At 40.4% G+C, this 144,179-nt stretch overlaps 1 protein-coding gene across 2 annotated transcripts; it reads right to left on the minus strand.

Annotated features, from left to right (window-relative positions):
• Positions 1-36,407: 36,407 nt before the first annotated feature.
• On the minus strand, positions 36,408-114,771 carry PMEPA1 (prostate transmembrane protein, androgen induced 1). 2 transcript variants are annotated; one of them, XM_088153469.1, is made up of 4 exons: positions 113,857-114,771; positions 53,028-53,182; positions 43,696-43,749; positions 36,408-43,606 (listed from the first exon to the last, which is right to left on the minus strand). In XM_088153469.1, the coding sequence occupies exons 1-4, from the start codon at positions 113,957-113,959 to the stop codon at positions 43,058-43,060; spliced, it is 861 nt and encodes a 286-aa protein (XP_088009595.1). In that variant the 5' UTR covers positions 113,960-114,771; the 3' UTR covers positions 36,408-43,057. The 2 variants fall into 2 exon arrangements, with proteins under 2 accessions (XP_088009595.1, XP_088009594.1); XM_088153468.1 differs by having other exon boundaries at positions 36,408-43,609; positions 113,857-114,769.
• Between the last annotated feature and the right edge of the window lie 29,408 nt (positions 114,772-144,179).

Raw genomic sequence — 144,179 nt, forward strand, 5'->3', positions numbered from 1 at the left:
AAAATCTATTTTTCCATAACAGGAATTCTGTAAAAAGTTCAATAATGCTACCAGAATGTGACCTGAATAGTCTTTCAGAACGTGATTTTTTTGCCTTTGACTGCAAGTTCCTGGTGATTTCACTTCCAGAAAATGTGTGAAATCCCTGGAGAGCTTTGGTTTTTTTTAACTTGCAAGGCAAGTTAAAAATGGGTTTAGTGAAAGCCAAGAGCTTTTGCTTCCTCCTCTCTGAAACTGTTAACAGGATTGTTGTATAGCTTTTGAGACCACGCCAACATTAATATCTCCATCTACTTTCATCTATTTTATCCGCTCTCTTTCTATATTGCCAGGAGCAGAAAGTATCCATCTAACAGAGTGATTCTGTTACACTGATTCACAGTGAGTTGTCAGGGCTTCCTTAAGATTTGCTGTAGAAATGAAGCAATTAGAGACAAGGATCACATTAAGCAACAAAACACCTGTGCTTTCTGTGCCACGGCTACACTGAGCAGGTGAAGAGGTCAAAAAACAACCCGGGGGAGATCATTCTTGGTAGCAAGTGGTGCTAAATTTCAAACAGCTTAGATTGTGCAAGAACTGTGTCAGATCTTAACTATTGTATGAAGTTTTAAGTTTAAATGTGAAAGTCTTTTAAGTAAGCTTTCCTATAAAGGCCAGAAAGCCCACCTCCTCTCAAGTTGCACATTCCCCCCAAGTTGACACTCATAGGTGAATTCAGTAGGTACAGATGGAAGCGCCAATGAGCTAATTTTTTTACACAGGCATGGCACACACAACGGATTTTTGCCCTACATTTTAAATTCCTATATGTGTAAGGGTGATAATTAGCTAAAACAATCTTCACGGCATTGGGATGGATTACTTGTGGGACCGTATCTCCCCAGTTGTATCTACCTGTCCTGTGAGATTCAGTGGGAAAGGTATGCTCTGGGTCCTGTCTGTTAAGGAGTGTCATCTGGTGGGTCCCAGGAACAGAGCCCTTTCTGTTGTGCTGCCCGCCCTCTGGAACATCATTCCCCTGAGATTAGACTTGATCTGACCCCCTTAAGGCCCTAAAAACCTGGTTATGTTGCTGAGCCTGGGCCCAGGGTATATGGTTGAGCCCATATCTTGGTTATGTTGACTGTGTTGTTGGATTTATCTTGGTCTTATATTTGTTTTTTTTTTCCTATGATATTTTTATCTTGATTTATTCTCAGCCCCCCAGAGTCACATGTTTGAGATTGGACAGCCATATAAATTGAATGAATGAATATATGAAAAATTAATGAAAGTGCAATGTTATTAAATAGATGCATACACGCACAACCAGTTAGTATACCTACATCCCAGCAAACAGACTAGGATATCCCACCTTCAGGATGGAAATAGATGAAAACTGGAGGTTTTGGTGCAAATGGCAAGATATGAGAAGTGTAGGTTACCAATAGGTTACCCATTGCATATGACTCCCCCAAGACTTTTGTGGAACCCAAGAGCCACCAAAACCCTCAGATTCCCCTTGTTCTCTCTCCATTTTCTGGAAAGCCTTTTGCAGTTTGCTGCCAAATTTTGATAGCAAATTTCAAATGGGATGGCTTGAGGCATACATTAAAAGTTTATATGAAGTCCATATAAAACAATTAAGCCCACAATTTAATGGAAGCCTTGAAACCTAAAAATTACCCAATCCAGAACAAAACCTTTCTGCTTTCTTTCAACAAAGCACATATGGCTATCGCTATTTATAGCCAGGGGCATTCATGGGCTGGGGGAGGGGAGAAGTTCAAAATAGTCAAGATGGAGGCATGACCATGCAGTTGAAGCCCTGCCTGTTTATAGCTATAGCTATTGGAGGCAAGGAGTTACAAAAGAGTATATTGCCAAGGATTATAAATGAGCATTAATAATGCTAGGATCCTCTCCACCTATTGCTTGATCCTTTTAAATGGAAATGCCAGATTTCTAATTCAGACCTTGCTAGATACGTGTGCCAGAATTGGAAATAAAATGTTGGAATCTTATTGTCTTTCCTAAGTTATATTTTATAATTTTTTTTCAAGTTGACTGAGAAAAGAGTTTTCCCTTCTTTTGTCTCTCTCTCACTCTCTCTTTTTCCTGAAAAACATTTCCAATTTCTTAAGGGGGAAACAGCTAAATTAAGGTGGAAGATTGATAGAAATGGTGTGGTAGAAAACAGACAGGAAGGTTTTATCAGCCTGTCTTGTGTCACTGGATTTCAAAATTGCTCAAAGAATTTGATTGGCAGGGTGTTCAGGACAAACAGAATGTAGTTCTTTTCACAAACACAATGAAGTTAACTACCACAAGGTGCAAAGGTGGAACTTGGCTTAAATGAGATTCAAGAGGATGGAGAAAAAGAGAGCATGAACCTGTTCATAGCCATTCACCAGATAAGCTACTATTCCAAGATCTTTTGCCTAAGTACCAAGGCAGATATTCCCCATCCTATATCTGCATATTTGATTTCTGTTTCCCAAGATAAGAAGTTTGCATTTCTCTCTCTTAAATATCATTCTCTTGTTTTCATCCCACTTCTCTGACCTATGAAGATTATGAAGGATCTTCCATGTATCTCTGACTATCCAGGCCAAGGGACAAAGAACACAAGAGGCCTTCGGCTTTATGCTCAGCTTGTGGGCTTCCCAGGGGTATATTATTTGGCTAATCAACTGGCTTGATCTAGCAGAATTTAAAACTTAAAACATAATTCTAAACTTTTGAGACAGAGTGAGTGAGAAACAAAAGCAAGACGTTTAACTGAAGCATCTTAAAAAAAGGTGTTCTAAAAAGAACCTATCACGGGATATTTGATTTGGCTCCCCGATTCTTTAGTTTTCTCCTTTTTTCCATGGTAGCAGAATAGATATTTAGATTCACCAGTTACTTAAGTTGAACCACAGGACTGACATCTGAGGCAACTTAGTTCTATTGATTTCAACGAGGCTAAACTTTTCATATGGTTTGTAAATGGCCTTGTGGGTCACCCTGAGCCTTTTGATATATACAAGTCTATTCCCAGCCAGATTAATACCACACTGTGAATGATCTCCAAGGTTAAATTGCTTTTAATTTTAGCTTAATTATGTGCAGAAGCACAAATAACTAACAGCATTGATCTGAACTTGGCACCAAAGACAGTTCCAAATGGCAAAGCATATTAAGAGATCGAACTATTAAATACGGATAATGAGCAAAATAATTATGTGTTTCCATGCCGTAAAAGGTTAGACTTTAAAGTTGTCACAGTTCATAAGCAAGGAAAGATTTAATCCCACTCTTAATAAAATATTTATAAGATAATGCACTTTAATCAAAACAGCCGCAATTAATTTGGGGGTAGGGAATATATTGTTCTGGATTGCTGTCCAAGATTTTCAGAGACAATTGGTGGAGACTTTAGCAGGGCATTTGTTTTCTTACTGAATAATGGATGACTCGCAGTCAGAAGCTTTTAAAATGCAGCTTAGCTTAGGATAAATAAGCATAATTGTAAGCAGCTATGCTGGATAAATATTCTAGGTCTGGTGATGTTTCAGATTCAATTCCAGAAAGGAATTTTAAAGCATTTGGGTATGTTTATATATAGGTTGAATGTAGCCTCAGTCTGCAACTCTTTAAGCCCACCATGCCTTTCCCCAGGTTTATATGGCAGCAACTGCAGAGAATATCTGTATGGTCTTCGGAAAAATGTGGTTGCTTTGAAGAGTTGCAAACAGGGGCATTGCTTGGACTTTTGTAATGTGGTTTTCAAATTATTTCTGAAATGCTTCACAGCCTTAATATGTTCTTTTAACCCAATAATATCTCATATTTAAGTTCCCAAAAATGCTCTGTGAAAAATAAGTAACACAGTTGTTACTGATGAAGGCTTAAAGGACATTTTCTTATTCAATGGGCTCCATTTTGAAAGGTGCATCATAATGCTGGACTGACCTCACTCCCTCAAGTAGTAAAGTTCCAAGGGTATCAGGCTTGCCTGAAAGTGGTTATGCATTAGAAGCTTCAAGGTTATGCATTTTGTAGTACTGGAATGTATTTACAAATCTACAGGCTGAGCCATTCCAATATGACAGTCAATTCACTGCCACACATCACATCTTTTGATATATACAACCCCAAATCTGTTTGTTGTTGTTCAGTCGTTAAGTCATGTCCGACTCTTCGTGACCACATGAACCATATCACACCAGGGCTTCTTGTCCTTCACTGCCTCCCGGAGTTTGCTCAATTTCATGTTTATTGCTTCAGTGATGCTATCTAACCATCTCATCCTCTGCCGTCCCCTTCTTCTTTTGCCTTCCATCTTTCCCAGGATCAGGGTCTTTTCCAAAGAGCCCTCTCTTCGCATTAGATGGCCAAAGTATCTGAGCTTGAGCTTCAGTATCAATCCTTCCAATGAGCAGTCAGGGTTGATTTCCTTTAGGATTGACTGGTTTGACCTTCTAGCAGTCCAAGGGACTTCTAAGAGTCTTCTCCAGCACCACAATTCAAAGGCATCAATTCTTTGGCACTCAGCCTTCCTTATGGTCCAGCTGTCACAGCCATACATTGCTACTGGAAAAACCATAGCTTTGATTATGTGGATCTTTGTCAGCAAGGTGATGTCTCTGCTTTTTAATATGCTATCTAGGTCTGCCATAGCTTTCCTCCCAAGGAGCAAACGTCTTTTAATTTCATGGCTGCATTCGCCGTCTGCGGTGATCTTGGAGCCCAAATGAATAAAGTCTGTTGCTGCTTCCATTTCTACTCCTTCTATTTGCCAGGAATTGATGGGTCCAGATGCCATGAACTTAGTTTTTTTAATGTTGAGTTTCAAGCCAGCTTTTGCACTCTCCTCTTTCACCCTCATCAAGAGGCTCTTTAGTTCTTCTTTACTTTCTGCCATTATAGTGGTAACGTCTGCATATCTGAGGTTGTTGATATTTCTCCCTGCAGTCTTAATTCCAGTTTGTGATTCTTCCAGCCTAGCATTTCTCATGATGTACTCTGCATATAAGTTAAATAAGAAGGGTGACAGTATACACTCCTTTCCCTATTTTGAACCAATCGGTTGTTCCATGACCAGTTCTAACTGTTGCTTCTTGGCCCACATACAGATTTCTCAGGAGACAGATAAGGTGGTCTGGTACCCCCATCTCTAAGAATTTGCCACAGTTTGTTGTGATCCACAGAATCGAAGGCTTTTGCATAGTCAATGAAGCAGAAGTAGATGTTTTTCTGTAACTCTCGTGCTTTCTCCATGATCCAGCAAATGTTGGCAATTTGATCTCTAGTTCCTCTGCCTCTTCGAAACCCAGCTTGTACATCTGGTAGTTCTCGGTTCACATACTGCTGAAACCTAGCTTGTAGGATTTTGAGCATAACCTTGCTAGCATGCGGTAGTTTGAGCATTCTTTGGCATTGCCCTTCTTTGGAACTGGAACGTAAACTGACCTTTTCCAATCTCGTGCCACTGTTGAGTTTTCCAAATTTGTTGACGTATTGAGTGCAGTACTTTAACAGCATCATCTTTTAGTATTTTAAATAGCTCAGCTGGAATACTGTCATCTCTGCTAGCTTTGTTGTTAGTAATGCTTCCTAAGGCCCACTTGACTTCACTCTCTAGGATGTCTGGATCAAGGTCAGTGACCACACCAGTGTGGACATCGGGGACATTAACATCTTTCTTGTATAGTTCTGTGTATTGCCACCGCTTTTTAATCTCTTCTGCTTCTGTTAGGTCCCTGCCTTTTTTGTTCTTTATCATGCCCATCTTTGCACAAAACGTTCCCTTGAAATCTCCAATTTTCTTGAAGAGATCTGTAGTCTTCCCCATTCTATTGTTTTCCTCGATTTCTTTGCACTGTTCATTTAAGAAGGCCTTCTTATCTCTCCTTGCTATTCTCTGAAAATCTGCATTCAGTTGTTTATATCTTTCCCTTTCACCCTTGCTTTTCTCATTCCTTCTTTCCACAGCTATTTGTAAGTTTGCTGGAGCATAAAATTTGTTTTTTCTCTGATCATCCTTTGAAAATGTCCCCATTTTCTGAAAACCAAAAGACTTGTTTAAAGCATCCTTTGCTGTGTGTGTGAGAGAGAGACAAACAGAATCAGAAAGCATGAGAGTTATCCCTTCCATCTCAGCATTCAAACCCTTCCATTCTATATTGCTAGTTCTCTTCTCGAAAAGAGACAGGTTTTATAGCCAGGTTGGGAAGGTCATTTTTCATTCACTATCTAAATTCCTCCTTCCTTCCTTCCCACCCCCCATCCCCCCTTCCTCCTCCTCTTCCTCTTCCTCCTCCCCTTCCTCTTCCCCTTCCCCTTCTCCCTCTCTCTTATTGCCTGCCCAACTCCAGCGGACTCTGTGGATTCATAGTAGTAAATTCACACATTCGTTACAATATGTTCATGATTGTGTTTGTTAAGAAAACATAACATCTCTTGAAACCATTGGGAAAACTGTTACCTATGCAACTCCCCAAAAGTCAGACATTGTTAATCTATCTTCCTACAGGGAAGGCTGAAAAGGACCACTGAGTTAAATGCATTTGAGGGACTAAGAGGACACTTAGTCAAGTTTGTCACCATTTGCCAGTGTTTCCCAACTTCAGGAACTTTAAGATGTGTGGACTTCAAGTCCCAGAATTCCCCAGTTGTAGGTTGAGCTGGTACCCATTTCCAGGGAGGAGCCTTTGCCCATTCATGGCCCATACAGCATAGTCTCATAACTTGAGGTCCTAGAGCAATATATAGCCCTCCAAAGTTTAGGTGTGAGCCCCATAGCCCATCTAAAAGTTGCCACCAAGCTCATTCTTATCACAATAGTAAATTAAGGAATAGACGTGGAATAATCATGTTAGATGTGTTTAATCTTAGTTTAAATGATATTAAGTCAACATTTTATTTTTCCTGTCTGGTTTATCCACCTTATTGTTTTGGATCCACATCTTTTTGGGAGTGTGGCCTTTGATATGCCTCTCGAATGCCAAGGGTGCCCTTCAACTAAGAAAAATGCACCCATGATGTACAGCTGCATCAAGGTTTTCCCAGAATTTCTCATCATGTCGGTGCATGCATAGGAGGTATTCCATACTTATTGAACAGATGGCTGGTGTCAATATGTGTTTAGTACATGCTACTATACTCTCAGTGCATGGCAGTGTTTTTCATCCAAAGAGCCTTTTAGGTGTACATACTCAATTTTAAGTGAGGACACTTAAACATCTGAAGTGTACCTGTGAGGTACAGATGCTTGTACACCAAGTGGGGAGCCAGTAAAGTGATCTCAGGGATGCAGTCAAGAGAGTCCCATCTAGAAGAAGCCCAGAAGTTCTGCAAGCCGTCTGACCAAAAGGGATCAGTCACCTCTAATCCTCTTTTACTTTATAAAGCTTAGGACAGAACTGGCCAGCAGATGGAGACAGAGGCTAATTCCCCAAAAAAGTCATGAAGTCAACAAACTAGCAGCAGTAAAAATTAATAGGTACTGCAGTCATTTCAAATTTCTGGCAATGAGGTTTGGTCATGAATTCCTACATGATGTAGCCTGCTACATACTATTTTTGCATGTTCCTTTCACTTTTTTCCATGGAGAAAGAAAGTTCCTTCTGTTGGTTTGACATCAGCATCTCTTCCAGGTGACTTGGAAATACCTCATTTTTGCTCTTGCTCCCCCTAACCCTATCCCCAGGAGACACTGTCCATGGAGATGGCACTTCCAGGTCAGGTACTACAGCATGGTGTCCCAACCATGTCATTCTTGAAAACATAGCTCTTCTGGGAAGCCTTTCAAAGTCATAAACCTATATTGGCAATCCAGAACCACAGCCAAGCCTATGACAGCATCTCAACTCTAATATTTTATTTGATTATTTGATGTTTTCTATTAAATATGTGCTCTATAGAACTGTGTCTCTGAGTGTATGCAGATACACAAGTTCATACTTCAATTTCTGTATTTCATTTGCAAGCGAAGCGCTGAGTTAACAGGTTCTCCTGGAGTTCAGATGAAAAGCTTTTCTCTGAGCCATTATTGATTCATGTAATTTCTGTTGCTTTCGATTTGGCCAGATGTTTCATAATTAACTATCTGTCATGTTTTCTAAGAACAGTATTTCCTCTAAATGAAGAGTAGCTGCTACTTCCTCCTCCTCCTCCTCCTCCGCTGAAATTGGCCAAGTAGCTTAACTCTAGCACTGAGGCTATCTTTTTTTCCTCTTGAAGATGGAACTCAAAATCAAAAGCAGAGACTTTTTTTTTTCTTTATCCAGTACAATAGTTTAAGGGTAATTATGATAAATTCTAATAAATGTGGTGTTTAAAATTTCAGTAATGGATAAGAATACACACACACACACACACACACACGGTCCTCGTTTAGCAACTGCCTCGTTTAGGACTGTTTACAATTATGACAATGATGAAAAGTAACTGCGACCAATTCTCGCATTTATGACCTCTGCAGTTCTGTAAAGCAAAGGAAAGCTGAAGGAAGATCATAAACACAGTTGCGGTTTCACTTAGTGACCATTTCACTTAACAACCAAGTTGCCGGTCCCAATTGTGGTTGCTAAACAAGGACTACCTGTATATGTTATCACAGAGAAGCATTTTCCATAGTAACTCTGAATAAAACTCATTATTAGTATTTATTTCAATATAAGTAGTTTCTAACTCTTGATCTTCAGCTGAAAAACAACTTCTAGAACAGTTTACAAACTCTTTTAAAAGAAGGCAATTCCTAGCCTCTGGCTGATAACCTAAAAGACAAAATGCAAAAGAAAGAGTGCAAAGTGAGTGGATGCACTAACCAGCACATCCTGCAAATTAATTCCTAGAATTCTGCAGGAAGCTTGGCTATTCCTAAGAAATCTGAGAACTGTAGTGCTCACATTTGGAGAGTGTCAAGGCAGAGGACAGCTATGAGAGTTTAAATACAGGAAGAAAGGTGGTTGTTTTTTTTTTTAATGCTACTGTCCAGATTATCTTTTTTGTAGCCTTTCATAATTGATGTTTATATTTTTTAAAGATAATTTTTATTGAATAGATGTTTACAAGGTAAAAGCAATATAAATATTAGAAAAGAAACACAGAAAATAAGGGAGAATAGTGAATTAGTAAGAAAGAAAATAACAAAAGAAATAGAAAAGAAAAAGAAAGAAAGAAAGAAAAAGAAAAAAAAGAAAAGATTATAAAGAAGCGGCTTTCGATCTTTTTGACAGCAGTTATAAGTGCATTTATATTTTACCCCTCCCTCTCTAGGGTTACATCATAATTTTTTTCTTCCATAAGCTACCCTTTCTAATTGTCAAACCCATAAATCACAAGTTCATTTTTTTTTCTTTTTTCAGCAAAAAGTCCATAAGGGGTTTCCAGTTACTAATAAATGTAATAGTTGATCTTTCTCTAAGCAAACAAGTTAATCTTGCCGCCTTGCTAGTTCCATCATCTTCACCAACCATTCCTCCTTTGTGGGTATATAAGAGTCTTTCCATTTTTGTGCATATACTAGTCTTGCAGCAGTAATCATATCTAAAAATAGTCTTCCGTGGCTCTTTTCTAGTTGCCTGTCCATTAATCCCAACAAGAAAAGTTCTGGTTTCAGTTGAATCTTAGTCTTTAAAATTCTTTGTATTGGTATATGTATGTGAACCCAAATTTTTCTGCCTTTTTTACAAGTCCACCAGGCATAATAAAATGACCCTTCGTGTTGCCCACATTTCCAACATAAATTTGAAGTACCCTTATACATTCTGGCTAATTTTTCTGGAATCATATACCAACAATAATACATCATTTTATAAAAATTCTCTTTTAAGTTATAACATCATGTAAATTTCAGTCCTTTCAATCACCATCTTCAGTCTGGTACTAAAATGCTGCTGCAAAATTTGGTCTGTAGTCATCTTCCTGACAAAGTGCACAAGAATTTACCTTGGTACATTTCTTAATTTTGGAAATTGCATGTTAGTTCTATGCATTTTGTCACCTTCTGCCTCCATATCATCTTCATCCCATTCCAAAAAATTTGTTAAAGATTGGACAATCTTTTCTCTGATGTCTTCTCCAGGTTCCTCTGGAACTACTCTAAGTCTCAAACAAAATTTGTTTTTCTCTCAATTCCACTAATGCCAGATTGTCTAAGTCCTTTTCCATCTATTTATTATTTCTGTTTTACTTTTTAAAATTTCCACTTTGCCATTAATTTGTTTAACTTCTCCTGTAAGTTGTCCTATAGATTCTTCAGTTTTTTTGTAACTTCTTCTTTCATCTCCTTTCATCTTTATAACATTTTCTTCCATTCTCACTTCAAAAGCAACCAACTCACTTTTAACAGAGTTGACAGATTTAGATACCTGCTTCCCCATCTCTCCAAACATTTTTGTAATATTTCTGGAATAACCCCCTTTCCTGTCAGCTGCTCCAATGAACCTCTCCTTTCCTCACCAAGCCTTGCAGCCTTTCTGGTGGCCGCCATTCTTTTATTTATAATCCAAAAATAAAAGTAAATCAATTATGAAGATGAAAGTAAAGGGCAGGCTTCTCCGTTTTTTTCCTCTTTCACCTTTTCTATCCCTTAAGGCTTTAGTCCAATCTGTCTTTCCGTAGTTTTAATGACACTGTCGATCTCAGGTTACACTTATCTCCTTGTTTTGTAAATTCCACCAATTACCTTTTCCCTTTGATGTCAGAGTCAACATTCCCATAAAGTTCTAGTCAATTTATTTAATTAATTCCAAATAGCACCAAAAGCACTTTCACCAAAATATTAATCTTTCGAATTTATACAGTCACCTTTATCTGTTTGTAACTTTCTTAGTCAAAATCTTGTTAAGCATTTGTCTTTTAAAAATGTTCCATGTGAGGTTCTATGGTAGACTAGATGTCTCTGAAACAGCAGAGATGGTGCTGCAGCAGGGAACAGCAGCCAGTGGAGATTTCTGGCCAGCAAAGTCTTTCCGGATAAAGGAGAGACTGAGAGATCACCCACCTACACCCCGGACTGCTACTCCTCATGAGGAGACTGCAGGATAGAAGTCTTATGGTTTTCTCATGAGTAGAGCAGCAGGGACTCAACAGAGAACCAGCTTGCTCACACACACAAGTGCAGCCTTTTAAACGACACTAGGTTTGACCAAACCTTCAGTTTCTTAATCACTTTTGGATACAATCACATTTTTAATTCCAATTGAAAAGAGGTCTTTGAAAACAGCGGGACAAAGAAAACAACTTTTGGTGAGTCAGCCTTCCTTCTGGATTACAGAAACTAAAACAAAAAGTGTGTTTAGATTTTTTTAAAAAATGATAATATAATAATGAAATGCATTGCATACTGTAATGTGCAGCTTTGCCCTAAAATGAATTCATCTGTGGCTGAAACAATCAGGAATCGCTAGGTCTCTTGTTGGTTCCTTATTCCAAAAGAAAAAAGAAAAGAAAAAGAGAACAAGAATGCTTTCATTTGTTGAAAACTCTCCTCCCAGCGAAAACTATTTTGTCAGTGGTTTGGTGACACATTACTTATGAAGTAATATCTCTCTCAAGGTAATGAATATTCAGATTAGTTCCCTCTCTTTTAATATATACTGTATACTTCAAGGAGTACACTTCAGTTTTGGAAGCTGCTTTTTGTAAGCTCTTCCAGCTGATACACATATTTTCAGCATATAATTTTCTAGATTGTAGTAGGGCAAAGATAGAAGGGATGTTCCAAACCCTTTGTTTGTGACTGAAGAGCAAAGTGGATCAAACTTGCCAGGCCAGATGCCTGTACAGGTAATAGTTGCTTAGCGACTGCATCATTTAGTGACCATTCAACTGTTACGACAGTGCTAAAAAACATCTTAGCAACCAGTCCTCGCATTATAACCTTTGCACCGTCTCTCTGCTCTTATTTTCACTTGCTTAATTACCCCATACCAAGATGTCCTCAAGGAGAAAGAGAAAGAACCTCAGTTCAGCTGAAGGAAGTAGCAAGAAGCAAAGGAAAACTGAAGTACAATTGTAAGCATAGTCATGGTCATGTGATTTTCATTTAGTGACCACTTCGCTTAATGACTGAGTTGCTGGTCCCAATTGTGGTAGCTAAATGACTACCTGTAATGCATAGATGTATCCTAGTTCCATTAACTGATGTCCACATTCTTGGTCAATATCTAAAAGTGGTTCCCAATTGAGGAGAAAGTCTCTACATTTGCAGCTATGAGCCATTCAGTCCCATCCCAGATGTTACACTATAGTTATAGTTGTGCAGGGGCATCCAGGGGGGATGGACAGTCGAAAAGTGAAGATGGTAGCCATGTATGTGCAATTGAAGCCCTCTCCTTAAAAGAGGAAGAGGCTTCAATCACATGGTCACAGCTGCCATCTTTATTTTTGACACACACGCCCCGCAAATGCCCCTAGTTGGGAGGGGATAAAGTCAGCAGTCCCAGCTCCAGTGATTCTGCCATGCATTTGTTATTCATTTGCTGGAGATACACCTAATATTCCTGGATAGGTACTGTAGCTAATTATGGAAAGAATTTTAAAACAATACAATTACATATCCTTATTTAATTTACTAGATGTATATCCTGCATTTATTCCAGATGCTCAGGATATTATATATAACACATAACAACAACCCATAACCCATAACAACAACCCTGTGAGGTAGATTGAGCTAAGAGAGAATGACTAGTCCAAAGTTACCCAGGAAGATTTTGTAGCTGAGGGTGAACTTGAACCTGGGTCTCCCCACTTCCAGTCCTATACCTGGACCACGACACTATGCTATCTTTTCTTCCTGCTGTAGTTGGATGGCTCTTAATTTCAAACCTGATTTCTGGCTTAGTTTTTAATTCTGCTAGGAATGGTGTCAGCCTGGAGAAGAAAACAGAAATAAATCTAACTAATGCAGCAATCAAGACTCATGGGGAAAATGTGTTCACAATGTTCACACCTCTTCCATGCATATTTTTTAAACAATAATCACATTGCTAACAAACCATAATGAAGCAGCATGACATTAATATATGAAAAAAAAATCTATAACAATTAAGGGAAAGAAAGAAAATAACAAATACAGGGATAGTCCCTTCCACTGAGTTGACACTTCCACACCAATCCTTCAAAACACTTTAAACCCAACCAACGTTTGTCTGCACAGCAGCTGACCTTGAAATGCTGTGAACATCACATGAATCAGTCCCAAAGGATCAGGAGATAGTGCAAAATATGGCATCTATCAGCGCCCTGCCATCTCATCCATATCCAAGTAATAAGGAGTCACATATGGCAGTTGGTACATTTTAATAGGAGACAAAGATGCTAAGGTGCTCTCTCAGTGTTCAATCTGGGGACATCTTCAGCAATGTTAATGTCATCATAAAGCTATTTCTATGGGGAGGGAGAAGAGCCCTTGACCTGGAAAACTCTCACGAACACAAAAATGCTTAACCCCACATCTTCCAAATCACTAACATTCCTAGTTTAAAACTAATTTCAGATCAATTTCCCTTGCATTGCACATAAGTGGGAAGTAAACAGGTTCACCTGCTTGCTGGAGATATCCTGGGGCATGGAAATGGTCTGAAAGCCATGCAGATCCTGCATGAAAAGGTGCCTTTAAGATGATGATGATGATAATCATGACGATGATGACAATGATGGTGATGGTAGTGGTGGTGATATACATTTGGAGTGAGGATTCAAGTCTTCCAAACTCTTCAAGTGCCTTATCTAGTTATTATCTTCACAAGAACTTTGTGCGGAAAGTCCCTAGGGTGATTTGCTTATACCACTTAGAGAGTTGGTGCTAAAAGCTACAACTAACTTCCTGGTTGGTCTCTTTTTTAGCATGACACAAAAAGGTGAGTTAGGAATTGTTGCCCTTTTTACAGGGGTGTTCACAGGGTATGGTGAAAAAGGTCAAGATGGTGACCACAAAGGTGTGATTGAAGCTCTGCCTGAATTCTAAAAACAGGCAGAGCTTCGATTGAACTGTCATGAATTTTTTGGTATTTGGAGGAATCAGCTTTTCCATTATTTGATCCTCCCTTATCTTCTTCAGTCACATTGCAGTTCCAGAGAGTGTCAGCTCTTTTCAGGACATTAGATCTGTTCTTCCCTGGCATTAAAGAGCAAATCAGGTCCGGATCTGTTTCATCGAAATGTTTTGCTCATGTATCAGAGGGTTTACTGCTGATGTTGAAGGAGCTGGGATTCCTGGGCAACATCATTTTCAGGTAATTTGCATGATGACAGAGGCCAGCTTTTCCCAATCTAGTGGCCTGTAAATGTGTTGGATTAGAACTCCCATCATTCCCACCCAGCTGCAGAGCTGTTTTCATTTCTCATATTTACATAAGTTATGTCATTCACTTCCCTTACGGATTCAAGCAATTAACTGAAAAATAAAACATCAACAACAATTACCTTACTAAGCATAACAGCAGAGAGAAAGAAATATAACATAGAACAAATCAGCATGGACTGCACCCCATTCCAAACCCATGTTCAGTATCTAGTAGATGCATAATATATTCCCTGCACAAAAGCGCACACATCTTCCTTCCACACTTTTTGGAAAATCCACTAGATCTTTTCTCATTTCTTGGAACTGGATATGTGAAATTTTGAATAAAGGTAGAATTTCTAGGTCCTTTCTTCATTGGCCATTAAAAAACTCAACATTCAAGCACTTGGAAATGAAATTAACCTATAACCTCCCTCACTTCATGAGGAGGACAACGGTAATACAGGTAGTCTTGACTTAACGACCACAATTGGGACCAGGACTTCCATTGCTAAGTGATGCGGTCATTAAGTGAGCTGCACCCGATTCTACTACCTTTTTTGCCACAGTTGTTAAGCAAATCTGGCTTCTCCCATTGACTTTGCTTATCAGAAGTCCCCTGGGAAGGTCACAAATGGTGATCATGTGACCCTGGGAAGCTGCAACCGTCCTAAATACATGCTGGTTGCCAACTGCCCGAATTTTGTTCATGTGACCACGGGGACACTGCAACAATTGTAAGTGTGAGGACCAGTTGTAAGTCCTTTTTTTTAGCGCTATCATAACTTTGAACAGTCGTTAAACTAATGATCATAAATCGAGGACTGCATGTACTATTATAATTATAGTTACTTCTACATAAGAACCATTTAATATTCTTGAGGCGTTGCTTTTCTGCAATTAGCTGGAAATTAAGTTAAAAGAGCGACTATAATACGAACAACAGCAGGCGGCAGGTGATGGGAAATACCTCAGAGAGCTTGGGTGGCTATTGCCAATCAGAGTCAATCTTTATTAGTTATTTACAGCATCACTGGAACAACCCAGCAATCTCAGTTTATCTTCTTAGCCCCATGATGCTGACTTTGTCTCATCTCAAGGGCATGATCCGTATAGTGTTATTCTTCTGGTTTCTTTACTTTGGAAACCCAAAGCTGTCACTGTTCAAACAGAGCAGCATGGAAGGTAGGGGAAGTAATAGTGCTGCTTAATTCTACATTGATCATATTCCAGCTGAGCCTTGTGCTTGGTTCTGTGTACTACAGCTTACGAATGGTTCAGGTAAACTGGGACAGATGCAGAGAAAACCAGCATAGTTGATGAGGGGGCTAGAAGCTATGTCTTGTGAACAGAGATGAGAGGAACTGGCAATGTTTAGCCTTGGGAGAGAAGACAGAGGAGACATGACAGCACTTTTCAAATATGTGAAGGATATCACACAGAAGAAAGTCAGTACCTCTTTATTTTCCTAAAGAGTAGGATAAATGATAGTGGTCTTAAGAGATTCCAGTTTAATGTTAGGAAGAACCTCCTAACAGAACAGTAAGAGCAGTTTGACCACAGAAACAATTATCCAGGGAGGTCATGATTCCTCTGTCCCAGATGTGTTCAAGCAGAGGCTGGACTGACAGTGGAATCCTGCACTGAGCAGACAGTTATATTTCATGACCTACATGGTTCTTTCTATGATTCCATGTGAACTTGATTGACCTTGGTAATTCATACACTGAAGTAACATTACATGAAAGAGGTACCTGCATTTTAGGAAGGAGAATGTGATACATATGCTACTGGCTATCATCAACCATCAAAACATTCTACCTATCTATGTAGGCAATGTATGTTGGTAGCCAGCCACAAAATACATATGGTAACGAGTCAGGACTACCATCAAGTTATGCCAGAAAGATATTATATTGCTACTGTCCCCACTGCTAAGTTGAACTGCTATTAAGGCATCCTTGGTTTGACAAAAAACTATTCTGGGATGAAATTTGCTGTCCCCGCTGACAATCCTGATCACACCTCTATTGCCTCTGTTTCAAAGTCACTGAAGTCACCTCACTTCTCTTCAGCCTAACAGATTGTATGCACTATGTGGCTATACTATTTTCACATCAGGAAAGCTACGGACAATTGAAGCTTGTCTCAGTCATGAGCTGGGGGTGGAATGAATGCAACATCATGGAGACACAACAGAAAAAGGTGTTGCTAGGTCTTGTCTATGACCTGGTTAGGTTCAAGTGGGGAAAAGTTTTGCGACTGTGGAACAATGTTGATTAGAAAGCAACACTGATCTACAGATGTAGATGTAGATATGGTGTATATATTTATATACTTAGCTCTCTAAGTTTGACTCTTAGTTATCTTATTTGTCACACAACTTTCAGAAAACCATAGCTAATTGCAACACCAAAATAGGTACCCCTTCTAATTCAAGCACTAGGATGGAAAATATTCCAGTTAGCTGGTGCAAAATGCTTGAGGTGGCATTCTTTTTAATGTTTTTTGTTTTGTTTTGTTTTGTTTTTGCTGAAGTCAACCTTTAGTTATCTCCTTCACTAGTCACCAAATATTAAAACAGACATGCACACAAACATACTCCTGCAGCCATTTCTGATTGCTTTTCTCTCTCTATTGGACTAAACAGTGACGTTCTCAAAATAATTGAGGTCAAAAAGGTAGCAGTCTCTGAAGCCATTAGAGTAGAGTGCCTCTATGACCTGGAAAACGAATCCATTTCCAAATGCTCCCAGTATCAAAGGTTATAGCAGAATTTATACTTCTGTGTAAACATTTATCCATTCCTGACTCAGGTGGTTTGCACAAATATTATATCTTTCCATGTTAACTGTTCAAACAGGCCATACTAATGTTTTCTTCCTTTCCTTTCCTTTCCCTTCCCATTCCCTTTCCTATCCCAATCCTCCTGTGACTATCTTGATATGAACCCATAAGTTCTAAAAGATGGATTAATATACGGTACAGTATCTGCATTTCCATACTGGCTTTCAGGATGGTAGGGTTTTTTAAAAGATTTTTTATCCAGCCTTCATTATTTTTATAAATAACTCAAGGCAGTGAATATACCTAGTACTCCTTCCTCCTCCTATTTTCCTCCCAACAACAGCCCTGTGAGGTGGGCTGGGCTGAAAGAGAGTGACTGGCCCAAAGTCACCCAGCCGGCTTTCATGCCTAAGGCAGGACTAGAACTCATCCCCTCCTGCTTTCTAACCTGGTGCCTTCACCACAAGACCAAACTGGCTCTAACTGGCAGTTTAATACCATAAGCTTTTAGGATGGCAGGCAGGAACATAACAACTGCAGTTAAGACTGTTGTTAAGCCCAGTAATTATGTAAAAGATGAAGGGTTATGAATGAGCTAAATTGTATGTTTGTTGTTTTTGTTTCAGGGAAGTTTGTACCCTAAACCTTACCCTTACCCTTACACACACACACACACACACACACACACACAAGAATAAAAATTAGAATGCAGAAAGAATATAATGCAATACTATGTAGTGGATCTAAAGAACTGCCTCCTTTTCTTCTCTTCACATGGAATTCCAAGTTAGCTTATTTTGCCCAGCCTGGTCCACTTTCACTGATAGGTCTTAGGCAAACATCTGGAGATCTTCTTTAAGTGGAGATGCTGGAGGTTGAATAGGAAATCCGAGTTACACATATTCAGTGGAGTAGCTCATACTTTGCTGCAGAAAATTCCAAATTCAGTCTTAATCATTTCCCATAGGAGAGTCAGAGACTAGATACAAAGACTTAAATTCAGAATCGTGTATTTTTCCCCATTAGGGAGAGGGAAATAGCTAAAGATTTTGAGTAGAAAAAAGAAGAGAGAGAGAGAAATAAATGAAACCAATTACTTCCCCCCACACATCCACCTTCCTAAATTAATAATAGCAAGTTCTAGAAGCTGGATTTGAATTGCTTTCCCCATAAAAGGGATGACTTATAAAGAATTACATGCAAGGTGGAGATTGGTCTTTAGCCTTTATGCCCAATATTGCATAAACCTTGGGTTCAGTTGGGATAAACATGCAAATAATGGATAAGAAAACCTAAAGGTTGATTATTTGAACAGAAACTTTTTGGCTTCCTTCAAAACACCGCTGCGGCTATGAAACCCTATTAGGAATGGAAAATCCCTTAAGTGAGGACTAATGTAATCAAGGCATTGAAACATCTCAGATAGAATAATTTTGCTGTCATTTAGCCCTACGAGCAGGATATGCAGCCCAATGTTATTATCCAAGAAGAATCATCTCTTTAGCAATAGCATTAATTACTGCAAGCGCTTGACAGCCAATATCAGTGACACAGAGGAGGAGGAGGAGGAGGAGGAGGAGGAGGAGGAGGAGGAAGAAAAGGAGGAGGGAAAGAAACCAGTTTTTGTACAGACATTTTGAAAAGTCATCCCAGAAGTTTCTTAGGAATGTCAAATATTATACTTTCCCAGAAGGAAAAAAAAAATCAGGCAACCTTGGAGGCTTTGGTTGTCTTTGAAATGATTGAAAAAACAAACAAACAAACAACACTTAACTATTGACAAATATACAGGTCAAGACAGCATGACAAATTCCAAGAATTTAGCAGCCTGCAGATTACATTACCTTCAAAGCAAAGTCAATCTGCCCCACACCTATTCCTTTGGCTACAAACCAAATCAGAGTCAGGGCAACAACAATGTGCAGAGTGTTATTTGTCATTCAAAAGGGGCCAAAAGCCTCTCCTGCCCTCATGGGTTTTCCCAGGGCACCTGATCCTTGCCTGTTCTTGGACTGTGTTCACGCAATGTACCAAGAGGTATCGATGGTTCATTGTCTTGGGAAAGACAGAAAATTGGGCTCAAAGAGTAAACAATGGTTCAGTTAAACATGGAGAAGCACATTTGCCTCAAAGTCAAGATAAAATCTGTTCTGGAAGGGAGAATTTCCTGCTAAGGGATGTGAATCTGGCCAAAGTGTTGAAGATCTGAAATAGGAAGTTTATTCATTATGAGCCATTCACTAAAGAGGTGTTCATTCACTGAACCTGAGCAGATTTGGATCTGACTCACAATACAGTTCAGCTTTGCAGGCTAGGAGAACTCTGTTTCCATTCTTACATGAGAGAATTAACTCCTTTTCCAGTGAAAAATCAAGATTAAGACCCATTTTCCAGTGAAAAATCAAGATTAAGACATAAGGGGATTGTTCTCTCATTCATCCAATGTTTGCCTTGACCTTCTATCTTGGATTACTAGAGGCTTATCAGAAACTGCTTGACCAGCACATCCAATGTAAGCAAAGTAGCAAGGTAAGGATCACAATTTTTATAGTATTCTTGCCTGTAAGAAACTTCAGGCAGTTCTGGAAAAAATCGCTAGAGCTCCTTATCACAAATCAGGCATCTAGACTTAAAACCCATGATCACCCTGAATAGATGAACCACCATATCCCCATATTACTTATTCTGTGATATAAACTACCTGCTACAAACAGGAGAACTGGCAATTATCCATGGGTGATTTTTGAACATGTACAGTACATCTCATGTTATTGTAAAATCTAGGAAAGAAAGCCATTAGTTTCTGAACACATCAGTTGGGAAGAGAAACATTAGTTCAGAAACATTAATTTTGGACAAATGTTTACAATTAACACATAATTTCATTTCTAATTGAATCAGATATGAGTGCACCATATCTAATCTTATCCAGAAAATAATAGAAAATTATGTTGAAAGGGCAAATTAGGCTACAGAAGAATAGAATAAGATTAAATCACATTTTTGGCACAGTGCATATATATTTTTGGGTGTGATGGAATGGAATTATGAAGGCCAGGCTCAGGGAGATAAACATTTTCTTAGCTCGCCAGAGGAGCGTGGGATCTACAAGAAGATTAGACTGGCACCTCCCTGAGGAATTCACAATGTTGTGGCTGGCTGGCTTGGGAGCTGGGGTTTCAGTCTGGGAAGATTGATGTCAGGCCTAGCCCAAGGAACTCCAAGAGACAATGCTAATTCAGTTCAGCTATGTTTATTAGCTACAACCTCTAGCAAGAATCTTCCCAGACTGAAACCCCAGCTCCCAAGCCAGCCAGCCACAACATTGTGAATTCCTCAGGGAGGTGCCAGTTTCATCCTCTTGTAGATCCCATGCTCCTCTGACGAGCTAAGAAAATGTTTATCTCCCTGAGCTTGGCCTTCATAATTCCATTCCATCACATTGGGTGTCCAAAATGGTTGTAATCTATGGAAGGTGTCCAGAACAACTGTAGCTCACATTGGCAAGAAGCTTAGGATAAACTTATAGGAGTTACTGCTTATATACGTGCACAGGAGCACAACCTTGGTATGCTGTTTTCATTGTTGTTGTTGCTGTTAGAATCATCATGTGCACAGCTTTTTACAGAGTACAAAATGACCCCAATAATCTAAAACTGAAAACAGTAGAAACAATAGAGAAAGGGAAAGGACAAGTTTCAAATGCATGTCCTTAGAGCTCAGTTACAGGCTGTGCTAGCTTCAGGCATGAAAACTAGGCAGTTGTGTAATAGGTGGGGTTTAATGTGGGATTCAAAGGAAAAGAGAGAGTTGGAGCAGTAACTGAGAAATACTACAACCCTTGGAAAGTTCAAGAGATCTTTGGCCAACTGAAGACAACGGAGCTGGAAGAGCAGAAATCATAGGCAACGAAGGACAGAGGAACACAACCATGAAGGGCTTTGAAGGGAAAGCCATAAAGTGTCTCTTGAATCCAAGTAACAATAGAGCAGCCCAAACAGCCAACAACATTATTTAAAGAAAGCCATACCATCATCAAAGTGGAAAGGCTAGTGAATGGGTGAGAGAGAAGCTGAGAACCAATCATTCTCAGGGCAGAGATGTCAGTTATGTCAACAATCAACAACCACTCAGCTTCAAAGCCACACAATGCAGGGCAAGATGTCTTTTGAAATATGGAAAAGGCAGAAAGAAGAACCACCATAGATATAAGAGGGAATTGTACCCTCTTGCTAACAGAAGGCAATCAAGGATCTAATATGATTTCAATCTGGTTGCAGTAAAGATTGTCACTGTGCTGTGCCATTTTGAATGTCTGAGAGACTTCTGTTGAGTTTGAGCCTGGGAATGTAGTTAAGACTTGCAAAGTTAGGGATCGGAGATTTACAGCTGAGTCTTGGTCCAGAGATCCTGACGGCAGGATGGAAGTGAAGACGCCAAGAAAACCAGAAAAGATTGCAGTAGTCTAGTGAGAGATGATCACCTAGACATCCCCCATGGAGGGATCAAAAAAAGTCAAGATTGGTGGCTATGACTGTGCAATTGAAGCCACCAGTTTGACTTTTTTGACCCCTCTGCAGATGTCCCTGGGTATTTAAGTCCATTTATCATTCATCAAACCTACATCTCAGTATTAGGTGATGGGAAGCACAAGTAAATGGGAATCATTGCCCCATGTATATTTCCTTTTATTGTTCCAGCATGACACATGGGAAGCTTGCTGCCCATTTCCAACAACAGGTGTGAGAAGTCTCCAAACGTCAAATGACTTCCATTTGTTTTGTTCACCAAAGCTCCAGGAATCTGATCAGTTATTCTTTTCCTCTTTAGCCAGCACTTCTCAAGTCTGATCTTGATTAATGAGAGTTTCTCCTGAAGTCCAAGTATTTTCCTTCGATGGCTGCAGTTGTGCTGAGGCGAGCACAAATCCGTGAATAAAATAGACCCTCTGACTTAAGGCTTCTCACACTGCGTCTCTGTGGATTTTCCTCAAAAGAAAATCCTTCAGAGCCAAGTCACGTTGCTAGTCAAGTCAGACTGTAGAAGAATTTTGGTCCCTGCAGGGGACAAAACATACTCACACTGGCAGGAAAAGGATGATGCTCCTTGTACCAAGTGACACAATCGATGTGTTTCTGCCAACTGAGAGTGTAAGTTCTCTGTTAGCCACAGAAGGAGAACAAAATTGCAGTGACATTCAATGGAATGTGAGAAAAGCTATCTTCTCTAGTGTGGTGTAGACCCATTGTATAATCAGGGCAGGCCAACCAGGGGTTCAAATAATACTCGACAGATGTTCTGCCAAAGGCAGAATGCAAGTTCATGGCATTCAGACTGGACAATTAATTCACCAACATTTTATGAGTTGCAATTTTAATGAAAGTAAAGGAAAGAATGGTTATGCCCTCCCTTCAGTTATTGGAGACTCCGTACAGCAGTGGACAAATTCCTGAAGGTGTGGTCAAATCCATGGCATGTATGGCTGCTCTTACCCACAGAGAAGGAGAGGTGGGGAGCCAGATAGAAGAACAAAGGTCAGGTAGGACACTGCCTCCATTAATCTCTTTAATCCATTCTTCAGTCCTTCTAAAGGAACATTAAAAATGCCTTGGAAAATTTATTTTGTTTCTTCTTCTGTTAGCCAAAGAAGATAGCTGATCTGTCCTCTTTAAAGTGAGCCTATATCCCCTCATCTCTCCTGAGTGAAAAAAACAACAGGGATAGCCTGTAATTATTCGGCTCAAGAAACACAACTTTCTTCTTCTATTGTATCTGACTGACATTGGCTTCATCACAGTCCATTTAAAATAGTGGTGTGCTCACTTAACTAGCTCTTAAATGGGTTTTCTCATGCTCTGTGAAAGTGTTTGGAATATCTGGCATTCTAAGGCATGGGAATTCAGTTTTTAAAACACAAGCAAGCAATTTTAGGTAATGAACCTGCCCAACTGCAATCAGCAAACAGGGCCCCTTTGAAGATGCTCCTCCTGCCAGAAGCTTGACTGTTCAGTATGCAGGAAGGGCATTCTTCTGTGCGGTTCCCAGGTTATGGGAGGCGCTGGATTCCTTCTGCTCTAGTATCTGGGAAGATTATGATAAGCATATCTCTTTTATCAAGCTACTAATTGCTCATTATTGTCATGACCATTTACATTTTGATTTTAATTGTATTACTTTTTGTTATGTTTCATACTTGGTATGTTTTATTGTTGTAAGCTACCTTGAACAGTGGAATAAACAGAAGGATGGGGGTCTCAATTTAATAATTAGTATCCAGAAATCCAGATGGCTCCAGGCCTATTGGCCTTTCATAAGGCTTTAAAGACCTGTTGACCCCTCAGGCATTTGGGCCAGGATGTTAGGGAAACCTGTTAGTGGGTTGGTTTATGATTACTGATTGTAAGGCAGAATGATCTTTTCGGACCTCAGGCACATGATATATTGGTCAACTGTGGATTAAATGTCTTGTTAATTTATTTCTAATCCAGATAATTTGGACCCTGGATTTAATAGTGTAATGTGGATGGACCTCACCCCCCAAAACATTTTAAATGACATGAATATGACTCCACTTACTTCAAAACATAGTAAGCTAGCAACATTGGAAGACTGAGTTATATCCTACACCAAATTTTTGCCTTAAACTACATCTGATTGAGTTTTGTGACGTGATGGTGGTGGTTGCAAACATTCAAACATTCAGAACATGGAGACTGATCAAAACCTCAAGTAAATGCTCTGCTATATTTATTACAGTTTGAGCTCCCCTTTTCTGCAAGCTGCTAACGCACTAGACCCAGGGGCATACACAGGGAGGCAAGGAAGGGATCAAGGGAGGTCATGTGTATCAGGATGTAATTGTGCATATGACATGAATTGTGCAATTTGCATCAATTGTGCATGACTGATGCAGGTTACATAATTATATAATTCACATCATTTATGAAATGATGTCCTGATGCATCTGACATCATTGCAGCTCATACCAGATGCTTGTTGTAATTTCTGCACTAGCAACTTATGGTCTTCTTCAATTTATATCACTCTAGAAGATGCTGTAAGTTGCTGGTATAGAAATGACTTAGAACTATATATGGCTTTCTGTTTTCCCTCCCTACCTGACATTTCATTCTCAGAGCAATCCTGTGAGGTCAATTATGCTAAGAAATAAATTGTAGGTTCACAGATTGTGCTAAATGAAAACATAGCTTCCCTAATAATGGTCTAGCAGGCAGTAAGAACTCAGCCACTGGCATGGAGACACCATGTACAGTCCTCCACATTTTGGCAAATGTTAGCCTTAGTCTCCCTGTCAAGTCTCCGCTCTCACCTTTAGAGAAGGGCAAGGTGAATTCAATTTCTGGCCAATTTCACCTTACCTTTTGTCATTGTTTTCGGTGTTGGATAGCAGATAGTTTCACAAAGCAAGAAAAAAACAAAGCATGGCTTCCTTAAAAAAAAAAAGCACCAATATTGATTTGCAAACCAGTAAAATAGGCCAAAAGAGCACAGTTCCGCTATCCATTTCTTAAAACTGGATAGGAGATACTTCTTCCCTATGCCTGAAGCTAGGAACCTTCCTGAAATAAGAGTGATTAAATGCTAATATAGACAGCTGCAGAGAGAGACCCAGAGAGAGCTACCCAGAAAGTTGTCAAGAAGCTCTGGGAAGGAGGGCTAAGTTCAGACCTAGGGAGAAAGCTGCAGAAATGGAAATTCTGCCCAACAACAGGAAAATATGGGGGACCAAAAAAGAAGTAGAAGGAGCTTGCATGCACATATGTACAAAAAGACTAAAAGGTAATTCTAAGTAAGAGTCAAGACTGTAGTGAAAGTGAAAGTATGCACCTTCCAGCGAGTGCTAAGCCATGGGGACAAGTGGAATTCATTCAATTATAAGGAACCTTTTGGCAGCTTTAAAATTTCAGCAAGTTTCTAATGGCCTATGATTTTGCAAGGAAGCAACAGAGTTGGCCATCTTTCAGGTGTAGAACTTTTGAGGGTTCTCCAGAGTTTGTTGCTTTCATCAGAAGGATGAAAGTAGCATTGCTGTGTCACATTGCAAGCTCTAGCCCTCTCCTATATTCGTGCAATGATGCATGTTGAAAAGGGCTCAGGTTTCAACACCATAATGGTGCTTTTGTCATGCTAGACTCCTTTGCTTCCCCCTCTGAAGGCCGCCAGGGTACTCCTCTTCCTTCACCTGACCAGAAACAGGCACAAAAGGATAATTATCCACACTAGGCAGCTGTCAGTCATAAAAACATTATTTCTTGGTATCTGATGGGCGCTTTGTTTCTGAAAGAAAAAAAAAAGCAGTCGATGACATGTGTAACCCCAAGTCCATTTGTCCTCTCTGTAAAGAGTAACATTTCCTATCTTTTTGAATCACTAATGGAGCTCACAGTTTTGTGTGACAGCCAGGTCAAAATTTATTAAATTCCTGCTTTCCCTTGCTGTAGCTCATATGTATGTGTGCGTGTGTGTGTGTGTGTGTGTGCATGCGTATGTTACATTTTGAAAGTTTCTCCAGTATTACAAATTATGGACAGAACAAATTGTAATAATTAAATAATGGATCAATAATTCCAGGTTCTTTATGCATAAGTTTAAAAGCTCCTGAGCCAATTTAGGCCCTCAAGGGAAACAAACGTTTATTCCTATTCTTGCTTAACCAGTTAAGGACTTTAACTGTGGGACCATCTCAGTGGTGGTACCCTTTTAGGCCACCAAAAAAAGCAGTGGTACAGAGAGAATCCAGATTTCAACTTCCTGGTTATTATTTTTCACTATAAGTTTCTGCACTACACTAACTTGACCAGAATGCATTTTTTTCTGGTATTATGAAGTCCAGTTGCAGGCACAGTCAGTGTCCATTTGCTAAGTTTCTCAAATATCCAATAACCACAGCAAAAGGTGTCCCTTCTTAGGGAAAGTTGTCGGAGTGGACAACTTTTCCTGGGTAGGGGGCTACAACATGCTTCTCTTATGGGACCTAAACTGGCAATGAATGACCACAAAAGGGTCATTAGCATCATGGTGGACAATGTGTGGCTCTGGTAAAAAAGATAAATGCCATCCTTGGAAATATTTGGAAAGGAACTGAAAATAAAACAGCCATATTCTAATGTTTTGAGATAAATATACTGTACAGTATGATGTGGACACACTTGGAATATTGTACACTCTAGAGGAAAACAGAGCAAATCAGATAGGACACAGGAAGAGCTCATTTCAAGGCGTGTGTGTGTGTGTGTGTTGCCTTCAAGTCAGTGTTGACTCTTGGTGAGTGACTGGACAAGTCCCTGAAATTTTCTTGACAAGATTTTGGCAGTGGTTTGACATTGCCTACTTTCTAGAGCTGAGGCAGAATGATTGGCCCAAGTTCACCCAACTGTACCTAAGGAGGGACTAGAACTCACAGTCTCCTGGCTTCTAACCTGGTGCCTTAACTGCTACACCAAACTGGCTCTCCATTTCAAGCCAGTGGCAATAAGGATAGTGAAATGTCAGTACTCTCTGCTTGTCTTGGATCTCCAAAATGCTGGCCTTTCTGAAGTGATCTGGATCATATTCGGGAAGGATGAACTGGAAGACCACTTATTGGACTGCTGTGAGGAGTTTTCTAAGCATCTGGAGGATAAAATTGCTCACATCCTGTTGAAGTTGGATGCTAACTGGTTAAGTCCTGATGAGGTGACTGAGACCATGTCTTGCCAGGGTATCTGGGATGAGTTTTAGCTGGTACGTTCTGAGATTGTCTGTTGCAGAAGTGACAATGGTACAAAAGAGATTATCCAAAAATGAGTAAAGGGCTAGAGTAGCTCCTGTTAAAGAAAGATTATAGTGGCTATGACTCTTAGTTTGAACTGAAGGCAAATAAGGGAAGATGTAACACAGGTATGTTTCTGCCAAGGAAAATATAGAAGGACAGAGGTTTCTCTGCTTCCCCCACAATGTTGGAACTCAGCTCATCCATTAAAACTAAAGGTGGGGTGATGTAGGATCAATAAAATGAAGGAATTTGCTGCTAATTTAGTTGGCCTTAAAAGGTGACTGGTCTAATACATGGAGGATTTGGCTATTACTCATGATGGCTATATATCTGAATCACATACAACCTGCCATAAATAATAGCTGCTAAGTGGCAGCCTTTAGCCAACCTTTCCATGGACTTGGAAGCTAAACAGTTGGATGTTATTAGTACTTGGATGGGAGACTGCCATGAAATATCAGAGTTCTGGATGAAGGCAATGGCCAGCACTTCCATACTGCTGCCAAGAAAACTGCATGGCTGTGTCCATGAAGTCACCAGAACCAGGACTGGTTTATGAGTGTTGTTACCATACCTTATAAAGGATAGGAGTGGAGAAGTCAATTCTCCTTATATCTTTGCTGGCTGGTTGGCCAGCATGAGATAGAATGCTGGACTAGAAGGGCTGTTGGCCTGATCCAGTGAGACTCTTCTTATGTTCTTATATAAGCAGTGTTGGAGGTCCAAATCCTTTATTCAGCACCTTATGACCGACTGACTACAAGGGGGCAGCAGGCTGTAGAGAGAGACTTAAGAATTTATTCTGTGTGCCATCTTTCCATCTCTCTGCCTGCTCTTTGTCTAAGAAATTGCTCAACTGAGGAAATTTCTTTCTGCCTTTCTTCCCAGATATATGCACACAAAGCAAATGCTCTCTAACTTTCTTCCTGGTAGGATGTAGGTGGGATGTAAATAAATCTCCTTTCTGTTATAATTATAAAACTTGCTTCTCTGTTCATTGCTCGGGTTAGACTCCTGTGCTCAGGAATGCTCACGTGCACACCCAGACCATCTCAGCCTTCAAGAAGCAGATTTTTTTAAAAAATATATAGTCTGAGGAATTCTATAGGAAATTATTTATTCATCAGATCTCCTAGCATTATGAGTGGAACAAATTTGTATTTTGAAATAACATAATTTTGAATGCAAGCTACATCTTTGCTTATCATTAACTGCAAAAAACATCCCTTTTCCATGTTGCCTTCAGGACTATGAAAGCAAATCCATTTATAGTTCCCCATTTCTGTTGTATGATGCAACATTAGTGTGTATGGGTGTTTGTGTAATAAATCCAGATTATAATATGTTCCTGGGACAGGGCAATACATTCATTTGCCTATAAAATGCTTTGAAAACCTAGAGGGCTATATAAATAAGTAATATAGGAATAGTTACGAGCTGTTAAAAAATAATTCCTAAGGAAACATAAAAGCACACACCTCCAGAAGGGGCACCCATGCAATTCTTACATTTCTTCTCCCACTTCAAAGCTGTTCTTGTGGGTTCTAAATGTAAAACAGAAAAGCATAATCCCCAAATATGAGTACCCCCCTCCCCCACACACATGTTTCCTATTTAATATATCCAAAGGAAAGTTATTTGGGCTATTTATAAGGGCTGCAAAGCTAAAACAGAACTATATCCCCAAATACTTGTTTCCATTAATAACCATTAAATAATAAAAGATGGATTTTGATTACCTGCAGTATTTTTAATATTTAAAATGTTGTCTTTTTGTTCTGTAAAGCAATTGTGGGTTTGGGGAGGGGGTGTCATTTCTCTGGAAAAGAGTGGCAAGGGGTAGAAAGTCTCATCATAACATCATAGGTCCACATGACAGGACTCTGTAGAAATACAGTCTAATAACAAGTTTGGTTGAGTTCTGAAGCAGTCCTCCTCCTCCTCCTCTTCCTCCTCCTCCTCCTCATTTCTAATACTGCTAACCAAAGGGTCACATGGATCTTTTAAATAAAATTAAAATGAATATGAATCTTAAAATAACAAAGAAATAAAAACTAAAAAATATCAACAGTTAAATTGTAGGTTGGGAGGAAAAGAAGTGTCTTTAAAATTTTTTAAAGGCTGACAAGCAAGTTCTCTCGGTTTCAGAGGGAATGCATTTCAGAGATCAGGGAATCACCACTCTCCACAAAATGAATCCACAGCATTTCCCCAGGTAATCTCAGTGAGTGAGAAAGGGGATCATGTGGAAGTTGTCATTGATTCAATAACCTGGGCCCAAACTTGTAGCCACCTCTTTGTATCTCATTGGGTGGCGGCCAGGGAAAGGTTTTGAATATATGTTCTCTTTGTTCTTCAGAGACTAGTCTGGTGCCTGAATTCTGTACTAATTGCAGTTTATGGACTAGATTTTTTTTGCATTTGCTTCCAAAAAATCAAGTCTAGAGGATAAAAAATCAGTAACTGATGCATCTGTTGAGGATGATAAAAGGCATTTCTGGCTGTTGCTGCCATATGGGAAACCAGAAAAAGATCCAGATCCAGAAGCACCCCAGGAATGCATTTCTGCTCTTTCTGGGGGAATGTAAGCTAATCCAGAATTGGAAAGTCTATGATTTTATAGCTGAGCACCTCTGTCTTGATTGAATTCAACTTCAACAATTTATTGTCCTTTTTCCAGCCCATCACCAAGTGTGGGAATGCTGTCATGGGAACCACGCCATTATGGGAGATGTTACCCAGATCCCACGTCAACTTTATACATATATTGTAAAGCATTAGAGACAGAAGGGAGTCCTGAGAGACGCCCTGTAATGACTTCTGTTTCGAGGAGCAACTGTTTCCAAGCAACACCATCTGAAATCTACCTGGAGATAGAATTGAATTGCTGCAAATAGTGCTTCTTATTCCTAAATATTCTAGGTTGATGGACTGAATGCCATTAAGAGGTTGGGAAAAGCTAATACAGTTGCTCCCTCTGTTGATCTCCAGACAAAGATCATCCTTCAGGCCTAATATTACAAACTCAACCTCTGAAGCCAATTTGAAATGGGTCAAGAAGTTTACTTCCTCTAGGATTGCCAACACCTGGAATGTAATCACTCTGCCTTACTAAAATATGTAAGATTAGTGACTGGCCCATAATTGCCCATTTCCTTGGGATTCAAAATATGCTTCTTAGGAAGAGGCATTCTTAAACACAGAGGCATTCTGCCATTCTCCAGAGCCATTTATTAACCGAGACATCTCAAATAGCTTCATGGTTGGAGTTTACAAACCAGGCTCAGGAAACATCCAGTGGACAAATGGCCAAACACACTTCTCCCAACAATCTGTCCATATTTTTGGGTGTCAAACTTTAAAGTCATCCATCCATGTGCAGTTATCAAATGCTCCCATGATCCTTGCCTATCTTATTTTTTGATTCTATAATAATTAAGGATAATCTGAAGAAGTGAGGAGATGGAGATGCTGTGGTTTGTTGAGAAGCAAAGAGAAAATAGGAAACCCTGAAATCTATCTTACTACAATATTTTGCTTATAACAGATCAAGCTTTGCTTTGTTGATTACCAAACCAGAGTCCTATGAAACATCATGTGTGTCTGCAATGGGAGGGCAAGAATTGGAAGCCAATGACAAAATGTGTGTGAAAGTGTAATCATACAAATGCTGTTGCTGATAAACCACTTGCATGTGTATGTGTGTTGTTACTGTGGTTTGCTGCAGAGCCCACTGTGAAACACTATTGTCCATGGTGACTGGGAGTGATGGAATCTGTACTCAAATATCTCTCAAAGGCACTGGTTTGGGAAGTTGCAGCAGAGAGTTTCAGCTGAAAGAGAAGCATACATTTTCTGAGCAAATCTCTCTCTACAACTTTGTTTTAGCTAAAGTCTTGGCCATTGTTGTATTACAGATAACTTACCATGCAGACGTTACGCTCTCTTATTTATCACAGAGAGTGATGCCCTCAATAATTTAATATAAGAAGGAGCAGAGAAGTACATTCCACGCAAAGCAATGCTTATTAAAGCACAAATACAAATAAGAGCATTAAGCAAAACCTGCAGATTAAAACCTCTGAGCTAGTAAATGAATCAAGTCTTTACAATAAAAAGCATGTTACTGAAACCCAGAGACTTATAAAAAATATTGGGAGAAGAAAAGTAGCTATAACCTTTTAAAATATCTTACTCATGTATATCACATGCATCAAAAGTTATTCCTGTCTTGTGTTGCTAGCCTAAACTGCATGCATAACTTGCTACATTTTAAGTAACACCAAGTCTACTTTTTTCCAACCTTATGCAAAAGGTTTTTTGCTAACTTTATTATTCTTCATACCATGCTTGCTTGCAGTCTCTAGTTCAGCACACACTTGTCTCTGACCATTTTCTATGGTAATGAAGAGTGCAAGACTATCTCAGCTGGTGTGTCTAAAAATGCGGAGACTTTTGGAGGGGAAAGTACCAGCCTTTCTGCCACAAGCTATGTTTGCACTTGGTTGACCTTAGTTGTACCTGGACTATGTTAGCAGTTGGACTGTTGAGCACTAGGAAATCCCAAAACTGGAGACCAAAGTGGCAAGCTGAAAAAAAAAATCCTCCGTATTGTTGCCAAGAAAGCTACATTAATGAATCCACATAGTCCTCAAAAGATTATCTTGACTTGATGGAGCCCTTACCTTTTGTATCATGTTCTCTAATATTTGATTTTCTATAAGAATCTGTCTGTCCAAAAGGGACATCCATGGGGGGGGGGGGGAATGGGCTGTGAAAGCATGATTGAAGGCCTACTCCTTTTTATGCATGGTCACAGATAACATCTTGAAAGCTCCTGCTGTCCAGCTTAATTTTGCCCATTTTTCCTACCTATTGAAACCAGGACACATTCTAACATGACTGTCCTGTGACACAATTTGTGAACTGGAGACCAAGAGTTTAGAAGAGAAGGAAATGCTTGTTATCTCCTGAATGGCAATGTGCATTAAATGCACAACTGATGTATTTTATCCTGATGCAAGTACAGATAGTCCTCACTTAATGACTGCCCTGTTTAGCAACTGTTTGCAGTTACGACAGTGATGAAAAAGTAACTTTATGACCAATCCTTGCGTTTATGATCTTTGCAGGTCTGTAAAGCAAAGGAAAGCTGAAGTAAGATCATAAGCACAGTTGCAGTTTCACTTAGCAACCACTTTGCTTAATGACCAAGTTGCCAGTCCCAGCTGTGGTTGCCAAATGAGAAGTACTGCTAATGATATAACCTGAAAGGAGAGAAATTACAAGCACATGACATCTCAAGGAGGAAGCTGTTCTTCTCACTCCTTTGAGCTACCATGAATGATAATTGCATGGATTCCAGTGATGCCCCCCTGCTCACACCAATTTATTCTGGAATTGGGAGTGAAGAATGACTTTGAATAAGCCTAGATATCATCTCTTACTTCTAGCACCTACCTGGTGATAAGACATTCACGATCACAAGACCAGAAAGATCGTCTTTTTATTTGCTTTGACTTTTTAACATGACTTTCCTCTTCCCTTCTTTCTTTGTATCGCTTAGATTGATGAAAAGTTCAGGGACCTCAAAAGCTGGCATGCTCTTTGCTTGATTGGTTGTAGTATAGGGGTTCTTCAAATGTGCCATTTTGCTAAAGCACTTTATGGATTCAGCACAGCTATTTTTGTTTTCGGTTGGGCCTTTTTGAAGGTGGAATATTAAACTTGTGTTTTACTGGTTATTTTATTCCCACTGGAAATGCAGTGCTACCTACTGCATCAGACAGTTGGATGCATTGATTTTATTTTAATTCATTTTGTGTATACACCCTGTAATATTGCCAGGTAGGAAAAATACAATTTTTTTCCCTCTTTGAAACATGCAGCTGTCAGTATTGCTAAAGAAATTATTCTGAAACATCTTGAGCGAGTTAGACTGAAAATGGAGCACACATAAAGCAATAAAGTATCCTTGGAAGTTGTTGTGTCTGAGTCCATTTTTGACTCCTGGCGACTGCCTGGACTAGTCTCTGCAGTTTTCCTGGCAAGGTTTTTCAGAAGTGGTTTATCATTGCGACTTCTGGGGAAGAAATGGTGGACTAAAGACGTCTCTGCAAAAAGTGGAGCTGACGATTGCAGCAGAATGAAGAGCAGGCAAGGAGACCAGAATTCCTCTCCGGACAAGGAGAGGACTTGAGATGGCCCACAAGTGCTCCAGACAGCTGCTCCGCATGAGGAGACTGCAAGACAGTAAATAATTGTAATTGTAAGGAAGTGGTTTGCCGTTGCCTCCTTCCTAGGGCTGAGAGAGAGGGACTAGCCCAAAATCACCCAGCTGGCTTTGTGCCTAAGGCAGGACTAGAACTCACAGTCTCCCAATTTTTTCCTTGTGCCTCAACCTGTACACCAGACTGGCTCTCACTGCTTATAAAAAGGTTTGTTTTGTTTACCTTCATGCTCACATTAGTTCTGTTGGACATGGAAATAATTATTGTGTGGAATTGTTAAAAAGACCAGGCCTTATTGTTGCAGAAACTAATTTTCCTTTATGCAAAATCTGAAAAATAACAACTGTCCCATACATGCATGTACATTTCGCACTCTCTATTCTTTATCACTTCCATGATGCTTTTCTCCACTTCATGGAGTATTTCAGTACAATGCTACAGTTGTAAAATGCTGTACAATTCAGTACAGTATTTCAGTATTATGTACCCTCAGGGCCCCAACTTGTAAAAGCTGTACTCCTTTCACATTAGCCAGGTATGATGGATTTTCAGATGGTGTCCTTAAATGTGTTCTATCAATGAAATTTTGTGAAGAATATTAATCCAAAATTGCAAAGTATTCCAGAAAAGAAAAAAGAAAAGAAAAGAAAAGAAAAAAGATTTTCCAGCATGAGATTGGTGGTTTGAAATTAATTTTCCTGTTCACTTCATGGATTATTGAACTGGTGGCTGAATCAGAATATTAATCAATGTAACTGTCTTTTGCCTTTTCCTAAATTTTGTTTAAGCTCACACAGATCTGGGTGTATTTATTAAATAACTGAATTAACAACATCATCAGTATTTGCAACCCAGATAGATATTGGGAAAAGATAATCATTTGAGTGAGCATACTACACTAGCCTTTTGATCCGATCTGTGTTCATTTATAATAGCTTTGGGATGAAATTCCTAATTTGTACTTGTTTTTTACTAGCTTCCTAGGATCCTGGTTGGAAGAGAAATGACTTCTACTAGCTAATTGTTGAAGGAGAGATAAAAGGACTTGTCTCTGTTTTCATCAACCTATTCTCTGCTGATTGTGGAATGACTGATGCAGAGTTGACTGCAAGATGGGTGTCCATATATACATTTGCAGAATGAATGAATGAATGAATGAATGAATGAATGAATGAATGAGACCCACTTTCCTCCTTAGGTAGTATGGAAGCCAAGTGGACTGACGGAAGAGGTACCCCTTCTCCGCCAGGCTACTCACGTGTCTGCATGAAAAGTTCCCACTGTCTTAAATTCATCATTGATTTATAATCAGGTGCATCTTTTACATATGCTCCTGAGATTGACTTGTAAAACAGAGGGAAGAAAGAAGAACACAACTGAACAACTACAACTGTTAGATGGCATCCACAATGTCCTCTTAAAAATGATATTACATGGGACACGTATCAGAAAATAGGACATGATGGAAAGGGACAGTTGGAGCATCTAGGCAACTATTCACACTTCCTATATGGAACGTCTTCATTGAATTTATCACTCTGTGGACAAGCTATCTGGGGAGTGCTAAGAGAAATGTTGCTAAAACATTGAGAAATAAGAGGGAAGGAACTCAGAGAAACCCTGGTGTTTAGAGAAGTGCAACAATTTAGGGACTGGGGGTTTCCTCTGCAGTCTTTTTATTTTTCCTCTAAAGATCTAAGAAGCTATGTCCTCCTGCAAACCCAGCCCACTGAGAAATGGGCAGAATTAATGGCCATGGAATGGAATATCCTGAGAAAATGGGAAACTGGATTTAGGTGAAGAGAATGGAATGAAATACCCCGGAAGATGGGCTGTCTAGCTACCTGGCACTCTTAGCAGGAGCACACTTTGTAGTTTGCCTGTTTTTTCCTGATCATTGTAAGCACTGTTGGACAAGGACTGTGATCTCTTTTCTGTGTTCTGCTACGTATGGTCCAGACAGCAAATTGTGAGAGCCCAGTTTAGCTTGATCCAGCAGGACTTGCATAGCCAGCTGTTTTTGAAATGCTTTATAGTAAAATTGTTCAAGTTTGTGCCCATTGCCCCATCTTGTCTTGATGAACTCCACAATTGTACTGGGGAAAGATTTACTTTCTGCCCTGAATCTTATACTGTATTCTTTAGTAATAAGAATATGAGATTTCCTCTCTACTTTTTCTATACTATGCAGCTGGGTAGTTATATAATCTTCCTTCCTTCCTTCCTCCCTCCCTCCCTCCCTTTCCTTCCTTCCCAACCAGTAATGTTTTTATTCATACAGGCAGTTTGTGGGTTAACGTTGCCTACATTAGATGCCCTGTGAGAATTATGTCTTTAAAGTGTCCTCAAGACTGGTTGTTATATTTAATAATTTCAGTTGCCATTTCTCATAACTTAACTTTCTATATTTTATGAAAACTATGCATAATATTTCAAATATGGTTGCATCATAGATCTCTGTGGAGACTTTGTATTACTGGCAGTTTTATTCTCAAATGATAAATGAGAGTAAATGATCCCCAGGATGGAACTGGCCTTTTTAAAAAACAGTCACTGGACAATGTGTATTATGTCAGATAAAGCCCACCTTGTCTGTTTTAATGTAAAGACATTCAATAAAAGCCTGCAAACATTTGAGTTTTTCAATAATAATTTTAATGTGATCACTATGATTTGACCACAACAGAAAGAAAACAGGGAACTGGAGTGAGGAAGCAAAAGAGTCTCAAATGAACTGGGATCAGAACTTCAGTCAATTGGGAAGTGTTGATGGCCAACAAAAGTTATCAGCTTCTGACCATCAAAGATTCTCTTGTCAGGAAAAGAGGTGTCCTCTCTACTGATGCCATAACGCAAACCAGGAATGCTTTTCTTCAACACAGAGAGTCTTCAGTTGCACATATACTGGCATACACCACACATCCTAACCTAACATGCATATATTCCAGGGAGTGGATTACAGTTTATTTGAAGAAGACAAAAATCACATAATCCATCATATATTACTAACTTCAACCCACTGAGAATGCTTGGTTACTTTTTTTTTAACGCAAAATCACAACCAGTCTCTTCTGTTAATTTGTTCAAAATATAGATGGTGCATTTTGAAGAGAAAACAGGTTTGGGTGAAAGAAACCAAAAAATGGAAGGCAAGCAATCCAAAGTATTGTAAAATTTATTGTTTTTAAGTATTGCAGCTTTTTAAGAATAGAATGACATATCATTGCCACTACTGGTTACTGTTACACAAGAAGCGTTTTACAAGAGAGTTGTGGAAATTGGCATCAGAGTACATATTCATACAAAAACAGCAAAGTATAGATAAGTACTGCATTGCATGTGCTGTCTATTGTTTACATAAGTTTTTTTTTTTTAAGTTGAACAAAAAAATTCAGGATACAGGACTGCATATAATAAACTTCAAAGCCAAAAGCAATGCAACTGGAAATTGAAGAAAATATTAAAATACAATGAAATGTGACTATAAGGCAGGCAAATCAGGACTTTTAATGTAGTACTCCAGGAGCTTCTATATTACAGCAAAAAAACTGAAAGCACAATTTATGGAAAACTTTAGTTTTTCCTCCCCGATCCTTTTCGTTTGTGTAGTACATGGGGGAAAGTGTGGACATGTGTGTTTGTGTGTATAGTGCTGCACAGATCATACTAGAGAATACAAACGGATTCTCATCTTGGCTAGAAAATTTATATCTAGCTTTTTTTAAAAAATTCAATTCTTAAAGAGGGAAAATTGTGGATTTTTTCCCCATTAAAGGTATAATTTCATGCATTTTTTTCGAGAGATTCAGCTGTAACTAAAAAGATATTCTCAAGAGTGATATTTTTATGCTTCTCACCACTTATGACCAATTTTCACATCCTGATTCTTAATGGATCCAATTTCTGAACCTTAGATTTGCAAATGTAGAAATTGTTCGTCTTGTATAGTTCTAAGAACCTGCTCAAACCTGCCACTATTATTTCCAAATCCACACTCACACTCCAATACAGAGTTTTTTCACTGGATTTGGTTTTAAGAATGCTTTTTGGCTTACTGTTAAGAAACAAAGAGTACCAGGAAATATCTGCCTCAGTTTTCTAAAAAAAAAAATAACCTGATCTGACCATTAAAACTTTGAGCAAACAGACAGGTAGCTATAGGGTTGATAAATACAAATTAACCCTCATTTCTTCTCCTTCAAGTTTGCTAATTTGACCTCCTTCTGGAGCTCATTCTAGAGTCAGAGGCTGACATCTCACTGGTATTTTGTCAAATGATCCTTTGTCATGGCTAGTTGGTCAAGAAAGAGCCAGGTACATATAGCTTAATGGCCCCCATGGTTTCCAATTTAATGGGAAAGAAAAAAAAAATCACTTATTTGTGGTGGCATTCTGCTTTCCATGAAAAAGTCTACCTAATCTGTAAAGTAAATACGAATGGATTCTTGATATAATTTCTGTAGGGAGTGAAAGAGTGTTGGGATCATGTTTGCAGGACTGAAAAAATAGGAAAGGGAAAGTTTAAAAAGCCTTGAAACTTTAACTTTAATAAGTTACCAGCTTATTAGTGCTGCAGACTTCATCACAAAATTATTTGCAACATATGTGGAGGTAAAAAAATGGCAGGGGAAGGTGAACTCTTTCTGGAACACTGAAGCAGGTGTGGAAAAAAGGAAGCCCAGTAGCCGAGGGGCTCCTTGTTCAAGCAAGGTCAAGTATCTGAATTCCTATGGTCGCACTTCTATTGATCCCCCCCACCCGCCCCAGCAGAATTCCTGGGGTTGATTCATGACTGGCCAAAACCAAACAGGCACAGAATTTCTTGGGATGGAGGTTCTCTCGTGGGAACAAAATACTTTTGCCTATTGTATTTCTGCCTTCCACGGCGCTGTTTGTCAAAGGAGGCAATGGCTTAGCCCATGAAGTTGCATTTGTGTTAACGTTGAAATGAATACTCATCTGCCAGCTTTTTAGTGAAAGGGCAAATTGGGTAATATATTCTTTCACGGCTGGTGCCAAAATACCTTGAATGGGGAGATCAAGTCCACCTAAATAAACTACTTTTAAGAGAGATCTCACGGAATAAGATTACAGTGTGGCCTTCTTAATCCAAGACTAGTATTCAAAGCCCAAACGGGCAAGTCCATGAATGGATCTGCAACAATCATGGACATTAACAACGTGGTTGGTGGAGTCAAGTAAACATTCCCATGGGAAGTGAGGGCAGGAGCGGGGGAGGAGGAGAAGATAACTCGCAGCTCAGAAAAAAGCAAAGCTGAACTTTTCATTTTGTCCTGTGTAATAAATTCTATTCTGCCAAGTTTGCTTTGTTGGAAAAGACACCATCTATTTTTCTGATCCTGCTCTTGTCCAGTTAATAGAAGCTGACACAGAGAAGTGGAACAAAGTATTTTTTCCCTACTGCTTCATCCCCATGCCAGGAAAAGTCGCTTCCTTTCTTCCCTGCTGTATATCAAATCTTCTGATAAATGCAGAGAACGGACAGGAACAAAGTCGACAACTGAGTTCTAGAATATCAGAAACAGATGTGCAAAATACTCCCTCTACCTCATTACTTTCCCTATGAACAATTCCCTTCTCCTCCACCTTGATGTTTCATTTGGCCCAACCTCCCAAATGGCGGGCCTGAGGCAGATGGGGAATTTGCTTCATCATCTTATGGTGGTCCACTACTGGAAAACTCAGAAAGGCTCTGGACAATCTCTCATGGGCCCCCAATGCCACTACACAGCCATGGACCTTGACATCTACCCAACTATGCCAACTCAACACCAGTCCAGAATTTTGGTTCATTTCGTACAAGGCACTCCCATGACTTAATAACTTCCAGTCATGCTGATGGTTCTTTAATTACGATAAGAGATTTTAGACATGTATATTTATGTATACAAGTGTCTAGCAAACATGCTAGTAAAACCACAGATCAAAGAAGAAAAAAATAAGAGAGAAAAAAGTAAAAAACCCACAAAAATGACTGTTCACTTATTTTGGCTCAAGAGGGCAGCAGATATGTTTCAGTTTCTGTTTTGGTTGATATTCTTGATTATAATCTCCACCACAGTTTTACTACCTACTTGGGTAGGATATGTGCATAACGTATATTTAAGCTACTTAACAAACACATAGCAAAAGATGGGGGAGTGCCTTAGGTAAATCAAGTGTATTAGACTGGATGTAGAGGAGCCAAATATACAGGCTTAAAAAAAGAAATTTGGAATCCAGGGATTGATCTAAAAGAAAAGTGACCACACTCTGGAAGTTTCTATCACTAGTAATGATGGAATTTCCCCCTCTTTTATTTATTTTTGAAAAAAAAAAAAAGGGAGGCTTACTGTTTCTTTTAATAAGGCACTAAATAGACATGTTACATAAAGGAAAGATACATTTTTAAAAAGTCTATAAATTCTTTGACTTTCACAGGAAGATAGAATTATTCCTTATGTTTTTTTAAAAAAATCTGCAAATTGGAGTTGTTGTAAAGCTATTATTAAGGAGCTACGGAGGGAGGTTGAGGTTGTCTATCCCTAGGCCCCCCAAAAGGTGGCATTTTCTTAAATGTTCAAGTTCATTTCTATATTTTCATTATGATCCCTTTAATATATATATATGTATAAATAGCATCCCAAATGATTCAAAACTTTAAAACTTGTCAGGTTGCTCTCGGGTTTTTTTTTTCTTTTTTCTTCAAGTAATAGAAAAGTCGCATAAAAACAAGAGTTATTGCCTTTATATCTTTCATTTATGTTACCTTCCTAGTTAGCATCTGGCAAAAAGCAAATTACACCTCCTTGTAAAAACACTCAGTTCCCTCTACTAATCAGATGTGGAACTGTATAGCCATAAATGTTGCCAACTTCTCAACTGGCTCTGGTAGCTATTCCTTTATCAGCAGCTAAAGATGTCTATTTAGCCAAGCTGCCTCTTTCCCATAGTTTCAATCAAAGGCTGATGACATAATCAGAAACAGGACTATTGATACCCTTCAGTGATCAGCACGGATCTTCAGCGAGATAGTAATTCTGAGCTCAATACATTGATCGGTCTGTTCTCAATCTGTGCAAATATGAACTGTGAGATCCACTTCCTACCTCCATGCTGTTCAAAGCTCCATTTTCTGGATGGCTTGTTTTGGAAAAGTTGACTAAGTTCCTAGCTAGAACTTAAACTTTGTGCATTGTCTAGAGAGATCCAGAGGTTTATTCCCTCAATTTTTAAACAATTTCTTCCTCTTCCTCTTTATCATTTATGCCTCTCACTCTCTGGTACTCAAATCATATATAAATTAACTAAGTGGGCTAAAAGCAACCAATCAGACCTTTATACCTTAAAAAAAGTGTAAACAATAGCACTGTAAGACAAAATGGTTTACGAAAAAGAGCAAGACAACACTTTAAAGAAGGAGATGACATGAGCTGAACTGTTTGATTGAGGTGCACCCTTGACACAGAAGGATTGTGCCATGATCGCAGGTTGTAAGCACAGGCCAATGTTGCAAAGAGGTTATGGATTTGCTTCTCAAGCATGAACATGACTCTTTCGCCTTTAATACATCACAGTAGCTGAAATGCTTCCATCTACATGTCTCCCCTATTCCCCAGCTCAAATAAATAAAACACAGTTAACAGTCAAAGGCAGTCAAGAGAGGAAGGTAATTCACCAAGTGCGGTCCGCTGGGCACCCTTCTTTTCTCTCAGGATGGAGTGGAGCACAAGGACAGATGGAACCCCGGACGATGAAGCAGAAGCTGCGTGCAGTTTTCTTCCCCCAGCTCTTTAGTCTAAAGTAGCCGGCACCAAGTTGGGAATAGCTAAGTGGAATACTGGCTCACTGGGGGATTAATATACCTACCCTGCTCTTTTTTAACTCTGTTTTTTAGCTTGAACTGCAAAAATAGGGGTGGGTGGTTTTCCCCCGCACTTAGCTGGATGCAAGGCAGGACTAGTGAACTGCATTTGGCTTCAGGAAAAACCTGCAGACCCAGATGAGCAGATATAAATATATACGGGGTTCATCTTCCTTTAACAGTGGAAAGTATTTTAGAGTTAACACCTTTTGTGGCCCTGATAGGACAAGGTTATGCCTGCCATTGCTCCCTCCTCCCACTTTTAAAAAACTAAAAAGTGCACAGGAGCCGTGGCTTCACCATCTAAGCAACCTTCACTTATAAAGCTTATTTAAAATCTTGCAAAAAGCAGGGTGCCCAAACCAAGGTGCCAGGAGTGCTATTAATCTCAAAGGCAGGATTTCTGAATCTTGATGTTCCTTCACCCCTTTTATTACCTGAACCAGAGAGAGCGCCAAATTATATTGTTATTAAAAAAAACGATGACAATTAGAAGCCATAACCCGGTCATTAAAAAAGAAAATAATTTAATGACTGTGTATGCTTTTATGGCCTTCCTGAAATTAACAAGACAATAAAAATAGAACAGCCATTCCAATTTGCCTTTTGAGGGCTTGATTTTGCAAAATACAAAAACACCTAGGTGCTTCAAAGCTCTGGAGCAGAAAAATGCTTTATCTAAGCAAGAGCTCTCCTTTAGCTTCCACTCTGAGATGAATTCTACTTTTCTAAAAGGACAAGCTATAGAAATGCCAAGGGAAGGGTCTTGCTTAGGCACAGCTCTGAATGCACACAGGCTCAGGATGAACAGCACTCCGGCCCAACTGGGAATACACAGCACTAAAGTTTTGCACAATTAAGCTCTTCATTTTTGGATTCTTTTTTTTCCATGCTTCCAATAACCATAAAACAGTTTCACACGTGAGATGTTCACTTAAAAAAAAACCTAATGATTTCATAGGGAATGTAGGAGAGTAGAGCATCATACTGCATGACAAGCCTGGGAATGAACACCCGAGTGCAAAAACCAGTACAAAGGAAATACACAGGCATCAAATCAATTGAGAAACATATACTCACAGGTGTAGAAATGGCCTCTTTCCCCTTTGAAACACACCCTCAAGTAGAGAGAGAGAAAAGTGGGGCAGTGGCGCAATTACCTTGTTCATTAAAGGGGCAATTTTTACACATGCTCAGCCCCTTCACAGTTAATGCAATACATGTACATGGTGGGTTCTGGTATCTTTTATAGGCATCAGTCTATACTTGTAGATGGGTGCCAAGGAACTACCGCCGGTCTAAGAGAGGGTCATGTGACTCTGGAGAATTAAAAAAAGAAAATCTTGCACAAGATGCAGTCCTTCTTCCCCCATGACTCTTCAGACCTCAACGTATTTTCCTCAACAGTTTTATGGTAGACAGGATAAGAGATTTCTGACCAACACAAGCACTGACACATTTATATTAAAAAATAGTGCAAAATTTCAACATTTATATAAATAATTCTAAACCCCTGCTTTTGTTTTTTTTTTTGTTTTTTTCCTTTTGTTTTTCTCTTTCTTGCTTTTTTACAATGTAATACATGCTTTCTTGAGTTGGCTCTCAAAAGTTGCCATGTTTATATCCTAAGTTCAGAAAAAAACACAACAAACCATTTTTTTTTTCTCAATAGGCCTCTTCTAATATAAAAATATTCCTGCTTCCCCCCTCCCACACACATACAGTTTCTCTTATTTTTTTAATATATATATTTATATATATATTGCAGATCTTTAAACAAACGTTTTTGTGCAAATATTTTTCATCTTTAAAGTTAAGTGAAATAAAACAAAAGTTGTAGCATCCATACACGCAACTCAACTAGAAACAAAACTGGGAAGGGGGAAATGGGGGGGGGGGAAGGACTGCTGTAGATTTCTTTAAAAAGGAAAAAAAAAATCAAAATCTTCTAAACAGAGCTCAACAAAGAAATGTTTTTGCAAGTTTTGTTGGCTTGTGCATTCAGACCAAACATAACATGTAAATATTTATACTACACAGACGTGGAGAAGGGCGTTTGGTTTCACTCCCCCATCTCCATATACTCCCCCCTCCCATTTATCAAGAAGTGCAGAGTGTTTCCTTTCTTTTCTTTTTTAAAAAGGGTGCCCTTTCTGTTTGTCCTTTTCTTTGTTCCACATCGTTGTGCTCTCAAGACTGCTGATGGGTGAAGGTGAATGGAATCTCCCTCCCTCAAGCAATGAAGGCACCCCGCTGTTGTTCTGCTGGTGCTGGTAAAACGTGGAACCAGGGAAATGGCCAATGACCTCACTGTACGTAGGAGGAGGCCCTTCCATTCGGCTGTTGCTTCCGTAGCAGGTCGCGCTGATGCCCGAGTTGCTACTCGGAGGGCAGGGTCCTCCATACATTGAATTATCTATCAGGTCACTGTCGAAGATGGTTCTGTTGGGAGGGGCTCGGACCGACTCCCTGTTGAGTTCCATTTGCTGCTCGGGATCTCGGAGCTGCAAGGTGCAGGGCCCTTGATAAGGAGGTGGCTCTTCTCCATCCGACAGGGAGATGGTAGGGGGCAGGTCAATTTCGTGCTGCATATAAGGGTACGTTGGCTGGAATCTGTTAAATCTGTCTCTCTGCAAAAAGGATGGAACTGCTAGTCTGTCTGTAGGCCTTGGCGTATAGACTTGCTGCTGAAAAGAAGAGAGAGAAAAGCCATGACGCTGCTGTGCAAACCAAGAAGCTGGGCTTTACACTCTATTTTGTCTCTACTCCTTACCTCCGTTACACCATTTCCTGACACTGTGCTTTCCGAAGGCCACAAGCTGCCATCCTAAAAATTGGAAAGAAGAGGGAAAGTTTTCAGAACCCTTATTGGATGGTCCTCCTTTTGTTAGTCCCAACCCAGAATGCTACACATTAAGATAGTGTAGGGGTGTGAAAACACCTGCTTGTACATGGCTGAGGGACCCACCCAGCAACCAGGTGACATGGACCAAATAAAAGAAAGTCTCCAGATATGAGTGCCCTCCATATTAGGAAAGCTATGTGGCAGAGAACCTGTTTGATATGCAGATGGTCCTGGGCCCAATGGCTGCATGCAGATACGAGCAGTGCCTGGAACCCTGTAGTGTGTATTTTCTATCAGGCAGAGGGCCTCACTAGACTGGCATTTTGAGGACCTCTCTCAAAATTGAGCAGAGCTAGGAACCAATGGGTGGAGAATGTTGGAGACTCAAGAGGTCAAATCTATTCCAATCCTATACAAGGCTTAAACCACCTATTTTTTCTTTTAACTCCCTCCCCCCTCCAAATATTTGGTCCCATCTATTTTGGAGAAGTTTGGGGACCAGATCTGTACCATTATCCACTCTGATGTAAAGCTGCTGTAAAATCACTGATACCGAGTTAAATGGACCCATAGACAGCAATTTCTAAGGGTTGAAGCTGGCAGAAGAGATTCTTGTCTAATGGTATTTCAGAAGGTTTTGAATGGGACAAGATTCAAACTGGGCTTTTCACGGGTTTAAGGTCTACCTAAGTTGCAAAGGAGGGGTATCACATTAATGCCTACAATCTACTTTAATCTACTTTAAACACCTTGACAAGAGTGTTAAAAATGATAGGTGTTCATTAGTAGTGTTTAGCTTTGGAATCCAAGTGCTGATTTTTTGGGAATTAAGGAAGAGTGAGTGATTCATGGAACTATTCTTGGAAAACTATTCCTCTTCAAAATACCTGGACACTTTGATCTGTATTTGGTGGCATTGTTAAAAAAATAGGAAAATAACCACATTGAAATATCTAAGTATTTTATCTTATTACTCCTCCAAGGAGTTCAAGGTGACATCCCTGTATTCAATCCTCATAACAACCCTATAAAGTTGATTAAGCTCAACCAAAGTGAAACAAATATTCACGGAAGAAAAAATCAACACAATTCCATATTCATGTTGTCCCTTTTTTCAATATATTGGTTTAGTAATAAGACCTTTATAGTAAGCTATGTATCCATCATGATTCTTTATTGGTGTTAGTTAGGTCTCAGCAAGACAGCTCAATCCATGGCTTTTATCGAGAATAACATAAGTATCAAGTATCCTTTGTTCTTAACCTCTTGTTAATTTGTAATAGACACAAAAAGAAATCAGTGTGGAGATTTCCCTCCAAATTCCCCATTTCCTTATCATTTCTATGTCTTCTTTCACTGAATTGTACTTAATGTTTTTTGTCAGGGACTGGGAAATTCCTATTACATTTTTTTTCCCTAAAAGAAATAAGAACTTCTAAGACAAAGCAAGCATCTTAGCACATATTTAAAAGCTCAATCCACATATGATTTTTGCCTTGTTTCACTTGGCTGCTTCGTGAATGTCTGAAGCAATTCTCCCCAGTTGGGGCCTTGTTAGCTGGGAGCTGCAATTCAAATGCATTTATTGGTCATCAGATTTAGAAGGGCTGTCTAGAAAGTTGTAAAATCACAAAGGAGACTTATCTGAAGAACTGGTTAAAATGGAAGCTGTGAAATACAGTAAGGACAGTTAGCTTTAGAACTTGGAAAGCTCAAATACATTGGAGTGTAATCATTTATAGAGCTTTAAGCTGTGACATTTGCTTGGAATTTCCATATTCTGGCTTTATGAGATTATAAACATTAGATGCTGAACTCCCTTCTTCCAAATCTATGAACTTCCCAGGGGTGTTTTGTCAATGAAGTGCTGGACAGATAATGCAGTTCTCAGCTGCTTCACTGAGGCTCCATGATCTACAGCATATTGAATCAAGTACTGTATGGCCACGCATTCATTTAAAAGAAAATGAGTCAATGAAAATTGTACCTCCAGTTGAAACAAGAAGACAGGATGGCAAATTTATTGGTGTTCATCTAAACCAAACTATCTGATAATTGGCAATTATCACGCAATAAGGGAGTTATGCAAAGTTTGCACAATGAATGCAAATTGGATAGAAAGACCCAAAGTTATAGGTAGCAAGAGACAGGATGACAGTCTGTTCAAATCAGTAGAACTAAAAATCAAAATGGTGTGTGTGTGTATGTATGTATGTGTATACACACACACACACACACACACTCCACCTTCCTTTATACTCTCAGGTTAGAGTGATATGGATGTTACATTACATCCCGTCCCTGTGTATGAAGTTTTACGTGGCTTCCACCACCACCACCACCACCAACTTTGGAGGGATGGAAAAATTCTCTACTTTTACACACTGTGATGTTTTCAGTGCCTCCTGGTGGGCAAAATAAGTTAAAATTAAGGTGGCTTTAAAGGCGAAAGTATGCCATGCAATGGACAGGCTATAGGGCCAGCGTACCTTGCAATGCGTTTAGGCATCCAGTGCCTGTCAAATGTATTCTATTCCATTGTGTTTTAAAACTCTGCTCTGCACACATAACCCTCAAGGCAGTGCTGATACTCTAAGAGGGGGAAAGAAGTGATTTATATGGAAATGAGCCACTCCAGATGTTTTCCCCTTCCTTCTGTTTTATAGCAAATCTTGTCACAAAAATGCCTCATATAAGATAAGGGACTCCTTTGAAGTGAAAGATAACGGATTGCCAGTGTTGATTTCATACGGCGTATTAATCCAGTTGCAACATTTGACTGATGTAACTAATAAAAAATCTGTATTTCAGAAAGCTGTTGTGGGTTGCTGAGGAATTACACATTCAGGTGGGCCCTGAAACTTGGTTTCTCTTTTTAAATTAAAATATGCAATAACCAGTGTACCAAAAATTAGAGGAACACATATAAATGCACCTCTAGATGGTAAGAGATAACTGTATCTGTTTCACCAGGTAAAGATTTCATTGAAAAAACAAGCAAGCAAGGCAGAAATATGTAAACTATCTGGCAAAATTATTCCATTAAAAATGGCCATGCAAACTTCTCCTTATTCAGATTACAATTCCAGGGAAGACATTTTACATTTATATAGAAATGGCTGCCTCGGTTGTTTATTAATTCATATCCTGACTTTTCTCCAGAAACTGAAGGCAGCATATGTAGCACACCTTCCTCCAATTTTCCCCACAATAACGACCCTAGGGGTTAGGCTGGACTGAGAGGCAGTGATTGGCCCAAACCCACCCAGTAAGCTTTCATGGCTCAGGGTGGACTTCAGCCTGATTTCCCAGGTCCTAGTTCAAAACCCTAACTAGAATACCTGCAACATCATGAATTTCACAGCAGGGACACAAGCTCAATCACAGCCCTCCTGCCTCATACTTCATGTTATAGTCCTACTATAATTCTAGAGTAGATTTCTAGATTCTAGTACAGGTAGTCCTCACTTAATGATGGCTCATTTAATGACCTTTCAAAGTTATGGTGGTCTTGTAAAAAGTGCTTTACAACCTGTACTTGTACTTGTGACCATCGGAAATGTTGCACTACCACTCCTGTGGTCATATGATTGCAATTTGCGACCTTTTTTACAATGGTCGTAAAGTGAATCACTGCAGTCATTTAGCAAATCACATAGCCTTTAAGCAAATTCCAGCAAAAAAGTCCATTGGGGAAGCTGGATTTGCTTAATGACATGATTCACTTAACTACTACATGGCTCACTTAACACTGTTGTAAAAATGGCTGTAAAACTGGGTCTGGTCACATGGTGACTCACTTAATGACCACCTCACTTAACAACCAATTTTCTGGTCCCTATTGTGGTTATTAAGCGAGGACTACCTGTAAATTTTAGATTTACTCAAGAGTAGCCCAATGTGGCACTCATTTTCATGTAGACATGCACAGACTCATTACGTCTCACAATCTGTAATAGTAGCCTTCAATATGTTTCCATGCTCAGTTCAATAGAGGCATAGGGGGAACTTGGGTTTGGATGAGGCATCATGGGCTGAGTTAGAAGTGTGGTCCACCACCCATCCTTGAATTGGGCAAAAACGATCATTTGCTCTTCCCACTGCTGCTCCTCTATTCTGCATCTGTTGCATCTGTTCTGAGTCGCTGCTGAATGGGGCTGTCCTGATTATGCGTGCGCTGTGCGTGATAGGCAAAATGACTGGTTGAGTACTCTGGCTTTACTGACCTTCCTCTTCAGCACATCACTAGCTGATAGGACAAACATCTGTTAACTGTTTTTTATATTACTGTTTTATAGTTTTTATTGTATGCTGCTCATTCACAAGATGGGCGGCCATATAAATTTGATGAATTAATAAATCAATAAATAAATCTGCCGATTATGGCACTGCAGCAGAAATGGAATGGGTCTGGATGCAGGAACACCTGTCACCTCTAGACCCCTTTCTGGGTTTCTTATCTTATACCTATTCTGACATCACCTTGGTTCAATAAGGCTAAAACCTAAACTGGAGTCTGAAAGAGAGCTGAGTCACAAGCACCATTTTATTTCAGATTTTCTCTCTTTCTTTTCCCCTCTTTATAAAGGCAACTCATGCTGACTTCCAGATTCCTCTGGGTTATGTTTGGGAAGCAGTGGGGTAGGGTTTGATCTTGTCACTCCATTGTTACACTATTTCAGCCTTGCACTAAACAAGTAAGGAGCCATGCCAGCAGACCTGTCTAACACTACTGAGCAATTCTGATACACCACTGTTTGAATTTACTACCTACTGATTGTTCCCACCATTCCACAGGGTATGTAAAATGTAACATCTATCCATCATATTCTGCTATGCTGATAGACAAGAACTTGCTGGAGGGAACTGTTTGCATGAAGCTACAGTAGGGTGACCAAAGGAATACAAAGGGAATGCTTGTTTGCTCTATTACCCTTATGAAAATCGAAAGAACTATTGTGTCTAGTTCTTTAGGGGGAAAACAGCACAAAGACAGCAGACAGGACTGATCAGGGACCGCACAGGAGGCCCTGAAACAGCTAATAAATGCCTCTTTGGCCCCATTTACTACTAGTCACCCAACCTGCCACCTGATATAATGGGAGGCAAAGTAGATTTGGTGCACCTTGCAGTTGCCACTGGATGCAACCACCTTAGGGAGAAAACAACTATTTTAGCAAGGCTACAGCTGAGAATGATTTAAGCCTGTCTCACTCAAGGGTTGAGGATGAGATGAAGGCCACATCATGTGGACGTGACAGGAAAAAGAGGGTGCCAAGGGTATGTTTGTACCATGGTTAGGTGCAAGGAGGAAAAGGCCCTTTGATGTGAGTCAAGAAAAACCTTGCTTGGGTTTGCTAGCCTTTAAACAACATTAGCAGCTCCCCTTGATGACTATGCCTTTACATCATATCAGGTGGACAAGAAGACACCTTGGTCAGGAAATAGCATGTAAGGAGGGCTGTAAACAGTCTTCTTGAATGGAAGGCTACACATGGAATTCAACAACAGTCTGCAAAACATTTAGATCTGAACCATTTCAAGCATATAAATTTGTGAAACCACTGCTTGAATGCAAAAAGGGCTGTTTCAAGCATTTTGGCTGTGTTTTACACGTGAAACTGCTCTGTTTCTAGTGTGAAACACACTGTTTTGGGCTTGAAATTCTTCCCAAATGCTCAAAACAGTCAATTTTGTATTCAAAACAGTAGTTTCCCCCTCTCCCATAAAATTCAAGTTGCTTGGGTTAAAGATCTGCCTGATAACAGTAATATACCTACTAGACAGAGAGGACCGAATCACAGTTAAGCATAAAAATGTTTATATTTCATCATCCCATGGCAGATTTATTAAGTGGTGAGTATATCATTGCCTTATGCTCCCTGGTGTCTATTTAATTTAGCAGTGAGGAAAGCAATTGCATTATTCCATCTGCTTCTACAGTTCTTTAGGCTGATGTCAAGCTGACAGTCTTGTGTAGGGTGGAGGCAGTTAAAGGCTGCCACAGAGTTGACAAGCTGATGCTTTTTGAGCATCTGTTTTTCTTTCCATTTTTAAGAGCTTCATGCCTCGTCTACATATGAGAAGCCTGCACTGTTTTTGATCTGGATGAATTAATCCAGATTAAAAATTCTAGAACCAACCTTATACTTTTTCACATCCTAAGTCAAAATCAGAACAAAGGGCCTACTCATTTATTACATAAAAGTAAACATAAAGTGAAATTGAATATAGAAAAGCAGCACTCTTTGGGCCCTGTTGCATTTCTATATTGCTCCATTGTATGATTTAATCTGGTTTATTTAAATTCATCATTAAGAAACTTATTTGGTCATGTTTTTGTAGAAAACTACATGCAGGATGGAGGATCTACAAAAGAAACCCACTAAAAATAAACATTCTAAAAGAAAAACTTGGTAAGGTTTGTGGGTTTCTAAAGATTATGACAAATTATCATAATTACCATTTCATACATTTAATTTGTAAAGTAAAATTGCCACTTTGAATGTAAATACTCAAAAGAGAAAATATAAAAATTAAAAGGGCTATGGGGAAGTTTCTGGGGAAGACGAAACCAAGCGAAGTGAAGCAACAGAAAAACTTTACCTTTCAAAACCTCTTCTTTCTTAGAAGTGGGGGAGCCATGCTGTTTTGCAAAGCAGCCTTCTGGGAGTGCTTAAAGGTGGTGCCCTTCTAAACATGCCAGGGATAACAGTTCTTGCCCATTCTTCACTCACCCGTATCAATGTGTGTGACTTCTACATCTAACACAGGAAGCTAAAGCTTTGTTCAGAGGAGTAACTCACACATTACACAGAGAGAACCCTATTTGCCACCAAGCAAATATTCACAAGTGGGGGCTTGGAATATTTTGCCTGAAAGGCACAACTGAATGAGCAATACGCAAGCTATTTTACCTGTTTAGGCATCCAAATAAAGAAAGAAACCTTAGCTGTTTCTTTAAATAAAAGTACACAGGGTCCTTGGTTAATGACCACACGTTCAGTGACTGTTTGAACTTATGACAGCTCTGAACGAGTGGTACTTACAACCGGTCCTCAAAGTTCTGGCCATTGCAGCACCCCTATGGTCATGTGATCGCTATCTGGGCACTTGGCAACGGGCCTGGATTTCCGACCACTGCAGCATCCCGCAGTCACGTAATTGTGATTTGCGACCTTCCCTGCCGGCTTTCAACAAGCAAAGTCAATGGGGAAACTGGCAGGAAGCGGTCATGTGAAGTCTTCGCTTAACAACCTATGGTGATTTGCTTAGCGATGGAAACCAGGAACTGCTAGAAATGCTATCACTAAGTGGCGCAGTCACATGATGTTGCGCTTTACGACTGCATCACTTAGTGATGGAAATTCCAGTCCCAATTCTGGTCATTAAGTGAGGACTACCTGTAGTGAGATTGGGCCAAGAAATACAATAGAATAAACAAAACAGAATTGGATAGGAGAGGGATTGTTTCCAAGCCACAGAACATAATTGTTCCATTTTATTCAGATCTTCCTTGGAGTAATATGTCCAGAATTTTAAAAAGCAAATTGGAATGATTTCCAGAAAGGCTTGTGAAGATGGTCAGTGGTATGGAAAGCATCCAAAAGAACAGAATACACAGACATTAGGTATGATGCTTTCTAGTACTCCAGAGGGGAGATTAAAGCTGGAGAGTAGATTATCTTTCGTGAAACTTCTTGAAAGTAAGAGTTGTTTGCAATGGCACTTGCTTACGGGAGGTTTCTAACCTCAAGTTACCTTACTGGGGAGTCTTTAGCTCTGAATTTCCTGCTTGATACAGGGAACTGAACTAAATTTCTCCCCTGAGACCTCCACCTCTATAAGTCTATAATCTTTATCTGCAGGCTGCATAGTCTTGATTTTCCACACTAGTGGGCGTTTTGAGGTCCTGGGTAAGAATGCACCCGGCTTAACCATTCTGGCGACCAACACCTTGGAACTGAAGCACTAACTCCTTTATCCCGTTTCTTTAATAGAGTTATGGAGTCTGCTTTGTGCCAATGGATGTTTGAATGAAGAACCCCCAGAGGGTGCTTTGCAAAACAATGTTGCTCCCTCCTTCCAATAGAAGTGTCAGAAAAGGCCTCTGTCGAAAGCCGCTTCCAAGTAAACATCAAAGGAGGTTGCAGGGTGTGTGCCTTGATGAGGCAAATCCAAAACCACCTGACACGAACTTAGTGATGTTTCTTCTTGCAAAGAGTCATTATTTATGGGGGAGAAATCTCTACTGTTATTTCAAGGGCACTATATCGTTCAAAAGGTAGCCTTGGAGGAGCGCTGAACTGTGGACAGGGAAAGAAATTAAAATTCCCAAGCATGGGGCAGGGCCTGCTAGAGACAAGGAGGCAATGGCTTGCCAGGGTTGAATCTGCCCACCTGGGAAGAACATCTCAAATGGCCTGCTGAGAGTCAACTCCCAATAGAGAGATGGAGACCAGGTGTTAGCCTGTCCATTGAGGGCCTCATGTTCTGGAATTCACCACCAGCAGAGGTTCATGAAGACCTTCCCTTCCAGGTGTTTCATAAAGTGGTTAAAACAGTGTTTCTCAACCCTGGGAACTTGAAGACGTGTGGACTTCAACTCCCAGAATTCCCCAGCCAGCCATGCTGGGGAATTCAGGGAGCTGAAGTCCACACATCTTTAAGTTGCCAAGGTTGAGAAACACTGGGTTAAAACAAGTGGTTTCTCCTGGCTCTTAACCTCTGCTTTTGTGGCATCCATGGGGGCCGTTTCATGTTGTTTTATACGCTTATTCTACTGGACACTGCTCAGAGTTTCAAGATTGGGGCAGGCCACAAAAACTTTAAAACAATCAATCAATCAATCGTTAGTGGGAGGTTAAATGGTAGCAGGATGCATTAGAATATCTGAGACACTTGAGATCAAAATGCTGTGTAGAAACATGGAGAACCTATCAGTCCATACCACTCTGCCAAAAAAAAATAAAAAATTGCAGCATTCATACCAAAAGAGAGAGAGAGAGAGAGAGAGGTTACTATCCTTTCACCTTTAATGTTTTAAAGGCAATCTGGATCCAGCGGCATCCATTGGGGGAAGGGGCTGGTGGTAAAAAAAACAGGCAAGATGGCAGAAGCAGCTTCAAGATGTTGTGTTCGCCGTCTTGCCATTTTAGACATCTCCTCCATCCCATCCCTGTGGACACTGGAAGGATCGGCTGACAAATAACATGGGCTTAGTTGGGTAACAAGAAAGTATTGGCCCCCAGCTTCCTTACCGATGATAGGTTTTCTTCTCTTCTCCGTCCTTGGCTGGGCCGACTGATGAAAGACCTTGCAGAAAGTTTGTAGTGGTTCAGCAGGCACGTGATGACAACCACCATGACCATCATGACCACCACAATTATGATTATCTGTACAAACTCCAACTCCGCTATAAAAGAGAGACAAAGAGACAAAGACTGTATTTTGACAGGCCTCGATACAAACCAGCAGCAGACAAATAAGAGCAAGGGGAAAATTCTGAGGACAACAGTAGATGTTCAGAACAATTAGTTATAAGAAGTAGCACCTCAGTATTATTTTCCCTGCTTTGGGCGGCATGCCTTTTTTCGAGTGTGAGCTTGAGAACAAGGAAAATCTCTTTGTACTATCTGCAAACTGTGCAGGGAATCCACCTGAGCGAAGAGTGAGAAGTAGATGCTTTCTATAAGGCACAAAGGAATAATCTCTGTGATGTCACGAAGTGAAAGGAGAAGCATGGCTAAATGGTGGTTTGCAGGGTTCTGGACAAATCCACTGCCCAAAGGGATTTGAAAGTGGCATTATGCACAAACCTTCTCAACATCCCCTTCAGAGGTATCATGCAAAAGGAACAGAGAGACAATATTCATGCTCAAAGATGCCCACAGATTAGCTGAATCTTCCAATGTAAGAAAAACTAATCATGTAAGGCAACTAGACAACTACTGCTAGCAAAATAATAATAATAATAATAATAATAATTTTAAAAAAACATACAGCGTTAAAAGTACTACCAGGAATATCAACTTCAAACTGGCAATTAAAAAACCTCTCTCCGCCAATCCACAGTAACTTTTGCAGTGAATAAATTAAGGCAACCTAGTGGAAGTGAGTAAGGTAGAACTTGGAAGCGTGAGAATTTTTGAATTTACCAAACAAAAGGTGCCATCTATTACTAAAAGGAAATTCCACAGTTTAATCAGAAAGTGAAAGGGAGGCTAATCCCACCCTCAAATTTATTAAAGGATTCTCTAAGGTTCAGGAGAAGGGGGTTGTTTTAATTCTGGCATTCTTCCTTTGGGGTAAATACAGCATTATTCTATCACTTTTTCAAGTAAGACATTAGCACAAAGCCTTAAAAATGCACAGGTATTTGACTTTTTTGACCTGCTATGGCCAACCCTCCCTGCGTCCACCCTTCTTTTCCCTGTGGTGCAAGAGGTTCCTTCCAGATGGTCAACTGCAGCATTCACACTCACAGGGCACCAATCCACTGAATGACAACAGCCTGACTGATGGAAAGCACCCCCCCAAGGTCTTAGCCCTCCACTGAAAATGCAGCCGCTTTTCTTAACCTCTGCCGATTCCAAGCTGATCCCCAGGGGTCTCCGCGTGCCAGACTTCCAGACGTAATTTAATTCAAGGCTCAGTTCAGCCAGCTGGCAGAGGCAGCTTGAATGACCTGAGCTGGCACAAAAGTGTATCTATCGCAAAGGGAGGCAGGAGGAGAGGAAGACGTGCAAAGCTGTCAAGGAAACAAGAGCGAGCAACAACAGGCTACTTGTGAGTTTGAGGGAGAGAAGAAGGGAGAGCGCACAAGCCTTGGTCAGAGATAAGTCCCTGAGTTAAATTCCACTCACTTTGGAGGGGGCAGAAGCTGATGCCAGAGACAGCCACATCTGGCAGGTTAAGCCCAGGGAGAAAGCTGATGCTTCTCTGTCCTGTCTGGGGGCCAAGAGATCAACACTGTGAAGCCCAACAGATGCTTCATGGTCCTCCAGGTGGAATGGAGCAATTGTTCTTTCCCTTGTAGATGGCATGTTGAAGGGAGCTAATATGAGTCCATATCTTAATTGGCCTTACATTCGGTGTAGATCAGTGCTTCTCAAACTTGGCAACTTTAAGGCAGCTTGCTGGCTGGGGAATTCTGGGAGTTGAAGTCCACATGTCTTGAAGTTGCCAAATTTGAGAAACACTGGTGTAGATGAAGGGTAATAGGAAGCTGTTCATATATTGATTGCTTGGTTTCTTTAAAACAGCAACTAAAGTAGGGTGTATGCGTGTGTGAGAGAGGGAAAGATTGAAATTATGAGGGAGGGTCTGCCAAAAGAATCACAACAACACTGGGGAGACATTTAATCCTCCCAGTTCGGTCCTTAGCACTTTCTCCTGTACTTTCCAGTTTTAACTGAAGGGCAAAATTAGGCACTCTATCTCCAGGCTGCAAAAATCTGGATGACCACTTGAGAGCAGCACAGATACAGGACATTCTGACTCTTTGCTCCCATCTCGTGGTTGTCTGGATTTTTGCAGCCTAGAGATATGCTCCCCAAAACTAGACATGTTAAGACTTGCTCCACAATGAGCAGTGTGTGGCTTCACAGTCCGCACTGGAGATCGATCAAGGCAAGTCCATATACCAAGTGCTGTCACCGTTACATACGGCTAGTGGGAGAAGGGAGTGCAGTTCGTATTGTGCACGTGGCACAGAACTCTATCCAAAAAAAGCATATGGGCTCCCATGTGCACTGTGTGACCCAGACTTGGCATATGATTGTGAGTGCCTACAATGAATCTCCTTAAAATTTCGTCCCCACCAGTTCTGTCCCAACCCCATTTTCCTGGACGATAGCCTCCCCTCGGATCATCGTCAAGCGGGCTATTTTAAGACCGGGTATGGAATTCAGCCCTGCTGGCCTCCCTGTTCCGGTGGTCTCTCCCCGCTCCCCACATCAACAAAACAACACATTGCTTCTCCTATCACCTGGCTGAGTGCAGGGTTTCCCCTCGCTGCTGAATTCCTCACAACAGCTGCCTCAATTAGCAAGGTTTAACAACTGACACTTCACTCCCCTGCATTTAGAAGGTCTGTGAACGTGTTGTGACATCACTGCCTACCCCCAAGGCCTGGGATGGCTCGCAAAATTGTTCTTCTATCCTGGGAACAGCACAACAGTTGTGTTGGAGTTTATTGGGTCGGTCTGTGGACAAACTGCTGTCAGCCACCCTAGTTTTCAGCCTAGTTTATCTCCAAGAGCAGATAAAATTAATGTTGAAAATTGTTTCTGGCATCCTTAGTGGTTCAGTGCCAAGGAAAGCAAAAGATAGGCTGGGCAAATAGCCTACACCTGCTTGTTACTGTGGAGCAGCAGTCACCACCATTTTAAAGCACCCACAGATCTACTGCAAGTATCTCAAATAACTGAACCATATCCTCAGCAGTTATGCAGGGAGGATACTAAAAGTCAAGGCGGCAAGCGCAACTGTGCAACTGAGGCCCCGCCCTTTTTTAATGTGTGGGGTGTGCATGAGACACATGGAAAAGAAGTGGGACTTCAATCACACCGCTGTGGCAGCCATCTTGACTTTTTTTGGACACCTCTGCTTATCCCTCTAAAATTTTTAATTTGTTTAACACTGCATTAATTTGGATTCAACATCACTGATTCTCTTCTGGCAAACCAGCTGAAAGCAGAACATAAAAAGGGACATACGATGTTTTCAGTGTTTCAATTTATCATAAGCAAGTAGTCTGCTCTTTTTTTGCAGTCATGAGATATGTCTCAAAGCAGTTCAGAATGAAAACAATAAAATGGCAGTCATGCAAAAACCATCATCTCCCATAAGATACTGTACAATAAAACACCTCCTACAACCCTACAAACACACGCACACACACACGCCACGCATTGCAGTTAAATGTAAATACATTTAGTCCATGGGATTAAACAATCTAGCTACGTGAAGGATTATATATTTCAACTCAAACAGTATACATTTTTGTGCTGACCCCTCCACCTCTCCCCTCAGTGACACATCCACTGAATTTGGCATGCCCCATCAAAGCACATCAGTATAATAGATCTGGGTTGTCATAAATATTTTGGCTTAAATTGTTTAAAAAAATGTGGCCCAAACACACTACACCAAAAACCATCTATATCATACCCTGAAGGGGAAAAGGCAAGTTACACCATGTAAAGTGGGGTGTTAAACCTCGTTCCTACAAGTGGTCCTGTGCTTTTGTTCCCACCTATTCCTTTCAATTTTAGACAGATGCTCCCTGTAATTCCGATCAACCCATTCTTATCATCTGTTGAATCTTAGATATGCCACTGCTTTCCTTAGTATCTTCAGCTTTGGAACAAACCCTGCAGCAGACGAATGGTGGACTGGGGAGAGTTAAACTTTATCTTCTCCAGCCACTTGGTTCGGGAATGGAGGGGGAGCCACACAGTGCCAATGAGAGCCTCAGGGAAACCTAATTTGCTGTGGGTAGGGAAGGAGAGAGCTCTACCCAGCAACAGTATAAAACAATTTGCCTTTCCGTGATGCTTCCCAAGTTTTAAGCGAGGGTATTACCCCCCATTCAGCTGAGGATCATGCGGTGCGCGCATTGTTCCCAGTGTCTCCATCCCCAACACAGACTCTCACAGCGGATTGTCTGAAGAGCTTGCATAGAAACAGAGCCATTCCAAAAGTGGGGTGCGGCAGAGGGGAGAGGAGGAAAAGGCTGGCCCTTCTCTTTGTCCCGCAATGAGATATGTGTCCAAAAAGGGTGGAGCGTTTGCCATCCAGGACTGAGGAGCCAGACTAGGCTGGGTGACAACAAAGCCGGGTCACACACACAGGGCTGTTGTTCCATTCAAATGTTTACCCCTTGAGGAGGGATTGGGGCGGGTTCAATGGCTCCTTTTGTAAGCAGCCTAGGAGCATCGCTGCCTCACCAAAAGGCCCCGGGATGATGTCTTTGGGCCTTTTGTTTCGGGGCAGCCAGGAGGAGGTCAAAGGTCACAGGAACCCAACAGGGGGACAATCTCCTTGTCCTGTGTTAACTGTTTTCACCCCTTCACAGCTGGCTAAGTGCTAGACAGGTTTAGGCACTCTGGCAGACAGACAGAGCACCCTCCAGCCCGCACCCGCTGCAGACCGCTTGGGACCGTCTGCGTCTGCCTGGCGCGAGAGACGGGGTGGGAGGCAGGGTGAGTTCACCGAGAAGCCCATGGAGCTTTGTCCCTCCTCTGTCAACTCACCCATTTTACGACTCAAAGGCTGAGATATGGTCCTCCAACCCACTTAACCAGGTCAGTTAAAGCAGTTGCATTGCCTTATATACTAAACATGGTTACTGTTAATCTTGGTTAATGAAGGAGCGGCTTAGCTTGATGTGCAAATCCAGCCCTTTGGGTTAGTTAGTATTTCAAGTTATTGTGAATATGCAGAAAATATGTTAATGTGGCAAAGAGTTAAGCATGTCTGGTGAATCACACCCATTTGTGTGTGTGTGTGTGTGTGCGCGCCTCCCTCCCGGAGTAAACATATATCAGTCTGATACTCTGCTCTCTCCTTCAAGTTCTGCTATTTATATATACAGAATACCCTGTCAAGAAAGATTTTCCAAGGATTCTTCCCCACCCCCCTTGCAAAATCTCATGGTTTGTAAAAAAGCATTCTAGTGTTGCCTGGTTAATATTGTGATCACGTCTTTTTTCATTATGCAAAAAGGAAAGTAAAGAAAAAGACACTACGACCCCTAATTTCCACTGGGTATTTCTAGACAACTTAGATTATGTACCCTCCAAACATTTGTCAGCATTAGCAGAAGGAATGCCACCATGTTGCAAGGAAAACAAACACTAGTGGTTTATATTAAGTAAATGATATACAGAATAAGCAGTGTAAATAAATAGCTTCCATTGGAGTCAACAGCTGGCAAGTCTCACAAATTCAATTCCAAATGCACACCTATGTCATTGCAACGTGCTCCCTTTAAAGGCTACAGTACCCAGAAACTGCAGGTGGTGTAAAATGCAGTGGCCTGTAACGGATGGGTGAGAACTGGCAGTGTAGTATGACACCGATTTTGCAGATACTGTACTGCATTGGCTTCCAATAGTCTCTGAAGTGCAAGGATCTGTTTTTAAGGCTTGCTGCTTTGGTACCTGCAGGATCACCTCCTTTAGGTAGAACCAACCTGTCCAGTTTGTTTGTCCCAAATGGGCATATGAAATCAGGAGACAGAACAAGGAAGCAATGTTTTTCTGTGTATGCCCCATTGCTACACAATTGCTCACCTCTGAAATCTGGATGGCACTTTAACAGTACTCCAGAGGGCAATCAAAACAGAGGATTTTTCTGCAGAGGATTTGATTGATGTGGAGTAATGGGGGATTTGCTTATTTGGATACCAGGTTATGCAGTGAGTTTACAGTTTTCATCCATTTAATACAGCAGACCTCCAGGAGTCCTTGTGGAGACAGCAGTATATAAATGCTGCTAATTCATAAATCGTAAACAGTAGTTTTCCTTGTTTGATATTTTATTATTTATTTTGTCTAGGTCCCAAGTTAGATCCCTCCCCCTTTGTCACCATATTCACTCCCCCAAATCTCAGAAAACACTTCCAGACAGGTGTCCAGTTGTCACAACTGCAGCCAATCTTAAAAGTCTGAAGATCCCAAATGGGACATTGGCTAACTATGTATAAAAAGGTGTGCCACTTTTTCTTCAACACTGTGATCTGAACCACAACATCTGGGGTTTGGGATCTGTAAAAATTACCATGTTTATAAAAATGGGAGAAAGTTGTTGTAGCACCATCCCTCTGCTCACAATTAAAAATCAGAGTGAAATGATAGTATTCTGGCATGATTGCACCACAGATTAACCTCTCCAGAGATAGCCTAAGACCCCTTAAGTATCTCTCCCCAAAGCTCGGCAGATCTCCAGTATTTCAAGTGAAGAACAACTTGCAACATTTTTTGAATCACAGCAGCTGAGCCAGAAATAAGTTGGCTCATTTGCTGAAAAGAGATATCATGGGATCATAGAAGTGAGGCACTTCATGAAGGCACAAAGCATCCATGGTCTTCTGAGATCCTTCGTTTCACTCCCACCAGAGCAGTGTTTCTCAACTGCTGGGGAATTCTGAGAGTTGAAGGCCTCGCATCTTAAAGTTGCCAAGGTTGGGAAACACTGCATTAGAGTGACTTTTCAGTGGTGGTGCCCTATCTACTGAATATGCCAATATGTTCTGCAGAAAGGTTCACTATAGGCTGAATGAAATGTTTTAATTCCAACTTAAAAAAAACCAAAATGTTATTTACCCATGCATATTAATTATTCTGGCACTGCTTAAGCTCATTGGTATGTTCCTTAAAATGATTTTAATAGTGCTGCTACATGATGTTGTTTAATCTTATTGTTTTAATGAGACATTGCTTTCAAATAGTTGATTTTAATGGCTATCCTACACTGGAAATATCAAAAGGGTTGAAGAGTGGAGAAGGAAAAAAAATGATGAAAAACTGCACTTTCAAATAATTTCTGGAATTTTACTTTCTGGATTTGACATAAAAGTTACCGAACTGGATTCCAGATGAAATATATGAAAAGTCAATAAATCAATTGATTACTTGATTAAAAAATAACTGATATTTTGTTTAACAATTCTAGTAGTTCTAGAAATAAATTATCATCAAATCAATGATATTGTGCCATACTGTAATCTGACGCCTAATGCTGAAGAAGACTTTTCTTGACCTCTCCATTCCAACTTTATTTGTCTGAGTGCATTATTAAGTCTTCACACGGGTGATGAGTCAGAGAATAAGTGAGCATCCTTAGATGAAACCTCTTTCATCATTTTGTTTCAGTGACCATTGCCAATCAATTTCTTAGCCTTAATGTATTCCTGTACATGAGTCTGTTTGTGTATACACACCCATTTATAATAAAAAGCCATAATAAAAGTGAGGCACAAGAGATCAACATTAAAAAAGAAACACCAGAAACTACAAAATCCAAGAAGCTTAGTTTTAAAATATAACCAATCTGTTAAAAACAAACCAAATCAATGATTTCAGATCTGTGATCCATGAAGGCTTCTGACGTAATAAATGTTTTGGTCTTACAAGAGTATTTTATTTTATTTTAAACATTTCCAAAAAAAAGGACAATAAAACAAAAAAGAATAAAACTGGCGCCACAACCACACTTCCCTGATGCAACCCACAACATTCTTATCTCCCTGTGACCTCACCCTATCCCAGCTCCTGGGGGAAGGTCCAGGTCTTAAGTGGTCTCCAGAAAGATATGAGGATTGGGGCCTGTCCAATCTCAGGGGGAGGGGTGTTCCATAGGGCATGTATATCCTTCAGCTGATCATGGAAAATGTCTTAAGACCTAGAGCCCCCACCGTAAACCTTGCTTGAAGATCATTTGAACTACCTATTACACTGCTGAACCTGGACATGGATGATGCTGATCTATGCCAACCCTCTTCTTCTTTTGGAAGAATATAACTCAGCCCATGGTGCAAACAATGTTGTTCATCCCATACAGTCAAATTTGGTGGCTCCTTGCCAAGTTAGGTAGATTTACCAGGGTAGTCCAAGTCCCCCAAGGTAAGGGCATTATATCCAGGGCGGGCTAACTTATTTTGACAGTTGAGGCAGGACACCTCGCAAATCCTGTCCCTGTAAGTAAATGCAATAATAATGCAGTAACTAACAATTTGCTGCTCTTTCATGACAAATGCCTGGATAACTGCTGTGGAACTATATCCACGGACCCCCTGTTATTATTCAGCCCCAATCCACTTCTCATTGTTCTCTTTCCCTGACGAATTGGTCTCATGTTACACAACCACTGAGGTAGCTTCACTTTCTATAAAAAAAATTCAACAACTTATTGTTATCTTCTATCTTACACTAATAGGTAAAGCTTCTTCAAAAGCAAAGAACTCACAACAGGAGAGATAACACCCCCTCCTCCAACACATACATACAAAGACCCCTTCGGGCTATAATTTAGGGGCAGGGGAAAGCCAGAACTGGTTTCTTGATTGTTCCATTTCATATTCACTAATTATTTTCAGGAGGTTTGGGACATACAAAGGGCCAAATCCACCTGGTCAATGGTTAACTTGGATCACTAGTTAAACATGTATAGAGAGAGTAATGCCCTTCCCCCAAAATCAATCTATTAGCATATTGCAACAATTGCTGTATAACAAAGCAAAACAGTGTAACTGCAATGTAAAGCAAAGCAAACTTTTGAGAAATGAAATAAATTTGCATGAATTTATCATTCAATTAATGCCTATGTTATATATGTGTGTGTATGTATGCATGCATGCATATATAAGAGATACATGCACATGTGCACACCCAACACACACACACCTTTTTGTAAAAAGACACATTATGTATTTGGCTCCCTAATCATTGTCACTTTTCAATTAGAGAAGCCCTCATTCCATTTTTCCCTGCAATTTTCCCAAGGGAAAGGTGATGGATGAAGCAAGCTTTATGAGACGGACAAATGTGGCTTCGAAATGCAAAGTAAGGTCACACTAATTTAATTTAGCATAATTTTTACTCCTGAATATATTTCAAGCGCGGGTTCAGACACTGCATGGAAGTGACACAACCTGCTTCTTTGTATTTTCTGTCTAGACACACACAGCCACTTTGGGAATCTAGACAGCAGGAAGAGGGAGCAATGCATAGATTCGCTTTTGTAAATAAATATTTTTTTCGCACATTCCTATAAGCGTTATCAGTTTCAGGAACCAAATGAAAACACTCATCTATCACTAAGGGGCTGTCAGCACTGATATAATTGTCTCAGGAGTTTGTGCAGGAGCCAGTTTTCTTCAATTATGGCTGTAAACCTCAAACCACTTTGCTCCAGTGGGTCATAATGAGGCTTCTACAGAAACTGTGCTTCCTTACTGCCTAACAGCACACTGATTGCAACTCTTCACTGCTGCAATAGGCAGCCTGGAAAAGCTGAACTGCGTGCTGCATCGAGAGGCCACCACAGCCCTGGACAATGGGCTATAAAAACTCAGATCCTCAAAAACTATTTATCTGCCTTCAAGACTCTTCACTAATTTCGGCTGGAATGAATTTGCCCTCCAACATGCTCATGATCGTTTTGGAATCATCTGCCGGGGGAGGCAAATGATGAAATCAGCAGTGTGGTGCAAGTTCGGCTCGCTTGGTATGCAGGTGTGATGTCACCCACGCTTAAAAAGGAACAAAACCTGCCTCATGATGGTGGCATTAGATCTTGTGGACTCTTCTGGGTTGTCTGATGGCAAATACTATCTGATTATTGTAGGGTTTCTGGGCACTTGGAGCTTCTTGCCCAACATTATTATCAACCAATATCCAAAAGTCCAAAGATGATTTAATAGTAGTCAACATTTGATGGTTTCAAAGATGCAGTCAACATCTGACAGCGCCTGACAGGTTAACAATCGGTATTTGACACTACTCATCAGCAGAGTTGCAGTAACAGCCAATATGGCATGTCACAGAATCTGACACGTTTCAATCAGCTTCTCTTTGTCTTCAAGCAGACTTACATGAGTACTGAGCATTTTTTTTTGTTTTGTTTTAACACAATTTCATTAATCAGGAAGCATGCCTTGAAGAGGGAGAAAAGCACAAACTGCTGAAATGAAAACATCTGATGACAACTTCCTGCTTTCAATTTCAAATGGTGATTCAATATAAAATGTTGAAATGGAGTCATAAATATTTGTACAGCTACCAAATCCTGTTTCAACTTTGGAATGTGTTTGAATAAAAGTGTTAATGACTTATTTTGAAATGTTAAATTTTACTAGCATTAGCATTATTGCTGCTTGGTGTGCATTGATCATGGTTTAGGGAAGAAAAATGACAGAAAAAATAAATCCCTAAGGGTGAAAGAAAGGAAAGAACCACTGTTACAAATGTTTTCATGCCTGGTCACCTGGAGGCAATCCTTGCTTATCCTAGCTATGTGCTATGTGGGACTGCACAACAACTTTGGTACATTACAATATGGAAGAAAGTGGTTGCACACCATTCTGGGGATGAATCTTAAGGAGATGTCCTACGAGAATAGACTGAAGGAACTTGGATGTTCAGTCTGGAGAAAAGAAGATTGAGGGGAGACATAATAGATGTTCTCAGGTACATAAAGAAGGTTATGGGTTCTCCATCTCTTGAGGTTTTTAAGAAGTGGCCAGACAGCTATCTGTCATTTAAAGTTTTGCAGAAGGTTAGATGATCCTTATTCATTTCGAACTCTACAGTACTATGTTTCTATGAAAAACAGAAAACAAATATGTCTGATGCTCACACTCCAGAATGGTTATCACACTAAGGCAAAGATAGCCAAGTGGGTGGGTGGAACTTATTAAAGTAGGAGTTCTGGAGGCTAGCTGAGCCTAAAATACTGGCTTCCAAAATTGAAGAAAAAAGGGGTATGTATCCAAAATAGTTAATGAACATATAACTAACATGTTGCCTTGAGCCTGGATAGAACTGAATTCAAAATCTTGCTGAGCCACAAATCCCTGGACAGAGCCAATTACTCTCAAAGCATCAGTGTGCTAAAGGGAGTGTTCATAAAGCATTGTGCAAAATATATGCTGTAAAATTAGTCTGTGAAGAGCTATTTAACCAAGAAACTGAATTTGGAAAGTTTGAGAGGGGGATGAGTATAGTCATGTATATAACATCAGTGGTATAACAGCTCTGCAAAGTGTAATTACATATTACTATGACCAGCTAATGAGGAAGGATGGGAACGCTGCACTAATTCACTCTTAGATCATAATTATTTATTGCAACACTTCTGTACTACCCTATTTCTCACAACCCAAGGCAGTTCACACAATAAAAATAAAACATCATAATATATGCAATAACTTTACAGATGCAACCCAGGTCCACTGTCCACCATAAAAGCCCATTAGAATAAGATGATTTTTCACTGCTTTGTGAAATTCTAGAGTCCTACCATTCGAGAATAATAGAATACTTGGAAAGTCGGGGGAAATTTAGAAGTGTCTGGGCTCAGTATGTTAAAAGACTCTTGGTCTTAAGCTATGATATCAACTTTACCCTCAGAGCTAGGTACAGTACAAACCAGGTTCACACTAAACCATGAATTCTGTAACTTTGGTTCATTCATCAAGCCACAAATAGCTAGATTCATACATCTTGCTAAATTAGAGCCCATGACTTATGCCTGTGTTTCTCAACCATGGCAACTTTAAGATATTGTGGACTGAGGGTTGAAGTCCATGTGTCTTAAGAGTTGCCAAGATTGAGAAACACTGGCTTATGCTGATGGCTTCCCAGAACAATTCAAGCCACAAACTAACCACTTGGTTAGGGATTTCCAGAGGGCTGCAGGAGCCTATCCAGAAAAAAGATGATGTCACTGGAAAAGGCAGGGCCTAACCCCACCCATTTTCCATTTAAGAGTGGGTATACAAGCAAGAGAGAGCCAGTTTGGTATAGTGGTTAAGGCACCAGACTAGAAATCGAGTTCTAGTCCCTCCTTAGGCACAAAGCCAGCTGGGTGACCTTGGGCCAGTCACTCTCTCTCAGCCCTAGGAAGGAGGCAATGGCAAACCATTTCCGAAATCTTGCCAAGAAAACTGCAGGGACTTGTCCAGGCAGTTGCCAGGAGTCAAGACTGACTCAAGTGCACCAAAAATAAACAAACAGGAGTAGGGACCCACCAACTCCCCCCCCCCTGCAAAATTGTAATTTCAGGCTGTTTGGGGAGTGGGTTTCAAGGTTGGGAATGGAAGCAGGATATTTCAGTACAAAAAAATCCACATAAACTGTATCACAGAAGTTTAGCCTTTCGTTGTCGAATTTCAGTGGCATGATTGCAGAATGCTAGAAGGTGTCAATGGGCTGGATGACTGCCTTCTCCCCACTCCTGGCTTCACAGGATGTGTAAAATGAGTCATTCACTTAGAATGGAAGGAGGACATGTTTCTGGGTACATTCTGAGCCCTGGATTTCATTTTCACCATTGAGTTCCCCATCCTTTTATGGAAAGGCTGTTGGTCCATTCATACTGCTGAACCATGATTTGCCTAACTATGGTTTATTAAATAAACTACAATTGGCTGGGTTCCAAGCCAAAACTGGGTATTATAATTAAATGTAATATGTAACTTTAGCCCCAAATTCTTTCCCAGATTTCATCATTTCAGCCAGCTAATTCACATGGGAATAACCTAATGTGTTCTTAATACAGTTAAAAGCTTTGCACTTAGAATTCCTAGTCAATCCACTGAAGTGACTCGTAGAGCTACTAACAGACCCCAAGATACCTTCTTAACCACTTGTGCTCTAAACTGAACCATGCTGCCCATTTCTTGGTCCTTTGGATAATTAAAAAAAAGCTACAAGACACTAGTTGAATTTGAAATTCTGGAGACCTCTGTCTTTGCCATGTTTCTATCTTCAGTCCCCAAACCAGCTGGGCCCTATTACATTTTTGAAAAATAAATTCAGGTCAATTTAGAAACCAATAAAAAAAACAACTTTTGTTACAAACCTAAATACTCTTTGATGCTGCAACTTTTTCTTGCTAAACAAGAAGAACAAAATCTATTTTCTCCATCAACATAAAACTGATCTACTAAATCATTCCTCCTCCTCACACAGGCACATATATTTGCTGGTTAACAACCAAGTATGTGCAAGTTCCAGTCATGTCTGGACTTCTGGCTGCCCATGAAGGCATGAGGGCGGGGGAGTGTCTCAAATTTATGAAAATCTAATCTTGTTACCCAAAGCAATCTGGGTGATAAGCCGGGGAGGGGGGGGAGATTCATTGTCATTCTCACCATCAAGTCCCACGTGACTGACTTGCAATGGGCATACAATTTCATTTATCTCGGCTCCAAGCACCAGGCCAGCTAAGGTTTCGTCCTAATTGGAATGAAGACCTGCTGCTTTAGAAATGTAGGCCAGAAAGGCTGGACCAGAAAGGAATCGCTTTAAAACAGGAGCCCGATTCCTTCAAGTGGTCTAGCTGTTGACCACTTGCAGCCGAAAGAAAAACAGACAAAATTTGTTTCTCTCACAAAAATATCTATTAGTTTTCAAAATGAAAACTAAGATCAATTGCTGTTTCTGTGACTGTCAAAGAATACTGTTCTTACTGTTCAGATGAAAATGTGCTCCTTCTAAGAGCAATATTCAAAATCCACAGCCATTCAGTGCAACTCCCTAATAAGAGGCTTTACATGCAATTTACACACCAAATGCAATGTAAATGCAATCTAGAGTGACACGTTTATTTCTTACCTTCCCATTTAAAAAGCTCTGAATGACGTGCCCAGGAGTTATATTCATGTTGCACTCCAACACCACCCTCTTCCCTGGAGAAGTTGGTAAGGCTGCTGGGTTCATACATTAAACTAAACAATGTAATGTTGAACTACAGCTTGTTGTGCCAGTTTTGCATTATCGTGGTTTGCAGCAGACACTGCTGCCAAGCTGTGCCATTGTTTAATAACCGTAATGGCTGAATCCATACATCCATATTGTGGTTTAGCATGATGTGGGAACCTAGTTTGTGGCTAACCTAAGTTCACAAAGTGAAATACACACACACACACACCTCTCTCTCTATATATAGCCAAGACCCTGTGGGACTTCCAGATCCAAACGGACAGGCAGGTACTGGCCAATCAATCAGACATCGTGGAGACAAGGACCAGAAGACAGCAGTGGTGATAGATATAGTGGTGCCAAGTGACAGCAACATCAGGAAGAAGGAGTATGAGAAGCTGGAGAAGTACCTGAAGGAGGAACTAGACAGGATGTGGAAAGTCAAGGCCAAAGTGGTCCCAGCAGTGGTAGGAGTACTCGGGCCGTGACTCCTAAGCTGGGAGAGTAGCTTCAGCAGATCCCAGGAACAACATCAGAGCTCTCTGTCCAGAAGAATGCAGTGCTAGGAACAGCTAAGATACTGCACAGAACCCTGAAACTCCCAGGCCTCTGGTAGAGGACCCGAGATTGAGGAAGACACATACCACCCATAGGGGTGAGAAAGGAATACACACACACACACACACACACACACACTGAATTTTACTGAATTTCTCAATACAGTAAAAGTATACAAAACAAAAGAGATAGTAAGAAAGAGATAAAAAAGGAAATGAAAACAAAGAAAACATATAATTATGCCTTCTGCCCTTCTATTGAGTAATTATTATCTTAATCTTTTCCCCATCCTCTTTGTCCCTTTTTAAAACCCAAATCCCAAAATCATCAATTCGATCTTTTCTTCTTTCAACAAAAAGTCCATATAAGGTTTCCAGTCTTTTCAGAAAAAATCTGTCATTTTTTCTGTGACCAAACTGGTCAGCTTCACCATTTCTGCAAGTTTCAGTTAATTTTATAATCCAGTCTTCCACTGTAGGTACAGAGTGAACTTTCCCCAACTTGGCATCTTCCAAATTTGCTGGGCTGAGATTCTCATCATCTCCACCCAGTAGAGCCATTAGGAATTTCAGATCAACACATCTAGATAGTCTTGTGAACAGAAAGTTGGCTTCCATGAAGCTGTTGCATACTAAGCTGGAACATTGTCTCAACTGACTCAAGCAAAACATGACCTTTGCTGTCAGCAGTTTTCCAGGGATCAGGTGGGAATTTCACAGTTCTTCAACAGAAGAAGAACCAAACCAGGGAACATTTACACCCAAATTAAGAGCAGCATTCTCCCAGTTCAGGTGTTGACACTGGAAGAATGAAAGCATGTGAGATATGTGTAGATCATGACCAAGGCAGAGTTTTAGTAGCAACTCTTTCTCAAAACCACTGATAGCCTGACTCAGGAATTTGTTCATCTTTAATTTGTCAGCTACCTGGGAAATTTAATCTCTCACTGCTGTTTGGATGATTCCCACCACCCCAAAGAAATAGTTTATGGTTAAGATCTATTCAAATCATCCACAGCGAGAACTAATACAAGAAAGTCATTCCACTTCTCTGTAAATTCCCTGCCCTTCTTCACAAATCCTTTCACAGCTAGCTAGCTGTTCGTTTGTTTGACTAATTGATATATAAGCCTCACCTCAGAGAGGTCCAATAACCTCTCAGGCTGTTTTTTTTCTTTCTAAATTATGGGAAAAATAAATTCATTGATTATTTTTATGTATCTGGCAATGAATTCCTTACATTCTTCTACCTATCCTATTATTTACTTTATTATTAATTCACATTTTTTTACTGGAAGGATTTTCCCCTTCTTCTCTTTTAATCTCATGTGTGCAAGACTTTCATTGCTTTTGTGATTTCCTTGACTCTGCCAATTAACCATGCTGGCATCTTGTGGATGTGTATAGTCCTTCCTTCCCTATTTTTTCTTGCCGGCTGTTGCAGCCTCAACAGCATCCCTACTTTGCTGAAGTGTTTGTGTGATGGTTCTTCACAGTCCATTATCTACAGTCCGCTCTTTCCCCTCTAATGCACAGCAAGCCCACTTTTCATCTGGCAAAACATTCCAAAAAATCAGGAAATGAGTCACTTTAACAAGGAATGTGTTTGCCTGTTAAACCTTGGAAATTTGTAGTAATTCCTTGTATTTAGAAGGATGTATCTGAGCAGCTGGGCACATGGAATGGAAACCGCATTGCAGTAGCTGCTCCATTACTATATAATCAGCAAACCAGAACAGTTGGTCAAAGAAAGTGCAAGGGGAAAGATGCCAATAAATAAAAAGGATGGGAACAGAAGGACTAAAGGACCAGGCACCCTCCTTAAAATGGACAGAGGGTTGAGCTCCAATACTGAAAAGCATAGTCCTGCCCTGCAATAGTTATGCATGGCGTAGAGTTTTCTGACCCTGCTAACATTTCCCCACAGAAAGTAGCTTTCCTCTGTCTATGTAAAAAGAGTTTCTTTAACCACTAGCATTTGGTGTGGTATGAAATTATGTGCCTGCTGTATGTGCATCAGTAAAAAGATTTTGGTGGGGGAAAGATTAAGAACAGATGAGGGGAAAATGGCTTCTCTAGGTATCCCAATGCAAACTGGGCTTTGTACAATTTTGCCTGGCATCCCATGAGGGCCTGAAAGAACGCAGTGCCTTTCTGCTAAATAAATACAGTAGATGGGTAGGCAACTATGGAATGCAATCCTAAATCAGCATCAGCATGATTTTTCCAGTATGCTGCAACACCGGTGGCTTGTTGCTTGAACAGAACAGCTCCTCAGTTAAGTACCAACACCTGTGCTGAATTCCAGAGATTATACTAGACAGTTAGCAGACAAGGAAGAAAAGCAGAGGGATAAAAGGATTACAAAGGATTCACAAAATCTACATGAGTTGTGGAATTGTAGAGATAAATTGGAGCTTCCTATGGTTTGGGGAGGGGAAGAACTGACAGCCTAACTGTTCTGGATCTTAGAGTTCCCTAGAGTAGTGTTGCTCAACTTTAGCAGCTTTAAGATGTGTGGACTTCACCTCCCAGAATTCCCCAGCTGGCCTGCTGGGAGTTGAAGTCCACACATCTTAGAGCTGCAAAACAATGCCTAGAGAAAATATAGTCTTCAGTTTTCCACCAGGAGAATGGGGGAGGTGAACTATATTCTGTGCCAATATATGTAAATTTTAGAGTCAAGATAAAAATAGTAAAAAGCAGACCCAGGGACATCTGTCAAGGTTCTACCAACCTACTAGTGTCTGTTCAAGAGTCTTCTCTGAATGCCACACTTACACACACATGTGGCTGTGGGTTCAAAGTAATGTATTATTCCCTATAAGATTACAAGAAAGAAAACACCCCGAAGTACCCAAGACAATGGTTTTCAAATCCTTCAGCCTCACAGAAACTTTGACTCATTCTATCTTACTTTGGGGCTAGACAATGTGTAGTTCTCTAAAAGTTATTTAACCTATAGCACCCAATATTGTTCACCATTACTGAGTTAGTGCTACAGGCAACTGTGATTTACCATCATCTCTGAGGATCAGAGACTCTGATACAGGTGATGTAACAATTTCTTCTCTAGTGGAAAGCAGTACATAACAAACAGGTACAAATGACAATAGTGTTAAACTAAGTATTAAAATCTTCTTGGTAATGGAAGTTGTTTAATAGTAGAAGCTGAAGCAGTAGATCTTCTGCACCAGTAAAGACTTGACGGGGATTATTTCTATTTCTTATATTATTTCTATACATTCTGTATCAGAAAACGTCCCCATGTCTACTACTAAACCACCATGTCTGCCATTGTATATGAACATCTTTGGCCATGGTGGCTAGAAATGATAAGACTTGCTATCTAAGCATACATGAAAAGCACCATGAATGAGCAAATTTATTTCATGTTGTAGGAGATTCTGAACAAAAGTCACTTCCCAAGGTAGTTGGTACAAAACTATCTTAGTCTACATTTTGCATAACTTTGCAACTCTGAATTAGGATTTACTTGGGTTTATTTTTACGTAGTCTCAAGCCTAGAGATAATATGTATGGGTAGATATTCATAAGCAAAAGAGCATAATAATAAAGTTATGAGCTGACAGAATACAAAACATAAACCTGAAGAATGTTCCTGGAAAAAAAATGAAAAATTACCAAAGGTGGGATAAGGTTAAACAAGAGTATTTTAGGGTACTTTGGAGTAAGACTATTTTAAAAAATCAAGAGATACTCTGTAATACATCCCACCTGCTGTGTGATTTTTGCAGGTCTTCGGTTTGATAGCACAAATTCAGAAATCCATAACAAATACCTATAGTTGGAAGCTACAACTGCTTTTTCTAGCACTGCTTACTACCACCCTGCCACCCAAACTAATTCCTCCGATATCCTTAGTGCTGTACTTATGGAGTAATTCACAATAGGGAAAATGAACACTACTTGAGAACTGTCCCAGGTTTTCAGGGACAGTCCACATTTTAATCTACATTTTCCATTTATGTCCCCCACCTTCCTCTTTCACATGAATCAAACTCTTAGATGAACAGTTGGCAATATTTGTCACATAACCCTAGCACATGTGTTAGCAGTAAGAGAAAAAGACCAGGGTTTAAAATGGAACCCCCCATAGAATAAAGAGAAAAAATAAAACTGATAAAATTACCAGCCCTCCCCAACTTTATGAACATGAGGGACACTGGGATACAAAGGGACTTGCAACTGAGTGTTGTGTCCAACCACTTCTGTTCCATCTTACTTGGGCCCCTTAATATTTTGGTTTCCCATTTACCAGTTCTGCTCCTATAACAAACAGGCATGTAGACTATAAAACAGCTGTTGAAGCTTGCCCTCTAGCCATTTCTCATGCCAGGAAATCTGTCATTTCTGTATGTTGAGTGGTAAGAAGAGCCACAGCAGCAGAAGAAGAAAAAAAAGAGTTGTAAGCCCAGAAACGCCTTTTTCTCTTCCTTTTCCAAGGATTCCAGCTTTGTTTTTCTTACCTAGCCTAAAGTTGACTCAAGGTCAAGTCCCTCAGGTAACGATGCTTGAAGTCCTTATTTAACAGGAGCACCTCTACATCAATAGGACTACTTCAAAGCATAGGATGCTTTGAGGATTGTAACGATCATAGGCTTCTCTGGGCTTCAGAAATGTTAAATAGCAATAGGAATCATACACCTCAGTCAACTTTTCTATGGACCCTAAGGGCACTGAAAGATTACATGCAGTGAAGTCTATGAGAGTCAGTCCCTGATGTAAATATAATAGACGTGAGAAGCCTAACACAGAAATTCCAAGTCTACATAGATTTTTGTAGGACTTACTAAGTAGATCCAATACCCTATCTATGGATCATGCATGCAAAAATCCTTGAGGACTTCACATTATGTTTTACTTTTATTCTTAGCCCCAATACTACATACATCAAAGAGAAAAAGTAGCATTGCTCCAGAATAGATTGGATCAGAAGTTAACCTTCTGTAGACATATATGTCTTTTTCCTCTATGGTAAGGCGGAGTGTGAGATGTAACCAGATACAGAGATGCTATTCTACTGGTGCAAAAATTAGCACAATAACTTGCAAAGCTTCTTGTGCAAGCAGACACATAAGAATGACTACAGAACCATTATACTGTATTACTATTTCAGGAACTTTCTATTCTTATACAACTGTGGAGCAGGTTTGGCAATTTTTTTCTTTCCACTTGTAGTTCTTCTGATCTATAGCAATATAATTTCAAGTGACTAGAAGAGCAATTTCCTTTGGGAAGGCAAAGAGAGAAAGACTTACATGGATCTTATCTCTATAGCAAATACATAAGTTGTTGGAGTGACTCCAAGCCCTCATAGCATTTGCAAGACCTATTAATTATTATCTTGTGCATCATGTGTTCAAACCAGGCTCCATCCTGGTTAAGCTGAGACTGGTGGCAGTTTATTACACAGAACATTCCATCACCTCTGACCACTGTCAGTCCTTCTCTAGAGATACCAATTTTGAATTTTAAGAACCACAACTAAATTATTTCTTAGACCACCTGTAACAATGCTGTTATTCAAAATCCCATTATTATAGAACTACTGAGTTCAAAATTAAATATCTCTAATGGAGGAGAGTTTGTCACTTTCCAAGGCACTTTGTTCCACCACTGGACATCACATATCAACAAGAATAACTTCTTAATAACTTTATTTGAAATTTCCTATCTTGTTATCGGAACTCAGTAGTTTGAATCCAACCTTCTGGAAAAATAGTGCTCCATAATCCGTGCCATTTTATCAGCATTTAAACCATCAGAAGGCACATAAATCTATCCCCCCCCCATTTTAGCTATTTTTATGCCTCAGCTATTAAGGTCAGCAGAATGTCTAATTACTCTAACAAACAACACATGAAAGGCTGTCAGACTGGCTTTGCACATCTTCCTTGTAAAAAGGAAGTTACCTCCCTTTGTTGGCCCACTATTAAAATATTACCGACGTTGCCTACTTCTACACCTACACCTCAAATGGAATTTCCAAGTCTTTGTAATGTTGACTTTGAAGCATCCAAGATGATCTAATACTCATCATACTAATTTCACCTATGAGAATCCTTAAGGTGGATTTTTCTCTCCAGAGGAAAGAAATGCATGGAACATTTATGTTGCCATAAGATAAAGGCTCTACATGCTGTTTCCTTGATCCATGTATCTATAGTGCCATTAATAGTATATGGAATATATTCAATTATAAAATCCTGCCTCCAGGAGTTTTTAAGCAGTGAACATCCCCCAGCCCACATGTCATATTTGTTTCTTAATCATAAGATCTACCTTACAGTAATATCATACAGTAACTTAATTTCAGAAAGCATAACGATTTTTGTTTTTTAAAGATAACCTATCAGCTGGGCATTTTTAGATTGGCATGACCTGAAGAAATTTGTTTCCCTGCTACAAGGAAAGTCAAGGAGACCTTTTAACTTTCTGTTTATTTAAATAAAATGTATTTGCAAATAGTCCATAACTCCTTTTTGGGTGAGATATTAACGTAAACTGCCAATTATTTGGCTCAGTTTTGTGGCTAACAATTTTTAGCTTTACCCTAATATTTTCATACACACGCAGATCTGAACTCTCCATAACTGGTATTTTACTGTGACAAAAGGTTGCAGACTGCAAATTCAGCCTTCCAAATGCTTTCACTGCAAAATCAGAGAACTGGGATGTGGAGAAAATGATCAGCCATTTGTAACTGACAGTGACTTTCAGTCCTTCATGCTACGTAAAATACTGTATATATTGAAACAGAATATTTTCAAATATCATTGAATATAATCCAATATAATTGAAACTAACAAGATTTTGAAAGGCAGAAGAAAAGACATGAAACATTTCAACTATTTTAAACTTCAGAATGTGTCTCTTCTCTATAACAGGGCTGGGAGACAGGTGGACCTGTAGATGTTATTATAATACAACTTCCAGAATTCCTTATCAGTGGTTGTGCTGCCTGGGGCTGCTGGGAATTGTAGTTCAGCAACACAACAGTTTCCTAAAACTAAAACGTCAAAGAACAGGCATACCATATAATACTGTTGAACAGTTTCCTAGCAGGAAAAACTTCTGGAATTAAGGAGCTAAGTATCTTGGAGTAATTGGCTTTTCAGCCTTGTTGCTAGGGAACTCTTCATACTTCAGAGTTTAAGGCTTAGCTTGCAGACTCAGGGTAATCTCCTGTCACTGCTGCTCCAGCATGTAGTGGACATGCTCACGCATCTCTTGATTGTCCTTCTTCCTTTGACTGCAAAATAGGTGATTGCCAAACTTCTGGAGTCCATTGACTACTTGGTGGATCATCTGGCTACAAGGCAGAGCCTTTTTTTGCAACTCTTAGAGTGGGATGAGCAAGTGCTCTTTGAATTTGTTTCAGTGACACAAGGAGGGTGGGACACACTCATTAGCTTTGCCTTTCCCCATTCCTGGCAACTCTCCAGCGAAAGCCAAAGGCTTCAACCCCATCCTGAAAATCAGACTGAACCTTTACTCCGTGCTGTGTGAACTTAAATTCAGAGACAGTGAATCTCATGGAAACTCTTTGTGTAATTTAGAAGAATTGTGAAGGATTTAAAAGACTCAAGGAGCTTTCATGAGAACAAATGGCCACCTGTTTCAGAGGCTATGCTGAACATAGTGGTATGGAGGGACAGGAGGTGAAGTATAACATTGGTGTTAGGATAGAATCTACAAATCTGCTGTGTGTTACCTTCTCTTTCTTTCTCTTTCTTTCTTTCTTTCTTTCTTTCTTTCTCTTTCTTTCTTTTCTTTCTTTTTCTTTCTCTCTCTCTCTCTCTCTTTCTCTCTTTCTCTCTCCCTCCCTCCCTCCCTCCCTTCCTTCCTTCCTTCCTTCCTTCCTTCCTTCCTTCCTTCCTTCCTTCCTTCCTTCCACAAATAAATAAGTGGGTTGAGTCTTAAACTGGGTTATTTCATTTGCAGACCCCTTTTCTTCCAAGAGGCTCAAGTCTTATGCACAGGAACAACAAAACAATCTATACCTAACAATCTGCATAAAATATTCTCCAAGAAAATGAGACAATAAAAACAACAAAAGTGAAGTGTGGAGTTCTTGGTGCTCTCTGAGCATGATTGTTTGCTTGCAGATGTTTCATTACCCATCTAGGTAACATCATCAGTGCCAGTGAGTGTGGGGCTTGCTCCCTGTTTATATACAGTGGCTTGCCCTGCCAATTTTGGTGGGGGTATGGTTTCCTCCTTGGTGGTTCCTTGATTTGAGTACTGCCACTGAGTATATTGCGGTAATCTAATCATGAGATTATAGAGACTATATATGGGTTTGTGTGTGTGAGATATATATGACATTTAATTCCAGTAGAAGAGAATATATGTAGCTCAGGGTTGAACTGTGGCATCTTTGGTGCTCTCTGAGCTTGGTTGTTTGCTTGCAGATGTTTCATTACCCAACTAGGTAACATCATCAATGCCTGTAACTAATCATCAGTAACTGATGATGTTACCTAGTTGGATAATGAAAAGTCTGCAAGCAAACAATCAAGTTCAGAGAGCACCAAGGACACCATATGACATTTAATTGAAAGGCATATATCTATACACCATCGGAATATCTGAAAGACTAGGTTAGGGACAGATTATCATGGAGAAAATCTATATGGTTCCTAGAAGTCAACAACGACTTGATGGTACATAATCATATATCTATATACTGGGGTGTGGTAGGGACTTTCAATTAAATATAATAAAAAATACTGGAAAAGACTCGGAATATGTTTTCCCCTATCTCTAAACCACTCAGAATCCCAGAGAACAGAAATGTGCCTCATTATACATTAGCTATAGATATTTCTGCTAACTACCATTTAGGAATTTCATTTCCTGCTTGATCAAGTACTACTGAAAGAGGTAATTACTAAATTTGTTTCTAGTTATAAAAATAGATGTTTGCTGTTGACCAACCACATCTGTCTCGTAGCAAACTGTCTGCTTCGGGTTCCCTAAATAATAAAGAAAAGGAAACAAACTCATCTCTTGGAGAGCTTTGCTTCTGCTGCGAAAAGTTAAGTCAGATGGATGACATAATTTTTTTTAAAACAAATGAAATGAAAACTTTATGAAACTTTTTTTAAGAGCACCTCTATACTGGGGAAAAAGAGTTTCACTTCAATGTAATAGCCTTCAATACAAGGAGAAAGCATCTTGTGCCATCTTTTTCTTTTTCAATTATATGACACCCGCCACTCCCCGCAGTATGAAACAGTAGTACAGCCCAAACTCAGGTTTAGCATTAGTGAATCAGCCTGTTCATAAAGCCATGGCATCCAATGCAGAATTTAAGGTTATAAAAGCTTCCTTGTTAAGGCCTGGGCCTTGGTGAGGTGATGCAAAGGGGTCTTGTTTCTTGCTTGCCCTGATGACTTCCCCCTCTTTGGCCAGCTTTCACAGCTGCTCCGTGAATCTATTCTTGTGGTTTAGGCATAATCTGTATTAGCATAAAATGGTACTTACATTCAACCCTCAGGAACAGCATATTATGCAAATACACAGTATTCCCAACCCAAGTCAGATGCAGCCTTGCTGCTGGAACACTGCAAGAGCTCAGAATGATTAGAAGTCTATGACTACAGCACCATCCTAAGCTTACTCTCAAGAGAACAGATTCCCTTTGAGTTGAGGCTTTAAAGAAATAGCCTAGTGTTTTAGTTAAAAGGCTGGTTTCTATACTCTAATGAATACACTTCCAACTGCAGGGCTGGCCCTATCATTAAGCAGAATGAAGCAGATACTTTGGGCAGTAGACTAGAATGGTAGTGAATCCTGCATCCCAAACAATAGCTCTCCAGCATTCTTGTCCTACTGTGTGCTCACCTGGCGGTGACCTCCCAGTCCACTGTTCCAAAGACTTTGTTGGAGTGATACTTCTCTGATGGTCAACCAGTTGGAGGGTTTGTAGAGCACAGGGAGTGCACAGAAAACAGTGGTGGGTCTCCTTGAGTTATTCTTGCCAAATGGCCACTATTTATTAGATACAGTCCTTTTTTTCCTTTTCAGGAGGCAGACAGTATCCTGTTTTTTGGTAAATCATTGCCACTATCCTTGCTTGGGAGAGATGCTTTGTTAAAAGTTGGCAATCTGGGGAAATAAAAACCTCTGAATCTACAGCACATACAGGCTAGTCTTTGATCCACTGCCTTCTTCCCTAGACTTCTTCAAGCTGGTGATATCCCCTGATGTCTGGGGATCCTGGAGCTGTAGTTGAACACATCAGGAAAGGCCAGTTTTAGTAACTGTAGGAATGTAGATATCATGGCACTAAACAGCATTCTGCCTACCATTTTACATATGACAATTACAGAGGCTTGCTAGAACAGCCAATAATCTATTTTAGGGACAATGATGAACTTCCAAGTTGATCTTTAGCCAGAAGAATCAATATATATTTTTGGCTTTTAAAGCTGTGCAGAAGAAGCTGTTGCAGATCCAAGAATTGCAGCCATGCTTGGCAACAAAGGAATAACACTGAGAACAGCTATGGGTGAAGGGGATCCTCAGCCATTATTCCTTGTCAAATTGATAATTCTGAGTAAGTAAATCCCTATTTCCAATTATTAAATGCTGGTGGGCCTAAGTTACACTCAGTCTTCTTTATGGATAATATTTGGGTTCTCACCCATGCAAATATAGCTCCCTGTGGTATTAAATAGTCATCAATAATTATATTGGAATTGTATTTCAAACTCATATCTCGCTCCTAATCCCATCCTTTCACCCGGTACCATGTGTTGGCTCAAGACTACAAGCTTTAAGTTTGGAGCTGTATGGCAAATAGTTCAGGCAGTTGGGCATATGCCATTCAACAAACAATTGGCTGTGAATTAAATTCTTACTTTGTGGTATGCCATATTGTAGCTGTTTCACTCTGCCTTGACATACTGTGTGAACCCAGCTACTGCAATTTGTAAACAATCTTTTATGGCACCATCTATGTAACCAGCCAATTGTGGCTTCTTCAGTGTACTATGATTAAGCAAGCGTACCTTAGCATTATATGAGAATCTTGTCTTAGTTAAACATTAGATGCAGATGCCCCAAACAAGTGAGCTCAACCACTGATTAAAGGAGAAGCCATTGTAACACTCACTCATTCACTGGGATCTTCCCTGAAGCCAATCTGAAAAGGATTTGTTCATGACTATCTGATTCTAGGTATTATAGAAAAACAGGATGCATCTTTTTAGGAATTCAGATTACAGTCCATCTAGACTGGCATTATCTCATCCAACCTTTCCAGCCTGCATTTAAAAAAAAAAAAAACTGGATTCAGAAGTCTTTCTTATTCAATAGACACCAATTTGGGGAAGGCTGATCTTCCCAAATCTGGTTCTATAAGGTCTTCATAAGAGACTTTTGGCCTCACCTGGCATAGATCTCCAACCACTTGGAGATGCCAAGCACTGAAGAATAAGCCTAGGAAAAGGATTTTAAACCTTTTTTACTTCCCCACATTCCCTTTGCAAATGTGTCAATCCATTTATCCATTTTCAAAATCCAAATATGTTTCTATGGGGGTGGGGAAGGGGCTTGTGGACCTGGAAAGGGTTGAACATCCCTTAATTGTCCTCTGCAAATAGTCACGCAGTTTACATTTCCTTTAATGACAAGTTAGGGAGCTTCTATTTGACAGGAGTCTCCGTGGCAATTAAGCTACCTGGTTGAAGCAGAAAGGTGGTGATTAAAGGTTATTTTTTTATTAAAAAAATACAGTAAGAGCAATCACCCATCAGATATGTCTGAAGCAGAAGGACTGATGTTAATATTCCATAACTAACTTTTGGTTCTGTGAGGTATTAAGAAAAGATCTTACAATCTGCGCTTGCTAAACACAAATGCAGGGTACAAATAACTGTGTTTTTTTGATTGCTTGACTTAATCCCCAACTCCTTGAGATCTCAACCCATACAGAAACTAGAGAGTAGGTATTTGGGTGGGGGTGTACAGGCAAATATTTATGGCTCCTTCAGCAAGGTCAACACCAACAATGGCTCTCCCCCTCTCTTGCCCACGAGGAGTGAAAGGAAACAAAGCAGATGAACTTTCTCTCTCTCTCCTTTCTCTCTCTTTCTTTCTCAGACGAAAGCCTGGCTCATCTTCCATCTTTCCCCAAACCCTACTTTCCTATCCTATCAGCCCTCACAGATGTAATTTTAGCTTTCCAGAGCTGGTAATAATTCTCCTCCCCTCCTCCCTCCTCTTCTTCTTGTAATGACTGCATATGAATGAAAAAAGTTTCTGCCTCTTTTTCTACCCTTATTTCAAGACAGGGGAGGAGAAAAATCACAACATGCTTAGACTGGGTGACTTTATTGTGATGAAAGTGGAAATAAAGGAGGAGACATCCTTGGAGGGGCTGGGGAAGGGAGGGGAAGAAGAACAGAGGGGAACAAGCCTGAGCAGAGCCTGGGTTCTCCCCCCTCCTTTCCCTTTTAACAATAAAGAAGCAGCTATGGCAACAGGGTTAATTAATGCATCTCATTTGCATAACTAAAACCCTTCCAAGCCCATTCAGAGCGCCTTGTCTCCATTCTTAAAATCTGGCGGAGGAGAGCTGCATTCTTCTTGCCAACAACTCAAAATGTAAACCCATCGGAGAAGGGGGAAAGATTTCAAAGAAGTGGCTATATATCAGATTAGAAATGTAGGTTTAGAAATGCGATCTGCTTAAGTAACTTCAAGTGAGAGTTTTCCCCTGACTCCCTTTCAGAGGGAAGGTGGGGGGGGTAGAGATCAAGGGGAAAAAATTCCCATAAAGGAGCATACACAAAGCAGAAGGGGGGGGGGGAGGAAGATGGAAAGTTATAGTGAGATAAAATAAAAAAACAAGCCTCAGGATAGCATGGAGGGCTAAAAACATTCTTTTAAAAAATCAGGTGGCAATTTAAAAGAGAAGGCATGAAAATGTTCGGACTCTCATATAACCAGAGGGGGAAATGTCTTTTCACTGCAAACACGTATCTGAATGATGTCTAGACAGTCATAAAAAGGGCAATTAAAGTGAAGCTAGCTGGAGTAGGCTAATGTCTCCTTCTGAGAAATGGAGCATTTTTTTTTTTAAAAAAGCATAGTATTAGCTTTTCATTCCCCCAACCCCCTTAAAAAAAAACAAAAAGGGGGGGCAGATAAAAAAATCAAGGGGGTAGGGAGAGTAAAAAAAAATGTACAAAATTAAAGGCAGTAAAATTCATCTAACCCCTTTCCCCCTCTACCTTAAACACTGTTTCTGATATTCTTCCTGCGTCCTGTCTAGACGGTCATAACAATGGGCATTAACCCCCACAAGATGCACAATGGCCATTTAAAGAGACAGCACAACGCTTCTCGGTTGCCCACCATTTGTCTGACATTCTTCAAAGGAGTATAAGCAGTTTGTTGTTCTAAATCATATTTGTTATTTCTTCATCCCTTCCATGTAAAACTTCATGAACTGAATTGCTACTCGAAAGAGCCACATTTGTTAGGCTTTATTTAAAACAGATAGACACTGAAATTTAATCTAAACTAGGGAGAGATTTTTATAGATTTTCTACTACTCCTATTTAATGGATACAAGATAATAATTTAAAACAAAAATAATACACTTGTCTTGTAGTCCATAACTGAATTATTATTATTTCTAACAATTCATTTACAATTCAATCATGGCCTTCTCGCTGTGCCTTACACACGTTTCTTCTTTCCTTTCTGTCCTTTGTCACCTGCTATCAACAAGATTGCCAACAAACCAAGAAATAGTGTCTATTTCCTGTTTATTTAATGCAAGTTCCATGTGCAGAAATCAGGAAGTGGATTGTATTATTAACTGAGAGCTGAACAAGCAGTCTTTACAAGGTACTGCTGAGAGCTGGCATCTATACCAGTGTTTCTCAACCATGACAACTTTAAGATGTGTGGACAACTCCCAGAATTCCCCAGCCATTAAAATTGCTAAGGTCGAGAAACATTGTGCTACCTTAAAGGAAGGCATGTCTTCTTCCTCATTGCCTCTAATGACCTTCTTGGATGCTATTTTTTTATTTTATCATATCCTGAAAATCCTTTATTTTCTATGGATCTTTTGTTATTCCACCTCTATAATAACCGCCTTTCTCTTCTCCTTCCCTTTTTCAATTTTCTACTGTCAAAATTCAATCTGTAAGTTCAGTTGTGGAGGTGGCTGTGCATTTCCAATGACACATGACTGAGAATTTGCCCTAGCTATAGAGTTCAAGATGCTAACTCACAGCATGCTAATTACAGTATTCTGCCCTACTGCAATTCTTGGGTTTATATATATATATGCCATAAAACAAACATTATGCCAAAAATCAATTATAGGTTTTTTAAAAAAATAAATCACGCACTGGTGCGTTGGAGTCAACGTGACACCTCATCCCAAAAAGATGCCTCTCTGCAAGGCCGAGCCTTTGTATTTGCTTCAGTGATACTCCAGTTCAGATGCAATTATCTTCCTCCCATAAACTGTGGATACCCGTGTTGAAAATATATTGGCCATGCAAAACTGCAGTGTGTAGGAAAACACTGTTTTCCAGGTTCTCTAAACTGATCATCTATGAGTTACTATCTACAGTATACCATTACAGGAAGTCTACTTTAAGTCAAGGTCAACTCCCAATAAGGAGTTCCCTGTAATTTCCTTGTCAAAAATAAGGAAGTGGTTTGCTATTGCCATCTTCTGGGATAGCGTGTTGTTGTTTATTTTCCAGGCTAGCCTATGGCTCCGGGTTTTCCTGGTGAGCTGATGCTAATTAGCTTCCAAGTTCTGCTGGGCAAAGAGGTGCATTTCCAAAGACAGCAGTGGGTTTTATTTTCTAAGAACGCTTGTGAGGCCTAGAGGCATTCATGGAATTGAAGTTGAGGCGGGAGGCTTGTGCATGGTTTCTAGCATGGAGTTTCCATTTTTCTACTCAAGAGTCAAATAAATAAATAAAATTAGGGCACTGAGTCTAGCAGGTGCCAAGAGGAGTTGTCCCTGGGTGCATAAGGGCCTACTGGCAATACATTACCAACTCCTGCAGGACTGATGCTCTGTGTGGTTAGTCTTACAAATCAGGGTTCCTCAACCTTGGCAACTTGAAGATGTGTGGACTTCAACTCCCAGAATTCCCCAGCCATGCTGGCTGGCGAATTCTGGGAGTTGAAGTCCACACATCTTCAAGTCACCAAGGTTGAGGAACCCTGTTACAAATGACAGCTGTGTCATCACAGCAGGGTGCCTCTGCACGTATTGGTCTCTGAGAGTATCCACGAACATCTCATACCATTCAGAGTTGACATACCACACAGGTGTGCCTCCCACATTAACAGCCCATTTTGATGCAGCTGATAACTTTCTTCTAAAACCCATATTCCAATAATTAACATTCCACAATCTCAAACATTAAGATTCTCATAGGCAAGCGGAACCTAAATCTGGTTAAGCCAGATTCTGTCTCTTGTTCAAAACATTCTTCAATCTTCCAACAGCTCATAAACCTGAGGAAGAAGAGGAGATACATGTGGCTGGGACTGACCCTCTTTTCCAAAGGTTTTTCTTTCACCCCCACGACTTTTCCTTTTGTTCATAAATCCAGTGTATTTATACTCAATTTGTTGCCTACAGTTTTAAACAGCTAGCTACTTTCTGTCTTTTTAAGTAGGCATCTTGGAAGACTGATCCGTTTCTTAGCTAATGCGCTGCTTAAATGTTTTTGCACCTCTCCATTGCTGGGCAATTGAAAGGTAAAATATATTTTTTTAAGTCCATGCATGAGTTTCTGCTAAGCAATGTCATCTATGTCTTTCCTTTCCAAATGTGAAGTCATCTTGGTATAAGTTTCAGGTTTTCCAAAATTCTGCCCGCTGGACATGACCTAATACTGTAACACCAAAACACTTTCAGGCAAAATGGGCAAAGCTAAATGCTAGGCAAGCAGAAGGAAACCATCAATTAAGTGATTTCTTTTGTGTACATATTGCAAGTTTTTTGCATCAGGACTTGGACTTGGAAATAACATATAATTCAAACAGAGAAGTGATATTAGGGCTATTACACCTGGGCTTCAAAAATGTAGATGATCACTAGATGGCAGCAAAGAGATATGGAAAAATCTAACGCCTTGCTGCCATCTAGTGGCTGTGCAGAGTTTTGCGGCCTGAATAAGAGTTCTAGGCTAGGGAGAAGGACTGGAGACAGCTCAGTTCTAGAACTCAGTCTCCCTTCAAGGAAGAAGGATTAGGCGCATGAAAGATCTGATGCCTAACTGATACCCTGCAGCTCACCATCTCTCCAACTCTGGCAGCTTCCAGATTTGGGCAACATCTTCAATCAGATCTCCAGTCAGATTTCGAAGGTGCTTCCTCAACTCACACTCTTCTAAACTGTCAAATGCTCAGCAACCCCCCTACTTTTGCAAGCCAGCATCAGCTGACACTGGATTTTATCAAGCTCCACAATGGCTGCCATCCACAGAGTATTGAACATTGGGAAGTCCTAGAATCTAATGGGGGGGGGGGGGGAAGCAAACCAGCCACATTACTGTCGTTAAAATATGAGCATAGCACTTTTTCTGAGTACTGTATGCAAAGAAATAAATGTGTAAAGGTCCTTTGGCTAATAGAAAACACCTTGACCAAGATAACTCACAGGAATTTATGGCAAGCATAAATGAAAGGGAGCTATCACTCTGAATGCATCTGATTGGCACTGTGTGATATGAGTGCTGGACTTGATATGCTTTTGAACTTTCTTATGCTCTTGTATTATGCTTAATCACCCAGGTTGACATCCAGCTGTACCGGTTGGATCATGCATGTGGTACAATCCTATGCATGGGTGCTCAGAACTCAATGCAGCTTATCTCTAAGCAAGTCCTTTAATTACTTACTTGGAAGCAAATCCAATTAAATTGAATGGGAGCTAAATGAATAAGCATATATAAAAGCTTCTTCTTCCCTTCACCAAAACAAAAAGAAACAAAAAAACCTCTAGGATTTGTGATGCAATCATCGGTATGAATGATAGAAGGAAGCTAGACAGTTTGTCGTGGAAATCCTAAATTACATTTGATTCTCTTTATCACCATTTATTGTACTATCAACATCAATAATTTCACCGCTACTTCTACTGCAAGTCCCTTTCCCTCCCCACCTCCCTTATTTCTTAATTATTATTTTAATAAGACTTCATGCTCATTCCACAATAGCCCAAGGGCTACAACTGTTATTTAGACTAAATTTCTCTTTTCACTGCACTGACACAGATGCATTAAGTTATCTGAAAGAAATTGCTAAAAGAAGCAGAGGAGAATAGAACTGGATTCTTTCCCTCCCTCCCTCCCCCCCTTGAAAGAATAATTAATTACGTTCTTCCAAAACCCTTATTGTTTACAAACAGCAAATCCTACAACCTAAATATGTAGATTGTAGAATTTTCCTTAATATTGTTCCTATGCAATTTGCAACCCTAAAAGAAACTTCCTTAGGATAAAAGGCTTTTTTGCAACACAGTCAGAATATACTGGATGAGTTCAAACATGTGTTTAATCCACCAATCAGTCACTGACAGAGATCAACCCCTTACATAAAGAAGCTCAGAAAAAGGATGGCAATAGGTAGCATATACTGTTTGCTCCTAGTATCTGGTAATCAAAGACATGTTCCTATGGAAATGGTGAGTGCTTTGAGTAGTCACAGCTACTAGCTATGGGTATAATAACTTTAAACCTAAATATTTATTTAGAGGGCCAGATTGTAAATTGTTAACTGTACTGATTTTATGGGGCGTACTTAACAAGCAATTTTTTCACAGTAGAATCCACATCAAGTGTAACAGATTCCACCCCCCTCCACCATCACCCCCCTCCCAACAACACACCTGCGAAGTTGGAAGCATTTTGAATAAAGTTTGAAACTTGTAAAAGTAAGATAAATGCCTGTTTTAAAATAATAATAATAAAAGGGCAGAATCTACGCATGCAAAAATATTGGCTCAGCTGTGTTGCCATGGGAGTATATTTGCTGAGACTCTTTGCATTTAAAGTTCTGCTAATATGTTTTAACAACACCCCCTTTCTAAAAGATTGAACATCTTGTGTGTGGAACACAAAAATAGACAGAGGAACATTCATTCTTCTGTTTCCATGAGTTATACGCTGCTCTGAGTTCAGCATTTTTAAGAGTGGCCATTTTAAAAATTAATATTATTATTGTTATCATTACTTTTTATCTTGGTCCTCTATGCTACTTGGCAGCTTGCTTGAGATGTATTAACATAGGCTAAAAGGTTTCTGTTTAGACAGTGTCAGCTGAGAATCAGTACATGTAAGAACTGGAGTGGGAGTAATTTTGACTACATTTCAAAAGCACATTTCTCTTTGGGAGAAGCCATGGTAAGGAGAGGGAAAAAAAACTTGCTTAAAAAGTGGGATTTGCTGTCTGTGGATGAGTCCTCATTTTATTTCCTAAGGCTAACTTCTTCTTATGGGAAACCATCCACTGATCAGGAGAGAGAAAATTGGTTGGGAACATTAACATAACCTTATGACCTCTGCTAACAAAGAGAGTGAAAATGTCTAGACCTTCGGTCTGAATGCAAGAGAAGGCAAGTATTGTATTCTTGAGCTACATGATTTGCTTCAGAGTACCAGATTTTTGGGGGCGGGGGAGACAAAAACAGAAAACAACTTTGCAAGTAATCTGGTGCAGAGATAGGAAAAAAGGGTAGAGTACATATCTTTTCTAATGGGGGGGGAGGGGTCCAATTTAACATGCAACGGCAAAAGAAATCCAAACAGTAGGTCAATTTTAGCCCTTAAATCCATGCTGAAATCTTGAACACAGAAGCAGTAACTGTCTTTACAATGGAGGAAGCACCATAGCACACAAAACAGCTTCAAGAACCATTTCTAGTTTTGCTTGTTTTGATCCCCCTCCTTGCACCTCAGTTGTGCAATGTTTGAGTTATTTTTTCCCCTTCTTTCTGTTTTACCCTTCAAGTTGATCTAAAGAAAGCTGAGAGCATATGCATACTTCCTTGAGAGGTGTAAGTCCCATTGAGTTCAATGGGATCTACTTCTGAGCACACAGGAAGAGGTTGTATGAGCAGCTGAATGAAAGAAATCTGAGTGCCCCCCCCCCTTGCACTTTGGGTGCTGAATTGTGGGAACTTTTCTACTGAACTTGGGTTTCTTTCAAAGCAGGTTTTTACAAGGCATCTATTTTACATGCTCCCCATGAATCCTGAGCACATCCGTATAAGAACAGTACAGTACTTTAAAGAAGTAAAACAAGACAACTCACTTGATAAATTTAAAGCACCACACAGCAAAATGTGTGGCTGCTCATCTACTTATTAACTTGTGTTTCCCTGAATCTGACATGAAAAATATCAATTCTAGCATCCTCCTGCATTCAAGATGGTTAAACGTACACAGATCACGGAGTTCAGGGACCTCTAGAATCCTTGTTCCAGCAAGATTTTTGTTTTTGTCAAAATACATATGATAAAAGCTGAAGCTTTCTGTCCTTACAAAATTGGAAGTAGGAGCCAGTGCAGCAGAGGGTGATGGAATCTCAAACCCTCCAAGCCTTGCTAGGAGGCAGAATTTGGGGCATCAACAGTGCCACCAGTCTATGTTGCAATATCAGCTGACTTCAGAGGTCAGTCCCAGGACCCTTAGCAATATAAATCCAAACTTCAAGTCTAGGTCTTTGGCCTGGGTGATTAGTTTCTGTTAGCTCTGCCTGGCTCTTGCTCACTTTATTTCTTTGATTTATATCCTATCTTTTCCCCAGAAGCCTCAGGTAGCATACCAAGTCCTCTTTCCTCCAGTTTTATTTCAGTTTGAATTTGGTGAGACTGACTGAGTGACGAATCCAGTGTTTCTCAACATGAGCAACAATTAAGATGCGTGGAGTTCACACATTTTACACATTGCTGAGGTTGAGAAACACTAGACTAGCCCAATCTCACATTTCATGGCCAAACATGGATTTGAACATGGGGGGCCTCTGCCAATCAAATACCCTGAATATCACACCACACTGCTTTCATGTTAGATCAGGAATGCTGCCCATTCCTCCTTGTTTGTTGCTGGACCTTACTTCCTGACTGTTTGGACTATCCACCTGTTTCTAACCCTTTGGGATAGTCCACAAGTTCCTGAGGCTTTGGAACTTGACAGAGACAGTTAAGGTTTTGCAGGGTGCCTCTGGAAGCCGCAGTCCTGTGGCTTCTGCTTTCTCTTTACCCTCTGATTGATATGTAGTGCTGAAAAATACGTCTTTCAGTGACACCATGCCATGTGTTTCTCCATCACTTCTTGTAGAAATGACAACCCAATGAAATGCAGAAAGGGCAGACCATCTAACATCATGATGTCCGCTTGCACATTTTGTAGGAGAAATGGTACAAGGAAGAAAAATTGTAGTAGTACACAGTGGCAGACTTTGGAGTTGGACTACTAATCCCTATTGCTTTGTATTTGTTGTGCTGATCAGCAGCAAGCTCTACAGGATTTCAGGCAAGAATTTTCCAGCCTACCTGAAGGTGCCTGGAACTGAAACAGGACCTTTCTCCAGTTAAGTATGAGCACTATCATTCTACCACAGCTGTCTCAGAAGAGGGACAGCTGCTATTTTCAGCAGTACATGACCTGCCATGTCTAGTTCCAAATGAAAAACTGGCAGCTCATGTGGAAAACTTCTTTATGATGGAAAAATAAAATCTCCTAACTTATAACACAGAACTAGTTCCTTCAAGGTTTCCTATGTATTGTTCAAAATGGTTTCCCTACTAATCATTGAGAGAAGATGCACTTCATCCCCAGAGGCGCCCCACTTCTTCCATGAGTGAAAGAGAACAGAGGTATAGCTTTTGCATTTTGCCATAATATTTATATTTTTGGAATGCTTTGGGGAAAAAAAGGGATGAAAATATATTATACATGGAAGGTGTCATGAAACCACCTACCACAAACATCTGCTTCTCCCTCTATGAGAGTGTGTTTATGTGTGTGTATGTGTTGACTTTGCATCAGCCAAGTTTTCCTTTCATAATTGGGACTACAATTTAGCCCTCATTGCATTAGTGAAAAAGTTGCTAAGAATAAAACCAGGCTGCCAAAATCATTAGAAATCAAATCACTTTCTCCAAGACATAATAGATATTGGGGGAAAGGGTGATGGCAACAACTTCCACAACTTAATCCATGAAAAGAAGTGGCTTCTCATGAAAATATATGGATTGACACCTGTAAAATTAGGCTGCAATTTGTCCCTTACCAGCAGGAACCTAAGAATGGGCCATGCTTTTTAAGCCAAAGCTCAATCTTTAAGTATGAGATCTAGCATAACAGAATGTAAGGGTTGGAAGGGACCTTGAAGATCATCTAGTTCAATCCCCTGCCAGTTCAGAAATCTACAGCATCTCTGGCAGATGACCCTCTAGCCTCTGCATAAACACCTCCACTGAAGGAGATTCCATCTTCTCCTGAGATAATCTCTTCTACTGTTGAATAGCTCTGATCATTATGAATTTTTTTTTCCTGAAGTCCAGCTGAAATCTACTTCTTTGTATTTTAAACCCAATAGTTCTGTGCTGTCTTCTGGAACAACTTCTGAACAATTCTGTGCTGTCTTTTGCATCACAGCCTTCAGATCCTTGAAGACAGCTATCCTGGTGTTATTCTAATGGAAGACTAAGTAATGCAGTACCCTACGGGAGCCAAAGGACCTAGCTACATTCCCTGCACCACATGATTTTAATTTCTTTTTCATTTTTTTTAAATGATACAAAGAAATAGCAAGCTAGCATGCTACAGAGCAAGTCATCAGCTTCTTGCCTTGCCTTATTAGCAAATCTGCCACTGGCCCCATGGAAAATCTTATAAAATAAGAATGGTAGATGGCTGTAATTCTTTGTTACTGCATCCATTTGCCTAAGGGTGAAAAAAAAAAAGGTAAAAATGTCCTTGGGTTAAGCTTGACTTCTCAACTACACATCCCTCTAACTTTTTTTTGCCAAAGTCTGGAAGGGGTTTGTCACTGCCTTCTTCCAAGATATTTTCAGTTTACCACTCCAGCCACCTGCTCTGGAATTCCTAGGGTTGTAATCACTGAGAAGGAGCAGATCTTGAGCCAATGGAGACCTACTTACAGTGCTGCTTTCCAGAGATAATTTGGGTGAATGCCAAGATATATTTTTCACCTGTTGTACAGAGAAGGAGGTGGTACTGAGCACCAGCTGAAAGCAGAGGTGTACTTGTTCAAGTATTATGGACTCCCTTCATGAGGGTCCACCTTTGGGCAGCAAATGGCTGCATTATATTAGATGAGCAGAAACAAAATATGAGAAAGAAGATGGCCAAAGGATTTGAGATCCCTTAGATTATATTTCCTATGGGAGAATGAGATATGTGGATTACTCAGGATTATTCAGTGCCAGCATAGATTTTGACCAGGTTTGCACCTGGCTGATTCTGTCTCATTTAAGCAGGCTTGAGCTTGGCTAGAACCTGGATAAGACACCTTCTCACAACTTCGTCTCTCCAGTGGCATCGTAGTGGTCTGCAGGAAGCAATATAGCAACAATAATAAAAAATGCTGCTCCAGCCTTCTATAAGGACTGAAATTAAGGCAAATTAAAGTAAAATTGCTAATAATTGCAAACTTATGAAGTTAAATCAACCTTCTGGTAGATCAATCTTCTCCCCAACCTGCTGTTTTTTCAGATGCATTGGGAGTATAGCTGCAAAACATCTGAAGTTGTCCTCCTGCTCTTCAACCAATATATAGACGTAAAATGGAACTGTCCACAAATGTTTGTGAATAACAGAGGGAAAAGGTCTGTCTTAAACCAGCTTGTTAATATTCTCAGAAGTCTGTTCTTGTTTTGTTACGCTAGACATCCTTTCCTTCCTTTTGCCTAGCATTTCATCTAAAACAAGTGTGTCTCTCCCATTCTCTACTCTGACACTATAAGCAAAAGAAGAATAGAGAGGCAACTATTTTCAGAAACTGTTTCTGGAAGGTGTTATTTATTTATATATTTAAAGAACTTATATGGCCACCTATCTCACACAGTCATCCTAGGCTACTCACAGCAACTAGTAAAACCAACATAAAACATCATAACCTTCCCACCTAGGTGTCAGAACCACCTATATTGTCAACCCCTGACTCACCCCATCCTAGCCCAATGCTTGGGGGAGCAGCCAGGTCTTCAGGTCCTTCCAGAAGGCTAAAAGGGTAGGGGGCCCTCAACTCTCAAGTGGGAGGCTATTCCAAAGGTCTGGGATGGCTACAGAGAAGGCCTACCTCCGAGATCCCACCAGATGGCAACATTTAAGGGAGGGGACCTAGAGGGGACCCACCCTATCTAACCTAGTAGGACAGGCAAATACCCTGAGAGAGAGATGGTCCCAGAAATAACCCTGTCCTATGCGCAGCGGCTTAATGACGCTGAAAGTTGCCGGCCAGAAATGGTCGACGCTTCAGCGGTTCGAGTCCAGCCTTCGCGTTAAACAGGGTGAGCTCCTGTTTCCTCCTCAGTTCCTGTCAACCCAACAGGTCGAAAACTCACGTGAGTAGACAAATGGGTACTCTCACTCCGGTGGGAGGAAAAATGCGGCGGCGCCTTGCAAAAAGGAGTTGGGAGCAGTTGCCGGTAAGCGCGAAAAAACGTGCGTGCCCGAAAAGGGCGCGAAGCAACGGAAACCCCGCCTCCTGCGCTCACCAGCTGGGCTCTGCTCTAGGAAGGAGGCTCTGGCAAACCACTTCCGAAAAACAATTGCCTTGAAAACTGCAAGGACTCCTCCAAGCAGTCACTGCAGGATCAGCAATGACTGAGCACAGACAAAAAAAAAAAAAAATGCCATGTAGGGCTTTAAAGGTGATAACCAGCACCTTGAATTGCACCTGGAAATGAACAGGAAGCCAGTACAGCTCAAGCAACAGTGGTAGAGCATGGGTAAACTGAGGAGCATGCAGAACTGCATTTGCTGCCATATTCTGGACCAGCTGCAACTTCTGGATGGCTTTCAAGGGCAGTCTCATGTACAATGCATTGCAATCCAATAGGGAAGTGACTAAGTCTCTCATGGAAGTTGGAGCTCTTTGGAAGATGCTTCTACTGTAGAATGATTACTACCTCAAAAAACGGAGGACAAGCAAGCCCATGGCCATATATAAGAGGGCCACCCACGCTCTGGAAATGATTCAGAAGGTAGGCTTTGGATCTTGTGTGAGTACAGCACCTCTCTGTTATTCATTAAAGCAGCCTCTCTTTTCTAAAGCTTTGTTTTGATACTGAGTCAAAGAAGGCAGCATCTTGAGAGCCTCAACTACTCATTAAAGAAAATCCCAATGTGTGCAATATCTACTAAATCTAGGACTTTGAACACTTGAAATCTGCTGTATAAACTTTAAGAACACTTATCATCTATGATATGTTTCAAGCTCTCAGCAGCTTTCCTAGAAAGTAGAACATGTTCATGTATGAAAACCATGAAAAAGAGAATTTCAACCCATTTTTTGAGGCTTCTAAGTGTAGTTGTATATCCTACTGTAAGAAACCTTGCTAGATCCTAGAAGTTTCTGAAATTCTGAGCTAAGCCAGTTCACCTGGGAAAAAGGGGAGAGATATGCAATGCCTGAAGACATCTGAATGAAAAACGAACCACCACAAACAAACTTGTCTGTCAGCGTACCCATTATTTCTATCTCAGAAACTTCACATGTGGCAACTCTCAAGAAGAGCTGCCAGAAGCCACTTATGCTTTGGAACGCAAATTTGCAGGGCTTTGGGAACTGCAGAAATGGATCTGTAGACTGCACACGTCTGTCACAGAAAATTGCTTTCTCTAACCAGGCACCCTCCAGATGCACTGGGATTATAAACCCCTTCAGTCATTCTAGCTACAAATTCTGGGAGTTGTAGTCCCAACTCAGCAGGTGAATGGAAAAGTTTATTACAGATCATGCTAGAATTGTGGGGGTCTTGAGACTGGGAGAAAGAGTCCCATTTGTTAACAGCAGAAAAAGGAGGCACACCTTGACAAGCAAGGAATTTCACACTTGATATCCAGTACCTTACCAAGCAGTTTAAATGAACAGAGTCCATCAAATCATAATTGTTGCATCTCTTAAGCCCATTCAATAAACACTTGAAATGATTTCATGAATAAAATGCCAAGTGCAATGCAGCTGGTATCTCCTTCAGCAGTCAGTTTTTTATTTTTTTCTTTAATCATAAAATCCAAAATTGAAAATTGCATCTCCTGGCAGTGTTCAGGGTTATAAATATCCAAACGTTCATAAGCCTCGGCATGTGTCTGCAAATATTAGCAATATATCACCTTAGAAATGTCCTCACTCTAAGTTGGCATTAAAGTCTCCCACACATCTGAGCAGCAATTTTGACAATCATTTTTGCCTTCTAACATGCTATTTGTACTTTCTGTCCTGTGAGATACTACTGATTTGTTTTGCACATATGACTATCTTTGGAATTAATCAAGGAAAAATTCTTTCCCTAAAAAAAAAAAAAAAAACAGAATTAAGTGTCAAATGAACTAGAAGGTAGGTTCCCTCCCAAATGATAGAAGCCAGGTATACACAGAACCACAAACTATTGGATTATAATAAAATTGCTTATTATCACCTATTGTTCCCTAAATGTGAGTGTCCTGAATATAAGTGCACAAAAGAATTACTAGTTCATAATATTTTGTTGAATCACTTGTCTGTGTCAAAATTAGGCACTGCATATCAAAGAAACTTGTTACTTTCTAACTTACAAGAATGTTCAGCTGAAGTAGATTCTTATCTACTTATGATCAAGTGCGGGTCTTTTCACAAGCTTGTAGAAAACACTGCAATTCAAAAAAATTAGCCACTGCAAAGAAACTAAAACAAAGCAGTCTCCCAGCTGGCTTTATGCCCAACATGGGACTAGAACTCACAGTCTCCCGTTTTCTAAAGCTTGGTGCCTTTAACCACTACGGGTAGTCCTTGCTTACCAACTGCCTCGTTTAGTGACTGTTCAAAGTTATGATGGTGTAAAAAACCAGCTTTGCGACCAGTCCTTGCATTTACAACCATCACAGTGTCCCATGGTCATGTGATTGTCATTCAGGTGCTTCACAACTGGCTTCCAAGAAGCAGAGTTAATAGAGAAAGTGGAAGTAAAATTGCAAGTTGTGATAACGTGATGTCTTGTTTAACTGTAGTGATTTGCTTAATGACTGAATGGGAAGTGACACTGTAAGTCCAGTGCAGTCATGTGATTTTCTGCTTAGCAACAGAGTTGCCGTTCCCAATTATGGTCACTAAGAGAGGACTACCTGTACATCAAACTAGCTGTCCTTATCTATATACTACTAAAATTCTCGTGTCTGTAACCTTCAGCTGGGGGAATGGTGCATCATAAGGCAACAATTTTTGAACCAAGGTACCTCAAATCGGCTAACTTACAGAATGCATCCAAAATTCAGGACCCATGACTCCTGTGGGATTGAAATTTGGGAAAATTGTGGCTGCTTCAGCACTGCTGTGCTGCCATGCCACTGCAGTCAGCCCAGGTCACATGATCATCATGGGCGTATCCCCAACCTCTTTCCTGCCTCCCTCTGTCCCATGCACCCAGTTGGCTGGCAGCAAGGCCCGATGGGCAAGTGGGATTGGCTGCTTTGGAACCGAGGCTAAATTCTGAAATCTCCTAATGGAGGTACGTGTTAAGGGAAGGGTGAGGGAGCAACTTGGATGCCTGCTGGCAAGGTAGGCCTGGCTAGGGGGTGCTGGTGGTCGACGGGTGAGCCCCAGGGACATGCTGGAATGCGGAGCGGGGGTGCAGTTTTCCTTATGGTCCGCAGCTCCATTTGTTTCACCTCCCCCCAGCAAAGTGGCAGTCAGTTCCATGGGTCAGCCAAGGAGGAGGACAAGGACAAGGAGGAGGAGGTGACAGCTTCAACAGGGCTAGCTGAGGGTGGTGAGGGAAGGGGAAATGGCACAAGCCTATATTATATGTAGGTGGGTATGGAGGGAGGGAGGGAGGGAGGGAGGGAGGGAGGAAGGAAGGAAGGAAGGAAGGAAGGAAGGAAGGAAGACTTCTGATGCTCCCTGCCAGTTTCCCACAAGCAAAGTCAACGGGGAAACTGGCAGCAAGTTGTAAGTCACTCCCACTGCTTTATTTTATTTTATTTTTTTTTTGCCCTTGGTCATTCTGTTTCTCTGTTTAGGTAAGGAAATATCTCTGAAACCATGACCCAGTGGGTCACAGGTTGTCTAGTTCCCTCTAAACTGGGAATCAGACTTTTTGAATTCAGTCGGACTCACATATGAATAGGCATGTACAGAACTGCGCAGCACAAACAGCAATTCATCCAACAGTTCTACAGCAAAAGGTTCTTCTGCAAATGGTTTTGTACGGGCCAGAAAAACAGGGGTCAAGGTCAGGAGCATCTGTTGCTTCGCAACAACATCTGCAGCGGGGTCAGGCTGGTGAAAGCAGTGTCACAACTTTGTGACCCAAGCCCCACCTCTTTTCAACGTGCCCTGTGATGGTGCACGCATGTCCCAAAGGGGTAGACTCTGCAGCACATCCCTGGTTTTCTCAATCTGAATAAAGTAGGAAGACCTTTGGACACCAATGATGCTTTGTTTTTTACATGGGAAGTTTATTGCTTAATTCTTTGCAAAAAGGTGGCCAATCTTATATAAGCTGCGCTGGACCTAGGGAGTATCACTTCTGAAAGGCTACGAAAAGGAGAAGCTCTTTTAGCAGATGCTCTTGCTTACTTCTGTGCAGGCATGCAGAGGAAAGGGAGGGGTGTTACTCCTCCCCTTGCTTATTTCAGAAGGGTTTTCAGAAGAGTTTTCAGAATTGGGCTAGGAAAAGATTCTCTACTTCTCAGTTCTCTCTTCTAGGAGATTCTATAACCATATAGAAGCCACTAGTTGAATGCTTTGTTTGGCTGGTCTGCTATGAAGGCCCTCTCTTGAGGGCTTGAGAGACAGAATATATGTGGGGGACAGAATCCCAACAAATCATGTGTTATGCTGTGGAAGGCACATTGAAATACTTAAGTCCCAGTCCCTGATTCTGAAATGTTGCATGGATGCACGCTTGCTATACAGCAATGTTTCTTAATGAGTCCTCAAATTCAGAATTACTTGCCAGCCTATGTTGAAAAATAATACAATATTAAAATCCCATCAAGCAATCGTAAGAAGCAGTAGCAGCAGCAAATGTATCAATTTTTAATACGGTAAATATCAATAAATATAACCCATACAAACAAAACCTCTTTTGGGGTCCTCCATAATTTTTAAAAGTGGGAAGGGGTGCTGAGAGAAAAAAAGTTGAAGAAACACTACTCTACAGGAACACCATTCTCGATTCAGCAAGGTTTGCCCACCTTGATACAAAACATACAACCTGTAAAAATAAACTGAATGAGAAAGATGGTCTCTAAAGATGAACAAACTTTGAACAACAAAATATAGAAATCAACCATTCTGTTTCCTGGTCAAATGATTCATGGGTGTTCAGTGAATTATCAGCCCAGCCTCCAGAAATGTGGAGTCTTTTTTTTTTTTTTCTCCCCCAGAAAAGCTGCCATTTTTAAGTCCGGCTAGTTTGCATCAACACTTTGGGGACAAAGTGTAAATAAGATTTCCCTGTACAGAACTCAGAACACTGTCTTCCAGGGCAGAGCACATGAACTTTTCACTAGGCACCATGTTAACATTAGCCTACGCTCATCTGATAAACCTTTATTTAAATTCAGCATCTCAGACCATTTATCATGAGGAAGGAAAGAAAGGTGAAAAAAGATCACTGAGATCAATGCCACCAAGTGTATTACCATTCCTTGCCCTTGGTGACCTCTTCCTCAGAGGAGAAATAATTTGTTTAAACTATGCAATGGCAACAAATAACATATAGTTACTCACATGGATTCAGTTGCAAATTGAATTAAGAACAAAGATGGGCACATCACCACCTTTTTATCCAAATGCTATGTGTGTTAAGAGCACAGATTGACAGTGGAAAACAATTGTGTTATCTATAGTAGTGCTTCCTCAACTTTGGCAACTTTAAGATGTGTGGACTTCAACTCCCAGAATTCCCCAGCCTCCAAACATCTTAAAGTTGGTACGGTTAAGAAACACTGATCTATATCATACAGTGCATTAATAAAAATACAACATGAATTCTGAAGTGCCTATATTATGGACAACATGGTCCTGAACTCTTAGGAAATGAAAATGAAATAATTGAGATGGAACTTTGTGGTGGGTAAAGAAATAAGTCTAAACATTGTGTGACATAGTTTTTGACTAATGACATTTACAGATAAAAGCAGCAGTTAAAAGCCTGTTCTAAAATGTTAAGTCTTCTGAATAAGTCAAAAAAAATAAGTCAAAACTCAACAACCCCACATGTCAGAGATCTAGGACAGCTCCAGAAGAGGCCCAACCACAAGTCACCATGAGACAGCCACAGTAATTGTACGTGAAACTCAGTTATGATAAACCACTAGAACCTAAGAGATTAGATGTGATATATGTTTTTTAATTAAAACAGACCTAGCTTGTTATCAAAAGAGATAGTAGAAAATGAGAAAGATGTAACCTTATTGTAGTGGGATGCTTAACTGGCCTTGAATCAGGTTTGGAAAAGAATTAAAAGAAAATTAAGAAAATCAAGCATGTTCCTTTCCTAACCAAACAGTAAAGTCTTTGGGAGAAGAATGACTAATTAGAAAAATTTGCAAAAATATTTGCATTAGACCAGGAAGTAAAGAAAGAATATGGAGGACTGTGAGTAGAGACACTGACGCTGCAACTGATTGGCTGATACAAACTAGCCTATCAGTCGAAATTGTTGGGAATGAAAAGACTAGGGTTGGTTTAAAGTCAATCTCAAATGTACACATCACCACTGGAAAAAACATTCATATGGATTACATGCCTGTAGTAACTACTCAGTGGTGGATACAGACATTTTAACTATAAATAATTAGCCACTTCATTATTTCCCAGCTACTTTAATACTGTGTTTTGCTGATTGGTAATTGAGTAACCCTTGCCTTGCACATGTTTTCTTGAAAGAACTTCCCAATGAATTTTACTCTGAAGTTGGCTTCCATAGCATTTGCAGTAGCCTGAGATATCCAAGATCAAATTATTTACCTAATGTTAGATTCCTCCTTTATTTGGTTCAAAAAATCTGGTGGTACAGAGCATCCATGTGTTGCTAAAAGTTAAGCAGATGTGGCCTTGTTAACATAGCTGCATGGGAGACTGCCTGAGGAACCTATGGAAATTGCTTTTAGCTTGGGGAGGAAAAAATCACTTTAACACTTATAGTCTACTTAACAGCAGTGCTTGATTTATCTTTGTATGCATGTATCCTCATGCCTCTCTTCCCGAAAATATTGTAAGTGGAAACCATAATGCGTTCTCCTTTCTCAAGCAACACCGAGCAACCCGACAAGGCAAGGATTCTCTAATTGTGGGCCATGATCCTCTTTGGGGTTGCAAGCCACTGAGAGGGTTTGCGATTTTTTTAAAGCTAATTCAGCTTGCCCAGGCTAAAGGGTGCATAGCCAGGAGTGAGTTTTGATAGTGCAGGGGCAGGCCAAGCAGAGAGTAAAAGCCAGAGTAACTTTTGAGAGATGGCTAAGCTTAGGCACTTAATTGTTTCCCACTGTATCTGTCATCCTTGAAGCATCTGCAGAAGTATACATGTTAATGAAGTGCAACATTTTTGTGTGTGTGCTTTCAAATCAGTCAAGACTCCTGGCATCTGCCTGGACCAGTCCATGCAGTTCTCTTGCTAACATTTTCAAAAGTGGCTTGCCATTGTGTTGCTTCTATGACAGAGAGAGAGTAACTACAGGTAGTCCCTGGGTTAAGAAAGCCCGGTTTACGGACGACCCACAGTTAAGAATGGAGCTTAGCAAAATTCAAGTTAAATATACAATGATTTGGGTTAAATACACAATGATTCAAGTTAATTACACAATGCTACTTATACAGCATTACACAATAATACTGTTCTGGCTTACATACAAATTTGATTTAAGGACAGACCGTGGGAACGGAACTTGTTCTTAAACCGAGGACTATCTGTATTCAAAGTCACCCAGGTGGCTTTTGTCAGGACTAGAACTCATAGTTTCCTGGCTTCTAGGAAGTGCCTTTAACTCACACACCAAACTGGTTCTCTCAACATTTTTACCCATTGTTTTAAATGTCTAGCTTTTCAAAATGGAAATGTTTTGTTTTGTGTGAAGAGAAGAAAGCTACAAATAACCAACCTTCTGTTGGTGTTAAGCCAAGGAAAAATTTAGATACCTTATATATGGTATATTTATTTCTTCCTCCAGCCTAATCCTAATGAGATCATTAATTTGATTCATAGTCATACCAATTCATTCATTTTAGGGGTTTCAGTATCACAAACTTTGAGATCTGTTGCTATTAGCTAAGTTAACCTGAGAGAAATTATTGTGTCTCAGCCTAATTGTATAGTTGACTAGATTTACATGTAGACTCTGATAAAATGGAGATTGGGCAGTTTGTGGTTCAGTGTGTTGTAGAAACCAATCCATTGCCTTTGCATGTTGTGCGAAGCAGGCTATAAACCATTTGACAATTTATATTTGGATAAAGAATGCTATATGAATATAGTAATTTATTTATTTATTGGATTTATAGGACTGCTCAACTCAAACAATGTGACAATGTGGCAGTATACAGAAAAACAAACAAGAAAAAAAATGACCACACAACTTTTAAAAAGGAACCCAATATTTAAAGTATAAAATGGTGACCCAATGCAATAAATATTAGACAACCCAAAGAGGAACACTCAACTGGGCCCAAACATCTGGGAAAAAACCAGGTCTTAACAGCTTTTCCAAAGGCAACCAGTTGGAGCCTGCCATATATCAGGAAGAGATCATTCCACAGCACAGGGGCAACCACTGAAAAGGAACACTTCCTATGTCCCATGAAGTACATGGAGTGTGTCCTCCCAATAGGAACATATGGGATGGGCAAATGTTCTTGGGAAAAGACAACGCTGCAAGTAACCTGGTCCTATGCCATGTAGAATTTTAAAGGTGATAATCAGCACCTTGAATTGCACCCAGAAGCAAATGGTGAATGGTGGAAACCAAATGTTTTGTTTGGAAATATGCTCATAAGACAAAGGTGTGCTGGAAAAACAGGAGCAACTTTTACAGTCTGAAAAATGAGTGTTTTCCGTATGACCATACCTGGGTAGCCATTTTGGGAAAGCACTCATAAGGCCCTGTCAAAATTCCCAATCTGGCCACAAGCAGAAACATTTTGCCTACTGATGATTTAAGCTATCTAGTCTTTCCTAGGAAGCTCCCATTCTCATTGTTGACCCTCCCTTAAGCATGCTCATTTTTCAAATCATGTTTCTGGATGTACAAAAAGTCAAAGCAATTCTTTACACTGTTAGATACAGAGATACCTATATCTGTTCTGTTCAGTTTGCAAGTTCTATACTATACTTAATGTGTATACAATCTCTCACAAAGCTTTTGTTCCAGATCCCAAAAAGTAAAAGAATATAGGCCCATATGGCAGATTGTGCAAAATCATGTTCTGCTGCATAATAGAGATGTTGAGAAGAACTCTGCTTTGTTCAACATGTAAGCAAGTGTAGTCAATGTCTTTCGCTTATCTAAATTAAATTTGCAAAGGGTTTTGACTACTCAATTCTGGCAAAGCTCATCTTAAATCTGGCAATAACCTTGTTAAGGAAAACACTGTGATCAAACAAGGCAGGCAGGCAGGCAGGCAGGCAGGCAGGCAGGCAGGCAGGCAGGCAGGCAAACAATGGAATAAGATCAAAAATGGCTGAAAGATTATGTGCAGCATTTCAATCTAGCACTGAGAACCACTACTATCAACAACTCTATGGGAAAGGAGATGTTTTTCACTGTGCTGCTAAGCCCAAAGTCCCGGACCATTTGGTCCTAAAAGGGATGGCATGAAACCATATCAAAATATCATCTGATAATTTGGAAAGCCACAATTTTAATTCTTGGGGGGGAAATGTTTTATTCTTCCTACCCAGGAAAAGCAAAGCAAAGCAAACTCAGTACTCAGGGATGGGGTGGGGAGAGACACAAGAATTTAAATTTCATAATAATTCCAACCACTTGCATGCACAATATCTACCTGGGCCCAAGCAAAAGTTTCCTTTCTTAGGTCTCGTATGGATTTTCAGAGGCGCAATAGTTTTGTGGACTTCCTCTTCACATTTTCCAAAATTAGATAACCACCTTAATACCCAATACAGAAAAAGATGTTTGAAGCATGTGATGATGGACTTACTCATATTTCAGTGGGACTTAAATCCCCCCCCTCAGTTTTTCTAGTTTGAAAGGACCAATTTTCATTATTTTCCAAAAAGGTCTTTCTTTACAGTCATAAGTGAACAATAATGACAATTATTTAACAAAAACAACAAAATGACATCTCTCTCTCTCTCTCTCTCTCTCTCTCTCAGAAACATTCAAATACAAATTCTGTTATAGACAGTGAACATGAAGCAGACTTCAGTAAAAATTCCTAGACAGATAGTCAGGGAAAATGTAGACATCCTGACCTGCCTAAAGCAGCAATGAGACAAACATACTTCAAAAGCCTTCGGAAAACAAAGCAAATATGCTTTGCGAAGCAGAACTTACTCCACTGCTTCCTTGCATCCTGCTGTCCCTTTTTATCATCAACAGGGTTTTCATAATCACCCATCTTTTAGTGCAAGGACCAGTATGCATTTCTATCATTGCTGCAGAACGTATGCACACCTTTGAAAGAAAAGATCTCCAGGAGCTGAAAAAAGTAGAAGTCTTATGGCCTTTCCTTGCTGTGCCTTTTGATCCTCCTGGCCATATTAAATACTATGCTTCCGCTGTAGGAGTCAGCAACATAGTGTCTGAGAGTGGCAATGTGTCCAGACACCTAATCTGGGATCTGCTAGGTTTTCTGCTCCACTTAGCTTCTTAAAAAGAGTCTTCTAATTCAAAATTGCTATTTTTATACATAATTAGGTATAATTATTTATAATAATTAGGCACCAGCCTCTAGCATCTTTTTTCTACAAGACTGCTTCTGGAGCCCATGTACTTTTCCACAGACATTCTTCGAGCCCAGTGCTTTGTTTTAGAAATGTGCTCATCTGCACAGGAAAAGAAAAGAAAGGAAAAAGTAAGTTGGAGAAGTAGAAAGTATCCAAACGGCTGGAAGAAGTGGTGGGGACCAAATTCATCAGATTGCTTTCTGGTGAATTGTTTGACTCACCACAACTACCAGGGCAGCCACGTTGTGGTAGCATCATATCATGCTTTCAAAATTCCAAGGGTGTTCTTTACCTCAAAGCAACCTCTGCTCCAATGACTGGCTGTAGACAGCAGTCTTGAACTAAGAAAGAAGAGGAAATGGTGGCAAGAAAAAGAGAAACCTACTTCCCCATCTTTTCCAGCAAACCCTCCATTAAGTTCAGCGTAAACAGGGCAGTGTTATAAAATGGCCAAAAGTCTATTCCTAGATATTCTTCCACAGAGGAACCTGTTTTATTTTAAGTCTCATTTCACCACGATCAAGTCTCTGTTGATAGCATGTTCAACCAAGACCTTGCTTAACAAGGAGGAAATAAATAGCCACATATAGAGGGCAGGAACAGGGCTTTATCTATGCGTGGTTCCACACAGCTAATTCTCTTCTCTAAAGATCATTACAATTATGCAGCACCTACATGCCTCCAGTTTATGGTGGCTATGGTACTGCACATTGGGGCTGTTTGGATGATGTGCAACTATATGGTGGGCTGCATCAGTCTTTGGGTTCCAACATGGACATGCACATTGCTGCTTGGGGATTACAGATCTTATGACTCCCAACAGCCAACAGGTGTTTCTGAATTGGAACAGGAATGCAGTTTTCAATCAGCCAACATCAACATGAACATGCCAAAACTAAAAAGTTCAGCTACCCTACATCAAAGAGAATTAGAATACTTTAAGACAGATGAAAGATGAAGTGGACCCAAAAGCATTTGAATGTTATCCTTGCCAGGGTCATTAGCAACACCCAGAAAGAGGCATTTATATAACGGTTGGCATTACCCAACTGGTTTATTCACAATGGTAAGTGACATCAATTCCATCACCCTTCATACACCCACCTCTTTTCCCGTCACCATAAATAGATTTGAAAAGTTTCTGCAGATGATCATGACCCTGTCTATTTGTGCACTTAGCCATATATGATTCATTCTTGGCTAGTAGCAGCTCTGCAGAATGACTGAAAGATAACTAGTTGACAGACAGACCAATTGATGACTCATGCTTTCCATAAAGCTATACCTTTGGCCTTCTATAGATACCAATTGCAAAGCTGACAGAGAAGGGGGAGAAGAAGAGAACAAAGAAATTACTCATGCCCTTCGTACAATGTTAAGTAAAGTTGATTCATGAGCTGCAGATTTATTGCTAGAAGTCATTTGTATGTTGGGACAAGAAGCAGTATAGCAAACCTGAAAATTGGAAGATATAACCAATTGAGGAGTACAGTAAAGCATTTTAGTAATCTTCTTTTGAAGGAAAAGAAAAAAGAAAAAGAAAGAAATCATACAGGGACAAGTAACCAAAATGACTGAAGGGCTGAAGCATTCTGTCTATCAAAAAAGCCAAAAATTGGAGTAAAAAACAAAAACAAAATTTAAGGGATGGAAAGCTACTAAGGTGGATTTTGCTAGAGGCTTATAAATTCTGCACAGTGTACAGAAACTAGAAAGGGAACACAGGGCAGGCCATGAAATTGATCTGGTTGACTGAAGATAAAGTAAGAGGAATTAACCTCTGCATTACAAAATCCATTGCTATAGGATGTGGTGGATGGAAAAAAACAGATAAATGGAGGAGAGATCTATCAATGGTTATTAGCTATAATGGCTGTATGAACTTCACAGGTTTTTGAGCAATAGCAGAAAAAAAAGGGATAGGTGGGGAATATTAGGTTCATGTCTTCCTTGCAGGTTTCTGAAAGGCATTTAATTGGCTGCTCTGAGAAACAAGATGCTTAAGCAGAAGGACTTGGGCCCCTCTTTCATTTTAAGAATATCATCAAATTTTCAGTGCAGCTGGTGCCACGCATACACTAAATATAAGCCAAACGTGAAGTCTCAGATTAGGGCTACTGAATAGAAACTCTTAAGCAATGCACTAAAAGCTCCATTTTTATTGAAGGAAATCTAGATTCCATTCCACGAGGTAGGGTTTATGGTTCAGTGCACACCTCGCTTGCTGACTACAGCTTGAAGTACCAACTGGTGTGTATTAATTGGCCCTCAGATTCAGTGTTACAGATAGAACTTTTTAACAAATTGACCCAATGCATTAGGGTTGTGTCACACTTCTTACAAATATTGCCAGTAAAGTATCTATTTCATAGAGTTCTTGGGCACCTACAAACTGAAATTAAATACAAGGAATGTGTAGATGTTAATCATCACCGAATCCTTTGTCATAGACTCATTTTCTTAGGCCCCACAGCTGCAGTGGTCATGCAGAAATCATGTCATGGAAGTAACCAAGTTTAATAGTTATGACACTTAAAAAATATGCAGAGCAAATCCATCCTAAGTCCATACATAGGCAATAATTCTTTATCCAATAAGGAAAAATCCTGTATTAATTAATATCACAATATGTCCTAAGGCAATTTGTCACACAAAGCAAAATAATAATATAACTTTCACTGGACATTCTGCTTTTGCTTTCATAGATCAGTGCAATTTATGAGAAACTGAACCACCTCTTTAAAAAAAAATCACCATGTAAACTTGTTTATATTTAAATTTTAACAATATCTGGATCTAGAGGAGCCATTCCCCCGAAGAAGTAAATTATCAACTCTAATCATTATAGCTTAATGTCTGGGAAATATTGGCAATGATAGTTCACAGACAATAGTAGTCAAGGTTTTACACAATCTTCAACAGCACTACTGTTGGAAGAGCTGAAGGACCAGGTTAGGGACAGATCATCATGGAGAAAAACTATCTATGTGGTTGCTAAGAGTCAACAATGACTTGATGGCATGTAATCATCATCATAATCAACCAGAGGTCATAATAGCTAGGTGCTTATGATTCTCAAAGCAGTATGTCTGAAACATACAAAAATATTCTTTATGAAGCAGACGTTCCAGAAATCTTCAAGTATACTCATACAGTTTAGCACTTTAACTAATCATATCTGATTTACACAAATATAGCAGCTGCTTTAGCTTTCTGTTGAAAAAAGGATAAATGAACATAGGATGATCCTTTAGCAAAATGAATGTATGCTCTTGACGTAGGGGGAAAAAACCCTGGGTATTGTTTTAACAGACTTAGTTTCGGAACTGAAAGAACTCAGAGTTAAGAAGGTGAAAGTAGAAGTGAATTCCAAGATGGAGTAAGTGCTTTCATAAAATCAGAGCTGAAAAGGCCCACTCAAGGCTCTTGAGTCCAATCTTCTACCCAATGGTCCAATGATCAATTCTTAACATCTTCAGAAAAAGGATCAGGTACCAGATAATGACTTCCTCTGTTCAAGGATTGTTGTTAGTTCAGGAAGAAGATTCCATAGTCTAGATAATGTCTGTTTGAAATCCCTTAATAAGGAGGGGATAGTTTAAATATCTGGGGATAGGCTGTTCCAGAGGTGGAGGGCTGTCACAGAGAAGGCTTGATTGCAATGACACTCCCTTGGTGTTGAGATCCTAAGTATGGCTTCTTTCTCTGATTTATTGAATGAGCATCTCTTGTCATAACTCCTGTTAACTGATGCCTGGGCTAGCTATCTGACCTCATGCAAGTCAGCTTCCTATATTCCATGCTGAAAACTGAGGGTATAAAAGTATGAATGTGATCCTGAAAAGCATAACCCAACATGAACAATGAACAGAGAACAAAGAGAGCCTCAGTAATGCGTTACTAAGTTGTGGGTTTTAGAATCAATTCACTTCATTTCCAGACTGAATTTGTGACCGATTCAGGAAGACAAATGCTGCATTGTTGAGTTAACCTTTTGAGATAATCCTATCAAAAATGGCATCTTGGTTGAGAAAACAAACAACCATTTACTGGGCAATGGGTAATTAGCTGTGCTTACAACAGTGTGAACAGAATGATTTACCAGAGCAGTGAAGATTAGTAGACCTTGTTCCTCCCATTTCTACAAATGTACAAGGAACCACATTCTTTTGGTCTTGCAATACCTTTTTAGTTGCTCGTGGGCTTGGCCTCATGGATCAACTGACAAAAGGTATTCAACCCTGTTTATTTTGAGCTGGCCTTCAAACATAGTGTAAAGTCAGCTCCTTCCAAATGAAGACTTAGCCCAAGACTAGTGAGTAAATTTGTCAGAGAAAGATTCAAACAAGATAGTGTACAAAATAGAAAGTGAAAGTTGTCCTATCAGTGTTGTTGGAATCAATCCATACTACAAGTTGAAGGCCCATTAAAAGGATTTGTATTTGTATGTGAATTTGTGGCACAAGTTGGAATCCCTCCAATTCTTCAACACAACTATTTTCAGCAACACTGAGTTGTCTTTTGACTTCCACACTGTAACTGTCTCTTTCAGGATTCAGCTTTGACCCTACTGTTATCTTCAGCAATTCCCCACAGATTTCAGTGTTTAAATTGTTGGCAACTTAATATCTTCAGTTCACATATATTTAGAAGCCCATTCAGGGAATATTCCATTCAGGGAATATTTCTAACCTCACACATATCAACAAAGGGATTTTTAATGTACATGTTCTCTCTAAAAAGCACTCAGGACCTATTTATCTAGACAGATCACTCAGATTAATAACCTCTTAACTGGCTATTTTCTGCTAATCAAAATGAGGCAGAGAGTACCAATGCACAAAACACTGTTTGAAGTTTTGAGGAAGAAATTAACATTTCAATGCAGAAATGTTGCTAATTTGGAAGCTTGAACTGTTCTGGATAGATACCTGATGATTAAATAAGTTCCCTAGAGGAATATAAACATGATTCTATGTAGATAAGAGTTATGAAAAGACACTGGACTGTGAAGACCTGACTTGAAACAAATTCACCTTGGTGCAAAGACAAACAGGGTTGGTGTTAGTTGGATTTCTTTCTACCATGCTCTGTTGTGCAGTTGTGGAAAAGGATAGGAAGCTTTCATTTCAATTTCTCCCCAACAGCAGCTGAATCTTCCATCCAAGGTTTAAAAAGAGATGAATCTGAACTATCATCTACAGAGAACTCACTGGCACATTGCGCTAAGACACAATGTGTTCTTTTGGGTTTGGCCTTTTTTTAATTCTTGGCAGATGAATAGGGAGTTCCTTCTCCTATAGTAAAGAAGGCCAACTTCCATTCAGCTCTGTCTCCAGCATGGATTGGTTTCACAGTTTTAGAGGCACAGAATGCTTCGCTGCTCGTAGAATGGACCTATTTCCCATGCAGGTTCTCAAGTTCCAGTATGAGGTTGAAAACTGGGAAGAGGAGCTACAAAGTAAACAGCCCAGAAGCATGAAAGAGAAACAGAATAGGACAGTTAGGAAAAAAGAGCTTGGCAGAAGAAGGCCTGAAAGAGGGGTCTCTGAAGAGATGTTAAAATTATTTAAATCAGGAGGGTCTTATGGGTGATTGAGAGGAACATTAGGAAGGATGGATGAGTAAGAGAAAGAACTACTACATGTTAAAAAAAAATCTGAAACACAAGAAGCAGATAAAGCCATGGTATAATCATGATATGGCAATACATGGTTGAACAAGACAGAGTCCTCATTTATGCAACCCTAAATTATAAACCCTCATTTACAAATTTCAGTGCCTTTTACACATCACTTTAAACCAAAAATAAACAAGTCATATTACAGCTTAGTACAGATGTAGGAACCATGCCTTGAATGATGCCTATGTGAAGTGAAAAATAGGAGAAATCAAGATTGGAACTGTGGCTCACTGACCAGCGGATGGGCAAATGAAATCTGGGAATTTTAGGACTGTGAGATAACCACCAGTAGAAGGCTATTTGGATCCATCATCTGTGTAGCCATGATCTGTGGCAGTTGTGGCTTCATCATGCTGATCATGATGTTAAGAGTGTTGTGCAGAGGTCAATAAGAAGTAAAATGTACTGTCCCTGCACAACACTCTTAACCAGATCAGGTAAAGACCGGTGATTGCATCTATAAAACACATTAAGTTTGGTTCATTTTGGCTGAGCTTGTTCTTTGAACCCAGCTACTGTGGTTTATTCAACCATAATGGTTAAAAGAAACCATAATTTAATGTGATGTGTGAACCCAACCTATATGTTATGGATCCTCCAAAAGGAGAATCTTCCATTGACAGAATCTTAATTATATGACTGATACCTCCAAAATCACCTAGATGAACTGAACAGAGCATAAAAGAAATATGCAGGAAAGCAAAGTGGTTAATGAATTAAACTTTTATACATAAAGAATCCAGTGGCTATTTTTCAGGCACACATACCTCTGCTGAAATATAACTTTATTAAACTGAAAAAACTGTCCTGATTTAAGAAAGCTTGCACAAAGAAATCCCTAGACAAAAGGAATGGAGACAGTACACAGAATTAATTATTCCTAGGAACCATCAGAAGCCTGGTGGATGGAAGAAAGACGCGGCCTTAATCTACCGTTGTGAACTATTTGTTATTTCCAGACACTGCCAATAGTATGCGCTCCCTTGACCTCATTTCACTTTGTCTGACTGATTAGGACCACATCAGAGATGTCTGGCTGTCTTGGAAAGCGTCATACAATGAACAGTTGTTACGCTGGGTCAGAGTACTTGCTGGTCTGTACAGTAGTCAAGACTTTGAACTTGGAAAGGGAGGGGGTGGAAAAGAGCCTCTTTTTAAGACTCATCCAAGAAAGCAAGAGAGGAGCTGGCTAATTCCTGTCCGCAGGTGCTAACATGAAATGAAAACCGCTCTCACCCCACTCTTCACAATTAACCTAACCGTGGATTCAAGCACACGCAGTAGTGAAGTTAACCCCTTAAAAAGATATTTATTAGCCCTTTCTGGAATCCTCCTTTTTCCACTGGCTTCCAGAATTAAGACCAGGATCTCAGCAAAGCTGAAAATAGATTTCCATTTCCATGTATGTATGTGTGTGTGTATCTTTCGCTCTATTTTTATGTGGCTCAACGACCCCTTAACATATATTAACTGAGTTCATACCACAGACCAGGTGGTAAAAAGGATTGGACAGTTCATGCTAAAACATGCTGTGAGAAACCAGCCATTATCATAGAATATTCTGTGAATCAGGTTGTCATCTTGCACCATAATTCAGTTGGTTTGGGGGTTGTATTGATCTAAACATAGCAACTGTGTTTTGCTCATTTGGGTTTAGCATATTCTGTGAATGCCACTATTAGATTGTAAAGTCTCTTTTGAACAGAGATTGACTGCATCAATACGTCCATGCATTTTCCTCGGCCACAATATGGGATTGTATGGAAGAACATTGCCATTATCTTCTTCCAGGATGGGATTGTCTGGTAATATCCCATCCAATTACTAGCCAGGCCTGACTCTGCTTAGTTCATAGCTCAAATAAGGTCAGCCAATCCTGCCACCTGCTGAGGCCATTAGATCATTCTACTGAACAAATCATAAGTGGCTTTAAAGTGACCTTTCTGCCACTCTGAAAGGTAGAACAATTATTTTAATAACCATTAGTAATTATTGATAGAATTATTGTGGAAGTAATTCTAAATTAATTAAGCCAGAAGAAAAATCAGTATAAAGAAATAAATTCAAACATCAAAAAGAATGAAGAAAACACTTAAAGTTCATTGCATCATTTTAAAAAAGTGCCATATCAGCTTACTATTTCAGGCCATAAAGACTGAAACGCTAGTGTCAACATTTTAAGGAGAGTTTATTTCAAACAACACTTAACATTTCAAATAGAAGTCATCTTAAATTACAAGGCAGTGGTTCAGTGCATGGACCCAGAGCTAGCAATAAGTATATCTGGTAAATCAGAAATGAGTTTAATGGGACTTCCAGATAAATTTCTTTTGAGTTGCAACCAATCCTACTTCAGGATAAACATGCAAAATCCATAGCTTTTAATTAGGCTTAATATGCATAATACAGTATTGCAGTCTTGCTCAAAGTCAATCTTAAATGAACTCCCAACAGTTTTCCATATTAGTTTCCAATATTAAGAGTGGAGATGTAAGGCAATCCTGCAAACTTAGTCCTAGTGTCAAGGAATAATATGGAAAAAGAACAAACGGTTCCCAATAAGAAACCTCTGCTGTCTATCATTACGAGTCTTTGTCCTTCAATGGAAGGTTGAAGGCGGACTGATATTTTGGGATATTCTTATTCCTACCTTCCTGCAGTGCCTATCAAGTGAAAAATTAAGTTCATTTCTCAGCTGTAGGGTGGGAAGAATTCTGAAGGACATTACCACTCACGTTCAGCAGTGGTAAGATAGATGGTGACACACTTACCCATCTATCTATGGTGCAGCATTATGATGACAGTCATGTACATCCTAATTTGCATATTGTGTCTGGAATTGATATTTAGATATTAATCCGTATACGGGAGATTGACGCACTCCAGTGGCATTAATTAGACCCTAATTAGTATGGAGTAGTAACTGTAACCTGGGCAGTGGAAAGTGCTTTAATGCTAGCTTTCTAAACCTGATCCCTGTCTTATGTCTTGGGATACAATTCATATCAACCCTCCTAGAAGGCAAGTTACAGTAAGAATTATGGTCCAACACATCTGAATGGCACCAGGCTATGGGAAATTGTTTCAAGGCATTTTACATCTTGATGGGAAATACTAGATAGTAGATCCCAGAATCAAATGGGGTTTACTCTCAGGAAAGTCTCGAGTAGATTTTGCTACAACCCCCAACATATATATATTCATTCCCCAACTCTAATAGACCAAGATGTTGGAACAGATTCAAGCAAACATATTTGTTCAAAAGCATTTTTAAGGCGACTATGTCAAAATCAGCTTGCAAAAATTAGTCCCTCTCCTATTTCACTGTTGCCTGTCTTGACAGCTAAAGAATGCATGTATTTTATATGTATATTACATATTGAATGTTGTTCGTCTTAATGCTAACCTTGCAGGTCGAAATCCCCTGAGTATCACTTCATCAGAAGTGAGAAATGAAGTCTATTTGGAAGAGCAGACAACTAAATTAACGAGACTGCCTTGTGTCAGCCAAAACATCATTACAGCTGATTAGCTGAGAGGAAGGGACTGAAAATAAAGGTGATGAATTTGAAAGGAAAAGAAAAATATATAGACAAGGCCTGGAAAAAGGGAGGCAAACATTTGGCAATATAATACAGAGCAGACAGAAGCTCCGTACATATTTTTATTAGCAAAGAAAATATTGTCCTGTGTTGGAGATCTTTGGGTAGGTAAACAGTCAAGACCTGCAGCCAAAAAGGGACACCCTATCTAGAAGCAGGAAGGGAGAAACATCCATTTTAATTGCTGCAATATTTAGAGAGAGAATCACATTTTCCATGGACATTGATTTTTAATTAGCTGATTTTAAAGAAGAAATAATTGTACACTAACATCTCTGACGGGGGGGGGGGAAGACAACACTGTTCCACAATAATTATTAGCCTGCTGTGTCTGGGAATCTGGTGATGTAGTAGATACATCAAGGGCACTGGCAGGCTCATAAATAATGACGGTCTGGCCATGTACTGTGTGTATCTTTTGCATAGATTGTGTTTAAACAGCAGATCCTTTACCAGCAAAAAAGGAGAAAAGAGGCAATCAGCCAAATTCATCACAACAATGCAGTATTTTAAATATTCCAGTTCTGGGCATTTCCCCAATGCCTTACTGTGTTGGAGAGTTTAAAAATGGCAGGGAATGGCAATTTTTGTGCATAATATTACAGAATAGAAAGGAAGAATTGGAGAACAGATTTCTGCTTACCAAGCAAACTCAGACACGCCAACTAAATAGGAAGTCCCACTGTAGTCAACAGAGCTCAGGTCTAAGTTATGGATAGGATTGAAGCATTAAAAATTGAAATTATGTCTCCATCACCAGAACAGCAAAGGTTAAAAAAGTCCTTCTCTGGTCCAATCCCCATTTTTTCTTAAATGTCTTTTTGGAACTATAGCAAAGATCTGTTACGACTCCAGAACAGAACAAAATGCAGATGTGTGCAGGAAATAGAACGAATGTTATTGCATTAGATATCAGGAACTCTGTGACAATATATTTACTTAGTTATCATTATAGGCACAGACTCACCAGCGGGGAACTAACTTTGTCTGACTTAGTCTTTCCAAAGGCTAGACAGAGCTGTAATCTACTTCTCAGACTGAGTGATTACTATTTATAGTCACAAATTCTGGTTTGCTGGACATTACAGTCTGCATTCTCAACACATACACGAGACTCCTTGGTGAGATGCTTTAATGGCTAAACAATTATTCTGTCATGTCATGATGGGCTGGCGGTAAGTGTCCTTCACAACTTTGCAGCCAGAACTGTGGCAGAGCCCAGCAAAGCATTCCTCACAAGAGTCCTGTTGGATCAGACCAAAACTCACCATCAGCCAGCTTAGTCCTCTGTTCCCAACACGGCTCAGCTAAGCTTCTGCTGGTAAACCCACAGCCCTATTCCACTGTTGGTGCCCTCACCAGATATCCAGAGATATACTGCCTCTGGACAAGGAGGCTTCCTCCAGGGGCCTGACGCCTATGAATCTGAAGCTTTAGAAAAGAAAAATCAAGGGCTTGACTTTCCAGAAAGTAAAGCATTAAATAATTGTAAAAGAGAAGTGGGTGGTGTATAAATAACTGGGGAGGCTGAAAACGTAATTAATACAAACGGGTTAGGACAGCTGGAAGAGAAGGGGCTGGAGGGGAAGGGGGCTCCGATCTGCAAGGTTCAGGAAGAGCAGCAGATTGCAGGAAGGCAATTAAAACAAAAACAAAAAAACCCACAGGCAGCGACAATAAAACCAGAAAGGCAGTGTCTCGTCCTGGGAGAAGGGAGCTCCCAGACTCGCTGGTTGGAACCTCCAATCGAGCGTCTGCTTTAAATAGCCCGAACAGGCTGTTTTACCGTCTGGCTTCGGAACAAAGTTCCCGGGGCGATCAAACTCACTGGGGAGGATCGCGTCCCCCTCCCTCCCTCCCCCTCGGCTCCTTTTTCTCTCCTGAAAGGGAGACCCAGCCGCGCAGCCCAGCCAGACCGGGAGGCTTCTCCGGCGCGTTCCCACGGCCCTTCGGGTCTCCCGGACGCGAACGGAACGCGCCGATCAATGGAGCGACTCCGCTCGCCTCCCTCCCCCGCCCCCGCCGTCTCCCGCAGCCCCGCTGGCGAAGCTGAAGGGCAACAGACAACCAAGCCGGGAAGGTTTGATTCGAGCCGGAATTCACCTCTCTCGCCCTCTCTTCTTCAAAAAAATAACACGGTTTAATTATCAGGTTTAATGGGATGGACACGACCGCTGCAGGTACGCCACTATCTGCCGGGAACGACGCTATCCGAGAGAGGAAACGAAGTGCCCACGATTGCAAGAATCGCAACTTTTTAAGGGGAGGAAATGGAGGGGGGGGGAGAGTAGGAGAAAGGAGGAATGGATTACAGGCGGAAAAAGACCGAAGAGCGAAAAAGCGGGGAAAGAGAACCAAACCACCGAAGTCTCAGACTCGGATAGAAGGATAAAACTGTCCGCCTCGGGTTTTTTTCCGCGTAAAAACCGCAGAAGGAACCCCCCGGAGGAAGCCGCGGAAGAGGACGGCGTGGGTGAAACACACTGGGAAACTCCGGACCGCGTTTCTCCGGAGGGACCCAGGCAAGGTGGCCGGGCATATCGCCCCAAATCCAAATGCTCCCCCCCCAAGTCGGGGGAAGAAAAAGGGAGAGAGGGAGAACCGCAGGAACCGTAAGGGCAATAAAATAAATCGAAGAAGTACTTACTGATCTCCATGCTCTGAAACAAAGACCGTTTGCAGTTGCAAGTGCAGGAGACATTAGGCTGGTGAGGTCCGCCGGTGTTGTTGAGACCCATCAAGTTATACATTTAAAAATCAGGAGGAGGAAAAAAAGGAGCGGCGAGACCTCAGAAGGTCCCCGGGAAGCACGACATAAAGGCGGGAGCGTCCTGGGCGGAGGAGGGGGCGACGGCTGAGGGACGGAGAGGAAACCGAGGCGGGTAGGACTGACTTTAAAAAAGAGGGAGGGAGAGAGAGAGAGAAGCCTTCGTGGAGGAAGGGGGGGACTCAGCATTAAAAAAGAGCCCCCTCCTCAGTTTCACGGGGGGGGGGGAGAGAGATACGCGTATATGCAGCTCCAGCTCAGAAGCTGGTCAGGGAAGGTCTGAGCTGCGAGAGGTGCGCCTCGGCCCCCATTTCCCCTCCGGAGCCAGAAGTTCGCAGACGGAGCAGGCGAGACTTGCGACTTTGTTTCTCTCTCCCTCCGTCTCCCTCTCGCGCTCGCCTGCCCAGGCAAGATGCGAGTTCCTCCCTCCTCCTCCTCCTCCTCCGCCCCCGCCCCCCCCGTCCTTTGCTCCTCATTCAAGTCCAAGGAGATTCAGTTTCAGATGAGAGAGAGAGAAAGAGGAGACTGAAGCAGACAGACGGGGTGACGTCAACGCTAGACTGGAACTGCCCTTTCCAAAGGGAGGGGGCGCGCGCGGGGAGGGAAGGGATCTATCGGGGAAGGCGCGGTAGACGGGGAGGCGGGGGAGAAGGATCGTGAAGGACTGGCCCCGCCGCCCAATCGCAGGCGGGCTAGCCTTTTGTCCCCTCCCACAGCTCGGGCTGTCGGACCTGCCTCTTAAAGACAAAGGTGCTCGGAGTTTGCCCCCCCCCAAGAAAAGGAGGGGAGGGGAGCATCCTTGCAAAGAAGCGGAGGGAGAAGGCTTCGAAGGACCGACAGAAGGAGATGGCGTGGTGGTGGTGGTGGTGGTGGTAATAAATCTCCTTTTCTTTATGTATGGAAGCAAGGGAGCCTTCTCCCCCCCTCCCCCCGGTCAATAAAATTTTCCTAAATCGCCCCAGTCCCCGAGTCACGGAGAATAAGTGAGGTGCAAACTGCTTCCGTCGGCAGGAACTTGGTAAGTGAAAAAAGAAGGGGGGGAAGGAGAGAGAGAGAGGAAAAAAGCAGCCTCTAAATACTCAGTTGTATCAAATCAGCGGGTATCTGTGTGTGTGTGTGTGTGTGTAGACAGACAGACAGAGGCTGGGGGATTGTGGGAATTGAAACCCGGAACATCTGGAAGGCATCAGGTTGGGGAAAGCTGTATTACTGCCCCAACCTTTCTCACTGTTAAAACCTCGTTTATCTCCCTGAATAAAGGGGGGGGGGGTGTCCTTTAACCTCATGAGAAATCTTTACTGCCTCCCCTCCAGACATGCAAAGAGGATCCAGGACTTCCAGCCTACCTAATTTTTATTTATTTATTTGAATGCATTGGCTGCCCAATTCCAATGGACTGTCCGGTTAGAGGATGAAGAATTCACCCTAATCTAGGATTTGGTTTCCACCTAGGCAATTTGGGGAGACCAAGCGGTAGGGTATCAAGGGGAGGATTCCCCGCTTTGCTTGGAATCAACCTCTGTTGCTCTAACCCAGGGTTCTTCAACCTCAGCAACTTTAAGATGGGTGGACTTCAACTCCCAGAATTCCCCAGCCAGAAGTCCACCCATCTTAAAGTTGCTGAGGTTGAGGAACCCTGCTCTAACCCACTACAGTACATCTAAAGAGGAGGCTTGCTGTGTTCAGTTAAGGGAGATATTCCTTAAGAGCATCCCTTGGGTTCACACCAATTCGGCCTGCCAGATCTCAGCTCCAAACATTCAGGCCAGTGTTTCTCAACCTTAGCAGCTTTAAGATGTGGCTGGGGAACTCTGGGACTTGAAGTCCACATTCAGAGATAGAGAAACAAGTAATTCTTTGCTGCCTTTCAGAGTTTTGCAAGCCATGTTGGCTGTAGTACATTAAGCTTACATTATTTGTTTGATTTTGGCTTAGGGTGTTTTGGGAATCCAGCCAACTGTGGTTAATTCAAGAAAATATGTCTAAGTGAATCATGGTTTAGTGTGATGTGCAAACTTAGTCTCCATTCTGTATAGGGCTGTTAGATTGGACTTTAAAAACTGAAATTTGAGGGTGAGCAAAAGGTTGAATGAAAACTTAGGCCAAAATATACCTAATTTCCAGGTGCTACATTACAATATTTTTGTGCTGCGGCCTCCAACACAATTGTTGCCTGAAAGAGTTACTGTATGGCTACTGAATTCTACCCAAATAAATAATTCAGGTACTTGATGAAATGGCCTATCTTCCCAAAGAACTTTTAATTCAAAATTACCCACATAAACATTTCTTTATACTTCGGATCACGTTATGTATTTGGATGTTGTAAGAGTGTACATATTTTATTGCATAGTAACCTTACTGCCAAAATGCAAATACAGAGTTTAGTCGGTCATGTACCAACTGTACAGGTAGAGCTAGCTGGAAATTTAAAGTATTAATAGCAAATTTAATTGGCAACACCAGCTCATATGATTCTTAACACACCAGAAGCTGCTTCTTAGTAAAAGTGGTAATAACTGTTTGTGTAGCTGATGAGAACAAAATAACATGGTATTACTATTATTTTGGATGTTTTTTTAATGATCCATTTTCTAGGGAAAAAGGCCAACAGTGTACGGCAACTATTTTAAAAAAGACAAATGAATTATCTTTAAAGGAAGTGAAAATAAAATTGGCAAAATAGTTGTGCCTTTATGTATAGCAGTGCTACTAGATCTGCACTGCAAAATGACAACGAGATGGCAGGAGAAATAGGGAAACCCCTAATATTTTGCTACTATAGAGTGGTCATGTGGATTTTTGCCCCCCCACCCTGATCTTACCTTATGTACATCCATGCTGGGGTTATATTTGAATCTGTATACAGTTCTAGTCCGCATACTGCAAAAAAGATTTTGTAGAACCCCAAAATACAACCCAAATTATTAGGGGTATAGAGCAGCTCTCCTACAAAGAAAGACTAGAGCAGTGTTTCTCAACCTTGGCAACTTTAAACTGTCTGGACTTCAACTCCCAGAACTCCCCAATTGAAGTCCAGACATCTTAAAGTTGCCAAGTTTGAGAAACACTGGACTAGAGTGATTCGGGATTTTCAGCTTGGATCAAAGGCAGTTAAGAGAATATAGTACAGCTGTATAAAGGCATGAACGTAAGATCATCCACTGAAACTAAATAGATAAAAATTCTGGACTAATAAAAAGAAGTACGTCTTTACATGACACATAAACAGTTTGCTGCTATCAGATGTGCTTACGGTCACTAATTTATATGGTTTTAAAAAGAAACCTGAGAAATTCATGGAGGATTTAACTACCCATGGTTGCTAGGCTCATAACAGTATATTATTTCCAAAACCAAATATTGCTTGCCTTAGTAGTAGGTGCTTAAGTATGACAGTCGAAGAAAGCTGTGTCCTTGTCTCCCAGTTATAAACTTTCCTTCCTGGACTCACTTGGACAGACACAATGCTGTAGGACAATGCTGTAGGACAGGGCTCCTCAACCTTGGCAACTTTAAGACGGGTGGACTTCAACTCCCAGAATTCCCCAGCCAGGCTGGCTGAGGAATTCTGGGAGTTGAAGTCCACCCGTCTTCAAGTTGCCAAGGTTGAGGAACCCTGCTGTAGGAGATAGGCGTTTGGATTGATCCATCAAAGTTCCTAGGTTCTTAAAAGGAGACAGAGCTGTGGTGTTAGAATTCTGGATTGTATTCAGTTCTGATGGCCAAAGGTACTCATACTTTCAAAGCTATACACGTACAGATTTAATATATTGGTGCATCAAAGAGAAAGGCTGCAATGCTATGCTTACTCTGCTGAACTCAGGGATATTTACTTCTGAGCAGATATGTATAGGATTGTACTGTGTACAGGGGAGTGGCATAAAACGAAGTGTTATCACACCTAATCTTAAGTGGTATAAACTAAAATTCACCTGGTTCCAATCTACCAACTCATGCTGTATAATATGTACATTGTAAATAGTGTAAATTGATATGAAAATCAAAGGGGAAGAACCAACAGTATGGTTGCTTCTTAGACAGCAGCATCCCCTTGCTTGCATATCCTGTTTGCTGGCCTGGAGAAACAATTGGACTGTTGCCCGTAGTTTGATTCTTCCTTGACTGATTAAGAATATCAGAGTATAAGAAGAATCTTGTTGAATTAGGCCAAGAGCCAATCTGGCCCAGCCTTCTGTATCCCACAGCGGTCAATGACTTGTATCCAGGAAGCTCCCCAATATGGACAGGAGGATGATGGCTCTCTTCTATAGGTGCTCCTCATCAGCTGATATTGAAAACATGCTGCCTTTGATTTCAGAATTAATGTGACCATGGTGTAATCCAGTTTAAAACCATCCCCATGCATCCACCCTTACAACAGGGTTACTTGAAAGAGTATATCTGATTTAAGTTGGCTCAGCAACAGCCCAGTGATCTTTTCATGCTGATTAAAGGTGTGGGGGAAATCCATAATTTGTAGGCTTACAACGTTCTGAGTGGGTTCTTCTAAAAGGAGTATTATTTAAAAGGACAATTGGCAACACAATAGTCACAAATATCCTTCCTTCTCTTAGTTCCAGTGTCATAATAAAGCTGGACTACCTTTTGAAGCTTGGGTTCATAAATCACACTTAGCCAGGACCATGGTTTATGCACAACAATGGCTAGTTTCATGTGTCACACTGATTTACAAACTAGAATGGCTGAGTTTACTCAGATCACATTATGGCCTAGCGTGATACATGAACCTTTCCTTTTTCCCTTACTATTGTGCAAAGAAGGTGTTAAAATGTAGGGGAAATTATTATTGGCTGTCTGCTGGTTTATCCAATGCTGCAGCTTGGTATAGCTGTAGGTAACATTAAACTACTTTTTAAAACCACTTTTTATCAGACAATCCATAATCCTGGTTTGTCCATAATACTAAGCTATAATGGAGTAATTTTACACACCTTATGCTAAGCCAAAGCCAAACCAACTACACCATGAGTTAGTGAATATTGTCTTTCAAATCAGTGATACACTGCTAAAGAAATCCCAACCACATCAATGCTGTCTTGCACCCTAAGAATTTTTCATGAGGCTTAAGAATTGAAAACAGACTTGGATCATAGCTGTGTTTTGAACATCAATTCTTAGTTTCCTATCTTTATTAAACAGTAATGTAGCTGTATTGCATGTTAACCCTTATTCCATAATTATAATTCAAACCTTGTGCGATAATCAAAGTGGGAAGGTATGTCTCCAGGGATTGGGGTGAGACTAAAACTACTGACTCTGGGCCCAGCAATCATCATGTATTAATTGTGGCATCAAATATTTTCCCAGTTGAATGGGCACACAATCATGTAACTTATATTATCTTGTAAAAATAGTTCAAGGTGTGCATCCAAAGTCAGTGCTGTTGAAGAGTATTCCTGCAAGTGTAGGGCATGCAGAAACATGACCGCAGTTCTCTTCTTCCAGCCTCTAAAGTATATAGTTCTACAAAGTTTAGACCATCTGTGTTGGGTGGTCAGCTCCTGAAAACTTTGTGGATTTGTCCTTGTAGCTCTCTTGGTGACAAAAGGAAATTGATTTGCCGTTGCCACACCACCCAGGAGGTTTTATCTGACTTCTCAGTCTAGCATACAGACCAAGGATTTCCTAATCCTGAGTACTAGCCAGGTTCATCCCTTTCAGCCTTTTCTAAGATCAACAAGGATGTCTCTGGCGGATGACTATGATTAACTGTGCTCTGTCCATTCAGGAGAGTCCTTTACATCCACCTTGTTCAACCTGGTACTTTTTGGATGTGTTCAGATTTCAATCCCAGAATTCCTTGTTAACACAAAGACAAGGATTGTGGGAGCTGTAGTCATAACACATCCAGAGGATGCCATAGCATGTCAGGAAGATGCCATCCAAGGTTGCTTTTCTGTTTATTCCATTAGATAGAATTTTCTTCTTATTAATCCATTCCTGCATTTAAGAATGTAAGTCATCAGGGAAGAAGACTGAGGAACTGAGTGAACATATGTAATCTGGCTGATTTAGTCAAACAACTAAACTGTTTAGTCTATCTATTTCATTGGGCTGTGGCCTTCCAGGATCAGCTTGTTTATTTATTTATTCAATCAATTTGTATAGCCTTGTCTTAGTTTTGCTAGCTATCTATGAATTTTAAGTGTATTATGGACCCCGAGGTCATCCTCATGCAAAGCATGTGTCCAGCCCTGCAGTCACCATAGTTCTGAAGGTGGATGGGCACAGAAAACCAGTCATCTGAATAACTTTCTGAAATCTGCATCCAAGATATTATAAAATATTGGAGTGGACATTCATGCCCACTATGAATGTCCAGTCCAATAACCTTCTTATAGTGAATATTGGTTCACCCTTTGGCAAGACTTGTGGAAAATGAAATGGAAAAATGACTCAACTCTCTCAGAACGGAGACTGCTGGGTTTATAATTCATAGCCAGTTGTCACTGTTCAAAGTTTCTGTTAGGACATTCACCGGGATACCTGCCAAGAAGAAAATGTGTGCGTATATATGTGTGTATATATGTGTCTAAGAAAGACTTCTATGAAGGATATTGAACTCCACTGTTTTACAACCTTGTATATTTAGGCTTACAAAACATGCTTAACCAGGTAAGGTAAAAACCTGGCAGATTTGTGAAACATGCTAAACCTGGTTAATATGAACTGTGGCTGCATCTGTGCCTGCTGTTATTGTTCCCCTCTTCAAAGGGAAAGGTAGCAAGAGTGAAAGTTGAACCTAAAGGGGGATTAATTTGCTAAATGTGCCTGAGAAAGTATTTGTCAGTATTTGCCTGAGAAAGTATTTGATTGAAAGAGTATCAGAGGTGACAGTGAACATTTGGGAAGTGCAGTGGGCATCTCTGCTGTGCAGGGCATGTGGAGATCAAATTTGTACTCTTCAGTAGGTTATTAGGAAATGTCTGAATGTGGAAAATAGTTTGTTTCCATTCGTTCATGTAGGGAAAATGTATGACAAAATGAATAAGCTTGACTTACGGAATGTTTTGCATTTTTATTTATTTCTTGGAATTCAATAGCTGCCCAGCTCCAATGGACTCTGCATTGAGTTCATTGCACGTATGGAGTTGAAGGTTGCTTGCTAAATGTGATACAAGCAGTATATGATGGAAGTAAAGTATAGACCAAGGAAGTTGTGGTTAGATGGAGCCAATGAGATTTTCAGAATGAAAAAATAAGGCATTTAAGGAACAAAAGGCAATGTGTGAAGCAGTGGATTGTTGCCATAGAAGCAAAGATAATTTTCAAGGTTAGAAAGGTTAGTTAATCACAGAGTCATAGTTAGAAGTGAACTTAAAGGTCACCTGGATCTTAAAGGTAATCTAATCTAATTCCCCTGCTCAATGCAGGACCCACTAGACCAGTGTTTCTCAAGCATGGGAACTTTAAGATGTGTGGACTTCAACTCCCAGAATTCCCCAGCCAGCCATACTGGCTGGGGAATTCTGGAAGTTGAAGTCCACACATCTTAAAATTCCCAAGGTTGAGAAACACTGCACTAGACCATCTCTGAGAGAGGGTTGTCCAGCCCTTTTTGAAGACTTCTGGTAAAAGAAAACTCACCATTCTGTGTGGCAGTCTGTTCCACTGGTCAACAGCTCATATGGTCAGGAAGTTCGTCCTGATGGCTAGCTTGAATTTCCTTCCTTGTAGTTTCAAACCACTGGGGTTCTGTCCATTCTCTTTCTTGTGTTACAGCCCTTCAGATATTTGAAGACTGTTATCCTATCTCCTGCCCAGATACAGAACTTGGTAGTCAGGTCAATCTGGCATGACCCATTGTGGCAAACTCATGCTGGCTCCTCTCAATTGTAAACACACCTATCCAAATGTTCTCAACATGCTGCTTGACAATCTGTACAGATATCAAGATTTGTCATTTTCCTGGTCCTTCTCCTTCCCCATTTTGAAGGTTGGGATGATGTTTACTCTCCTTGTTTTCTGAAACCTCTTCAGACCTCAAGGAGTTCTCAAAGGTTACTGAGATTGATTCTGTGATCACCCCCATTAGTTCCTTCAGCACCCTAGAATTTAATCCATCTATCCCTGGACTCTTGAATTCATTTAAACTGGCAAGGTGTTCTTTACCCTCTCCTGGGTAACTTTGCACTAGTGACTAATAACACCTTCATAGCATCATGGAGTCATCACTAAAGTGATATAAAGCCTGTCTGCATTACTGTAATTTTGGCACAACAATGGTTAGATGACTCTTGAAGAAATGAAGTCATCTTGCAGAAATTATCCTTTTCTGTCCTAAACTGCAGTTCCCTCATTCCCCTGTGGAACAACAGTGATCACTAGGATTCCAATTCCCTTCAGAGCAGTGTTTCTCAACCTTAGCAAGTTTAAGATATGTGGACTTCAACTCCCAGAATTTCCCAGCCAGCATCCTGAAGTTGAAGTCCACATATCTTAAACTTGCTAAGGTTGAGAAATGCTGCTTCAGATACAAAATAAGTGTTAAGAAGTTCTGTCTTATCATTTGTTACCATTTCCCCACTTTCTTCTTAAAATGGACCCTACATCCTCTTTGGCTTTCCTTTTATTTCTAATGCAGCCACATAACCCTTTTTTGTTGTTGTTGTTGTTTTAGTATATCTCTCAAGCCTCACCTCATTCTGAGCTTTAGACTTTAGACTGACACAGTTCCTACATATTATCTTGTATGTTTGGTTATGTTCTCATCCTTCCATTTTTTGTAAATGTCCCTTTTTCTCTACAGCATTTTATAGCTCTGCATGAATCCATGCTGGCCTCTTTAGATATTCCCCATCTTTCCTTCATGCAGGGGTTGTTTGTGACTGAGCCATCAGCATCTCATTTTGTTTAATTTTCCATCCTTCCTGGAGTTAGGGTTTCATATAACGATTTCTCAAGTATACTATTGCAGGAGATTTGAAAGAATCTGGGACTTTGTTGACTGCCTTTGAATGTACATGATCTCTGTTTCCATCATTGTTTCCAACGTTTGCTAGGATCACAGGTGTTCAGTTTTGATCCCTCCATTGCCTGTTCATTCAAAACAACAATATCAGCGTTTGCTTTTGAAAATCTGGATGGTGCTTAACCCCAACATGTTTAACATTCTTTTATAGAGCAGACATTTTTTACAGATGTGTTTTCATGCTACAAGATTAAGGAATTGTCCATAGATGAGGAGGGGATGAATGCATTATTGCTGCTTCTGTCTATAAAATGTGGGTAATATAATCCAACATTCACAAAACTTTAAATCTTCACTTACAAATATAACAATATATAACAAGTATTTCAGAAACATTCAAGTATGCACAGCCATAGTGTTTACTATAGGAAATATGATGTTATGCTACAACAGGAATGTGTGATGATAAGGTAGCCTGGAAGAGGTCTGAAGATTTGGGCTTTTCAAGGAATGGTTCAGCTGACAAGATAATGTAATTCACTAGATGGTAATTATAGTAATTAGAGGTCTCTTATGCAAAAGGGCATTCTTTATTTTAAAGATTTCACTCAGTTCTGTTAGCTCCCAATTGTTGGCCTCCACAAACAATTCAAACAGTCAATGAAGCAGTCGTAAACTTTCAGGAAGAGATGCTTCTGCATCCTCAATCTTGGCGACTTTAAGATGTGTGGACTTCAACTCCCAGAATTCCCCAGCTGCCATGAATTCCCCCAGCCAGTTGAAGTCCACACATCTTAAAGTTGCCAAGGTTGAGAAAGACTGGTCTAGAGCATGTGGGGGCATGAATGTAGCACCTGTTGGCAACACCTGAAAGCAGGCACACCTTTTCCCAGGATAATGGGGCTGCAGCATAATACTGGGAAAAGGCATGTTTCGTTTAAGGAGTTGCCAACAGGTGCTGTCTGTCCACCTACGTGTACTCTGACACACCCTTTTCCCTTTGAATCTGAAGGCCTGCACAGTTCTATCAAATATATTCCACTATTGGTGGCAAGTGGACATAATCTTAATACAAATCTGGTCTACTTCTGCATTCAGCAAATGTTCCAACTGATATGGCAGCGTCCAGATATAGAGGCACACTGTTTCTTTAGGTTGTTTAGTTTTTGTTTAGTGTTGTTTGAATCCAGCCATTGTACCATGTAAAACATGATTAATGACCAGGGCTGCATTTGGACATCTCAAGGATGCAACCAGTAGAGGGGCCCAAAATGTTCAAACTCTTGTTTTAAGGGTTGGGGGATTGTAAGAAATAAATGAAATAAATATATTAAGCCTTGGTTTAAGGCATCCATTTTGCTATGAAATCCTCCTGGAATAAACTGTCTGATTTGGAAGGAACAAAGTGTTAGGGAGTAAAATTCTTACAGTATACTGATTTTGTTCCTTAACTAATTTTTTTTTTTAAAGCTTAAATTTATGGGAGGCTCTGAAATGATCAGGTGGATCATAAATTGGTGCTGGGAGGCCATATTTACTTTATAGAATGCAGGTTATCCATCTTTGGCTTGGTGTAATGCTTGATTCCAGTCACTGTGGCTTGTTCAGCCAGCCACAGCTTAGCATAATGTGTGAATTCCATAAAACAAATTGTTCTTCTTCCCCCACAGTGTAAATTTTCCATCACAGAATGTTTATCACATTCCCTATAAAGGTTAGTTCTACTGCAATAGTCTTTTCCTCTGCTATGGCTTGAACCCCGGTTATATTAGGAAGGAAGGAAGGAAGGAAGGAAGGAAGGAAGGAAGGAAGGAAGGAAGGAAGGAAGGAAGGAAGGAAGGAAGGAAGGAAGGAAGGAAGGAAGGAAATACATTCATTCTGTTTAGTCCATCAATAGTTCAATTTGCTTTTTCATAGATAAGTGCCAAGGAACAAAATAAAACCAGGAATTACATCCATCGTTGCACCAAGATTTAATCCAAAATTAGTCTTTTTCTTTCCACCAGCAGAGAAATAAACCTGTGTGAAAGAAGGAATTTATATTTTAAAAATGCTGATGTAAGCTGAGCTATAGCAGTGTGAACAAACTGCTAAAATACTTTTGAGAATCCTGCTAGTCAGAGATAAAGACAGCTCTAGGTTATCTTGCAAGAAGAAAAAAAAGGGAATGTTTTTCCCATAATTCTTGATAGGTATGATTTACTACTTGGAGTTTGTTAAGGGGTCTTTATCTTGCTTCTTTACTTCCTAGAGAAGGAACAATGCCAAATGTGTTAATAGAAGCAAGGAGGGATGGCATAATGAAATAACATGCAAAACTAAAAATCCCTTGCACGCTTAGAAAAATCACAAAGCAGAAGGCCTGGTTTTCCTTACCAGCAAATGTGAACTTTTATTACCTACCACGGAAAATGAGATTTAAAAATAGTATTAAATAAACCTCTACAGTCTCCAGAGTCTGTTTGGAAGCTCTGCCTGATGAAAAGAATTGATTTAAAAAAAAAAAAAAGGAACAGACTTCTAGAAGATTGTTTAATCTTCACACTTTTGCCACCTGACAATCTGTGCCTGGCTTCAACAATGCTTTTTAATTCAGGCAATGAGAAGGGGGGGGAAATCTTGTATCAGAGAGGAGAAATAAGGTTTAGAAAGGTAAGCAGCTGAAAATGTTAGATGTTAGGCAGGCTTGGAGACTGAAGAGCAAAAACTTACTGGGTCACAGCAACCGGTTCTCTGGTAATGTTCCTCTCCCACTTGTCATGTCTGCACACAGAGAAAATAAAAAAATTCTTTGTTGTTAATGCCAAAAAAACTGAACCACAGGTGTGCCAGTGCCTTTGTCATTCTCAGTTTTTAGCAACAAAAGTTCCCAAGAAAGCCACCTGAAGCAGACTTCAGATGCAAAATGGTTATGGCAAAAGAGATAGTTTAAAATCTTATTTGGAATTATGAACAGAGCCATTTTTAAATTTAAAATAGTCTCTCTCTCTCTCTCATATACACGGACACAACATATCTATACATTTTACAGACATCACACTAAGTTAATTAGAATTGTGTTGGGAAAGGCTGCTCTGTATAACCAGCAAGTTTCATATACTAATCTGATACAACATTTTCTGGAGGATAAAAAAAATCCCTAATGCTTATTATTAATCTCTTCCCTTGGGCATATATGGTCTAAATAGGCAAAAGTGGAAGGTTGGGGGAAATTCAAAGGGCACGAAGAGGAGATCACTGAATCCCTATGGAGACTTTCTGCTTAAACTCTATTTATGTTTTAAAATCCGCACGTTGGTCACTTTGAATTAAGGGCACAGTAAGTTTGGCAAAAGGACAGGACCAAGATAAAAAGGATCGTTTTCTATTTTTAGCCATTAAAAATTTGCCTAAATGCACTATTCCATTTCAGACCACTAACTTGTTTACGGCTTCCATTTCTCAATCTGGGTTCCATCCGATGTATTTTTTCTATTTAATACGTAAATATTATTTCTTTTTCTGCACCAAGTATCCCTTTGAACCCTCCTTCCCAAGCTGTCTCAATATGCACGCTGTGGTTGCAGCAGGAAAAAGTCAGTCCACCTAAGAAAGATGGCACTGAAGCTGAGTGGCAGGACACCTGCGTTGACCAAGATCACAGACTTGGCATTTGGCATCTGTAGTGAGTGGATTTCAAATCTGCAGTGCCAAGGAAAAGCATTTTGAGTGAGATATTTTCAATCCTAGAGATGTATGATAGATTCTGGAGCCCAGTACTGTTGCTAATGGAAAATAAAATTGGCCTTCCTCAGGTGTCAGATTTTGAAGTCCCATTAAAAGATTGACGATGATATAGATGATGATGACGACGATGATGATGGATATGATTTTTGCTACAAGTGGATGCATGCTTGTATTTTGCATTATCTAATACCAATATGTTATAGGCTACTTCTGGTTAACTGGATATATTCTTTCCAGAGTGTGGGATTGCAGATGGGATGATATGGGTCAATCAACTAAAGGCAAAGATCTTTTCTAGCATGCTGGCATGTTGGGCTGGGATTTGTGTGCACACCCATGTCCCACACCCAATTCTCTTTAGCCATACATCTTAGAAGCTGTTTCTGTCTTAAGCAATAGCAATAGAAATCTGTTGCAGTTTCGGACCCATCCCAGCCACACTTATAATTACTTCTGCAAGCTTGTTCTCTTGTATGACCCTTGCAGATTATTGCTTGATAGGTTAAAAAGAAAAGTCAAGTCTCCTTTGAGTCAAGCTCAAATCCAGGTGACCTACATGGCAACGTCCATGCAGTTTCCTTGACATCATATGGAAATGATTCACCATTGCCACCTTTTGTGATACTTTTTTGTTTATCCAGGCTAGCTTACAGCCTTGGAATTTCCTAGAAGAGTCTCATCCAAGTACCAACCAGGTTAAATGAGTATGGTGGGGTTTATGTTTATTAACATCCCTGGAAAATTGGGGTCAGGGTTTTAGGACTACTTTTTCCTCCTTTTTTGCATAGTTTTTTTTTAAAAAATCATTGGAGTTTTAATACATTCAATTACCCTGAATGGGTCTGCATTCATTAAAAGGGTGCAATATATATGTTTAAATAAATAGATAGATAAATAAATATCCCTTCCCCTTGAATATCAGCAAGAAATCATGCTGCCATTGCTGGGTGGTTTGGGGCTAGATGTCAACCTCTAGAGCCCATCTTAGTGGGCTCTAGAGGTTGCCAAACAGAAGCTCAGCAACTCTAGGTCATCCGTTGGTGAAGTCTGCCAACTGGCAATAGCTCTCCAAAGATTTAGAATGGGGGGTTTCTTGGTCTTACGTTGAAATAACAAACATGCAGTTTCTGTATGCAAATGATAACCATCACTGCTCTGTTTCTTCCAAGTTCTCCCTTCAGAACCTGGTTCTCCTCCCTCTCTGCCTTTAACTTGGCTTCTGCACAAAGAACTCACCTCTAGACTGTATCTAATTTAGGTCCCTTGGTTCTTAGAGGGCCTGAAGCCAAAACTGGAAAACAATCAAACTTTTCAACAAAATCCAAATTATGTGACAGCATGTACAGTTAGCACTGATCTTCACACTTATAATATAGAGACTGAATCATAAATAAGTCACTGTGTTATCAAGACACATTTGCTCATGTTTCATTAGGAAACATTAAAAGATGACCTACTTATACCAACCTTACAATTAAAATTCAGACACTTCATGGATCTTCTGCGTGGGCATTTGTAGCTCTTCAAATACAAGGAACATTGTTCTGATTGTAATTATAGGTAAACCTCAACCTTACTCCTATTTTCTGTTACCAATTTCAGTGTAGAAAAAGGATGATCTAGGCAAGAAAGCTGAAAAATAGCATTTCAATCATCCTATTCCCAAATACTGGCTTACTGAGTCTTCTGTTGTTGGACTTGGGAAGATAATCAAAGGATGTTTGTTTGTTTGTTCTGACAAATCAGTACAATTAAAATTTACATCTTAACCTTCTGTTTTCTTATAAAGAAAATTATTGTTTGGGTAACTGACAGGTAGAAATCTCTCACAAGTTATTTAAGCAAACGTAACTCAAAAATAGAATTGTTAGATTGGTAATTTGTACTTAAAATTATATATAATTACATTATTCATAGTCAAAAAGGACTAGTTGTGGGAGAAATATGGAAAATAGATTTCACAAACTTTTGGATTATTTTGACTTTATTTTAATAATCCAATGTAAGTCATGTATTAACAATGTTTTGAGACATCTTACTTGAACACATAAAGTTTTACCTTTATTTGTTGAATTCCACTTATCCACTAATAAAAGACCCCAGTCCACATGAAAATAAGGATACAATATGAATTCTCCAATTGTTTATTTAAAACTTTAGGCCATTTTTAAAAACAGAAGCCCTTAATTGTAATTGAAAAAATATATTATATTATCAATATAAAATAAATAGCATCAGCTATTAAAAAGAAGCTCAGCCATGATGTCAGCTTACAAGCCAAAAGCCTGCCAGTGAAATGACAATCAAGATAGAGTTTGTTCTCTTCTGGCCAAGCGATTTCCAGAATTTGGGAGCATCTGTTACTATGAAATGTGCCACTAATGATGGCAGGGTGGAGACCATGGTCTTTTCCAAGGTTTTTAAGTCATTGGCATTTTTATATGAGGTAATGTGGTATTTCAAATAATTAGATCTCCAATTATGTAGGAATTAATAGGCTATAAGCAGCACTTTGACTTGTCCTCAGAAATGGGCTTATAGCCAGTCAAGCTTTTATAATAAAGGTATAGTTTGCTCCTTGCAGCTAGGATAGAGAATATGTGGCTGAACCTCTATTCCCCACAGCCCAAGCCATCACAGTCAATTATGAGGGAGGCTGAAAATTATAATTTACCAATATCTGGAGGATTACAAGTCCTCCCCTACTGTAACCAGCTATGGTCAACAACCTGCCTGTATCATCCTGGACCAGCTGAAGTTCCTGCTACTTTTTAAAGGAAGCTCTGTACATAGGGTTATATTAGGTGTCATCTTGTGGGACCAAGGAGTTGCACCTTCCCTGTTGGAGTGCCGTATGGAACAGCCTCCTCCCTGAGATCCAGAGGGCCTTGACCTTCTTGCCCATTCAGAAGGCTGTGAATACCCGGTTTTTCCTCCAGGCGTTGGGCCAGGATGATGGGTGAACCCAATAAAAGAGTGGTTTGTATGACTGAGTTTGTTCTACAGTGCCTTGCTTATCATAGAATCATAGAGTTGGAAGGGACCTAAGAGGTCATCAAGTCCAGTCTCCTGAACACTGCAGGATTCACTACACCATCCCTGATAGATGACTATCCAACCTCCAGTAAAGGGAAAGAAACTACTCCATGTGGTAACCTATGCCACAGATTGACTAGTGTTCTATTATTATTTTAACTTGTTTTCTGTTGTTTGTCACCCAGAGTCCATATGTTAGATGGATGGTCATATCTATTTTCTAAATAAATAAATATTATATTTGTGCAAACAGGATGCAATTAAGGCATGTGTGCTAATTTCTAGCATTAATAGATCAGGTTATTAATAGATCAGGCATATCAACTCTATGACACTGATTGAAAACTTGAACAGCTTCTGCGGATTTAGATTGCATCTGTTGATGGAAATTTTGTTCTCAAAGTTATACTTTCTGATCAGCACACAGGCTGGATTCAACTAATGCTAGGCAGTTTTTCTACACTTCTCATTCAGTTTTGATGAACGAGAATAAGCTTAGAAATTAAAAGAAAAGAGAATTTCAGAGAACTTCTCAATTGTGGAGTGGAATTTTATTGCACCATCATATTATGAGATAACTAAAAGAGATGGATGTCTGATCTATCATTACACCATTCCTATAGTGGTCTGTAGGCTTCCTACACCTCCATTAAATCCCAGGGGAAGACATAATGACCAGAGGGCTTCTTCAGAAGCTACTCTGCTGTGACCATTCTGTCCTTGAGAAATTGTTGGAAGGCTTCTTCCTCTAGAGAAATTCCTTACCCAATTTGGCAGAGAATTTCAAAAGGCTGTTTGTGCCTAGTTTTAAGGCACAAACACAGACTATATTAGAGTATTTCCACTGAAATCAGAAGACATCACTGACTTATAACAGAGAAATGCAAATCTCTCTTTTTTTTTTTTAAGCCACTAGGAAGCTTCATCATAAAAGCAGTAATTCCTCTTCAGGTTGTACAGAAGAGAATGTTGATTGTAAGAGCAAAATCTAGTATAGCATATAAGTACACCATCTAAAAATAATAAAGCTATTGTTTCAGTCATCTGCAAATTTATGCAGATTTCTATCATAATCCTCTATCTACTAAGGTGTAAATTCTACTGTGTTCAGTTGGACTTATTTTGACCTCAATGTAAACAGAATTGCAATTTTAATGACTGGTTAAAACTAATTTGATACATGACTAGGGTTTCTATAATTATGTGTCAGCCCTAGCTCAGATTACCTTAACCATTCTTGGGTCTACAACTACTAGAATACTGGTGGCTAGGTATTGCAGTTGTATCTTATCTGTAGGGCAGCAGACTAGAATGAGCAACTTCATATTTTACAAACAAATACATTACTGTTTGCCAAATACAGCTCCTAGCAATATGTTTCTCCTCCCTGAAATAATTTATAACTTAAAACTATAGTTCAGCCTTCCCTAGCCTAGGTATCCTCCATAGGTGTGGGCTTCAACTCAGCCAGCAGAAGATAGCTATAATGTATGAAATAATCTTCACTGAATGTCATGGCTTAATTATTTTCAAGATTTAATGAGATCAGGGTTAAACTATGTACTCAGTCATGAACATAGTAAATATCCTTGGGACAGTCACTATTATTGCTGCCTAACTTACTTTACAGGGTTGTTATGAGCACCCTAAAAGAAACTGAGGACACAAATATGGTAAACAAAGAAGACTAGCATCTTAGGAACTACTTCTCCAATTTAACAGTACCATCAACCTCTCATGAACTTACAGTATAGACATCTGAGGGATATTGGTATTTCTTCCTGCCCCTCTTCAACTGCAAAATAAATTTAATGCTATATCAGTTTCAGATGGAGCTGAGAGGTCTAACCATCTGGCCCATCAATTCATCTGTACCCAAATTAAGTATGAATATTTAAAGTCAGTTTAGATGTGTTGTCTGAACCCATAAAGGCCATCAAAAAAATCTTGAATGATTTATAACAATCTTTGTTATATTTCTCAATTCCTGCCTTCTGAAAGCAGAACTGCAGTTATCTTGTTGGACAAAGAAATTGTAATGGTAATCTTGAAGAACACCATAGCACCGTATTTCTTTCTCTCCCCCATCCTGCTGCTGTGCTGGTCAAGGTAGAAAGCAGTTCAATTGCTCTCAAGAATTTTGCTTATTGCAATTTTTTTTCCTCTCACAGCTGAGGACTTTTGCCACAACTGTCTTGTGTGTCCTTGTTCACACATGTATGCAGTTTTGTACCCTGGTGTATGTAGTAAACCACTACAGCAATATTAGCCTCTTTTGCAAAGATATGGCATGGCTGAAGAAAATTATGCACTGCATTTAAACAAAGCAGAGAAAATAATTCACCAGCAGAAAATGAAACCATATGAACATTATTATATTGTAAATATTCATAGAAAATGATGGTGTTTCTGAATGAGGGGGATTGTAGTCAAAAACATTTAGAGGGCACCAGCCTGGGGAGGACTTTCTCTGAATTCCAGAACTCAACTTATTTCTGTTCCAAACCAAGAATTTGCAACATCTAGATTTCAAACCAAGAACGTTTTTGCCTTTGTTTTTCCTCATGGGCCTCTGGATATAGAAAGGGTATTCCTGTTCCCGGGGCTGATTTTTTTTCTGTTCCCACTGTTGGCTTATAGGAGCCTTCCTCTACATAGCTGTCTCCACTTGTATGAACTGCATAATTCAAGAGTCAGCACAGTCAATGAGCATAGTAACGTGGGAATCATGGATTACTGTAATGCGCTCTACATAGGGCTACCCTTGAAGAATATCTGGAAGCTTCAGCTGGTTCAAAATGCAGCAGCACAGGCAGTTATGTATGCCCCTAGAATGGCACATTTTACACCTCTGCTCCGTGAGCTGCATTGGTTGCCAGTTTGCTTCTGGGTCCAATTCAAGGTGCTGATGTTGACCTTTAAAGCCCTTCATGGCATGGGGCCAGGTTATCTGAGGGGCCGCCTCTCCCCAGTTATATCTGCCCACCCCATCAGATCTGGCAGAAGTGGGATGTTGTGGGTCCTGTCTGCCAGGCAGCTACATTTGGTGGGACCTAGGACATGGGCCTTTTCTGCTATGGCGCCCGTCTTATGAAACATTTATTTATTTATATTTCAAATTTAGTCACCGCCCATCTCATTCAACAAGTGACTCTCGACGGTTTACAATAAAATAAGAATAAAAACCAATTAAAATACAATAAAAGCACTAATCAGAAATAAATATAATCCAAGGGATAGGTGGTATAAATAAATTATCCACCTCCAGGAGTGTCTTCAGGGTGCTAATTACCGCCAGGATCAGTTGCCTCTCCTCAAGCCCCATGCGAGTTGGCAGAGCCAGGTCTTCACGCCTTTGTGGAAGGCCAGGAGAGGGGGGGGGCATCTCACCTCTAGGGGGAGAGTGTTCCATAGGGTGGGAGCAATGGCAGAGCAGGCTCTCTTCCTGGAACATCATCCCCCCCACACGAAGTGAGGTTGGCTCCATCCCTGTTAATTCTCCAGAAGTCCCTCAAAACTTATGCCATCAGGCCTGGGGGCCCCAAGGGACTGGTGAGTTCCTGAAGTGGCTCCATTGCAGTTAATATCTGCTGTTCTCTTTACCTTTTAATCACAATTTTTAAATTCTTTGTATTTAATTGTTTTTATATCACTGTTTCATAGTTCTTTACTGTACGTCACCCAGAGCCTTGTTTTTCATGAAATGGTTGGCCATATAAATATGATGGATGGATGGATGGATGGATGGATGGATAACAGGGGTTTGCAGTCCAGCACATCTGTAGGGCACTAGACTGGGAAAGTTGTTTTATAGCTTTTTTTTTTGTTTTAACACTGAGCAACACCTGCCCTCTGGAATGAGGTTTCCTTGAGATTTGAATGGGCTATCACCCTTCTGATCTTTCAAAGGGCCCTGAAGACCTGGATCTTTGGCAAGTGCAATAGAAGCCCCCTTTTCTTCTTTTTTCTTTGTTGCCATCTGGGTTTGTTATCTCTGTCATCTTTGTTACTTTTTGTTTTGTGTAGTTTTCTTGTTTTTAACAATTTGTAAACCACCCAGAGTCACTGGGAGTCAGGCAGCATATAAATTTAACAAATTAATTTATTGTTGTTGTTATGCTAGCTAATGGCACCTCATAGTTAAAGCCATGTTTTGCTTTCCCAGCCTAGCTCGCTGAATAGAGTGAGCAGCACAGCACTCAGTCAGGCGTTCGGCTCCCCTTCCCTATCTGGCACCCCAGACCTGCCTGGCTGCCCCGGATCTGTTGCTTTGTCACTGCAGAGTGTGTTCTGCTTTGCTCCTATCGTTCCAATCTCCTTCTTTCAAAAGACTTGTTTTCCCCATAATACAAACCTGTACGCAGTTATTTCAGAGGAACAGAAATTGGGCAAGGCAAGTAAGGGTATCTAACACAAGAAGCCCTGCCCGATCCATTCCTTGTTTTGAGCTCTGAGCAAATGCCGTCTGTGTGTATTCTCAAACTTTAAAAGCACACGCACACACAGAGTCTATTTTAGGTTGATAATTTCAGGGTAATAATAATAATAATCCCCTTCATGGATCACTGCCTTGTCATGGTGAAGGGGCTTGCGTAACTCAGTGAAGCCATGAGCTATACCGTGCAGGGCCACCCAAGACGGACAGGTCATGACAGAGAGTTCTGACAAAATGTGGTCCACTGGAGAAGGAAATGGCAACCCACTCCAGTATCCTTGCCAAGAAAACCCCATGGACAATGTTAAAAGGCTAAAAGATATGACGCCGGAAGATGAGCCCCTCAGGTCGGAAGGTGTCCAATATGCTACTGGGGAAGAGCGGAGGGCAATTCCAAGTAGCTCCAGAAAGAGTGAAGCGGCTGGGCCAAAGCCGAAAGGACGTTCAGCTGTGGATGTATCTGGAAGCGAAAAGAAGGTCCGATGCTGTAAAGAACAATATTGTATAGGTACCTGGAATGTAAGATCTATGAACCAAGGCAAGCTGGATGTGGTCAAACATGAGATGACAAGACTGAACATCGACATCTTGGGAATCAGTGAATTGAAATGGGCGGGAATGGGTGAATTTAATTCAGGTGACCATTATATCTACTACTGTGGGCAAGAAACCCTTAGAAGAAATGAAGTAGCACTCACAGTCAATAAGAGAGTGGGAAAGGCAGTAATGGGGTACAACCTCCAAAACGACAGAATGATCTCAGTGCGAATCCAAGGAAAACCATTCAACATCACAGTAATCCAAGTCTGTGCCCCAACCACTGATGCCAAAGAAGCTGAAGTTGACCGGTTCTATGAAGACTTACCTTCTAGAACTAGCACCAAAAAAAGATGTCCTTTTCATCATAGGGGATTGGAATGCTAAAGTAGGAAGTCAAGGAGAAATCGGAATAACAGGCAAGTTTGGCCTTGGAGCACAAAATGAAGCAGGGCAAAGGCTAATAGAGTTCTGTCAAGAGAACAAGCTAGTCATAGCAAACACTGTTTTCCAACAACACAAGAGATGACTCTACACATGGACATCACCAGATGGTCAATACCGAAACCAGATTGATTATATAATTTGCAGCCAAAGATGGAGAAGCTCTATACAGAGAGCAAAAGCAAGACCAGGAGCTGACTGTGGCTCAGATCACGAGCTTCTTACTGCAAAATTTAGGCTTAAATTGAAGAACGTAGGGAAAACCACTAGACCACACAGGTATGACTTAGATCATATTCCTCGTGAGTACACAGTGAAGGTGATGAATAGATTTAGGGGATTAGATTTGGTAGACAGAGTGCCTGAAGAACTATGGACGGAGGTCCGTAACTTTGTACAGGAGGCAACAACTAAAACCATCCCAAAGAAAAAGAAATGCAAGAAAGCAAAATGGCCATCTGATGAGGCTTTACAAATAGCTGTGGAAAGAAGGAATGCGAAAAGCAAGGGTGAAAGGGAAAGATATAAGCAACTGAATGCAGATTTCCAGAGAATAGCAAGGAGAGATAAGAAGGCCTTCTTAAATGAACAATGCAAAGAAATCGAGGAAAACAATAGAATGGGGAAGACTAGAGATCTCTTCAAGAAAATTGGAGATATCAAAAGAACGTTTAGTGCAAAGATGGGCTTGATAAAGGACAAAAAAGGCAGGGACCTAACAGAAGCAGAAGAGATTAAGAAGAGGTGGCAAGAATACACAGAAGAACTCTACAAGAAAGATCTTAATGTCCCTGATGTCCATGCTGGTGTGGTCACTGACCTTGAGCCAGACATCCTAGGGAGTGAAGTCAAGTGGGCCTTAGGAAGCATTACTAACAACAACGCTAGTGGAGATGACAGTATTCCAGCTGAGTTATTTAAAATACTAAAAGATGATGGTGTTAAAGTGCTGCACTCAATATGCCAGCAAGTTTGGAAAACGCAACAGTGGCCACGGGATTGGAAAAGGTCAGTTTACGTTCCAATTCCAAAGAAGGGCAATGCCAAAGAATGCTCAAACTATCGCACAATTGCACTCATTTCACATGCTAGCAAGATTATGCTCAAAATCCTACAAGCTAGGCTTCAGCAGTACGTGAACCGAGAACTACCGGATGTACAAGCTGGGTTTCGAAGAGGCAGAGGAACTAGAGATCAAATTGCCAACATTCTCTGGATAATGGAGAAAGCACGAGAGTTCCAGAAAAACATCTACTTCTGCTTCATTGACTATGCAAAAGCCTTTGATTGTATAGATCACAACAAACTGTGGCAAATTCTTAAAGAGATGGGGGTACCAGACCACCTTACCTGTCTCCTGAGAAATCTGTATGCGGGCCAAGAAGCAACAGTTAGAACCAGTCAACCGATTGGTTCAAAATAGGGAAAGGAGCCATGAAATTAAGAGACGCTTGCTCCTTGGGAGGAAAGCTATGGCAAATCTAGATAGCATATTAAAAAGCAGAGACGTCACCTTGCCGACAAAGATCCACATAGTCAAAGCTATGGTTTTTCCAGTAGTAATGTATGGCTGTGAGAGCTGGACCATAAAGAAGGCTGAGCGCCGAAGAATTGATGCCTTTGAACTGTGGTGCTGGAGAAGACTCTTAAGAGTCCCCTGGACTGCTAGGAGGTCAAACCAGTCAATCTTAAAGGAAATCAACCCTGATTGCTCATTGGAAGGACTGATAATGAAGCTCAAGCTCAAATACTTTGGTCACCTAATGTGAAGAGAGGACTCTTTGGAAAAGACCCTGATGCTGGGAAAGATTGAAGGCAAAAGGAGAAGAGGATGGCAGAGGATGAGATGGTTAGATAGCATCACTGAAGCAATGAGCATGAAACTGAGCAAACTCAGGGAGGCAGTGAAGGACAGGAAGGCCTGGCGCGATATGGTTCATGGGGTCACGAAGAGTCAGACACGACTTAACGACTGAACAACAAAAATTTCAGGGTGCTAAATTCTGCATTTGAGCACTTCCCTACACATACCTGTTTCACACTCCAAATCATAAGAACATCTTTGCATCATCCTATGGGTGTCCTCATTGATGCCATCCTTCCCTCACACAGAGCTCACCTGAGCCAACTAGCATGCCCTCCAGCTGATCAAAGGGGGCACAAAAGTTGGCATCCCCCCCCCTCAGCCCCCTGATTCTCATGCTTGCCTTGTCCTGACAGTTTCCAGGGTGAGGGAAAAGAAACAAACTGCTTCTCCTTAAGCCTGGTGAACTGGGGACAGATTACCATAAGGCTTGACTTTTATTAGTTTAACTGAAGCCCAGTAAAATGGTGGCAAGGCTCCATGAGGCCTTGACTTCAGCAGGGAGCGGGTTGAGCAGAAGAAGGGGAGAGTTCCTGCCAATGGAAAACCACCACCCTGTGGCTCAAGAATTAATACTGCAGAACTCCTGCAGCTTCCTCCTGCACTGCAGCCGAATTGGAAATTAATCTCAACTCAGAATTTAGTTACAGAAGCCTCACATCTTCAGAAGGATACAAGGACTTGTGGTGCTGATCCCAGATTGGTGCAAACTCCACATGGAGAGGAGGGCTTGCATTCTAGAATGTGCATATCAAATGAAGGCAATGCCAGTACTAGGTGAAAAGGTAGCATCTCCAGTCTGGAATCTAAAAATTTGAAGTCTGATAGCGCCTTTTCTCAGCAGCAACTGTTATTAAAAGGCATAAGCTTTCGTGAGCTGCAGTTCAGTTCCTCAGATGCTGGAACTGCAGAATTTCCTGAATGTTAGACACTCAGTTCCTAGCAATTTAATAGCAAGTGATGGGGAAGGCTGAGACAGGAATTGTAGTCCAACATACAGTATGCAGAGACGGGCTGGGGGAAAAGTGCCCTAGAGAGCTATTGTTCATCAAAGGTAGGCAATTCTGGACTGCTTTAAAAATATCCAGATTTGGTATTGGTAATTATTAAACATGTTTTTAAAAACTGCATTATATTAAATAGGGCCGTGGTGGGGTAATATGGAGGTGTATCTATCTATAGAAAATCTTGTCCCACAGCATTTAAAAAATGGCATTTCTGAGTCACTCCCATTTAGTAACATATTAAAATGCACATTGCAATAGCTATTTTCAACAGGGCTCCATTAACACTGTAGGTAAGAGTGCTCTTCCCCCATTCAGCTGTGAAATTCTTGTAAAAAGTGCAGTGAGTGAGAGAGGAAAAAGTTCCCAAATTGGCAACAGGTATTTGTTCTCACCTTCCCTTCTGCTTAATTTACCTTCTGTACTTTGCACTCACACACACACAGATACACACACAGATTGAGATTGACTCCAAGCCTGGATTCCTCTCTATATCTCAAATTGCAATGATTTACACCCTAGCTCAGACAACACACTGACTTCTATACTTTAGATTATGGTTTAGCAATGTCATGAAAATCCAGCTAATTATGATTTATTCAATAAACCAAAATTAAACAAGCCATTGTTTAGCATGATATATTAAAAAAGAGGCAGAATAAAAAATCATGATGATGATGATGTATTAATACTGTCTAAAATTCCTACCACCCTAGTAGGGCCAGATGTTTGGCTTCCTATGAAGCAGGACAGGAGCAGCCCCAAATGTAACAGAATTGACTGACCCACACTTTGAATTAAGTAAAAAAAAATACATATTGGCTGTGTATGCACTGAACCACAAACCAGCCATCCAGATTTTAGTCTAATATTGGATTTTGTGTGTGTCTCTGTGTGCCTTCAAGTCAGTGTTGACTCCTGGCAACTGCCTGGACAAGTCCTTGCAGTTTTCTTGGGAAGGTTATTGGATAAATACCTGATAAGAATCCAGACAATACAGGTAGTCCTTGCTGAACAACCCTAATTGGGACCAGCAACTCTGTCACTAAGAGAAACATCATGTGACCACTCTGCATAGTGACAGCAGTGGTAGTTAAGCGAGACAGCATGTGACCATGACTTGCAACCTCCTGCCAGCTTCCTCGTTGACTTTGCTTGTCAAAAGCTGGCTGGGAAGGTTGCTAATGGCGATCACATGACTGCAGGATGCTGCAACTGTCATAAATGCATGATGGTTGCCAAAGTGCCTTGAGTTGCAATCATGTAACCGTGGGGCTGCTGTGATGGTCATACATGTGAGGACCAGTCATAAGTCACTTTGCAGTGCCGTCATAACTTTGAACAGTTGCTAAACAAAGGATCATTAAGCAAGGACTATCTAACTGAAAAGCTCTCTTATTCCTACCCCTGCCTCTACCAAACTATTGCCACAGAACATCTTTAGAAGTCATGTTGGTCAGGGATGATGAGGATTTAGGTCTAATACATCTAGAGGGCACCAGGTTGTGGAAGACTGTGAGAATGAGACTGCCAGCACTGAGCGATTAGGATTTAAAATGAGCTATGACCCTAGGATAGCTTGTAACTTTCGGCTTAGGGTGATGGGTGAAGACACCCACTGTGACTTATACTGCAATCGATCAGCAAAACCTGCGTGATTCATGAACCAGGTCAGACCCTGTTATTGTCAGTATCAAATCAGTATTACAAGAGAGCGTAATCTTGAGATTCCGTTGATAGGGTAGTAACAATTGAAGTTTTACAATTCGCCACTTGTTTTTACACTGGAGGGCATACGGTATTGAGAGTTTAAGCTGTCCAGCACAAACCCTCAAGCCAAGCAGCGTTTTCAGACGGTACTTAATGCGCAGATTCCTGCGGTCTCCTTTGAACACCTGGAGGAAGGTGAAGGCGAGGACGGCTGCTTTTCGCGCTGCGTAATCCGGATGTTTCGCATCTCGGCAGAGCCCGCAAAGGTCTGTCACTTTAAGACGTCTCCGGAGGCAACCCCACCCCGGCGTGGATTCCGGTCGCGGTTTAGGTCTCGCAGACAGGATTTTCCCGTCTCAACACGCGAAAGATATCGCCTCCTGTGCACCCCCCCGCTTTTCCCTGGCCAATCAAAAGTTCAGCTCTCGCAGGCGGAAGCTTCCCACTGGTTGCGAGGGAAGTCAATCAGCGCCGAGGAAAAGAAGAAACTCAGCTGTCTGTACGCGGCGCTTTTGAAACCACGTGGCTGGCGGAGGAGGGCTGTCTGGAAAGGCAGACACAATTCATTACCCGGGCAATCAGAACTGTTAAAAAAAAAAAAAAGCGAGAGAGGAAGGTGGGGGGAGTTGTCTGTTAACCTTAAATTGACCTAATGCTTTCACAGAGGAACAAACAGTTTCTCCTCCTCTCTCCCCGCCCCGGTTCGTCTCCTGGAAGCGACAAGCTGGAGCGCCGCGTTCGCGCTTTTGTCTGCCTGGAGCGCGCGCAGGAGAAAGAGGAAGGAGCGATTCCCCTAAATCGAGAGGGTTCCCAGCTGGCGCGTGAGGTGCAATCGACGGAAGGGCTTTGCTTGATTTAGCCCGAAAGTTGAACGCCCGTCGCTTGCTCTCCCGCGGTTCTCTGCCCGGCTTTGCCCAACCCACTCAACCAGAATGAGCACGTTTTAGCCTGGAGGGCAGCGTCCGCCCAGCCGGAGTAATTGGATTAGGGTACAGTGGAGAAAGTGGGGACACAGCTTGATTGGGGAGAGGGTTTGAACCGAGATCTATCCAAGTCTTTATTTCTTTGGAAATAATAGAGGAGACAGCATTGTCTGAAGCCCTTGGAAAGCTGCTGACAGCAGAAGTCAATAGGCTTGGGCAACTGGACTTTGCATGACATAGATCCCCAAATTCAAGAATTAAACGAGTAGCTTCCTCTGTTGAATAAAGCTGCCTTATACTGCCCTGATTCTCACAACGCTAAACTGTAAGGTGTTTGGTTTGCCTTAGTTCAGTAAAACAGCCATTTCCAAATAATAATAACAGTTTTTTTCAAACTTGGCAACTTGATGATGGGTGGACTTCAACTCCCAGAATTCCCCAGCCAGTGGCTGAAGTCCACACATCACCAAGTTGTCAAGTTTGAAAAACACTGGCTTTAGCCTTATCTGAACCAAGTCCCTGCTGATTCCATGCAGTCTGGTATTTGTGTGACACACATAAAATAGATGAAGCTTTGATTGCACTGTTGGGGCTGCCATCTAAACTTTTTGGACCAAACCCTGTGGACACCCCTGCACTCTGCCTTCAAAGGTTTAAAAAGATAAAGGCTCCCTTGAGTCAAAGTCAACTACCGGAGACTTCTTGGACACATTAATGTAGTTTTCTTGGCAACAATATGGAAGTGGGTGCCACTGTCATCTACTGGGAAATTTATTGACTTCCTAAAGTAGCTTATAGTCCTGGGATTCCTTGGTAAATCTCTTATCCAAGCTTCTGAAGCTTGGAATGTAAACAGGGTCAGGATGGGAGTCTTTATTGGCTATCTTCCAAAGTAGCCTAAATACAATGCATTTCAATGAGCCTGTATGAATGTGGACAAGCTACCTCCATCCAGATGTGGCCATATCTGTATAAATGGAGCCAGTTGGGATCCTCAGGAAGGGACTGGATGATCACCAAGCTTGGAGCCTGCTCCTTGTGAAGGAATGTGATCCTATTTGGAGCAGCTACACACCACTTAATTCGTAAACTATCATTTGTAAACTGCCCAGAATCCCTGGGACTTGGGCAGCATGTAAATTTAAATAATAACAATAACAATAATAGTTCAATTTGCCAGATGAATCACCTCTTAGGAGAACTTTAGTTTTACTCAAACTGAAGCTTAATTTAACTGGCATTCATCCAGCTCGTTATCAAGTTTGGGCACTGCTTCAGGATTTTTTTCTGCCCAACCTGAATTTGATAAAAAGATAAGATAGAGCTGGGTGTCAGTTGCACTTTTCCAGATAATCGCTCCTAGGAGGTTCATATCAGTGTTTAAAAACATGGGGGACAGAATAAAGTTCAAGGCAGTAGTTACTCCACAATCATCCCTAAAGCCAAGTGAAATACAAAGGGAGGAGAAAAACAAAATAATTCAGGTACTAATTCTTAGTATTTTGTGGTTCTAATAATGCTCAGGTATACGATGAGCATCCTTTAAGAGATAGCCTTGTGGTTTTTTCTTATAAGCTGGTTCAGTGGATTATTATGCAACAAGTAGAGAGGATTGTTTGGGTTTGTATAGCATGCTAAACTTGGGTTAACCAAACACAACTCCTGTGTTCATGGAACATGCCATGCCTAAACAAATAAACCATATTATGGCTTAACAATGGGCTTATTCACACAATATATTAAGGCAATGACTTGGTTCTCACATTACACTTAACCACAAATGGCCCAACTCCATTTAACCCTAGTCTAGTATGCTATAGGAACCCAATCACCATTATCTGCTAGTGCTTCTCTTTCTCACAGGGCAGTGCTTTTTGATGAACTTTTGCAGAGCCCTTTTTTGGGTGGGGAAACCCAGATTTCCCAGACCCACATGGACCAGGTAGTTTATTTGGCAACAATATGGAAGCAATTTTCCTTTGCCTTCTTCTGGGAAGATTTTTTGACTTCTCTTACCTAGCCCTGGAATTCCTGAATGGTCTCCTATCCAGATCTTGAAATGATCAAATAGAAGGATCCTTTTTATTCTCAGCAATTTCCTATATCTTTGTTTTGCCCCACATTCTTAACTGGGGCATTGAGTGCAGTGGACAAGAGCAAAGGAGGAAAAAATTACATTGATACAAGGTTCAGCAGGAAGAAAATGGACGTGTGCAACTCAAATAAAACAGGGGTTTCAGGGTTTTAAAATTACCCTTGTCTCCAGGCCTGTCAGCCTTGCAAGATAATCCAGACAGGAAACACGCCCAGATGAACTAATTCTACTTCATTGTAAGGTTACATTAATAGAATCTTGCAAGTCTGAAAGTACATTTCTTCCCTGTCGCCTTTACAGTCCAGGAAACTAGGGAGGGTCCCTTCTGAGCCATTTGCCATATCCACATTCCTTCTGTGGGCTCAGCTGCCTCTTGTCCGACTATTTCCCCGTCTCCCAAGGTCATTCCCACATACCATTACAATGCCATGGGGCCTTCGGCCATGTTGCTGGGAATTTTAGGAGCAGCAGCCTATCAGAGTGGCCCATTGGGGAAGGCTGCTATAGGTAATGCAGAGGGCCTGGCTGTTGCTTGGCAACCACAATACTCAGAGTATAGGCTGGCCTATGATTTGAGAACATCAAGGCAGAAAACTGAAAACCTCACACAGTACATAATTCTGACTAACGCTGACAAAGATGTGAAGCTTGCATACATAAATGTAATGTTCTGCCTTTCAAAGACTTTAAGAAATACTGGAATAAAGTGGTGTAGGGACTTTTGCAATCATACCAACAAACTAGTTCTAGTTCTAAAATCTGTGATTTGTTTAACCCCCCCCCACCCAAAAAAAAGAAAAGAAAAAGAGAAGATGAACAAAAGAAGTATTATTCATATTTGAATAAAATCCCGTAATACTGATAGACCCCATATTTCTTCAGCCCCAGAGTAATTTGTTTGAATTCCAGAGAACTGGAAGAAGTAATCACTGAAGTTGATTTTAACTGATCTTTTGAATCAAGACCTCAGTCTTTTTTCTCCCTCCCCTTTTTAAAATTATAATCAAATAAGTACTTTTTTTTTAAAGAACGAGAAGCACTTACAGGAGGGGAAAACGAGACGTTTTCATCTCATTTGCGAAAACAGAGAAGGAGCTTGCTTCCTGGAGTTGTGGGTTCTCCATCACTGAAGGTGATTGCACAACATTTGTCCGAGATGGTATGTGGACTCCTGCCTTGGGCAGGGGATTGGACTAGAAGACCTCCAAGGTCTCTTCCAGGGTTTCTCAACCTCAGCAACTTTAAGATGTGTGGACTTCAACTCCCAGAATTCCCCAGCTAGCCATTCTGGCTGGGGAATTCTGGGAGTTGAAGTCCGTACATCTTAAAGTTGATATAGTTGAGAAACTCTGGTCCCTTCCAACCCTATGATTCTATGAGTTATAGTATTGTCTGAGACCAGAAGGGTTCACTTCTGGGTTTTTATTTTATTTTTATTTTTTTTTGGTAGATTTGTTACAGCTAATACATTGCCATTGTTTCCAAGGGAACGAA

This window comes from Python bivittatus, unplaced genomic scaffold (genome assembly GCF_059951505.1).
Source record: "Python bivittatus isolate LINGU-HERP-01145 unplaced genomic scaffold, Pbiv_v1 ctg000700_np1212, whole genome shotgun sequence".
Lineage (NCBI taxonomy): Eukaryota > Metazoa > Chordata > Lepidosauria > Squamata > Pythonidae > Python > Python bivittatus.

Bases quoted from the DNA above. Each gene is read 5' to 3' on its own strand.
- PMEPA1 (XM_088153468.1), bottom strand. From the start codon at position 113,959: ATGTATAACTTGATGGGTCTCAACAACACCGGCGGACCTCACCAGCCT. The intron at 53,183-113,856 runs GTAAGTACTTCT...TCTCTTTTATAG, and splicing joins GTTTCAGAGCATGGAGATCA to CGGAGTTGGAGTTTGTACAG. The intron at 43,750-53,027 runs GTAAGGAAGCTG...TCCAATTTTTAG, and splicing joins GAGAAGAAAACCTATCATCG to GATGGCAGCTTGTGGCCTTC.